Source organism: Tasmannia lanceolata, unplaced genomic scaffold (genome assembly GCF_043159265.1).
Source record: "Tasmannia lanceolata isolate RefF3 unplaced genomic scaffold, GAP_Taslan_0.1 ptg000023l, whole genome shotgun sequence".
Taxonomy (NCBI): Eukaryota; Viridiplantae; Streptophyta; class Magnoliopsida; order Canellales; family Winteraceae; genus Tasmannia; species Tasmannia lanceolata.
The window spans coordinates 33622411-33743642 of record NW_027518700.1 but is presented as its reverse complement, the minus strand read 5'-3'; the positions used below and the strand labels follow the sequence as shown (position 1 = coordinate 33743642).

The following is a 121232-nucleotide window of genomic DNA, read 5'->3' as shown; positions in this document are numbered from 1 at the left end:
GTGCTCCTTCAAACCTACTACCAAGCTCCGCACCAGGGCTCAAACTATGCCTCAAGGAAACATTAGCCCCACAACCCAAAGCGGCGAAGACCAAATATCGAAAAACAACCCACGCATGCAGATCATATCAAGACCCCTGCTGATCGCTTCTTCTCTGAAGCTTAGGGTTGGACGACATTCAGCAAAAGAGAATTAATCGACTTTGGGCTCCCTGCTGATCGCTTCTTCTCTTAAGCTTAGAGTTGGACGACCTTAAGCAAAAGAGAATTAATTGACTTTGGGCTCGCACCCTATGTGGATCTGATCCAATAAGCGAAAAACAATCCTGAAATAACATATATAATAATCGAACATATCAAAATGAGTTTTGAGGTCTTTGAAGATATGCTTGGGTAGAAAGCCCCATTCCCTCCTTCACTTCAGCTTCAGGTCGACAAAAGAGGATTTCATTAGATCATTAAGGATTTCTTTTTCGGTTCATCCCTTGAGTTGAATACGTCATTCAAGAAATTTTTTTATCATCATCATCTTCTTATCTGTCTTTTCTTATATTTGTGTTATTTGTTATAAAATATTTGGTCGACTAATCAAATAGGTCCTCCACGCGCGGTATAGGATGCTTGTTCTTCATGGTGACTTTGTTTAGCGCACGGCCTGATATATCACATCACTTTCCAAGACCTGACCATCGTCTTTTCAGTTCCTGAGGACTTCTGCTAGATCCAATCTCCTGGTCCTGCGGAAAGGAAAAAGAATTTCACGTTCTTTCTTTCGGGAAGGGAACATGTGAGATATTTTACAAGATCAACGGTCTGATTTTACATATACTCCATTGTGGGACCCATTTTATCATTGATGGTAAAGGTTTACTTTCTGCCTTGTCTTCTCTGTTATAATATGGAGCAATTGCCGGGCTGCCAACCTACTCCCTAATACCTACCACGTGCCAAGCTTTTATAAAAAACCACTAAAACATACCTAATCTTTAAAAAAACATACCTAATCTCTGTCTCCCCCCCCCCCCCCCCCCCACCCAATCTCCTTCTGAATCCAAATTATATTCAAATGATTCTATTGAACGCTGCGAAGCATGACTTGTAAAAGGTTACAATCAACAACTCAACCCCGTTTTCTACTAGACATTCAATCTAGCGGCCAAGCTGGACACAATTCAAATGCTCATCTCTTTAGTTGTTTCGAAAAAATGGGTTTTGAAACAACTAGATGTGAAGAATAATTTTCATTTTGGATCTACTGCAGAACACGTTTTAATGTATCAACCCCATGGTTTTCTCGATAACAACTTCCAGAGAAATTATATGATGGGTGGTAGGGGTGGACATGGTTCCGGTTCGAACCGAACCGGCACATATGGTTCGGTTCGGTTTGGTTCCATATTTATATGGTTCGGTTCTGGTTCCGAAATCCAGGAACCGGTGCAAATTCGGTTCAGTTCTGGGTTTGGGATTCCGGAACCGAGAACCGAACCGAGAACCGACTCTCACCTGTATTTAAAGTTTTATTTTCTTTTCACTGTTGTTTAGGGCCTTTTGATGCTCTCCACTGCTGCCAACTGAAGTCTCTCCCCTCCACCCTTACACTATTGGGTCCACAAATATTCCTTGAAATAATTTTTCATGGTTGATTTTTTTTTCCCCAAGAAATGTTGGGCTAAAAATAAGGAAAAAAAAACTATTGAAAATATGATTTATTTTCTCCCTGTTTTTTAGAAAATTTTCACCCTCTCCTCGCTCGTGTCCTCAAGTGTCTCCTCCCACCCTCCTAACCCATCTCTCTCCACATTATAAACTAATATTTTATGGATAAAAAAAAAATATGGTTTCCAAACATGGCCTTATTCTATATCACCACAAGGTATAGAGTAAGTGAGATCAAGACCGTTGATCTTCTATATCACCACGAGGGAGCCCACATTGTCTGTCCCATGTTGAACAAAATAGCCAAGTGTAATTCATTATTCATATATAAACAGGGCCATTGGTGAAGGTTGGGTAAACCCAGAACTGAACCGAACCGAACCAATTATATATGGTTTTGGTTCGGTTCGGTTCCTTACATATGTGGTTCGGTTCTGGTTCCAATTTCAGGGAACCGATTATATATGGTTCGGTTCTGGATTTAGCCCAAAACCGAACCGAACCAAACCGAACCATGTCCACCCCTAATGGGTGGCCGTGTTTCCACGTGAATATTGAAAAGTACGGTACGGCCCACTCCATACAATGATCCGAACCGTCCATTTACTAAGCCACAACATAAACAGTTGTACCCCAAAAATTATTTCCATAGGATTATCCTAACCCTCCGATCTATAGAGGACTCCGTAAATAATTTTTGGGGCAGTACCTCTACATATTGGAGGGTTAAGATCATCCTATGGAAATGGACGGTTTGGATAATTATATGGAGTGGGCCATACCGTACTTTTTATACTTCACGTGTTTGCACGACCACCCATCATATAATTTCTCCAACTTCCAAATTATGTCCGCAAGCTTCACAAAGCTCCTCGCGACCTTAAAGGTGAGGAGGCAATTGTGGTGAATAGTGAGCAATATTTCATGGGGTGTTTAGGTAGAGCATTATGCACACTAAGTTCAATGCCTTGCTGAGAAATCAAACATCGAGCCTGATTCCGCTTCCTCCAAATATGAATCTAATCGGCTCTAAATGGGTCTTCAAAATGAAGCAATGATTGAGTGATTGGATTGAATGCAACAAACCACGACTCGTACGTTGTGAAAGGTTGACATCAACAACCATACCAATTTCGAATATACATTCAATCTGGTGGTCAATCTGGACACAATTCAAATGTTCATCTCTTTAGTCGTTTCCAAGATATGGGCTTTGAAACAACTTGACGTGGAGACCAATATTGCTTTGAAACAACTAGACGTGGAGACCAATTTTCTTATAGAACATGTTTTTATGTATTAACCACTGGTTTTCTTGATAAAGACTTCCCCATTAATTCACACACATGCATGCAGGCATTCGTGCGAGCGTGTGCGCACGCACGCACACACTCACACACACCGGTTCATCGCCTCTGTAACTATCCTACAACAACTGATTTATGCCCGAGCAGAGCTGAACCAACAATGTTTTTGAAAATTCAATGGTAAAAACAATAGTATACTCCTTGTTTATGTGGATGACATGATCCTTACAAGTGACAATCCCTCTAAGCCTCAATTATGCAACTTCTTTCATCAATTGGGTATGAAGGACTAGGAAAATCTGAATTCTTTCCTAAATATATATGTGCCACATATTCATCCGGGTCCCTTTCTTATCCAATAATAAATATGCCCTTGATTTGTTAAGCGTTTAGACATAGTTGGCTGTAAAAATTGTTCTACACCAGCCATATCAGAGTCAATACTCTCAAAATCAGACAACAAATTTTCAATCGAACCTCCAGCCCACAGAAGAATCATTGGAGTCTTGCAATATGAAGGGATCACTCTCTGTGAAATGCATCTACTTCAATCCCCACATTGTGTAGAGGACACTTGCAAAAGTTCTGCAATTCCATGAACCGATTGACATCAAAATTGTGTTTCTTGAACAGCCTCCTTTGTCTTGACAAGAACAGCCTCTTCCTTACATCTTGATAACTTGGGTCTCTAGAAGTAAAGAGAAAGTAGGCATATCCAATGACTAGGCCAGTTGCGGTGGCGAAAAATGTGATTGGCTCCATAACATCCCACGAGAACTCCCAAAATGTTAGTCTGAAGAAGAGACCCACCTGAACCACAAAGAAACCTAAGCCTGACCATAGAATGCGGCGCACTTGCTTATGTGCCAGCATATCGATCTCTTCCTTCTTTTGTTGTAGCTTTTTGAACTCTTCTTTCCTTGGATCATCGGCAGGTGTCAGAGCTAGGGGTATGGCTTTTCTCAGAAGACCCACAACCTGAAATAAAATAAAAATCAATATGAATTAAAGATGAAAGTTCCCATGCATATATGATAATCAGAAACAAGAAGAAAATTGCAGGGAATGAGTGGAATAAAATCAAAATATGCAGACAACAAAGAAGACAATTGGCTACTGCATTGGACTTCCCTACAATGAGTATACCTGTTTGTTGGGAATGTTGCCTTATTTCGTTGTTTCCATATGGGTTTGGGAACGGAAATAGGAAACTGTTGTTTTAAGTTTTAGGAAGACCTATGCTATAAAAGGAGAACGGTTTTTCTCTTTTGGGTTGTGGGGGAGTTTCTTCGTGTCCGGCTGAAAAGGGGAAAGAGAGGAGAGAGGAGAGAGGAGAGAGGAGAGAGGAGAGAAGAGAGAGAGAGAAAGAGGGTTTCTTCTTGGGTTTCCTCTTGGGGTTTTCTCTTGGGTTCTTGAGGTTTTCTCTCGGGTTACTCTTGGGTACGGTCTTGGGTTGTACATTGTTTTTCTCACAGTGGAAGATCGTGTTTCTCGCTCGTGGACGTTGGCTTGGCTGAACCATGTAAATCTTGGTATATAACTTGTGGCTTGTGTTTATTTTACTTTTCCGTTTAATTTGAGTATGGTCGGATTGTTTTGCCTGGCGGATTTTCTCATAACTGTTAAATCTGTCCATTAGAAAGTTAGCTAGGGCCTGTTTGTTTTGGATTTTGAGAACCAACTACGAGTCAAAAACGGATTATTGGACTCAAAATTACACGTAATCGGTTCTCAAAATCCAAAACAGACTCGTAATCGGTTCGAAAATCCAAAACAAACGGTGCCTAAGCATATTCATAATCAAGCAACAAGGATTAATAACGAAAAGAACAGTAGTTCAGAATCCAATGAGCATTGAACATGGTTAAACACTGTAGAAAATAGATCAGTTACAAAAGTGAGATCATTCTGGCGTTGCCAGCAAAAATGGCTTTTGGGTTCCTTGGCATGAAATTCTTGAATTTGGAGTAAACAAGAGAGGAATGCTTTTCCACATTTCCATAAAAGCTAAGAAAAAAAAAGTAGCAAGTAAAAACTGCATTGTAAATGGGGTCCGTAGTCATTGGAATGTAGCATTAGAAGCCCGTACTACCATGGTTTTGTCTGGCAATTGGAGAGTGGGATTTATCCTCATTAGCATCGATTATCAGACTATATATATATATATGAGAAAACGGTTCCTACACATGTGTAGAGAGTTCTCTACACACTAGCTTAAAATACAGTGGGGGCTCACATTGTTTGGGTGATCCAAGCCATCCATTTTAAAGGCCCTCACATAGATAGGGTGTCTACAAAAAATCAGATCCATAGGATCATCTCAACCCTACGATTTGTGGAGGTAAAATGGATGTCTTAAAACCTTCACAAATTAGTCCATTTTTTGCCTCCACAGTTCGAATGGTTAGGATGATCCTATGGATCTGATTTTTTGTGGACACCCTATCTATGTGAGGGCCTTAAAAATGAATGGTTTGGATCACCCAAATAATGTGGCCCCCACTGTATTTTAAGCTAGTGTGTAGATAACTTATCTACACATATGTGTAGGAACCGTTTTCTCATATATATATAGAGGAATATGTTCGTGCGCTCAAGCTCTAATAAGAAATGGTGCGCTTGAGTGCACCAATCACATGGGTCCCACAATTTCTGTGAGGATCCAAACCATTCATTTGTAAGGCCCTATCATAGATAGGGTGTGTACCAAAAATCAGCTCCATTGAATCATCCTAACCCCTCCAAAAGTGGAGGGCAAAAATGGGCAGATTTGTGGTCTGTCCATTTTGACCTCCACAAATGGATGGGTTAGGATGATCCTATGGAGCTGATTTTTTGTACACACCCTCTCTATGTAAGGCCCTTTCTAGTGAATGCTTTGGATCATCCTAACAATGTGGGCCTCATTGGTTTGAGAGCTCAAGCTCACCATAAGGTTCCAACGCTCAAGCTCACAATCCTTTTCCTCATATATATATATATATATATATATATATATATATATATATATTGGCAGGATGATTTATTTCATTAAGGAACAGGGCCGAGATGGACCCCATCAGACTTAAAAATATCTTTACAAACAAATGAGAATTTTCATAATTGGAATCTTCTATCATTCTATGTAAGGTTCCAATCACCGAGAAAAAAAACATAGAAACAGAATAAGGCAGGGTTCCTAGGCAACAAGATAAAGCATTGATTATCGGCAGGATACAAAAGAGAAGTCCCCAAAACAGTGAAAACCAGAATACAAGAACAAATTAACACATAAAACTTGGGAGGCATCAAATAAGCAGCTGAAACCTAAATAGGTGTTTTGAGGTCCAACGCATGATGATATGGGCCTCAACCCACACATGCTTCTTTTTTTACATAGGTAAGTTGGGATTGAACCTCCAACCTCAAGGTTGAAGACCAAAGCCTAAACCAATTGAGCTAGAGGATCAACACATGCTTGTAGAATCCTATTTCAAATAGGAAAGAATGATATATGGGAATCCTATTTAGAATAGGAAAGGGAAGGGGGTGTGACGAGAAGTGAGGTGGGAGGAAAAAACTAAAACCTATTATAAAAGGAAGGGAAATAGAGAGCAGAGAGAATAAGGAGAGAAAAAAAGGTCTTTTCATAGGGAATGTTCTCAAGAGGGTTTTGAAGTCATCTAGAAGCTAAATCAGCACCTGTTTAAAGCATCTTGAAGAAGAAGTGGAGCAGATTGCGTCAAGATTGTTCTCACTAGGTAACACCACTGTTTTGGCCTTTAACTCCAAACCCAAGTTTTTATATACAAAGTCGGAGTCATTGTGGGCGGCTACTTACGTTACGAGATCATCTCCAACTCGTTGAAAGACATTCTGGTGTTTCTTTGGGGAAGAAAAGTGTTTTTTGAAGTTACTCTATATCTTCCTATTTTTTGACGTTATCTCCATATTTGGGGTAAACCTCAAGTTTTAGACAAAGAAATTGAGAAGAAAAACAGTGTAATATTATGTTATTTTAGTGGATTTCTCTTAGTTTTGTCTCATAGTTTTTCCCTTCACACCGAGGAGTTTTCTGCAAAAATTTGGTGTTGTGGTTTGATTTGTGGTTGTTCTTGTTAAAGTATAAAAGATAAATAACACCTTTCTCTAATAGCTTAAGCTTTTGGAGAAGTTGGAAAGTTAACATGGTTTCAGAGCTCGAGTTCAAACCTCCCGGATAGCAAAAATCCACATGCGATGGTCGGCCCAAAGTGGGACCACATGTGCCACGTGTTTGCCAAGTGGGCCACACGTGCGGGGGAGTGTTAAAGTATAAAAGATAAATATAGCTTAAGCTTTTGGAGAAGTTGGTAAGTTAACAGTTCTTATTATTGTTCTTGCTATCCTGCTTTTCATTTTGTAATTGTGATGTGGTTTATTTTTCCCAGCATTTGTGCAGACACATTTGTGGGTTACTTTGAATTTGATTTACACAGAGACGAAAAGACCTTGCTTCTAAACAAAAGGCAAGTCTCGTATTTGTAGAGGAAGAAAGGAACTAGCGACAAAAATAAGCATATGCCCCAGCAAAATCAGACTTCTTCAAAGGAACCTACAAGGACTTCTAACTCCAATCCTCTAAAAAACTTATTCTCTCTATTGCATGCAAGCCATACTGAATCAGATAACTTGAAAGTAACATATGAAACATAAGGGCAGCATGCCATGTTCCCCATTCTCAACACTTTCAATGCTAACTCCATTACCTGAATACAATTACAAAGGTTCAGCAATACAGCCTCCCTTTAGTCCCACCTATTTTCTTCTCGATAGAAAACCTTAGGCCATGTTTGGCAACCATGATTTTTTTTCAGGGAATATTATAGCTTAGTAAGGGGCCGTTTGGATACGCGGATTTTAGAATCCATGTTTTTAGTCTCAAAACAGTGTAAAAGAGGGTTAGAGACAAGAGAAGAAGCGGACCAGCTGTCGTTTTTGACTCATTTTTTACTTCTCTCCCTTCTTTCCATCAGCAAGAGAGTAGAAGATCCTCCCATTTTCCAGGTTTTAGAAATCTCAGGTTGCAGGAGAGATTTTTAAAACCTGATTTTCTTGCTTAAAATCCAAGAAACGCTGCCAGGACAGCACACAGCAGCCTGATCATGAACCCTCTTTTACACTGTTTTCAAACTAAAAACCTGGATTCTAAAATCCGCATATCCAAACGGCCCCTAAGTGTTGAGAGAGGGGTAGGGAGGGTGAGACAGGGAGAGAGTTGAGAGGGCCTGAATTAGGAGACGGTGCGAAGTGGCTGAAAACTAAGGAAAACAAAATACCCTCTGCTCACTCATGCCCTCTCAACTCTCTCCCTCTCCCGTCCTCCTTGCCTCTCTCCCACCACTTGATAAACTGATATTTCATGGAAAAAACTTTCATGTTTGTCAAACATGGCCTTACAAATCATATTTTTCTCAATCTCTTACAAAATGCCCCAGAAAATTAAACCTCTTCAACACAACATTCAGAGCAGTAAAAAGAGGTAGAGGCAGACCGAAAACAACATGGGTAGAAACAGTGAGGAAAGTCTTGAGGGCTAGGAACATAACAGAGAACATGACCTTGGATAGGATAGAATGGAAGAAAATGATCCATGTAGATGAACCCAACTAGTGTCAGGATTAGACTTATTCAATTTGAAGCAGGCAGATCCTTTCACCTTCTTCATGAAAATTTTCTAAAGGATTCATTAGCCGACCCCAACTAGTTTGGGACAAAGGCTTAGTTGAGTTGAGTTGAGAACACAACATTAAGAGCAAAAGTGTTTTCCTAAGGACCTTCCAGAATTCCTCTTATCCAACACCAATTATGGACAAAAAGGGAGGGGATAACCCGGGCGGGGTTGGCATGGCTAGCGTTAGGGGTGGACATGGTTCCGGTTCAAACCCAGGCATTTGGTTCGGTTAGGTTCCATATGTACATGGTTCGGTTCCGGTTCTGATATCCTGGAACCGGTGGAAATTCGGTTCGGTTCTGGTTTGGGATCCCGGAACCGAGAACCGACCCTCACCTTAAAACCCAATGCCTTATTTGATAAAATCACCCCACGCCCTTTTAATTCACCCCTCTTTAATGTGTTGCTTTGCCTTTTAAATTTTTAAATTTAATTCACCCCCATTTGATAAAATCACCCCACCCCCTTTCATATGTAACTGCTATATAATTGTTTACGTAACTGTTTATATAACCCCTGCTCTTATATAACTGTTTGGAGTTTATCATGGAGCAGAAAACCACATGATTAGGCAAAATATCTACATTTGGTGAAGGTTGGGTAAACCCAGAATCGAACCGAACCGATCAATTTCGGTTCAGGTCCAGTTCGGTTCCAAACATATATGGTTCAGTTCTGGTTCCAATTTTTGGGAACCAATTATATATGGTTCGGTTCCGGGTATACCGCAAAACTGAACCGAACCATGTCCACCCCTAGCTAGCGTCGTGGGTTTGCTCCCCATAGATGCAAGTTCGAGTCCCCTCAAGTTACCCGATGCATGTTGTTTGTGGCTGATTGGGTGCATCCATATGGATTAGTCCCGTCCTATGATGGGGTGGGGATACCCTATGTCATAAAAAAAAGGAATGGGATGAAAGAAAAAGGAAGAGAGGATGAAAGGAAAGAGGAGAGACAGAGAATGCGGGAAAAAAAGGTAGGGTAGAGGAATAAGAAAAGAGGAAAAGGAAAAAATAGAAAGTTGTGCAATCCAAGAGCCTAATAGCCCCATGATCCAAGAAAAATCAAACCTCTTCAAAGCAACAACAATAAGAAAAGCAAAAAGGGAAGGAAACCTACCTCATATGGATTCTGATGATGCCGAAATCTGCTTTATACGATCCAGCGGTGATAGAGATAATCCTGTGTAGAACTTACACTCACAGGGAAGATGTTAGTCGGCTCAGAGTTAATACTTTGAACAATACTATTATATTAAGCTAGAAATCGGGATCACAGGAAAGTTAAAGGGAAGGAGATTAGATCCAGAAACGTTACCAACACAGGTGAATGGAGACGAATTGTGACTGAACCTGGTCTTCCCAAGCTGCTTACGTACCCCTTTTTTGAGGATCAAGTCTAACGTAGTCCCATTATGAAGGTGAGGGTCCCTTTTTTTATAGAGAATAGAGTCCACAATAGTTAGAATCTTGCTGTTTTTAGGAGTCTTTCCTAATTGGTCGACTCCCCGGGAGATAAGTTTATATCTATTTTAATAGATATCCTGTTTCCTTGTACAAGCAAGTTACTACTATGGGACTCTTTTATTTGGAAAGCCATTGCCTTAGGGCATATTGCTTCTTTGAGGGGCGGTTTGCCAATTGTGAACGTTGCTATTTATGAGGGGAGGATAAGATTTTATCATCTTTCCCATCTAAAATCAGTTGGTCGGTTTCTAATTAATCGGAAGTGCCACGTGTCATTCATCCACGGTAAGTGCCGATTTTACCCGCAACATATTGCCCCCCACTTCCTCGAGCTATCATTGGGTCAAGGAAGTAGTTTGGGGATTCTTCTGTTCTGTAGGGAGTTTGTTCGGTACCGATGGTTGTATGGACTATTTTCCTTGGTAAATGTTCTGACCTTTCATATTTGGTCAGTTCCATAAGATGAGACCGAGTTTCCCAAATACGGGCTTCATTAATTTTCTCATTTCCTAATGCATATCATGAAGAACCATCGCATCATTTTCAATATTTGAAATGGCGGATTGTAATGACGTGACGGGAAGGAACCCCTTCATAATGGGCGCTGTACGTCTTGTTTGTGGCAAATATAATTATGCCACGTATCAAGTAAGTAGCTCTTGGCTTTGGAGATCTTTTAAGATCTTTCAGTACTAAGGTTTAATGAGGCGGTTTTTAGATGCTTGACCGAGCTTACAGAAGTTCGGCGACATGAAGTTCGGAAGCGTGGGTTCTACGCTTTCCGTGTCCGAGCTTCTTAAATTAGTGAATTCTTGAATATACTGTTTCCTCAACTTACTTAAGAGTAAGAAGGTCGGATGTGTTCTGGAGAATGCCGAGACAATTTTGAGCTTTCGAGCTTCAACCTTAGGAGGGTGAAATCGTGCTTCGTCCCTAGGCGAATTTTAAACTCTCTTCCTCGACTTACTTATAAGTTGAGCTGGGTGGAGTTTATATGGAGAATCTGGAGATGAGGCCAAGCTTTGTGATTCCTGGCCTTAAAAGGTCGGAATAAAGCTTCTTCACTTGGGGATTTATGGAAAGAGACACACTCTACCATACCTTTAAAAAGGCTACGATTTCTGGGTGTTCCCTTTGTGCTCCCAAGGTCGACGAAGTCATTACCGACTCTCCGTTAGTGACTGACTTAGATCCCTATGTCCTTTCTCTTCATGAATGCTTTTAAAGAACTTTTCCCATCATTTTTTGGATGTTTAAATCACCTATTTTTGATGGATCGATGTCCAAATCATTGAATTTTGACGAATTGTGAATTTAGGCTTTGTAAACTTTGTGAAATGTTTGCCTTAGTTGATAGCCAAGTATTTATGAATACTTTTTCCATTACAGTCTTATGTCTGTACTATGCCCAGGTTTCTGTTCCTTTTTAAGGAAGCTGATCCTTTTTTATCGTTCTCAGATGCACTAGTGTGCAGAACATTATTATTTATATATATATATATATATATATATATATATATATATATATTTAATCTGTAATATTTACCTCCATGGTGAGGTACATACTTTGTAGGACCGTGCCTTTATTGGCACTACTAACCCGGTACCAGTGGGTACCTTACATTTTGTTAACACTATACATAGGTTCTCACTCCTTACCCTTAGGGAGGATGGGGCCTGTGTTAATTTTATTTGTAAATCCTTCCTCTCTGCTTTTACAGGGGCCTGGATTTTTGTTAAACTGGTTATCTCCTTTCTCATTTAAAAATGATTAGACTAACCTAATAATGAAAAGTAGGCTGGACGTTGGGTCTTGTTCCTTTTTATTCATGTATACGACCTCTCTTCCTCGCCTCTATGGGGGAATAGGGTTCGTGCTATGAATCTCATAAACCTCTAGCCTTTCCTCTGTGAGGGGCAGGGTTTTCTTTTATATTACGCTGGTTATTTCCTCTATCTTTCTTATTTAAAAATAAAAAAGGGGATTCCAAGTAAAGGGGGTGGATCGGACATTCGGTCCTGTTCCCTTTGTGAGGAATGGGCCGGACGTTCGGTCCTGTTCCCTTTATTCCTCTTACTAATTAGGGATACACTCTATCTTTCCTTTGTAAAGGCAATAATTTATGGGTATTCCCTTTGTGCTTTGCACGTCGGTCGTCTTTCTTCGATCGATCAATTCGAAGTCGACTGACCCGCCCTCCTTTATGAGGAGGGAACTCATTATCCAATGATATTTTTAGTGGTATCCGGGATGATCAACCTTGGTCGCATTTCACATATCATCTGGTTTAATCTAAAGATTAGGGCATCAGATCCTCTTGTCATGGGTCAGATAAGTGCCTCACCTTACTCGACGGGTTCATATACTCGGTCAGTGGACATTAACCTTATGAGGTTAATTAATGTAATGGCATCGAGTCCTCTTGCCTTTAAGGGTCGGACAAGTGCCTTACCCTACTTGGTCGGCTCAAGAGCTCCTCCGGTGGGCGTTAACCTTAAGAGGTTAACTAGGGTCGGTGACCTTCTACCTCTTGGGTGTATGATCGAACCGCCCTTGGAAATATCCGGAGAAATATTAAAGAGAATTCCTGCATCAAACAGAACAAGAACAAAGACAAAAATATAATGAACTAAAATGAACTTCTTACTTGGTAAAATTTTTCCAAATTCTCCATGTGTTGGAATTAAGGATCCATCGAGTCTCAAGTTGATAGGGTCTCAGTCGGAGAACTTCTGTGACCTCGTATAACCCACTTCTTGCTCGATTGGTTAGTGCAATTCACGATTGAAGGATTTCTGCATCAAACAGAACAAGAACAAAGACAAAAATAGAATGAATTAAATGAATTGTGTTCCGGCTCTTCGACCTTAAAAGGTTCAGGTCAAGCTCATTCTAAGTGTCGATTTTGGCTTAATGAGAGGAAAGTAGCCTTTACTGGCCTTAAAAGGTCAGCGTATGGGCCTTTTCATAACTCAGTTATCATAGATAGTCGACGATGGTGAGGGTCGGTCTATAGCTTTATAGCCCATCCTTGCCGGAACTTTGAAAGTCGGCCTTGAGCTCTATAGCTCATTCTTGGCAAAACTTTTAAGCTCGGCCTAGAGGAAGGACTTCAACACAAATGCTAGATTGAATGGAGATTCGCTTGTTGCAGTGTGAGGGGTAGTTCGGTAGGCCCACAGGACATTCGGTAATTCTGACGCCCAAGTAATTTTGGCATCTTCAACTCTTTTTTTGAAACTCTGAAGGAGAATTCGATTGGTTACCTCGACTTGTCCATTCGCCTGGGGATGTCCGACCGAAGTAAATCTTTGTTTGATCATGAGCCTTTCGCAAAAGTTTCTGAATTGTTCGCTAGCGAACTGGGGCCCATTGTCGGTAACCAGCACCCTTGGTATTCCAAACCGACATATGATGTTGTGGAAGAAAAAGGTTTCTGTTGCCTTGGAAGTGGCCTTTTTTACTGCTTTGGCCTCTACCCATTTGGTGAAATAGTTTATCGCGACATATAGCATTGTATGTCTGCCGACTGATGGTGGAAAGGGACCTAATAATCCATTCCCCACATCGCAAAGGGGATTGGGCTGGAGATAAGGGAGTATTGGGTTGCTGGCTGACGAGGTACAGAGGAAAACTTTTGGCACTGTTCGCACTTCTTGACATAGTTCTGGGCATCTTCCAGTATAGTTGGCCAAAAGAATCCTTGGCGAAGGATCTTGTGGGCCAGTACCTTGCCCCCCGAGTGATCTCCACATATGCCTTCATGTACCTCGGCCATTGCTCAATCGGCATCTGTGGGTCGAAGACACTTTAGTAGTGGCCAAGAAAACGATCGCTTATAGAGTACTTCACCTTTCAGTATGTAGAGGACGGATTTGGCAGTAATCCTCCTTGGTTCTTTTCGGTCCTCTAGTAAGGTACCATCTTTGAGCTACTGCACTATGGGATCCATCCAGCTGGGTTCATGGCCAATATGGGCAATCTCCTCTTTCTCTATGCTGGGACGGGAGATTACCTTAGTGTACACGTTTCCCCAGCTAGTGGTGTTGAAGGAGGCCAATCTAGATACAATGTCGGCTCTTGCATTAAGAGTTCTAAAAATTTGCACAATCTCAAATTCTTTGAAAAGGGAGATTTTCCCTCTCACCTTTTCTAGATATTTAGGCATCATTCGATCTTTTGCCTCATAGAGTCCATTAATGTGTCCAACGATGAGTTGTAAATCACTATGGGCTTTTAATCGGTCAGCCTCCAATTCGAGGGCTAGGGATAGTCCGGCCAGGAGTGCCTCGTACTCGGCTTCGTTGTTGGAAGCGTCGAAGTCGAGTTTCAGAGCGTATTCTACTAAGAACCTATCGGGTCCGGCCAAGACTAATCCTGCTTCGCTTCCGCCTGAATTGGCTGAGCCGTCGACGAACAATATCCATTGATATTGTTTTTTCTGTTCATCTTTTATCTCCTCCTGTCCCCCCCCCCCCTCCCGAGTCTTCGGTCGAAGCTCTGAATTCTACCACAAAGTAAGCAAGTACTTGCAACTTAATGGTAGGGCGGGGTGGTACTTGTATGTCAAATTCGCCCAGTTCTATCGCCCAGTTAATTAGGCGCCCTGAAGCATCAGGTTTCTGAAGGATTTTGCACAATGGTTGGTCGGTAAGAACAACTATGCTGTGGGCTTGGAAGCACGGACGCAATTTTCTGGCAGCAACGACCACCACGAATGCAAATTTTTCGATGTTCTGATACCTTGTTTCGGCGTCGTGTAGTACTCGGCTAACATAATATATGGGGTGCTCCGTCCTTTGCTCTTGCCTGACAAGTACGACACTGACAGCCAAAGGGCTTACCGCCAGATAAAGATATAACTCTTCATTCAATGAAGGTTTCATCAACACCGGGGGAGATTGGAGGTATTGCTTGAGCCTTTCGAATGCTTCTTGGCATTTGTTGGTCCATTAAAAAATTTTCATGTTTCTCAGTATCTTGAAGAAAGGGAGGCATTTCTCAGCAGATTTGGATATGAATTGGCTCAAAGCCGCTATCCTTCCCGCGAGTCGTTGCACCTCGTTCACGATTTTTGGTGATGTCATATCGACGATTGCTTGTATCTACTCGGGATTAGCCTCTATGCCTCGTTGACTGACCATGAATCCGAGGAACTTCCCGGAAGTCACCCCAAAGGCACACTTTGAGGGGTTGAGCTTCATCTGATACTTCCGCAACACCGTGAAAGCTTCCCGAAGGTCAGTAACATGGTTAGTGATTTTTAAGCTTTTAACAAGCATATCATCCACGTATACTTCCATGTTCCGACCGATTTGTGGGGCGAAAATGTTATTCACCAGCCGCTGATATGTGGCTCCCGCGTTCTTAAGGCCAAAGGGCATGACCTTATAACAAAATAGTCCTTGTTCTGTAACGAAGGATGTTTTGGGAATATCGAGGGAGTACATGCGTATCTGGTTATAACCGGAGAAAGCATCCATGAAGCTGACATCTCATGACCGGATGTAGCATCTATTAACATGTCAATTCGGGGGAAGGGGTAATGGTCCTTTGGACAGGCCTTATTTAGGTCAGTAAAGTCCACACATATCCGCCACTTCCCACTCGCTTTTTTGACCATTACTACATTGGCGAGCCATTCTGGATAATGTATCTCTCGGATGAAATTGGCTTGTAGGAGTTTGTCGACCTCATCTTTTATAGCTTTCTGCCGCTCAGGAGCGAAGTTCCATTTCTTTTGTTTGACGGGTCTATGAGAGGGGTCGACGGTGAGCCGATGGACGGCGACGTCCGTCGGGATACCCGACATGTCTAAAGCAGACCATGCAAAAACATCTGCGTTAGCTTTCAAAAAATTTACCAAATTGGTTCGGATCTTTCCAGTGAGGAGCGAGCCGATCTAGACTGTTCTTTCATCCTTTTCCCCCGAACAACGGTATCTGAGTCAGCTTTTCTACCGGTTCTCCGCACGTCTGGTGATTATCCGAACGTGGGTCGGTACCGGCTATTTGGAGAGATTCCTTTGCTTTTTTCATGACTTCGGTGTAATCAGCATAACCGTTTCTAGCTCTTTCCTGATCTCCCCTCACCTCATCGACTCCTGTTATTGTCGGGAATTTGATTTTGAGATGAGGTGTTGAGATGACCGCTTCAAGCTTGTTCAGAGCCGGACGTCCTATGATGGCATTATAGGTGGAGGGGACCTTAACAACCAGGAAAGTTTGCATGATGGTTTTCTGGCGAGGTTCGGCACCGAACGTGACATGTAGGTCTATCCTTCCTCCGATACGAATCGATCTGCCAGAAAATCCATAGATTGACCATTCTAGTGGTGTAAGCCTGTCCAGTCCTAGGTGCATCTCTTTAAAAGCATTGTAATGTAAAATATTGACAGAGCTACCGGTGTCTATCATTACTTTACTCACATTGAAATTGGCGATAATGAGGTGGACAACAATCGCATCATCATGGGGGAGCTGGATATCGTCGTAGTCTTTTTCAGAAAAGACTATTTGTTCGTCGCTATCAGTAGAATCCGATTGCAACTTTTTGTTGGAGCTTCCACCGCATGAATTTGGGCGGCATAGGCCTTCTGTCCAGAAATTGTTGGTCCTCCCGATGCTAATCCCCCAACGATTACATCGATGTTCCCTGCAATTCTGAGTGGAGCATCAATCCTTATATCCGGGAGTTGTTTAACCTCGGAAATCTGTCTGTTTTGGTCATTCCCGGCGATCGATTGGATCGGATTGGAAGGACCGGGCGTCTTTAGAACCTTGGGTTTATGGGAAGGTCCATTATGCTTCGCGTTCAACAAGTATTTATTGACACGCCCGAGCCCTGCCAGCCTTTCGATTTCATTCTTCAAATTATAACAATCATCTGTAGTGTGGCCATGATCGCCATGAAAATGGCAATATTTGCTTGTATTACGCTTTCGACCGGCACCTTTCATCTTTGGTGGCCATTGGAGATCCTCCTTTCCACAGATTTCGTAAAGGATATTTGCTACGGATGTATGTAAATGAGTGTGGTTGTATCTTTCAAACTGTTGCGAGGGAGCTCGGTTACCAGATTGTGACTGTCGATTATCGGATCGAGGAGGTTTGCCTTGACCATTATTCGAACTGGTCTCCTCCTTTCTCTTCTCCGGAGCTTTGGCGAGTTCTAATCTCTTATTTGTCCGCTACTGTCATTAGTTCCTGGAGATCTCGGGGAGGGTCGATATTCAGGGCTACCTTGAGGTCCCTGTCGTGGACAGCCGATTTCATCGCTGCTCTAACCATCTGATGATTAGGGTCCTTGATTTGTGATAATTCAGCCCTAAATCGACCTATAAAAGATTGTAAGGTTTCTTCCTTTCCTTGAAGGAGAGCGAGGAGCGCATCGGCAGATTTTTTCTGTGGCCGACTATTGGCAAAGTATGTCACAAATTCCCCTCCTAATTCTCGAAAAGAAGATATGGAATTAGGTTTAAGGAGGCCGTACCAACTATTCGCTCTTTTTTTAAATATGACGAGAAAGCGCGACACATGATTGTGTTGTTTTTGCCTTTGAATTCAATTGCCCTCCGACAGGCTTGTAAGTATTCTAATGGATCTGACGTACCGTCGTAGAGATCGAGTCTTGGTAAATCGAAATTCGGTATCAATTGGGCCTGTGCTATAGCCTCTATGAATGGTGATTGTACTTCATTCTCCCATTCAGTCAAGAGATCCGGCTCATAAGGTTTCTTAATATGGCGTTGCATCTCCCTGACTTGTCGCTGAAGTTCGGCGAGGAGCCCCGAGTCAGGTGTGTTAATTCCGTCACTCAAATTGTGCGGGTTGTCTTGCGCTTGGTTTGGGTTTCCTGCGTTGTTAGCCCTTTGGTGGGCGTTGTTGTTCTGGGTTGGAATAGGCCTATTCCGATGCTTGTCGATCGTTCGCCTCCCCGTTTCCATGATTCGGATTGGGATTAGTAATCGAAGCAGAAGGTCGGTGATTTACTGGCCTTCGACTGTGAGGATTTCTGCCCTCAGGTGATTCGCCTTGCACTTCTAAATGCGGATTCCGCACTTCCGCGATTAGTGGAGAAATATCGACGTTCCGAACTATCGGTGGGGGCGGTAAACGTCTCAATATTTCCTGCAGGTTGTCCGAAACGTTCCCTACTTGCGATGCAAGTTGGTTGAACATGGTCATAGTAACTGGAGTAGTATCTTCGTTGTTAGGTGTTTCCTCCGGAACTTGATTCTCGGGGATTATAGCCTGTGCTTGACTCCTAGTCATTACCCCTTTACCCCGTGGGTTAGCTGCAACAGATTTCGAAGTTTTTGACCTCGAGTTTGTCATGGTGGTCCCACGGATGGCGCCAATCTGATGATGCCGAAATCTGCTTTATACGATCTAGCGGTGATAGAGATAATCCTGTGTAGAACTTACACTCACAAGGAAGATGTTAGTCGGCTCAGAGTTAATACTTTGAACAATACTATTATATTAAGCTAGAAATCGGAAAGGAAAGTTAAAGGGAAGGAGATTAGATCCAGAAATGTTACCAACACAGGTGAATGGAGACGAATTGTGACTGAACCTGGTCTTCCCAAGCTGCCTACGTACCCCTTTTTTGAGGATCAAGTTTAACGTAGTCCCATTATGAAGGTGAGGGTCCCTTTTTATAGAGAATAGAGTTCACAATAGTTAGAATCTTGCTGTTTTTAGGAGTCTTTCCTAATTAGTCGACTTCTCCGGGAGATAAGTTTATATCTATTTTTAATAGATATCCTGTTTCCCTGTACAAGCAAGTTACTACTATGAGACTCTTTTATTTGGAAAGCCACCGCCTTAGGGCATATTGCCTATTTGAGGGGTGGTTTGCCAATTGTGAACGTTGCTATTTATGAGAGGAGGCTAAGATTTTATCATCTTTCCCATCTAAAATCAGTTGGTCGGTTTCTAATTAATCGGAAGTGTCACGTGTCATTCATCGTAAGTGCCGATTTTACCCCCAACAGGTCCACGTAGAACTTTCTCTCCCTAGACTAACAAAAAAAGTAAAGGCACAAGAAAGCAACTAAAGAAGAAAGAAAAATTACAATCCAAAGGTAATAACCCCACTGTCCATCCAAATCAAAAATTGCAATCCAAAAGAAAAATTACAATCTAAAGGTAATACGCCCACTGTCCATCAAAATCAAATCAATAGAAATCAAAATGCAATGAACCCACTTCTCCAATTATAAAAACAACCATCAAGTGAACGAATCCTAGCTGAATATTCAAACAAAAGGAAAACAAATAAAAGAGACAGAGAGAAAAGAAGAACAGAAGTCCCACCTTATCTGGATGGAGATGGACCTTGTCTCTGAAGAGAAGAATGAGCCCAGCCTCATCAAGAACCCGCGCAAAAGCAGAGGCCTCATTGCTCGATTTGACAATCCCCATACTCTCAAAACCCTTGAGAAGCTCAGAATACCCTATCACCTCTTCTCCATCCATTCCAAGCTTTCTCTTCAATGATTCCACATTAACAAGCCCCAAAATCCTCCTAGCCTCTAACATTGAAATCTCATTTTCTTTACTTTCTTTGGGAGATGTACCTGAAAACAGAAACGTTTGACGGAGATAAATTGGAAGGGGATTGAAAACTGTTGGTTTGTTCCCATATTTCACTTTTGTTAAGAGGTATCTTGATGATCTCCACATTGTTGCCAAACAATTGAGAGATAAGTGGGAGGGGTTTCATTTGATTTGGGGGAACGGTGGGCTAAACGGCCGTTATCATTTTAACGGAGAGCAACGCAAGCCTCTCACTCTGACCTGTAATGAAGCAAAAACAACTAAGCATTGATGGAATGGAAATGATATTTCCATCTAGGAATGCTACATTCATGGGCGCACTTGCAAAAATCAGGGGCAAGGGCGTCCCCACTGGTTGCATGTCAAACAAACTTTTTTCATTTCCACCTGGCTGAAAAGTCAAAAGAGTTTGTTTACGTGCAGCCAATGGGGACACCCTTCCCCTGATTTCTGTAAGGGCGCCCATGAGTTTAGCATTCCTCATTTTCACCACTTTTTCTATCATTTATGTTGAGAAAATCCACTGGGCAAATCCGGATTCGATAGAGGAAAAGAAGAAATAAAATGCTAGTCACAAGAATAAAGGATGAACACCGAGATTTTACGTGATTCGGCCAAAATGCCTATATCCACAAGTGAGAACACAATCTTCTACTATGAGAAAATAAAACTACAACGATTACAACATGATTAGCCTACAAACCACACCGCTGCAGACACTCCATTTTGTATGCCTATGATTGTTCACAGTCTTGCACTCCGATGATGAACAAGACTTTCTGATTGAAGTACATTGACATACAAAGGACATCCTCAAACACCTATCCCTCAAAGGGTCAAACTAAGACCACCAAATCCCAGAATTCCCCCCAATCCAACAACCTAGAGCAACCATACCTTGCATGAATGGAGACCGAGAAGCCTGCCCCAAAAACAGGAATGGAGACCGGTATGCTCCATAAGACAATCTCTTGTAGAGGAGCCCACTGTCATTCCTCCTACTATCACCCAAAAGAGTTCTGCCAACGACCTTCAAGCGACGAGCGTTGTCCTCCGTAACAGCTTCTCTTCTCTGGTCGAGGAGGACAGCACTGTAGATCTCTGCGGTGATGGAGTTGATGACCCAAATGAACCCGGCAAAAAAGGCCCCATCCCTGGTGAAGAATCTTCAGAAAAGCATACTCAACAACCCCAAATTCTCCCTGAGGAAAGCTCAACAGTATTGCCAGCTGAAGTAGACAACTCAGAGAAACTTAATCTGCACCCCTGCAAGACCAGCCAAATGGAAAATTCAGAGTCTCAAACTACACCGGCGGAGGACCAGTCATCTGGATCAGATGAAGAAAATCTCTTCCCTGCGCTCAAGAATAAGTGGTCCCCAGGCCTCCCAAACAAAAATGAATATGAGAAGACAACTGTAAATCCTTATTCAGCTGACCCTCTAAAGAGAGTAGATTTAGAAAATGTCCAGAGGCTTGAGCTGAGACCAAATCAACTTGTCACTAGCTCTGGATCTGGTATTTCTCAAAATCATTTGCCTTCTAGCAACTCTTCTGAACTTTGCTCTTCTGAGAGCCCCCTTCAAACTCCCCCCAACAGTTCTCAATGAAAGCTATTGCCTCTTGGAATATAAGAGGAATCTGCTCTCGGAGAAAAAAGGGTGAGGTTAAAAATTTGATCAGAGGTTCAAATGTGCCTATATGCTGTCTTCAAGAAACCAAAGCAAAAGAGCCGATGATGAAAGACCATGTATATGACATTTGTGATTCTTGGAATTCTTTTGGCAACTACAACCATGTGATTAAGGGGCGGATTTGGATTCTGTGGGATCCGGACCGCGTTAAGCTTGACATCCTAAGGGATTCGAGCCAATTCATCCATGCTAGTGTCAGGCTTTTACAAACCAATCAAGCTTTCAAGCTCACTGTTGTCTATGGCAGAAACTACGGGGGTGATCGTAAAATTCTCTGGCAAGATTTAAAAAGCCTGAATTCGACTATCCAAGACCCGTGGATTGTGATGGGAGATTTTAATGTAATCAGGGATCACTCTGAGAGATCATATGGTGCTCTTCACAACCAGCATGACATTGAAGATTTTAATGATTGCATCAATAGCTGCTCTTTGATGGATCTCCGCTCGATTGGCCATCCTCTGTCTTGGAATAACAGAGCCACTGTCTCTGAAAGGAAATATGCCCGTCTTGACAGAGCTCTGATAAATGATCTCTGGCTGCAGCACTTCCCACTTGCTTTTGCTGAGTATAGACCACCTGGAATTTCTGACCATAGCCCAATTGTTGTAAATCTCAGAGAATATAACAGTCTTGGGCCAAAGCCATTCCGGTTCATGGACATGTGGCTCGAGGACTCTTCTCTCTACCCTGTGGTGGAGCAGGCATGGGCTCTTAAAGTCTTGGGGAACCCAATGTACAGGTTGGTGCAGAAGCTTAAAGAAGTGAAAAGGCTTTTACTCACCTAGAACAAAGATGTTTTTGGCCGAGTGGATATAATCCTCCCTCTTGCGAGAATTAAGCTGGAAGAAGTGCAGAACAGATTGGCTTTAAACCCAGCAGATCATTCCATAAGAGATGAAGAAATCATTGCCCGAGATGAATTCCTAAGTGCTTCTGAAAAAGAAGTGTCTATGATGAAACAGAAATCCAGAATTGATTGGTTGTGCCAAGGGGATACTAACTCAAAATTCTTCCATGCGGCTGTAAAGATGAGATATCACAGAAATCAAATCATGGCAATGGAGCGTGAAGATGGCACTGTCTCCTTTGATCCAAGAGAAATCTCGAGTATTCTTGTTAGTTTCTATCAGAAACTCATGAATAAGTACCCCTCTCCTGCGTTCTGCACCCCAAATCCGATCAAAAAGATTTCTGAAGAGGAAAATGCTTTTTTGACTCGGGATGTTTCCGCTGAAGAAGTGAAAGAAGCGGTTTTTAAGGCGGATGGTGACAAAGCTCCCGGACCCGATGGCTTCAATGGAAACTTCTTTAAAAGATTCTGGTACCTGGTGGGAAACGACTTCGCTCTAGCAATTCAGAATTTTTTCATCAAAGGTCAGATGCTCAAAGAACTCAACAACACCTTCATCTCACTCATTCCGAAGGGACCAGATGCCTCCTCACCAAGTAAATTCCGGCCAATATCTCTTTGTAATGTTGTCTACAAGACAATTACAAAAATCTTGGCTGGGAGACTTAAATCAGTGATCAACAAGCTTGTGAGTCAAAATCAGTCTGCTTTCATCCCGGGGAGACTGATACAAGACAATATTCTTCTCACTCATGATGTATTACACAACTTCCACCTTCAGTCGAAAGTCTCTGCAATGTGTGTGAAGATAGACCTTGCCAAGGCCTTCGACAATGTAAAAAGAGAAGCTCTTCTCAATTTCATGCAGAAGCAGGGTTTTAACAGCAAGTGGTGCAACTGGATAGCTGAGTGCATTCAAACTCCCACCTTCTCTATCCTTGTAAATGGCACCCCCCAGGGGCATTTCTCATCGTCGAATGGAATTCGCCAGGGAGATCCGCTTTCGCCACTTCTCTTTTGCCTTGCTATGGAAATGCTGACAAGAATATTTGATAGTGCCCTCCAAAAAGGTAAAATCAAAACTCCCTTTAATCAGGGAGTAGTTGCAATTACTCATGTTCTATTCGCTGATGACCTTATGGTCTTCACAGAAGGAACCCTTGAGTCAGCTAAGGGTGTCCTCTCTTGCCTTAAGAAATTCTATAAATGTACAGGCCTTCAGGCCAATTTTTCAAAATGCGAAATTTTTTTCTCAGGGACAAGTTCCTCTGTTAGAAGGAAAATCAGAGAGAAGTTGAACATTCCTGAAGGAACCTTTCCAATAAAATATCTGGGCCTTCCCCTAACTACCTCGAGGCTAACTTCGAATGATTGCTTACCAATCATCTCCAAAGTGGTAAAAAAAATCAATTGCTGGTGCAATCGCTTCCTATCGATGGCAGGCAGAGTCGAATTAGTGAAGTCTGTAATCCAAACTTATCAAATATACTGGTCATCCTCATTCAATATCCCAAAGAGTACCATGGATAAGCTTGAGAAAATCTGCAGAGATTTTATCTGGGCGGGTGGGGAAGGGAAGAAGAAGGTGCACACGGTGGCCTGGGATGTTATTTGCAAACCAAAAAAAGGAGGTCTAGGAGTTCGTAGCCTCAGGGATATTAACACTGCGCTCCAATGCAAGCTCTTGTGGGGGTTTCTCCAGGATAATAATTCATTATGGGCCTCTTGGATCAAAGCAAAGTATCTGAAAAACAAGAACATATGGACTGTTGGGATACCATCAAAGCCATCGTGGGCTTATAGAAGTATTTTAAATGCTAGGGAGATAATCAGAGGAAATATTTGCTATATTGTTGGAAATGAATCAGAGATTGATGTGTGGAACCAACCATGGCACCCGGCTGGGTCACTTGACAAATTGATCTTGAGATCAAGAGTTGATCACTCTCTCTCCTCCATCAAAAAGCTTGACGCCATTCATCACCTGGACTGCTGGCACCCCTTACTAGATAACGTGTCACTTCGCAGGGAAAAAGCAATCTTGATTAAAGCGCTATTTCATGAAGACCCGAAGAACAGAGCAGTGTGGATGCCTTCAGTGGACGGAAATTTTTCGGTAAAAAGCGCCTGGTCTGAAATCAGAAAGAAGCATGCTAGTGTGAATTGGGCTTCTACTCTATGGTTTAGTGGCCATGTTCCTAGGCATGCTCTAATGGCTTGGAAGGCCCTTCATCTTAAGCTCCTTACCAGAGATCACATCATATTCAGAAACTCGTCCATCGATGAAAGATGCCCTCTCTGCCATTCTGAAAAAGAATCCATCGATCACCTTTTCTTTCGCTGTGGTTATTCTGCTTGGATTTGGAAATCCATCCTCAGGCTTTGTGGGTTTCATCGATCACTGAAACGAACTCTCAGGGCAGAGGAAGAGTGGATCCGCACCCAGTGGAGAGGCAAGGGTCAGAGTGCAGTAATCATCAGAGTTGCCTTTGCTGCTTCTATCTACAGATTGTGGAAAGAGCGTAATCGCAGAATTTTTGATAAAAAATTCAACCACAAAAGTGTGGTTCTTCAACAAATTTTAGATGATGTCAAGCTGAAAGTGCGAAGCCTCAACGTTTTTTATGATAGTGACGACCGAAAAATCCGGATGGCTAGTAACTTCGGCCTAAAATGCATCCGGAAGCTTAAACAGAATAAGTTCTGCAGATGGATTCCTCCAATTCGAGGGGAATACAAGCTCAACACCGATGCGTCCTTATCAGATGAAGGGGGAGGACTTGGGGGAACTCTTAGGGACTCGAATGGAGAGGTTCTTCATTGTTTCTCTGTGAACACTCAAAAGGACGAGATCTTCTCTCTGGAAATTAAGGCTATTTGCATTGGGGTGGAAGTGGCAAAAAGACTGGGGATCACACATCTGTGGATTGAAGCCGACTCAAATTTCGCCGTAAATTCCTTTGCAAAGCTCTCTGACCCGCCATGGAAGAATCTTTCTGAGATCAGTAAGTGTTGGAAATTTTTGAACACTATAGACTGGAGGATAACTCATATATGGAGAGAAGCAAATTCTGTGGCTGATCTTCTTTCAAAAAGGGACTACCCCTGTAAGAGTCTGAATATTCCTCTTCAATGTATTCCGAATTATCTGAGGGATTCCATAAGTAGAGATATATCTGGGGAGATGTATTTACGTTTGTAATGTTTTTTTGACTTTCCCTTATTGTTGAGCTCACGCTCTTGTTTGGCTCATGGAGCCCGAGCCATTGAGTTAGTTGTCCTTTGACAACTTCTCCTCCTTTCATGTAATTTTCTTTTTGGTTCAATATATCTGGTGGGGGTCTTGCCCAACCCCAGCTTAACCATCAAAAAAAAAAAAAAAACCATACCTTGTATGCACGGCCATACTACCGCCCGGCTAGACGCGGTCCTGGAATCAATCATTGGCTGATAGCTCAGCCCTCACTGCAACTGACAAAGTCGTTTGAGCGACCACCACCCTATGGTCGGTGACGTCCAGCCAGACCGCATCAACCATAGGCAGCGCTATCAGGAATCTTACCTTTTCAGATTGTCGGAAATGGTATGTTAACTATTGTAGTCAATTAACCACTGCCCACCCAGAAATGACACATGTCCGGCCAAACACGGCCCCGTCCAACTGGACACCTCCTTCCTAAATTACATACTCTACCCCTCCCTTTGACTCTACATAGGGACACATCCATTCGAAAATGGGAGGAGGTATGAGCGACCTGACCTAGAGGAGAGACTGACCCCACCGAAGCCCCCCATCAACGATTCCCTTGGCCATGTCTAAACAACATAGAAATCCAAGACAACATTTCAGCCCCCGACTCTGAGTCAATCTGCAATCATCCATCCCCAGAACCTACATTTCCACACCCTCACTGCCCAAGACTTCAACACCCTAGCATCAAGGAAGCCTCTAAGGTGGCCAATGCCATTAGCTACGAAGGTCATATATCTCTAGTTGTATCCTACCCAAGATATACACGGCGACCACATTCTCGGAGGAGCGTAGTCCCACTTGTCAGAGTGCTTGTAGGTATACTAGCATTTTACAAGCTTGCATTTACATTTCATTGCTTAAGTAGCCTCATCATTTTTATCGGTAACTAGAAGGGAACACGGAGTCGGACTGGAACCCTAGGGTTTACAACCTAATGAGGGTTATACCAAGAGTCCTCTCGCAAAGTTTTCCCCACCTACATGGATCCAAGGAACTCCAGGTGGCTCCTGCCCCTAAGATCAATAGGGCCCCGTGAACTCCGTGAGAATAGTTCCTCGTAAACACAAGATAAAAAATAACATGAGAAAAATAACAACCATCGCATCATGGAATAAAAGTTTATCCCAAAGCTTGATACTATTTCAACTTTTGGGGATTGTGAAAAAGGAAGCAAAGGGCACTACTTTACATGTCGAGACCCTCAGACCAGGAATCGAGCCACCTAGAACAATGGTCCTCGGCCCTAGGAGAAGGGAGGGCTCCTGTCCGCCTGAATCCATCACTATAGGATGAGGTTCACCCCTTCAAATACTTCCTTCACCTTCCCCATCAGTGATAATAAAAGTAGCTAATGCTGTCATCCTTTTAACACCCAGTTTGCCTTGAAAGCCCTCAGAATACTTTTTTCGTTTCATAGTAAAGACCAATTTTCAATCGGGCGGAGCCAGTTTTTAACCCCTTTCTGCTCCATAATGATACCCTTTAATCAGATACTCGAAGCAACACCAAACAAAGTTATATAATGTCCCAGGACCCGTTATTTCTTAGGTTGAGACTCCAAAAAGGTAAGAAGGAGGGGTGCAACTCGGGTCCGGTTCAACCCGAAAAAAAGTTGGGTTGGTTCGGGTTGAGTTTTCCCATCTTGGGTCGGGTTCGGGTTGAGGGTTTGGGCAACCCGACGGAGTGAAACTTGACATTTTTATGAATTTTTTTATAAGCTTAAAATCTCATGTTGGGTCGAGATGAACTTGGGTCAGGTCGGGTTCAGGTTGTGAAAAAGGGTTCCTCGGGTCGCGTTGAACGTCGTTGGGATGGAAATCGGGTTGTGTCGGGTTTGGGTTGCGGGTCCTCAAGTAAGGTCGGGTTGGCCTCAACCTGACCCGAGTTGCACGCCTAGTAAGAAGACATGTCGCCCACTCCCTCGGGATTACAGCACGCCTCTCGAAGGTATGGCCCTTGTCACTAAGGCCACATATCTCCTTGATACAAGACACCATGCTAAAAAGGAGGGGGAAGTCTAAAGCTTCCCCTCAAGTCAGCCAATAAGAAAGAACGGGCCAAGAATAGGAGACAAAAGCAAAATACCTAAACTGCATGAGCAACAAACTTAAAAACAAGGTTGTGCGGGAAGGTAGAGAGGGAGAGACTTACACTCAAGGCTCCTTCCCCCTCCACTGCATCCACACAGAGGAAATAGATAGTCAACCCTACAACTGTTTCTTCTCCCAATCTTGAGCTTGAAAACTTCATATCGTAGTGGAATATCTTTTGGTATTAACATGCAAAATAGATCTTGAATAATCAAATCTGGATAATCTTGCAGAAGATCTGATTCATGATTGCTACTCTCTGACTCGTGCGCTTTGGGCTCACACGAGCTTTGTCGAGCGATTTGGGCTCTCCAGGCACGTTGAATGACTTTGGTATCCCACTTGATGCGTACGTAATCTTTACGGGAAATCTTCCGACAAAACAAACTCCGAATCAGAATGGACGAATTGATATACCTCTTATATACTTTTCTGGCTTGGTATATTCACCATGTCTTTTGGATTAGAAGACATGCAGCTTTCTTCTTAGCACGATCATTGACCTTTTAGGCTCTTTCACGTCTCAATCTAGCCTGGATCTTCAGAGACTCTTGATACGTCATTGGTTCAAATTCTCTTAAAAACAGATCATGTATTTCAAACCAACAACTTAAGGGTAATTGTCGCAATTTGTATTGCTCTCGTTCCATCTTTATTAAGAAGGATTAGCATGAAGGCTTACGGTCGCTCTGGCACACTTAATCGTCTCTTTGTCGCTCATGCCGTATTTCTCTCGACAATCTTCAATGGCACCAATCCATTCAAAGCACTCGACTTCGCAATTACCATATCTGTAAAATGATGGGACTAACCATAACTCCATGAGTGGTTAATATTATGGGAAGGAAAACTAGGAAAGATGAAGGTAAAGGGTAACTGGAAATTTAGGAAAAGATAGTTGAATTTCTTAAAAGGGAACAAAAAGTGTGAAACTAATGAGGAAGTGGTTAAAAGGGATCAAGACAGTGATATTAAGGAATTAATAAAGGATAATCAAGGTTGTTAAGAAAGCGAATGGGTGGTTTAAAGGACAAGAAAGGTTCTTGGCTATTTTTCAAAAATTGGGCAATTATGTCAAGAAGATAAATGGGAGAGGGTGAATCTGTTTTGTGTAGTCAAGGAGGTTGGTCAAAGGAAGAAGGGAGCAGGTTTTGGGTTAGTTTTAGGATGTACAAGAAGAAAGGTGCAGGAGGTTTCAGTTAACAAGAAAGGTTTTCATGAGATGAATATAGGCTAATCATTATAGGCAGTTGCCAGTGGTGTACATGAAGACTTGCTGGGTCTATGTCCATGGCTATTGGGTGTAACTTGCTAGGCTTAAATGTACTATTGAAACATAAACTCAAAGTTTTGGTTAAATGGGAAAGGGCAAATTTGTTGCTAAAGTAGGCTTGGTACGACTATTATATAGCGAATATGGGAGGCTATTTTGTAGAATTTTTTTTCTATTACTAAAAATCAGGAAAAAAAATCAAGCTAGAGAGTTGGCAGCTAACACAAGATGGGTTTTGGGAGACTTGAGAATCAAGGAAATTGAACACATGGAAGAAGAGGGTGGTTATGGCTAATCAACAGGCGGTTGTGGGCTGGGTTTGAGGTGGTGTTTCGATAAACCTGGGAGCTCGGGTCATGGGTTTTTTGCGAAGTTTGAAAGCGTTGTTTGGCATGGCGTGAAAAAAAATCTGCAGCAAGTAATGGGTGATGTTACGCTTGAAATTAGTAACGAGATAAGACATTGGCAGAAGAGCTGATCTGGAGTGTTCTGGCAGCTGAATCAGCAAAGGGACTTTGTCCTACACAGAGGAACACACGGTCAGACGACCAACCCAGAGTGGTAGCTCAGGATAGGCTGAAATCCAAGGAGAGACTTGGTTTGGCAACCTAGAGGGGGGTGAATAGGATGTTTATAAAACTTTTGCCTTTTAGAAACTTTTCCTAAAATTTCACCCAAGACTTATTCCTTGGTTAATTAAGTTGAATTAGTTAAGCTTAACCAATTTTCACAAATGTATATAAGCTTAAAAACCCTTGTTTAAACAACCAACTTAATTAGGAGATTTAGTGGGCTAATTAGCAATGTAAATATATTCACGTTGGATGACAATGCTAACTTACTCAATTCTAAATAATAAGACAAGCACAAATAAGAGAGAGAGAGAGGGAGTGAGAAATCGAGAAATACCAACGCAAGCGACACAAGGATTTATAATGGTTCGGCCAAAGGCCTACTCCACTTTACTCAAGGTCGCACTTGAGGATTTCCACTATTGAGACCTCCACGACACCCGGCTCCGAGGCGATTACGCTCTCAAGGGAATTAAATGAGGATGCCCTTCCACCTTTACAATGACTCTCCTTCTCCGCCGAGTTCTAAGTGCTTCACCCAAGGGAATTAAACACGGATGCCCTTGCCACCGATCGAATGAAGAAGAAGAAGAAGTATTAGCCTCTTACTAGGCTTGATTACAAGTTGTAGCTCACACACTTTCTCTCAAGAATAATTTGCAAATGAAAGCCTAAACCAATCTCAAATGATTTTTCCAAAATCAAGGCACAATGAGTTTGGTGAGAGTTTTTACCCAAAAATGATTCACAAATGATTTTCTAGGATTTGTTAGAGTTGGACAATGTTCCTCAAGTGTTTTAGACCCATTAGATGGGTATATATGGTGTCCCAACTCAATATGACCGTTTCAAGGGCAAAACAGTTATTTTATGGTCAACCAGTCAACTAGTCGTTGGACCACAACAACTATAATTTTTTGAACAAAAACACTTCTCGGAGTTTCGAGCAAATTCTCGGAGTTCCGAGAATTCAAACAGAGTATGGGATTTTATTCCCTGGACCATTTCTCGGAGCTCCGAGAAAATTCTCAGAGTTCCGAGACTGGTTTTTCAGCATTTAGCGTCTAACTTGTAAAATTCATATCTCCCTCATTTGTCGTCGGATTTTGACGTTCCTGTACTCTACGGATATGAAAAAAATGAGAGCTATCTGTTAAAAATATTTTTAAAAATATTTGAAAATGTCTTAAACAAGTTTTGATAGGATTTAGTTGCTGGTCCAGGTTGTTTCTTCGGAACTCTATTTTGTTCAATGTTGTGTTGAATGCCATATGGGTCCCAACATGTTGGTACACCACCATGGCCATTCACTTATCCATTTAAGTCCTTAAAGGGTGTGTTAGTCTCTTTGAAAAATATATTTTTAGGGGTTTTAAGATGTGCCTTGATAAGAGAAAACACAAGAGAGATAGGTGATACAATCTACCATTTTTACTACTCTCTTGAATGAACTCTTGAGGTAGCCATTGCTTGATCTTCTCTTTGAGTGCATGACTTGCTTTGGGATCTTCAAGGTTGAGCTTCTTTGCTTGACACCTTCCAAGGATGATGCCACTATTTGGTTCCAGCTCCTTTGCAAGTTGTTAATCCACAAGCTTTGGCCTTCATTGATCTTCCTTTGTTTGTTCAATGCTTTGAGATGGTTGATGATGAGCTTCTCCTTAGTACCTCCAAGGTGTGATTGGTCCAAGTATGTTCCAAGCTCCTTTGCCATTGTGTTTGGTTCATCTTCAAGCATAGGCCAATAAGGTGCGTGCTAGTATGATTTGACTTGTGAATTACCTGTCTATAGCACAACACTCAAGGCAAATAATTAGTCCATAAATGACTAATCAATTTACGTTTATTAATCATCAAAACAAGGTGATTGAGTGAACCCATGGGAAACCCTTGGGCTAACATAGGCCCTCCGATGCTTAAGTCAGTGATGGGCTCAAATATGGAAACCAAAGCTATGAATAGTAAATTTTGGGATTCGGACCCTTACCTTTGCCTTTATGAAGGCTATTTATAGTGATGGCTTAGGTATTGGATTACCTTTTTACCCTTGGGCAGGTGTTAACCTGTGATTGGGTAATACAAGTTTCTAGGGTTTTCTCTAGGGGCGTGATTACTTGCTTACCCCCGTCTTTGGTGTGTAACCCCCCTTTTGCATTGGTGCCGCATGTCAATTTGTAAGCCCAAGGGTCTACTCTCCAATCTTGTTTTGATGATTCTAAACATAATTGATTGTGTTTTTGAATACTAATCAATTTGCTTTGAAGTGTTGTGTTTAAGATAGGATTGATCATTGAAGAAACCAACACACAACATGGTCATGCTTGAAGATGTACCCAACAAGAGTCAAAGGAGCTAAGTGAAGCTCACATCATCACTCAAGCAAGCATACAAAGATGGAAGATCAATTGAAGACCAAAGCTAAAGAGGAATTGAAGGTTGCATAGGTATCATTGTACATCCCTTCTCTTTAGATTTTCAAGTCAAGGCAAAACGTTTTCAAAGTGTTTTTCAAAATTGTTTTCACACAACACTTAAAGAACTTCAACGGTTTAGTGAATGATTATTTGGTGGACCAACATGTTGGGACCCTCATAAACATTCCATAATTATCATAGGAGTTGAGTTCCAAAAGCCAAAAATCAAACAAGAAATAAAATCTCAAAATATACAGATTTTTAGGCTTCTTGGAACTCCGAGATTTTTCTCGGAGCTCCGAGCTCGGAACTCCGAGAGTTCTCTCGGAACTCCGAGAAATGGTCCAGTAGCTTCTGGCCATTTTCTCGGAACTCCGAGAAATGGTCCAGTAGAATATTTTGTTCTTCTGGCCGTTTTCTCGGAACTCCGAGAATATTTCTCGGAACTCCGAGAACCTCGCGACAAGTAAGAATATAGCCGTTGGGATTTGAATTAATTTGTGAAATTTGATATTTCCACCCCCAAACGGTCATATTCTCTTGAGAGATTATAAATACAACATCTAGAGGATTTTTTCCTCTCCCTTGATCATTTTGAAAACATACTTGAGCATCAAAGAAAACTTGCAATCTATTTGTGCTTGCTATTTTTGTTTTCTTCCCAAACTTGCCTTGCACTTGCAAATTTCTTGAGTTGGGATACTTAGAGCTTTCACTTGCAACTACCATCATTGAAGAGCAATCAAGGATCTACAAAGAGCATCAAGCTTTCAAGAAGAAGCCAAGCTATTCAATCTTCACTTCTTGTATAGGTGGCTAGGGCATTCCTTTTTTAAATTCCCTAGAGAGCAACCGCTTAGAACTCGGCGGAGAAGGAGAGTCTTTGTAAAGGTGTAAGGGCATCCTCATTTAATATCCCTTGGAAGTGTAACTGCCTCGGAGCCGGGCATCGTGGAGGTCTCCAATAGTGGAAATCCTTAAGGACGATCTTAAGAAGAGTGGAGTAGGGCTTTCCCCGAACCACTATACATCGGTGTGTTCTTTCTTGTCTTGCACTTTCATTATTGTTTTTGGTTTGGCATTTCATTTTGCTTTCAATTATATTTGCACTAACCAAATATTTAATTAAGTGAAGAAAAATTCCAATTAGGGTTCATAGGTAATCATCAAAAGGGCTAATTTAGTGTTAAAATCAATTCACTCCCCCTCTTGAGTATTTCAATTGGTATTAGAGCCTCGTCTCTAATTTTTAGATAACCCTAACCGGTCTAGAGTAAAGATTCTAAAATGGCAAACTACCCTCAACACCATGAAGGTTATTCAAACACTAGGCCACCATATTTTGATGGAACAAACTATGGTTTTTGGAAAACTAAAATGAAAATCTTTTTAACCCAAGATTATCAAATGTGGAGAGCCATTAATAATGAATACACATTACCCACAAGAAACCTAAATGATTGGACCGAAGCCGAACAACAAGCTTCAAATTATAATGCCAAAGCTATGAATTCCCTTATTTGTGCTCTATCTCCCGGAGAATTCAATAGAGTATCAAATTTGAATTCGGCTAAGGAAATTTGGGATACCTTAGAAGTCACCCATGAAGGAACCAATCAAGTCAAAGAATCTAAAATGAACCATCTTTTTCGGCAATATGAACTCTTTCAAATGACACCCGATGAAACAATTGCCGACATGTACACTAGATTCACCAATCTTGTAAATGGACTAAGGGGTCTTGGAAAACAATTTTCCAATAGAGATTTAGTGACTAAAATCCTTAGGTCCCTACCTTTGTCTTGGGAATCCAAAACCTCCGCAATCACCGAAGCCAAGGATATGAACACATTGAACCTAGATGAACTAATAGGGTCCTTGATCACCCATGAAATGATTTTCAAAACAAAAGCACCCGAAATTGAAACTAAAATTGAAAAAGGAAAATGAATTGCTTTTGCATGTAATGTAGGTGAAAATGAAGATGCAAAGGAAGACATGGAAGATGAGGTTGCCCTCCTAACAAGAAGGATCAAATTCTTGCAAAGGAACATGGGAGGCATGAGAAATAGAAGGACAAATCCCCCATTCAAGAAGAAAGAAGAACTTGGTGATGGATCTTCTCAACCCCGATGCTACGGCTACAAGAAGCTTGGACACATTCGCCCGGATTGTCCACTCAACAATGAACCTACTTCAAACAACCGCTTCAAGAGAAGAGAAGGCAAGAAAGGAATGACCGCCACGTGGGATGAGGAAATTGAAAGCGAAGGCGAACAAAATGATGGCGAAGATTGCTTGATGGCAAGGAATGTGTGCTTCATGGCCTCAACAAACGACAATAACGAGGTAAACACTTTAAATGATGTCATTGTTTTAAAAGAAGTTCTTGATTCCTTACAAAATGCAAATGATGAACTTGAAATTCAATTTGATAAAATTGCATCACTTGAAAATTCTCTTGCTAACATGACAAAAGAATTTGGTTGGTTAAAGAAAGATCATGAATTTTTAGATGATAAAAATGAAAAATACAAAGTAGAAATTCATGAGTTAAATGCTTCTATCAAAATCTTAAATGAAAACCGACAAGAACTCTCTAATGAAAACAACAAGCTAAAGCATGAAAATGGTAGACTATCCTTTGAATATGATGAACTAAAGAAACTTTTTGAAAAATTTGAAAATAGTTCATTGAAATTGGATAAGCTTGTTAATCTTCAAAGAATGTCAAGTGACAAAAGTGGACTTGGACATAAATGGAATACCACAATATCTAACTATAAAAACAAACTTGAAAAGGTTTCTTCTAGCGGTACCAAAATTTGCTTTTATTGTGGTCTAGAAGGTCATTATAAGGTAGCTTGCTTGCATGCTAAACAAGATAAGATCAAGTTGAACTCTAAAGTGAAAATAAATGAACATAGCAAGATTAGGAAGATTTGGGTACCTAAGGGATCTCACTTGCCTATTCATATGTAGGTATGCCTTAAAAGCCACAACAAGAGGAACACATGGTACCTTGATAGTGGATGCTCCAGACACATGACTGGAGACCTTACTCAATTCGCATCGCTATCACTCAAGGATGGTGGAGAAGTTACCTTTAGAGATGATAAGAAAGGAAAAGTCAAAGGTGAAGGCACCATAGGTAACTCTACCTCTCCCATACATGATGTACTCTTTGTTGATGGCTTGTCCCATAATCTTATTAGCATTAGTCAATTATGTGATAATGGTTTTGAAGTTGTCTTCAATCCCGATAAATGCATTGTTAAAAATAAGATAGATGGAGAAGTAAAATTCATAGGTTCTAGAGACAATAACATTTACACAATTGGATTAGATGATCTTAGACTCCAAAATGTGACTTGTCTTAATGCCATTAGTGAGGATTCTTGGCTATGGCATAGGAGGTTGGGTCATGCCGGAATGGATCTCATTTCGACCCTCTCCTCAAAAGAAATTGTTAGAGGATTGCCTAAGTTCAAATACACCAAAGATCACATTTGTAGAACTTGTCAATTAGGAAAACAATTAAAGAGCTCATTTGCACCTAAAAATATGATTTCAACTTCCTACCCCTTGGAGCTACTTCATATGGATCTTTTTGGACCAATGAAGATTAGTAGCCTAGGTGGAAAGAGGTACGTGTTTGTAGTTGTGGATGACTACTCACGATTTACTTGGGTCATATTTCTAGCACACAAAGATGAAACTTATGAAAACTTCCTTATATTGTGCAATCAAATACAAAATGAAAGAGGTATTGCTATCTCTTACATTAGAAGTGATCATGGAACAGAATTTGAAAATGTACTTTTTGACACTTATTATAATGAACATGGCATAAAACATAATTTTTCTGCACCTAGAACACCTCAACAAAATGGAGTAGTAGAAAGAAAGAATCGAACTCTCCAAGAAATGGCTAGAACAATGTTGCATGAAAATGATCTCTCTAGATATTTTTGGGCGGAAGCGGTTAGCACCGCTTGCTATATCATAAACAGGGTATATTTAAGACCAATTTCTAAGAAAACACCATATGAGCTTTGGAAAAACTTGAAACCAAATATAAGCTATTTTAGAGTGTTTGGATGTAAATGCTTCATTTTAAACATCAAAGATAATCTACACAAATTTGATAGAAAGTCAAATGATGGAATATTCTTAGGGTATTCTTCTCATAGCAAGGCATATAGAGTATTTAATAGGAGAACCCTAGTGGTAGAAGAATCCATGCATGTGACATTTGATGAAAGAGAGCCAACACCTCAAGAAATGCCACATGATGAGGATGAACCCATTGAACATCTTTTTCCAAAATTGAGTGCTGCTCCTCATGCATCTACAAGTCATACACTACCTAGTGAGGAAGTAGAAAATGAAAATGACAACTCATTACCTAGGGATAGGAGAACATTGGTAGATCATCCTGAATCTGAAATTTTAGGTGATGCCACATCGCCAGTGAGAACTAGATCATACTATCGTAGTGTGAGCAACAACTTGGCGTTCCTATCCGAATTAGAACCAAAATCCATCAAGAAAGCTGAAAAGGATGAATATTGGTTGATGGCCATGCAAGAAGAGTTAAGTCAATTCGAAAGGAACAAGGTGTGGAGGCTAGTGCCTAGACCTAGTGATCATCCAGTCATTGGCACGAGATGGGTGTATAGAAATAAATTGGATGAAAATGGAATTTTCATGAGAAATAAAGCTAGGTTGGTAGCCCAAGGGTACAATCAGGAGGAGGGAATAGACTATGATGAGACATTTGCTCCAGTTGCCCGTATGGAGGCTATTAGGATACTCTTGGCATATGCATCTCATAAAGAATTTAAATTATATCAAATGGATGTCAAAAGTGCCTTCCTAAATGGCTATATCCAAGAGGAAGTGTATGTTGAGCAACCTCCAAGTTTTGAAGACTTCAAACATCCAAATCATGTCTTCAGACTTGATAAAGCCTTGTATGGGTTAAAGCAAGCTCCTAGAGCTTGGTATGAGAGGCTTTGCACTTTCTTGGTTGAAAAAGGATTTGAGATGGGAAAGGTGGATAAAACATTATTTATCAAAAGAGAAAATCAAGATATCCTCCTTGTCCAGATATATGTAGATGATACCATATGTGGCTCAACCAATCAAAAATTATGTGATGAATTTGCAACTTTAATGAAAAATGAATTTGAAATGAGCATGATGGGCGAGTTAACCTATTTCTTAGGACTCCAAATTAAACAATACAAAAATGGAATATTTTTAAATCAAGAAAAATATACAAAGGAGTTATTAAAGAAGTATGGCATGGATAGCAGTAAGACATCAATAATTCTCATGAGTACTACTGCTAAGCTAGAAAAGGAAGAATTTGGCAAATCTGTGGATCAGAAATTGTATAGGGGTATGATAGGTAGTCTGCTCTATTTGACAGCCAGCAGACCAGACATTATGTTTACTGTTTGTCTCTGTGCTCGATTTCAATCGGATCCTAAAGAGTCTCACCTATCAGCAGTTAAGAAGATCTTCAAGTACTTAAGAGGAACCCAAAGTCTAGGACTGTGGTATGAAAGATCATCTTCCTTCACTCTCATCGGATATTCAGATGCAGACTTTGCTGGATGTAGAGTAGATAGGAAAAGCACTATTGGGACTTGCCAATTCTTGGGTAAATCACTTGTTCCATGGTTTAGCAAGAAGCAAAATTCAGTAGCTCTGTCCACAACAGAAGCATAATATGTGGCAGCTGAGCTTGCTGTGCTCAAGTTCTATGGATGAAAAGCACATTGATGGACTATGCAATCAAAATGAAAAATTTCTCATCCAATGTGACAATACTAATGCTATAAGCTTAACAAAGAACCCCATACAACACTCAAGAACAAAACACATTGAGATTAGGCACCACTTCATTAGAGATCACTCACAAAAAGGGGATATTTGCTTAAAGTATATCAACACTGAAGATCAATTAGCGGATATCTTTACAAAACCCCTTAGTGATGATATAATTTGTTATATCCGAAGTGCCTTAAAAATATGGAGTGCGGATCAAGTTAAAGAAATTGCCAAATAAATACTTTGTCCCTTTCACCAGCTTATCTATATAGTATTTATATATATCATCTTTGTTTGGTAGTATCTGCATGAATGAGATGTCAAATTTTTAATCTTAAAAATCACTCAATTGGTACTCTTAGCCTTCTTAGTTCTCTAAGTTGGAGAGGTACCTTCACTTTAATTAAAATGCCTAACATTTTGACATATGTCAACATCTCGATTATGAACAGGTATATGTGCATTACTTGGTTATATAATTTTATACCATAAACATTGATTTAGGGGGAGTTATCTACTCCTAAATTTTTTTTACACCCTTTCTGTCGATGACAAAAGGGGGAGAAGGTTTGAAATTGATTATCTATTTAATTGACTATATGCACGACATGCTTATAACTTGTATCATTTATCTGTGTGCATATAATTGAGGGGGAGTTCCAGTATTCACTTGCCTACTATGTCACTCCACACACACCTCATAATCAATTTTGTTTGTCATCATAAAAAAGGGGGAGATTGTAAGCCCAAGGGTTTACTCTCCAATCTTGTTTTGATGATTCTAAACATAATTGATTGTGCTTTTGAATACTAATCAATTTGCTTTGAAGTGTTGTGTTTAAGATATGATTGATCATTGAAGAAACCAACACACAACATGGTCATGCTTGAAGATGTACCCAACAAGAGTCAAAGGAGCTAAGTGGAGCTCACATCATCACTCAAGCAAGCATACAAAGATGGAAGATCAATTGAAGACCAAAGCTAAAGAGGAATTGAAGGTTGCATAGGTATCATTGTACATCCCTTCTCTTTAGATTTTTGTAAGCCCAAGGGTCTACTCTCCAATCTTGTTTTGATGATTCTAAACATAATTGATTGTGTTTTTGAATACTAATCAATTTGCTGTGAAGTGTTGTGTTTAAGATAGGATTGATCGTTGAAGAAACCAACACTCAACTTGGTCATGCTTGAAGATGTTCCAAACAAGAGCCAAAGGAGCTAAGTGAAGCTCACATCATCACTCAAGCAAGCATCCAAAGATGGAAGATCATTTGAAGACCAAAGCTAAAGAGGGATCGAAGATTGCATAGGTATCATTGTACATCCTTTTTCTTTAGAGTTTCAAGTCAAGGCAAAGTATTTTCAAAGTGTTTTCAAAATTGTTTTTCAAATAACACTTAAAGAACTTCAACGGTTTAGTGAATGCTTATGTGGTGGACCAACATGTTGGGACCCTCATAAACATTCCAAAATTATCATAAGAGTCAAGTTCCAAAAGCCAAAAATCACACATCAAAATATCAGATTTTTTAGGCTTCTCGGAACTCCGAGATTTTTCTCGGAGCTCCGAGACTGGAGCTCGGAACTCCGAGAGTTCCCTCGGAACTCCGAGAAAAGGTCCAGTAGCGTCTGGACACTTTCTCGGAACTCCGAGAAAATTTCTCGGAACTCCGAGAAATGGTCCAGTAGAAATTTTATTTCTTTTGGCCGTTGTCTCGGAACTCCGAGAATGATTCTTGGAACTCCGAGAACCTTGCGACAGCTCAAAAAAGAGCCGTTGGGTTTTGATTTAAAAGTTGATTTTTGTTATCTACACCCCCAAACGGTCATATTTTGAGGAGAGACTAATTATACAACATCTAGAGGATTATTTCCTCCCTCTTGATTTTTGAAAAACCCTCTTAAGCACTCAAGCAAACTTGCAACCCTTTTAAGCTTAAGATTTTTGGTTTTTCCCAAACTTGCCTTTCACTTGTGAACCTATTGAGTTTGGATATTTTAGAGCTATCACTTGCAAATCCTTGTTGAAGAGCAATCAAGGAACTACAAAGGGCATCAAGCTTTCAAGAAGAAGCCAAGCTATCAATCTTTCATATCTTGTATAGGTGGCTAGGGCATTCCGTTTTTAATTCCCTAGAGAGCAACCGCTTAGAACTCGGCGGAGAAGGAGAGTCTTTGTAAAGGTTTAAGGGCATCCTTGTTTAATATCCCTTGGAATTGTAACCGCCTCGGAGCCGGGCATCGTGGAGGTCTCCAATAGTGGAATCCCTCAAGTGCGACCTTGAGTAGAGTGGAGTAGGCCGTTGGCCGAACCACTATATATCGGTGTGTCATTTCTCACTCTTGCATTTCCATTATTGTTTGGTTTGGTATTTCTTTTTGTTTTTCAATTATATTTGCACTAACCAAATATTTAATTAAGTGAAGAAAAATTCCAATTAGGATTCATAGGAAATATTCAAAAGGCCTAATATTGAGATAAATTCAATTCACCCCCCCTCTTGTTCATTTCAATTGGTATCAGAGCCTCGTCTCTAATTTTTAGAAAACCCTAACCGGTCTAGAGTAAAGATTCTAAAATGGCAAACTACCCTCAACACCATGAAGGTTACTCAAACACTAGGCCACCCTATTTTGATGGAACAAACTATGGTTTTTGGAAAACCAAAATGAAAATCTTTTTAACCCAAGACTATCAAATGTGGAGAGCAATTAATAATGAATACATCTTACCCACAAGAAATTTAAATGATTGGACCGAAGCCGAACAACAAGCTTCGAATTATAATGCCAAAGCCATGAATTCTCTTATTTGTGCTCTATCTCCCGGAGAATTCAATAGAGTATCAAATTTGAATTCGGCTAAGGAAATTTGGGACACTTTAGAAGTCACCAATGAGGGAACCAATCAAGTAAAAGAATCTAAAATGAACCATCTTTTTCGGCAATACGAACTCTTTCAAATGACATCCGATGAAACAATTGCCGATATGTACACTAGATTCCCCAATCTTGTAAATGGATTAAGGGGTCTTGGAAAACAATTTTCCAATAGAGATTTAGTGACTAAAATCCTTAGGTCCTTACCTTTGTCTTGGGAATCCAAAACCTCCGCAATCACCGAAGCCAAGGACATGAACACATTGAACCTAGATGAACTAATCGGGTCCTTGATCACCCATGAACTGATTTTCAAAACAAAAGCACCCGAAATCGAAACTAAAATTGAAAAAGGAAAAGGAATTGCTTTTGCTTGTAATGTAGGTGAAAATGAAGATGCAAAAGAAGACATGGAAGATGAAGTTGCCCTTCTAACAAGAATGATCAAATTCTTGCAAAGGAACATGGGAGGGATGAAAAATAGAAGGACAAACCCTTCATTCAAGAAGAAAGAAGAACTCGGTGATGGATCTTCTCAACCACGATGTTACGGTTGCAAGAAGCTTGGACACATTCGCCCGGATTGTCCACTCAACAATGAACCCACTTCAAACAACCGCTTCAAGAGAAGAGAAGGCAAGAAAGGAATGACCGCCACGTGGGATGAAGAAATTGAAAGCGAAGGCGAACAAAATGATGGCGAAGATTGCTTGATAGCAAGGAACGTATGCTTCATGGCCTCAACAAACAACAACAATGAGGTAAACACTTTAAATGGTGTTATTGTCTTAAAAGAAGTTCTAGATTCCTTACAAAATGCAAATGATGAACTTGAAATTCAATTTGATAAAATTGCATCACTTGAAAATTCTCTTGCTAACATGACAAAAGAATTTGGTTGGTTAAAAAAGGATCATGAATTTTTAGATGATGAAAATGAAAAATGCAAAGTAAAAATTCATGAGCTAAATGCTACCATTAAGACTTTGAATGAAAATTGACAAAATCTTTCTATTGAAAATAACAAACTAAAGCATGAAAACGGTAAACTATCTTTTGAGTATGATGAACTCAAGAAACTATTTGAAAAATTTGAAAATAGTTCATTAAAATTGGATAGGCTTGTTAATATTCAAAGAATGTCAAGTGATAAAAGTGGACTTGGACACAAATGGAATACTACCATATCTAACTATAAAAACAAACTTGAAAAGGCTTCTTCTAGTGGTACCAAAATTTATTTTTATTGTGGTCTGGTCATTACAAGGTAGCTTGCTTACATGCTAAACAAGTTAAAATCAAATTGAACTCTAAAGTAAAAGCAAATGAACATAGCAAGATTAGGAGGATTTGGGTACCTAAGGGATCTCACTTGCCTATTCATATGTAGGTATGCCTTAAAAGCCATAACAAGAGGAACACATGGTACCTTGATAGTGGATGCTCTAGACACATGACTGGAGACCTCACTCAATTCGCATCACTATCACTCAAGGATGGTGGAGAAGTTACCTTTGGAGATGACAAGAAAGGAAAAGTCAAAGGTGAAGGCACCATAGGTAACTCTACCTCTCCCATACATGATGTACTCTTTGTTGATGGTTTGTCCCATAATCTTATTAGCATTAGTCAATTATGTGATAATGGTTTTGAAGTTGTCTTCAATCCCGATAAATGCATTGTTAAAAATAAGATAGATGGAGTAGTCAAATTCATAGGTTCTAGAGACAATAATATTTACACAATTGGATTAGATGATCTTAGACTCCAAAATGTGACTTGTCTTAATGCCATTAGTGAGGATTCTTGGCTATGGCATAGGAGGTTGGGTCATGCCGGAATGGATCTCATTTCGACCCTCTCCTCAAAAGAAAGTGTTAGAGGATTGCCTAAGTTCAAATTCATCAAGGATCACATTTGTAGAACTTGTCAATTAGGAAAACAATTGAAAAGCTCATTAGCACCTAAAAATATGATTTCAACTTCCTACCCCTTGGAGCTACTTCATATGGATCTTTTTGGACCAATGAAGACTAGTAGCCTAGGTGGAAAGAGGTACGTGTTTGTAGTTGTGGATGACTACTCACGATTCACATGGGTCATATTTCTAGGACATAAAGATGAAACTTATGAAAACTTTCTTACATTGTGCAATCAAATTCAAAATGAAAAAGGTATTGCCATCTCCCACATTAGAAGTGATCATGGAACGGAATTTGAAAATGTACATTTTGACACTTATTGTAATGAACATGGCATAAAACATAATTTTTCCGCACCTAGAACACCTCAACAAAATGGAGTAGTTGAAAGAAAGAATCGAACTCTCCAAGAAATGGCTAGAACTATGTTGCATGAAAATGATCTCCCTAGATATTTTTGGGCGGAAGCGGTTAGCACCGCTTGCTATATTATAAACAGGGTATATTTAAGGCCAATTTCTAAGAAAACACCTTATGAGCTTTTGAAAAACTTGAAACCAAATATAAGCTATTTTAGAGTGTTTGGATGTAAATGCTTTATTTTAAACATCAAAGATAATCTACACAAATTTGATAGGAAATTGGATGATGGAATATTCTTAGGGTATTCTTCTCATAGCAAGGCATATAGAGTATTTAATAGGAGAACCCTAGTAGTAGAAGAATCCATGCATGTGACATTTGATGAAAGAGAGCCAACACCACAAGAAATGCCACATGATGAGGATGAACCCATTGAACATCTTTTTCCAAAATTGAGTGCTCCTCCTCATGCATCAACAAGTCATACATTACCTAGTGAGGAAGTAGAAAATGAAAATGATGACTCATTGCCTAGGGATAGGAGAACATTGGTAGATCATCCTGAATCCCAAATTTTAGGTGATGCCACATTGCCAGTAAGAACTAGATCATACTATCGTAGTGTGAGTAACAATTTGGCGTTCCTATCCGAATTAGAACCAAAATCCATCAAGGAAGCTGAAAAGGATGAATATTGGTTGATGGCCATGCAAGAAGAGCTAAGTCAATTCGAAAGGAACAAAGTGTGGAGGCTAGTGCCTAGACCTAGTGATCATCCAGTCATTGGCACGAGATGGGTGTATAGAAATAAATTGGATGAAAATGGAATTATCACTAGGAATAAAGCTAGGCTTGTAGCCCAAGGGTACAATCAGGAGGAAGGGATAGATTATGATGAGACATTTGCTCCTGTTGCCCGTATGGAGGCTATTAGGATACTTTTGGCATATGCATCTCATAAAGGATTTAAACTATATCAAATGGATGTCAAAAGTGCCTTCCTAAATGGCTATATCCAAGAGGAAGTGTATGTTGAGCAACCTCCAGGTTTTGAAGACTTCAAACATCCAAATCATGTCTTCAGGCTTGATAAAGCTTTATATGGATTAAAGCAAGCTCCTAGAGCTTGGTATGAGAGGCTTTGCACTTTCTTAGTTGAAAAAGGATTCGAGATGGAAACGGTGGATAAAACCTTGTTTATCAAAAGAGAAAATCATGATATCCTCCTTGTCCAAATCTATGTGGATGATACCATCTGTGGCTCAACTAATAAAAAATTGTGTGATGAATTTGCAACCTTAATGAAAAATGAATTTGAAATGAGCATGATGGGAGAGTTAACCTACTTCTTAGGACTCTAAATCAAACAATACAAAAATGGAATATTTTTAAATCAAGAAAAATATACAAAGGAGTTATTAAAGAAGTATGGCATGGATAGCAGTAAGACATCAAGAATTCCCATGAGTACTACTGCTAAGCTAGAAAAAGATGAATTTGGTAAATCTGTGGATCAGAAATTGTATAGGGGTATGATAGGTAGTTTGCTCTATTTGACAGCCAGCAGACCAGACATTATGTTTACTGTCTGTCTCTGTGCTCGATTTCAATCAGATCCTAAAGAATCTCACCTATCAGCAGTTAAGAAGATCTTCAAGTACTTAAGAGGAACCCAAAGTCTAGGACTGTGGTATGAAAGATCATCTTCCTTCACTCTCATCGGATATTCAGATGCAGACTTTGCTGGATGTAGAGTAGATAGGAAAAGCACTAGTGGGACTTGCCAATTCTTGGGTAAATCACTTGTTTCATGGTTTAGCAAGAAGCAAAATTCAGTAGCTCTGTCCACAACAGAAGCAGAATATGTGGCAGCTGGAGCTTGCTGTGCTCAAGTCCTATGGATGAAAAGCACATTGATGGACTATGCAATCAAAATGGAAAATATTCTCATCCAATGTGACAATACTAGTGCTATAAGCTTAACAAAGAACCCCATACAACACTCAAGAACAAAACACATTGAGATTAGGCACCACTTCATCAGTGATCACTCACAAAAAGGGGATATTTGCTTAAAATATATCAACACTGAAGATCAATTAGCGGATATCTTTACAAAACCCCTTAGTGATGATAGAATTTGTTATATCCGAAGTGCCTTAAACATTTGGAGTGCAGATCAAATTAAAGAAATTACCAAATAAATACTTTGTGCCTTTAACCAGCTTATCTATATAGTATTTATATATATAATCTTTGTTTGGTAGTATCTGCATGAATGAGATGTCAAATTTTTAATCTTAAAAATCACTCAATTGATATTCTTAGCCTTCTTAGTTTTCTAAGTTGGAAAGGTATCTTCACTTTAATTAAAATACCTAACATTTTGACATATGTCAACATCTCGATCATGAACAGGTATATGTGCATTACTTGGTTATATATATATTTTTTTATCATAAGCATTGATTTAGGGGGAGTTATCTACTCCTAAATTTATTTTTACACCCTTTTTGTCGATGACAAAAGGGGGAGAAGGTTTGAAATTGATTATTTATTCAAAGTTACTATATGCACCACATGCTTATAACTTGTATCATTTATATGTGTGTGTAGACACCCCATTTTGTTTTGTTTTAATCAACAAATAAATTAGTGTGTTAAATCCATGTGAGAACCCCCTCTATCATTGATTTATATGTTTTAGGTCATTAATATCTTGATCTGACTTTACGGATCATCAATCGGGACAAAATAAGTTAGGGTCACTTCATAGCCCGGACCCTGATTCCATTCCGAGACCCGATTTCCGTAAATCGTTAGATCAATGGCAGATCTTGACCTGGGTCTAACCATCCAAAACCACCTAACCTCTCCTCTCATCCTAACCATCCAAACCTCACCTAACCTCACCTAACCTCTCCTCTCATCCTAACCATCCAAACCTCACCTAACCTCACCTAACCTCACCTAACCTTACCTAACCCCACCTAACCTTACCTAACCTCATCCTCTCATCCTAACCATCCAAAACCACCTAACCTCACCTAACCTCCTATCCCATTCTCCTATAAATACCCTCTCATCCCACCATCCAAGAAGAGAAGAAAAAGAACCCCTCTCTTAGAAAATTCATCCCTCTCCCTCATCTCTTCAAGGGTTCGGCCATCCTTGCCGGATCGGGTGATTTTATACGTTGGGTGATATATATCAAAAGCAGTCATTATCAAGCAAGGAATCATCTTCAAAGAATTAACATCAAAGAAAAATCAAACACAAAGTGGGTTTCCAAAGAGGTAGGCATTTATTTCAATTCTATGTAGGGTCTGTTTTCATACATATCTTTTACTTTAAAAGAAAAACCATGTTAGGAAGCATGTAGGGTCTGTTTTCCCCCTGGTTAGCCTCTGGTTAGACCCTGGTTGCACCCAGGTTCGCTGCTGGTTGCACCCAGGTTCGATGCTGGTTGCACCCTGGTTCCCTACTGATTCGCACCCTGGTTCCCTGCTGGTTGCACCCTGGTTCCCTACTGGTTCGCACCCTGGTTCCCTACTGGTTCGCACCCTGCTTCCCTGCTGGTTGCACCCTGGTTCCCTACTGGTTGCACCCTGGTTCCCTGCTGGTTGCACCCTGGTTCCCTACTGGTTCGCACCCTGGTTCGATATTGGTTCGCACCCTGGTTCCCTGCTGGTTCGCACTCTGGTTAGACCCTGGTTGCACCCAGGTTCGTTGCTGGTTGCACCCTGGTTCCCCTGCTGGTTCGCACCCTGGTTCCCTGCTGGTTCGCACCCTGGTTCCCTGCTGGTTCGCACCCTGGTGCACCCTGGTCCGCACCCTGGTTTGTACCCTGCTTCCTCCTAGTTAGACCATGGCTAGTCTCGGGTTTGCTCCTAACTTAGACCTGACTCACTTGACCCTAACCATTAACCCAATCCAACCGAGTCATATCCCAACACAATCCGAGTCGCATGTCTGAATCCATTTGGCCAAATCTCATAAGCCCGCCCACTTTGAATTCCGAAAATTCAAACCCTTGATGATTCCTATATGCTCAATTCTTTGATGCAAATTCCCAATTCCAAAATCCCATTGCTAGATCAATGTTTCTGAATCTCAAGTCCAATGCTCAAATGCAAACCCGATTCCAGATACAAATACCAATTCTGTCTTCCAAAATCCAAGCAACCTCGCCAGCGGAACTACGTGTGGCTTGATCCCCATCGCGGGGTACGTAGGCAATTTGGCACTCCCAAGTTCAGTCGCACCTTTCTCTATCTTTCTCATTCCCTCACACTATTTCATCATCTCTTCCATCCCTTTTTTCACTAACCTCGAGAATTTAAATCGATTTGTCTTGTGTCTTTCGAAACCGTTGGATCACGGTTTCCGTCGTAAAGACCCTTAGAGCCCAATTTAGGAACACCGGTGTCGTGTCGTGTCCTAAGTTTTAGGGAGTCTTAGGTTTTAGGGAGTCCTAGAGTTAGGAGTCCAGCCTCATCACGGACGTTTGCTATGTATAGCAACCGTGCCATAGGTCTAGTTACACTAGTCACCCAATCTTTCCCTAGGACAAGCCTAGTAAACTAGGATGTAGGCAAACCTGCATTAGTCTAAGGGACCATTTGCATTTAGATGAGAATCATATAGCATCTTAGATGAAATCCTAAGATAATAAAATCCTCAACTTGAATTAAATAACTTCTCCTAAAACTGTTGAAACAATCAATCCCGTCTAGGTCGGTGTCCTAGTTGAGTTAGGCATAAGTAGCTTAGCTTAGGTGCACCGAACTACGTCGACTCTGATCCCAGTGAGGCTTGGGTACGTAGGCAGCTTGGATGTCTGATGGCATACCACCCGCGAGTCGGCACCACAACAAATTGTGGTGTTTTGTATATTAATTTTCTTGTAAATACTTAATCAAATCAGTTAGGGTTTTCCATGAAATTAGAATTCTAGGAGAACTTTCACTTAGAATGAATCCAGACAAATTAATAAATCAAGATACACATCTAGGATTCACATTGAAATTAGATTCTAGGATGCATGTCACTTAGTTCGCACATTAACATAGAGTTGAATGAGCCATTTAAAATAAATTTAAAAGAGTTAGCTTTTGGAATCGAAGACCGATTATCGGACAAGAATGGTGCATGTGGTGGATAACTCCCCATACCTTCCATTCTCGTAACCAGGTAGCGAGTCTAGATTTCTGGTTAATTATGGGTCCTAGATCCCACATCTAGGTGGCGACTCTGTCAGTCTCTTTCGTGTGGAATTCGGATTGCCTTAGTGATCCCAAGTCCACAGGAAAGACGAATTCAAATCAATATTAAAATGCACACGCCAATCGCGTGGGAACGAGAGACCAAAGGAGAGCGCGCGGCGGCTCGCGCCCCACGCCCCTCTCGCGGGATCATGTCCCACAGTCTGGCGACTCTGCTGGGGACCACCTAACTTCATTAAAATTTCAAAAGATAATTCATTTGAATTTAATTTAACTGGCTCATAAAAACTCTATACTTGTTAGATTAGTTTGTCTTGTTTTATTTTCTCATCACATTTTACTCGAACTTAACCTAACAAAACCTGAGGGCATCATAGATTGCGCAAACATATTGCACACACTTACATCACTTGCATCTAAACTCTTGCATCTCACGTGCACACACGTCCTATTTTAGGAACCCGGAGTGTTATCTAGCATGGTTGACTGGGATTTCATCACCTGGTGCCTCTGTGCTAGAGAAGCATTCCACCCTTAGCCTAGTACCTTTATGGTACGTAAACGGATCTCTTGTTCACGTACTGATACGCCGGACACTGGTACAGTATATCGAACAGGGATTCGCGCTAAGGGAACTCTTGGCCTTACCCCTAGATTAACCCACACATGCATGTAGTATACGAACACATGTGCATCATGTGTGTGAGCCTAGTTTAGGATATCCTACCCATTGGTGTCTAGATTAGGCCGTGGTCCATCTTCCAATGGTCACGATCGGTCCTTAGATACACGAACAAAGTCATGAGTCGAGATTCTCTCTCCACTCCGATAGATTAGGATTAGGGTTGATGCCTTCAGGTAACACTGATAAAATGTGAAAAAAAAAAAAAAAAAAAATTTCCCTTTGGGTTAGGATATAAATCCCATAATTTTCAAAGATCTCATAGGATTAGTCATTCATGATCTATCCGTTGAAAGCAATCTTATGCTATCTCATCTAATCTTTTGATCGTGCGTCTTTCGTTCTTCTGTCATACGATTCGATCGTATCTTCATGCCATCCCCTAACTGGCAGATGCAGAATCTCACAATCTTTCGATTATGCGTTCTCATGATCTGATCATGCCTGGTCCAGATAATCCAATCTTGCTTGTACCCCTGGTCTGTTCCTCCTCTAGGGGCTACCTTTTTCAAGATTATTTTGCTAAGTCCTTCAGAGTTCACTCTCAGAATCATTGAGCTAGGGGCATTTCCCTATGCGAATCAGTCATCATTGTCCAAAATTGAAAGTATCAGCCATGATGATGTTCAGAACGAACCAGCCTTCGCCGAGCCTTCAACGCCAAACAGTTGCAGCAGTTAAAGTTTTAGTCACTTACTATTTTATGTTGAGTCAGTCATCATGGTCAGTATAATTGTTGAGTCCGGTCTTACAGTTAAAGGTCAATGCCTAGTCCAGGCAAGTTATCTTCTGTTTCTCTTTCTTATTTAGAGTTGTGAATCGTGAGCATGTTCAGGATAGGTCGTCTGATGTAATAGCTTTTCTTTAAATAAAATTTCAGTCAGTTCCAAAAAGTTCACTTGTGTCTGTTCTTAAGTGTGCTTCTGATCTTAAAATAAGACTCCCTCCTCAAATGAGGACAAAATTGACGAAACTCCACTTGAGTCACAGCAATTACTTGAACGAGAGGAGGAGCGCCAATCCCAACCTTTCAAAGATGAAATTGAAATGATAAACACTGGCACTGAAACTTTGATTCAGTGAATGCCGATTGAAAATACATTACCCTCTAAAGAGTGTGAAGAATTGATAAAATTATTTCAAGAATAAGAAGATTGTCTAGAAAAGCTACAACCGATACCAGGGGCAAGACATAGATGGAAAGCTCAAAGAAAATGAAGAAAGTGAGAAGATATATGCTATACAAGGGGCATAGAGTGGAAACAACTTTCATATTTCTAATCAATGACCTTGGTTCTCAAATTCATAACATAAAGCCAACAAATTCAAGATGAAAAGTTCAAGAGCAAACAATGAAAAGTGATCATCAGATATCGAGAGTACGAATCCATAGATGGAGGATGTCAAAGAACAAGTTTCGCTCTATGAAAGTCAAAAGCACGTATTAGAATCTTGAAAGAAGAAGATCCATTATCTCTTACCTGGAAATGCCGTCAAACTCCGCGAAAAAAAAAAACAAAAGAGAAAAATAATAATAAATAAATAATCAGTACCAGAGGGACTCTAGTAACCTGGATCGATTCCCAATTTGAACATCAGAAGGCCTCCTTTGGCCGAATAAATCCCAAAATCAGAACCCAACGTCAAAAGAATACCGATTGCAAACCCTTCGAGCCTGAGTAAAATTTTCTTGAAAACCCATCAAACTCGGGGCATTCGCCCCCGAACTACGCGAGACCTGATCCCTATACTGGGGTACGTAGGCAACTCGGTTGAACCGAGTTCGGTCGATTCAAAAAGGAAAAGAAATTCAATCCTTTCAAAAAAAAAAGAGAGGGACAAGTTCCAAAAGAAGAGAAGTTAATTGTTCCAGAAAGAAAAGAAAAAAGGAAAAAAAAATCAAACAATTTATCTTCAAACTAGGGGCATTCGCCCCGAACTACGCGAGACCTGATCCCTATACTGGGGTACGTAGGCAACTCGGTTGAACCGAGTTCGGTCGATTCAAAAAGGAAAAGAAATTCAATCCTTTCAAAAAAAAAAGAGAGGGACAAGTTCCAAAAGAAGAGAAGTTAATTGTTCCAGAAAGAAAAGAAAAAAGGAAAAAAAAATCAAACAATTTATCTTCAAACTAGGGGCATTCGCCCTGAACTACACACGACCTGATTCCTACCTTGGGATATGTAGGCGACCTGTACACAGGTTCGGTCGAAATCTTTGTTGAGCCTTAAGCCATTCTTTGAAAAGCCCTATCCTACCTATAAAAGTCCTTCTGGTGTTCAGAACTAATGAGCTAGGTCCTGAGATACAATAAAAAAATGAAATGATGATGAATAAGAAAAATAACGGAGTTTGAAGATCTGCTAGACTGAAAACCTGAAAGGGCGGTCTAGGCAAAATTTAAGATCATTCCCCTGCTAAGTTGAAAACCCGAAAGGGCGGCTTAGGCAAAAGCTAAGGGGATAGCCTGCTGGATCGAAAACCTAGAAAGGTGGTTCAGGCAAAAGTTAAGGCTAGCGCGGTCCGCCAAGTTAAAAACCCTGAAGAGGTGACTTGGTCACGGTAAGAGAATCAGTATAAGAAGGCAACAGCCGGTATCAAGACTGAAGATCAACTGAAGTTCAAGCAAATTCAAGTGATATCCTCAAAACTGGGGGCATTGAAGCTAAGCAATCTTAGGGGTCGTAATTAAATTCTTGAGGCATTACTGTTTCGAGGAAGAAGTCCGGTGTTTACCAATTGAAAAACTATTCCTTGAAAGGATAGACTTACCAAACAAAACATTAACTAAGTCAGAAGCATCACTATGTTTGTCAGTATAGTCAGTCAATCTTTATTATTCTAAGTTCACTCCTTCAGGGCTGCTCAATCCTTTGAGTAGTGCCTTTCATCTAAGTTTTCTCTTTAGAAAGAGTCAATTGTCGTTCCTATGTCCAAATGATGTAACTGTCTTGGTGAAGGAGGCCAGGCCTAGGCAGCTCCCTGCAATTATACCTGAAAGAGCTCGAGAATTTAGTCAAACAACTTCATTTCAAAGAAGATCAGCTCAGAAAAATTCAGAAGTAGAAACATCAGAAAGCCCAGCTTCCGTAAAAAGATCATACCCCAGGAAGGCACCTTAAGCTTGGAAGAACCTCAGATGCAATGGTGGTTGAGCCAATTTCTCAGAAAGATGAACCATTCAAATTCATAATTCCCTTCCGGTTAGTTATCCTGGTCAAGAAATGTTTATCTAAACACCTGTCAAGAAGCAGATCCCGCTTTTCCATGTTAATATCCAAGAGAGTCGTTGTTCTAAATTACCAATCTCAAATGTCTTGTTCAAGGTTTCAGTTATCAAAATCCCCAGAAGACAAGACCAGCAGTCTCTTTGAGAAAAATCTTGTTGAAGTTTCATAAAAATGTTCCTAATCCATTCTTGCTAGTAATGGTTCTTCGTTCCAAAGGTTTGCCGTTTCATCATTCGTCAAAGTCCTAGTTTCCAACATCTTTGTCGGGCACGATCCATAATATCCCCGATTTCATTGAGTTCAAAAAAATAAAAAATTCATCAAATCCAATCTTACGTCAAATTCAAGTTCATGGAAAATCTCTAAATTCTTCGAGCCCGTTTGTGAACGGTACCTCTTTTCTCGAGCCCATTTGCAAATGGCCTCGTCTTCTCCTTGAGCCCGTTTATGAACGGTGCCTCATCTCTCGAGTCCAGTTGTGAATGGTTTCGTCTTCTCCTTGAGCCCATTTGTGAACGGTGCCTCATTTTCTGAGTTCATTTATGAATGGTCTCATGTCCTCCTTGAGCCCGTTTGTGGACGGTGCCTCATTTCTCAAAAAATCAAAAATTCATCAAATCCAATCCCCAATTCAAAAAATCCAATCCTACGTCAAATTCAAATTCATAAAAATCTCTAAATTTTTCATTGTTGAATTCATCAATCAAAGCTATCTTGTGTCGTCGAGCCCGTTTGTGAACGGTGCCTCATTTCTCGAGCCCATTTGTGAATGGTCTCGTCTTCTCCTTGAGCCCGTTTGCTGACGGTACCTCATTTCCCAAAAATAAAAATTCATCAAATCCAATCCCTGATTCAAACAAATCCAATCTTACGTCAAATTCAAGTTCATGAAAAATCTCATGTCCTCTTTGAGCCCTTTTGTGAAAGGTGCCTCATTTCTCGAGTCCATTTGTGAATGGTCTCGTCTTCTCCCTGAACCCGTTTGTGAACAGGTTTCTCATTCTCTGAGTCCATTTGTGAATGGTCTCATGTCCTCTTTGAGCCCGTTTGTGAACGGTGCCTCTTTTCTCGAGGCCATTTGTGAATGGTCTCATCTTCTCCTTGAGCCCGTTTGCGGACGGTACCTCATTTTCCAAAAATAAAAAAAAATTTATCAAATCCAAATCCTTAATTAAAAAAAAATCCAATTCTACGTCGAATTCAAATTCATGAAAACCTCTAAATTCTTTGAGCCCGTTTGTGAACGATGCCTCTTTTCTTGAGGCCATTTGTGAATGGTCTCGTCTTTTCCTTGAGCCCGTTTGCGGACGGTACCTCATTTCTCAAAAATAAAAAAAATTCATCAAATCCAATCCCCGATTCAAACAAATCCAATCTTACGTCAAATTCAAGTTCATGAAAAATCTCATGTCCTCTTTGAGCCCTTTTGTGAAAGGTGCATCATTTCTCGAGTCCATTTGTGAATGGTCTCGTCTTCTCCTTGAACCCGTTTGTGAACAGGTTTCTCATTCTCTGAGTCCATTTGTGAATGGTCTCATGTCCTCTTTGAGCCCGTTTGTGAACGGTGCCTCTTTTCTCGAGGCCATTTGTGAATGGTCTCATCTTCTCCTTGAGCCCATTTGCGGACGGTACCTCATTTTCCAAAAATAAAAAAAAATTATCAAATCCAAATCCTTAATTAAATAAAAAATAAAAAATCCAATCCTACGTCAAATTCAAGTTCATAAAAAATCTCTAAATTCTTCGAGCCCGTTTGTGAACGGGGCCGCCTCATTTCTCGAGTCCATTTGTGAATGGTCTCGTCTTCTTCTTGAACCCGTTTGTGAACGGTGTCTCATTTTTTGAGTCCATTTGTGAATGGTCTCATGTCCTCCTTGAGCCCGTTTGTGAATGGTGCCTCATTTCTCTAGTCCATTGGTGAATGGTCTCGTCTTCTCCTTGAACCCGTTTGTGAACGGTGTCTCATTTTCTGAGTCCATTTGTGAATGGTCTCATGTCCTCTTTGAGCCCTCTTGTGAAAGGTGCCTCATTTCTCGAGTCCATTTGTGAATGGTCTCGTCTTCTCCTTGAACCCGTTTGTGAACGGTGCCTCATTTCTCGAATCCATTTGTGAATGGTCTCGTCTTCTCCTTGAGCCCGTTTGTGAACGGTGCCTCATTTCTCGAGTCCATTTGTGAATGGTCTCGTCTTCTCCTTGAGCCCGTTTGTGAATGGTGCCCCATTTCTCGAGTCCATTTGTGAATGGTCTTGTCTTATCCTTGAGTCCGTTTGTGAATGGTGCCTCTTTTCTCGAATCCATTTGTGAATGGTATCGTCCTCCTTGAGCCCGTTTGTGAACGGTGCCTCATTTCTCGAGTCCATTTGTGAATGGTCTTGTCTTCTCCTTGAGCCCGTTTGTGAATGGTGCCTCATTTCTCGAGTCCATTTGTGAATGGTCTTGTCTTCTCCTTGAGCCCGTTTGTGAACGGTGCCTCATTTCTCGAGTCCATCTGTGAATGGTTTTCTATCCTCCTTGAGGCCGTTTGTGAACGGTGCCTCATTATCCAAGTCCATTTGGGAATGCTTCTTATCCTCGTTGAACCCGCTTGTGAGCGGCGTCTCATCTCCTTCTAAAAACTGTTTGAGAGCGATCTTTGTCCTTTCCCTTCAGAATCCATTCGAAAATGATATCTCATTCTCTAATTGCCCGTTTGTGAACGGCGCCGCATCGAGTTTTTTTTATTATTCAAGTTCTAGGGTTTCATCTAAGGTTTTGCATTATGTTAAGGTGCGTTGTGTCTAGAGAGTCCTTTGTCGATTAAAGCTACGCAAAATGGTTCTGTCATTTTTAACTTTGGTATTCAATGACTACGTCATCTCTACCAAAGAGGGGCATCTGTAGACACCCCATTTTGTTTTGTTTTAATCAACAAATAAATTAGTGTGTTAAATCCATGTGAGAACCCCCTCTATCATTGATTTATATGTTTTAGGTCATTAATATCTTGATCTGACTTTACGGATCATCAATCGGGACAAAATAAGTTAGGGTCACTTCATAGCCCGGACCCTGATTCCATTCCGAGACCCGATTTCCGTAAATCGTTAGATCAATGGCAGATCTTGACCTGGGTCTAACCATCCAAAACCACCTAACCTCTCCTCTCATCCTAACCATCCAAACCTCACCTAACCTCACCTAACCTCTCCTCTCATCCTAACCATCCAAACCTCACCTAACCTCACCTAACCTCACCTAACCTTACCTAACCCCACCTAACCTTACCTAACCTCATCCTCTCATCCTAACCATCCAAAACCACCTAACCTCACCTAACCTCCTATCCCATTCTCCTATAAATACCCTCTCATCCCACCATCCAAGAAGAGAAGAAAAAGAACCCCTCTCTTAGAAAATTCATCCCTCTCCCTCATCTCTTCAAGGGTTCGGCCATCCTTGCCGGATCGGGTGATTTTATACGTTGGGTGATATATATCAAAAGCAGTCATTATCAAGCAAGGAATCATCTTCAAAGAATTAACATCAAAGAAAAATCAAACACAAAGTGGGTTTCCAAAGAGGTAGGCATTTATTTCAATTCTATGTAGGGTCTGTTTTCATACATATCTTTTACTTTAAAAGAAAAACCATGTTAGGAAGCATGTAGGGTCTGTTTTCCCCCTGGTTAGCCTCTGGTTAGACCCTGGTTGCACCCAGGTTCGCTGCTGGTTGCACCCAGGTTCGATGCTGGTTGCACCCTGGTTCCCTACTTATTCGCACCCTGGTTCCCTGCTGGTTGCACCCTGGTTCCCTACTGGTTCGCACCCTGGTTCCCTACTGGTTCGCACCCTGCTTCCCTGCTGGTTGCACCCTGGTTCCCTACTGGTTGCACCCTGGTTCCCTGCTGGTTGCACCCTGGTTCCCTACTGGTTCGCACCCTGGTTCGATATTGGTTCGCACCCTGGTTCCCTGCTGGTTCGCACTCTGGTTAGACCCTGGTTGCACCCAGGTTCGTTGCTGGTTGCACCCTGGTTCCCCTGCTGGTTCGCACCCTGGTTCCCTGCTGGTTCGCACCCTGGTTCCCTGCTGGTTCGCACCCTGGTGCACCCTGGTCCGCACCCTGGTTTGTACCCTGCTTCCTCCTAGTTAGACCATGGCTAGTCTCGGGTTTGCTCCTAACTTAGACCTGACTCACTTGACCCTAACCATTAACCCAATCCAACCGAGTCATATCCCAACACAATCCGAGTCGCATGTCTGAATCCATTTGGCCAAATCTCATAAGCCCGCCCACTTTGAATTCCGAAAATTCAAACCCTTGATGATTCCTATATGCTCAATTCTTTGATGCAAATTCCCAATTCCAAAATCCCATTGCTAGATCAATGTTTCTGAATCTCAAGTCCAATGCTCAAATGCAAACCCGATTCCAGATACAAATACCAATTCTGTCTTCCAAAATCCAAGCAACCTCGCCAGCGGAACTACGTGTGGCTTGATCCCCATCGCGGGGTACGTAGGCAATTTGGCACTCCCAAGTTCAGTCGCACCTTTCTCTATCTTTCTCATTCCCTCACACTATTTCATCATCTCTTCCATCCCTTTTTTCACTAACCTCGAGAATTTAAATCGATTTGTCTTGTGTCTTTCGAAACCGTTGGATCACGGTTTCCGTCGTAAAGACCCTTAGAGCCCAATTTAGGAACACCGGTGTCGTGTCGTGTCCTAAGTTTTAGGGAGTCTTAGGTTTTAGGGAGTCCTAGAGTTAGGAGTCCAGCCTCATCACGGACGTTTGCTATGTATAGCAACCGTGCCATAGGTCTAGTTACACTAGTCACCCAATCTTTCCCTAGGACAAGCCTAGTAAACTAGGATGTAGGCAAACCTGCATTAGTCTAAGGGACCATTTGCATTTAGATGAGAATCATATAGCATCTTAGATGAAATCCTAAGATAATAAAATCCTCAACTTGAATTAAATAACTTCTCCTAAAACTGTTGAAACAATCAATCCCGTCTAGGTCGGTGTCCTAGTTGAGTTAGGCATAAGTAGCTTAGCTTAGGTGCACCGAACTACGTCGACTCTGATCCCAGTGAGGCTTGGGTACGTAGGCAGCTTGGATGTCTGATGGCATACCACCCGCGAGTCGGCACCACAACAAATTGTGGTGTTTTGTATATTAATTTTCTTGTAAATACTTAATCAAATCAGTTAGGGTTTTCCATGAAATTAGAATTCTAGGAGAACTTTCACTTAGAATGAATCCAGACAAATTAATAAATCAAGATACACATCTAGGATTCACATTGAAATTAGATTCTAGGATGCATGTCACTTAGTTCGCACATTAACATAGAGTTGAATGAGCCATTTAAAATAAATTTAAAAGAGTTAGCTTTTGGAATCGAAGACCGATTATCGGACAAGAATGGTGCATGTGGTGGATAACTCCCCATACCTTCCATTCTCGTAACCAGGTAGCGAGTCTAGATTTCTGGTTAATTATGGGTCCTAGATCCCACATCTAGGTGGCGACTCTGTCAGTCTCTTTCGTGTGGAATTCGGATTGCCTTAGTGATCCCAAGTCCACAGGAAAGACGAATTCAAATCAATATTAAAATGCACACGCCAATCGCGTGGGAACGAGAGACCAAAGGAGAGCGCGCGGCGGCTCGCGCCCCACGCCCCTCTCGCGGGATCATGTCCCACAGTGTGCATATATTGAGGGGGAGTTCTAGTATTCACTTACCTACTATGTCACTCCACACACACCTCATAATCAATTTTGTTTGTCATCATAAAAAAGGGGGAGATTGTAAGCCCAAGGGTCTACTCTCCAATCTTGTTTTGATGATTCTAAACATAATTGATTGTGTTTTTGAATACTAATCAATTTGCTGTGAAGTGTTGTGTTTAAGATATGATTGATCGTTGAAGAAACCAACACTCAACTTGGTCATGCTTGAAGATGTTCCAAACAAGAGCCAAAGGAGCTAAGTGAAGCTCACATCATCACTCAAGCAAGCATCCAAAGATGGAAGATCATTTGAAGACCAAAGCTAAAGAGGGATCGAAGATTGCATAGGTATCATTGTACATCCTTTCTCTTTAGAGTTTCAAGTCAAGGCAAAGTATTTTCAAAGTGTTTTCAAAATTGTTTTTCAAATAACACTTAAAGAACTTCAACGGTTTAGTGAATGCTTATGTGGTGGACCAACATGTTGGGACCCTCATAAACATTCCAAAATTATCATAGGAGTCAAGTTCCAAAAGCCAAAAATCACACATCAAAATATCAGATTTTTTAGGCTTCTCGGAACTCCGAGACTGGAGCTCAGAACTCCGAGAGTTCCCTCGGAACTCCGAGAAAAGGTCCAGTAGCGTCTGGACACTTTCTCGAAACTCCGAGAAAATTTCTCGAAACTCCGAGAAATGGTCCAGTAGAAATTTTATTTCTTCTGGCCGTTGTCTCGGAAGTCCGAGAATATTTCTCGGAAGTCCGAGAATTCTCGGAACTCCGAGAACCTTGCGACAGCTCAAAAAAGAGCCGTTGGGTTTTGATTTAAAAGTTGATTTTTGTTATCTACACCCCCAAACGGTCATATTTTGAGGAGAGACTATTTATACAACATCTAGAGGATTATTTCCTCCCTCTTGATTTTTGAAAAACCCTCTTAAGCACTCAAGCAAACTTGCAACCCTTTTAAGCTTAAGATTTTTGGTTTTTCCCAAACTTGCCTTTCACTTGTGAACCTATTGAGTTTGGATATTTTAGAGCTATCACTTGCAAATCCTTGTTGAAGAGCAATCAAGGAACTACAAAGGGCATCAAGCTTTCAAGAAGAAGCCAAGCTATCAATCTTTCATATCTTGTATAGGTGGCTAGGGCATTCCGTTTTTAATTCCCTAGAGAGCAACCGCTTAGAACTCGGCGGAGAAGGAGAGTCTTTGTAAAGGTGTAAGGGCATCCTTGTTTAATATCCCTTGGAATTGTAACCGCCTCGGAGCCGGGCATCGTGGAGGTCTCCAATAGTGGAATCCCTCAAGTGCGACCTTGAGTAGAGTGGAGTAGGCCGTTGGCCGAACCACTATATATCGGTGTGTCATTTCTCACTCTTGCATTTCCATTATTGTTTGGTTTGGCATTTCTTTTTGTTTTTCAATTATATTTGCACTAACCAAATATTTAATTAAGTGAAGAAAAATTCCAATTAGGATTCATAGGAAATATTCAAAAGGCCTAATATTGAGATAAATTCAATTCACCCCCCCTCTTGTTCATTTCAATTTTCAAGTCAAGGCAAAACGTTTTCAAAGTGTTTTTCAAAATTGTTTTCACACAACACTTAAAGAACTTCAACGGTTTAGTGAATGATTATGTGGTGGACCAACATGTTGGGACCCTCATAAACATTCCATAATTATCATAGGAGTTGAGTTCCAAAAGCCAAAAATCAAACAAGAAATAAAATCTCAAAATATACAGATTTTTAGGCTTCTTGGAACTCCTAGATTTTTCTCGGAGCTCCAAGCTCGGAACTCCGAGAGTTCTCTCGGAACTCCGAGAAATGGTCCAGTAGCTTCTGGCCATTTCTCGGAGTTCCGAGAAATGGTCCAGCAGAATATTTTGTTCTTCTGGCCGTTTTCTCGGAACTCCGAGAATATTTCTCGGAACTCGGAGAATTTCTCGGAGCTCCGAGAATGGTTCTCGGAATTCCGAGAACTTCGTGACAAGTAAGAATATAGCCGTTGGGATTTGAATTAATTTGTGAAATTTGATATTTCCACCCCCAAACGGTCATATTCTCTTGAGAGATTATAAATACAACATCTAGAGGATTTTTTCCTCTCCCTTGATCATTTTGAAAACATACTTGAGCATCAAAGAAAACTTGCAATCTATTTGTGCTTGATATTTTTGTTTTCTTCCCAAACTTGCCTTGCACTTGTAAATTTCTTGAGTTGGGATACTTAGAGCTTTCACTTGCAACTACCATCATTGAAGAGCAATCAAGGATCTACAAAGAGCATCAAGCTTTCAAGAAGAAGCCAAGCTATTCAATCTTCACTTCTTGTATAGGTGGCTAGGGCATTCCTTTTTTAAATTCCCTAGAGAGCAACGCTTAGAACTCGGCGGAGAAGGAGAGTCTTTGTAAAGGTGTAAGGGCATCCTCATTTAATAACCCTTGGAAGTGTAACCGCCTCGGAGCCGGGCATCGTGGAGGTCTCCAATAGTGGAAATCCTTAAGGACGATCTTAAGAAGAGTGGAGTAGGGCTTTCCCCGAACCACTATACATCGGTGTGTTCTTTCTTGTCTTGCACTTTCATTATTGTTTTTGGTTTGGCATTTCATTTTGCTTTCAATTATATTTGCACTAACCAAATATTTAATCAAGTGAAGAAAAATTCCAATTAGGGTTCATAGGTAATCATCAAAAGGGCTAATTTAGTGTTAAAATCAATTCACCCCCCCTCTTGAGTATTTCACGATTGGTGATTGGGGTCACCTTTTTATACCCCATCATTTGCCCCCCGATTTTTCAAGTCATTTTGATGACCTGGGGAAGCTTGACAGGATGTGTATATAAGGGATAGTCTGATTGGGTTCTTCTATCCGTTTAGAATGGCTCGGGACGAATTGAAAGCTCTTGTTGAATTGACTTCTGAAATCTTTGTTCAGAACGGCTCAGGGTGAACTGACTTCTGAAGTCTTTGTTCAGAATGGCTCAGGATGAACTGGAAGTTCTTGATGAACTGACTTCTGAAATCATTGTTCAGAACGGCTCAGGATGACTGGAATTCTGAAGTCTTTATTCAGAACAGCTAAGGACGAACTGGTATTTGTCTTTTAGCGGATTGCGCCATATCCTGGTCGGGTTGAGATGATTTGATTTTTGTCTTTTAGCGGATTGCGCTATATCCTGGTCGGCTTAAGATGATCTGATTTCTATCTTTTAGCGGATTACGTTACATCCTGGTTAGCTTAAGACGATATGATTTTTGTCTTTTAGCAGATTGTGCCATATCCTGGTCATCTTGAGATGATCAGATTTTTGTCCTTTAGTGGATTGCGTATTATCCTGGATGGCTTCAGATGATCTGATTTTTGTCCTTTAATGGATTGCGTAATATCCTAGACGGCTTCAAACGATCTGATTTTTGTCCTTTAGTGGATTGTGTAATATCCTGGATGGCTTTAGACGATTTGATTTTTGTCCTTTAGTGGATTGCGTAATATCCTGGACGGCTTCAGACGATTTGACTTTTGTCCTTTAGTGGATTGTGTAATATCCTGGACGGCTTCAGACGATCTGATTTTTCTGTCGAACTACCACAGTTGGTAGCTTTTCTCGAACACTTTCAATCACTATGGGGATCATGATTTTTTTTGGTCCCGTCGCTTCGTTTTTCGGGTCTCTTCATTAATGCCTTGCCGCGTGGCGGAATGGGATTAGTGGGTACGGACGGTCTTCTGACAAGTTCGCATATAAAATGAGTTGTTGGGTTTCATTTTCTTCACTCACCATTTTGCTCTCCCTTTTTGCTCTGCTAGTGCGGTTTAGTTTCTCTACTCGGTTCGTCGTTGCTTGCCGCTATTTGAGATCGGAGTCTTACCTTTAGATAGGTAATCTTTTCTAGTTCGTCTCTTTGCGTTGCATTTCTTCTTTTTTCCTTAATGTGTAATAGTTCTAGTTCGGAGTCTAGCTCCAGCTCATCGTCAGCAGGGCGAAACTAGTTCCAGCTCGTCTGAAAGGACGAGGTTTGATTAAACCTTAGAGGAAGCCAGGCCATGGCTACCCGGGAAAGTAACGTGGTCATAGACCTCGAGGGTGACGACGAGGATGTAGACAGAGGATCTGGGGAAGTTATTCTGGACTTGAACCTTAGCCCTGTAGGGGTTGAAAACCCAGATCACTTGGGATCGGGTACCGATGAGGACGATGAGGAAGATGGACTCGATCTGAGGGTGTGGGACCCGATCCCGGGAGAGGGGTGGGGCGTGAGCCGCCACGCTCTCTCTTGGTCTCTCGTACCCACGCGAATGGCGTGTGCTTTTTATTATTGATTTTAATTACCCAACCAAGCAGGCAGCAACTAAGCAGGCAGTAACTAAGCCATAGGGTGCAAACAAACGTGCAACCCAGTACTCATAAGGGCAGGGGTAAGCCGCCAAGCCTAGCAAGGTGTGATTTAATTCATCTTTTCCGTGAACTTGGGATCACTAAGGCAATCCGAATTCCACGCAAAAGAGAGTGACAGAGTTGCCACCTAGATGAGGGATCTAGGACCCATCATTGACCATAAATCTAGACTCGTTACTTGGTTACGAGAATGGAACGTATGGGGAGTTACCACCACATGCACCATTCCTGCCCGATAATCGGTCTTCAATTCCAAAAGTTAACTCTTTCGAATTTCTTTTAAATGGCCCATTTAATTCTATATTAATGTGCGAACTATGTGACATGCATCCTAAGATCTAATTTTAATGTAATTCCTAAATGTGTATCTTGATTTTCTTAATTTGTTTGAATTCAATCTAAGTGAAAGTTCTCCCAAACTTCTAATTTCATGGAAAGTCCTAAGTGATTTAATTAGTTTTAATTTAAGGATTAATGTACAAAACCCCACTTATCTGTGGAGCCGACTCGTGATTGGTATGCCATCAAGCAGCCAAGCTGCCTACGTAACCAAGCCTCACTGGGATCAGAGTCGACGTAGTCCGGTGCACTTGAACTAAGCTACTTATGCCTAACTCATCTAGGACACCGATCTAGATTGGATTGACTGTTTCAACAGTTTTAAGAAAAATTATTTAATTCAAGTTGAATATTTTATTATCCTAGGACTTCATCTAAGATGCTATATGGTCATATCTAAGTGCAAGACGTCCCTTAGACTAATGCAGGTTAACCTACATCCTAGGTAACTAGGTTTGTCCTAGGGGAAAAGTGAGGTGGCTAGTGTAACTAGATCTATTGCACGGTTGCTATCCATAGCAAACGCCCGTGATGAGGCTGGACTCCTAACTCTAGGACTCTCTAAAACCTAGGACACGACATGACACAAATGTCCCTAAATAGGGCTTTAATAGTTCTTACGATGGAAACCGCAATCCAACGGTTCCGAAAGACATGACGTAAATTGATTCAATTTGCTGAAGTTAATGATTTTCAGATTTCAAGGATTTTCGGTTCCTAAACATCTAAGGAATACCAAGGGTTCTATGGTTCGCAAGCTTCAGCCTTGAATCACAACCACGGAAGGGAATCATGCTCTCAACCCTCGTATAATTTAGCATGTAAGTTATAGTATCTTATTGCCTGGCATATTTCTCAGGATTTTCGTGAACATTGGACCTCGGAGCCAATAACATACTATAATTTATACACTCTAATTATGCTGGATTGATCGCAATTAGCATACGATTATGGTTACGATCTCGGCATCTAAATTATCCTAGTAGGGCCATTTTACAAAGGAAATCTAAGACTCCTAAGATTTCTGTTTCAGCGGCTTAAGGAATGAATGCGTGACAGCAAATTAAAGTTCCCTGGAAATTTTCATAATGATTTTGGTTAATTTCAATTTTTAATTGATTTTATCAATTTCAGATCACATGGATGATTTTAGAAATGAACTCATTGCAAATAAATTTGAAATAAGTTGAAATATCTACAGTAACAAGATATGAATGAATATAGTCTACTGTAAAAAGTTCATGAATTTTAAATACTATTTAATATCAATTTCAGATTTTTAAAGGTTCAGATCAGATTATGAGTTTACACAGTATCCCCTTGGAAACAAATTCCAAATCAATTGAAAATTTAATAGTAACATGATATTTGCAATATAAGACTACTGTAAAATTTTTGAAAATTTTAATTATGATTTGATATTAATAAAAAACCTCACAAAATTTTGTTGTTTCAAAAGAAAATATCAAACGATATACCAAATAGAATCCTAAAATCATTAAAATTCATGAAAGAATATATCAGCATCATATTATTTTACTACAAAATTTCATTAATTTTAGAACTTATTTGGTATATTTTCCATTTTTCTTCTTAAAAAAGATGTCTTGATTTTTGAGAAAATTATGACTTTGAAAGATGTCCTTTAACATTGCTCTGATATGATGAACACAAGAAAATTATAATATTCCAAGAAATAAATCATCCTAAGATAGCTGTTTTTTCCAATTTGTTAATATCCCGGTCATTAATTCAAATTAAGTTTCAATCTTCATTCAAATTCTGGAAATCCTTAGATCCAACGTCTGATCCAATCCGATAGTTCTTTTAGTCCCATTAAATAGATTATTATATTAAATTTTGAGACGAATCGGACTTTGAAACACTCATGTAAACCCGATTTTGAGCCAACCCATTAATTATTGAATTACATGAGCGTAAATACTAAAACCATGCAAAAACAAGTAAAAAAAAATACGGAATAATTCTAGAAAAAATTAGAGAAGAATGAACCTACCTTTGGTCGCGCTCCTCGTCTCTAGGGTATGTAAATCCGAAATATACGCTTTGTCGCACCCTTTTATACGCTCTAGAAAACCCCTTTGATGATGCTTCGAAAATCTCTTCGAATCCAAGAACCGAGTGATGAGAGTGATCAGAGAGGATTCTCTCCTGCGACAATTGATGCCTCACCTCTTTCCAAAATTTGATATCGATCCTGCCACTTTGATGAGATTCTTGTTATAATTGAACCCTTCTAGGATTTTTGATCAAATTGACCACAAATTGATGAAGTAAGGGGATGAGTCTCAGCCCAGACAGTTGGACCAAGGATTCAGACCAGGTAAAATAGGGACAAAGTGGTTTGGATTTAGTTAAATAGGTAATGGAATGGATGGGATTTATATGGGTATGGTCATGATGATAAGTGGTCGGTTGTGGATAGGAATATGGGCATGATGATATGGAGTGTATGAATGTATGGGGTGCATGGGGTGTAACTGATGACCATAGGATTAGATGGTGGGGTCTGAACAGATTGCCATGGGATTGGATTAGTTAAAGGGATGGAGCACGATGCATGTAGGTCATGGGAATGAGTTGTCTGAGTGTGTTAACCAAGAGAAAAAGGATGGATGGGGTGAACGGCTATGAAGAAGGATGGTTCGGATCATCTATCCCCCTCTGGCTGCTGGTTTTTTTTTTTCGTCCAGAGAGCCATTCCATCCTCTTTTTTCAAGATCGTCGCTCTTCTTCTCTTTATTATAGAAAAATAGAATCTTGCTAAAATCCAAAAAAATAAAGACCAACCTCTTTCACATCAACTTTCTTTATATAATATATACTCTTCTTCTTCTTTCTATTATTTTATTTGAAAAATGATATGGAGATCAACTTGGGTATGTAAAGGAACCGAACTAACAACACATTCATATGATAGAAAAATAGTATCGTGCTAAAATCCAAAAAAGAAAGACCAACTTCTTTCACATCAACTTTCTTTATATAATATATACTCTTCTTCTTCTTTCTAATATTTTATTCGAAAAATGATATGGAGATCAACTTGGGTATAGAAAGGAACAAGACCAACAGTGCATTCACATGGTAGAAAAATCTTATTCACCTTAAATGGCAAAACTACCCCTCATGCCACATTCGACCAAGGCCCTCTCAAATTGGTTTCTTCTAATGATTCCAACACCATTCTTCCAAGTTGACCGAATCTATTTTGGACTAAATAAAAAATGCCATAACAGCCCCCACTTCATAGGATGATCTAAACCGTGCATTTTAGTGGGCTGATCCGAGCCGTTCATTTGATAGGCAACAATGTAATTAGATGGGGTGTGCCTTCTTAATTAATTCTATGGGTCGATCCAAACCACCCAAACGATGGGTCACAATGCGATTTAGTAGCACACTCCTAAATCATTTCTATAGGGTGATCCGTACTGTTCAAATTTGAATGTGCCATGGTCCGAATTGGCCGCGCCTTCCTAATTATTTCCTTGAGATGATCCAAGCCATCCAATAAGTAGACCGCATTGTAGATTGGTTGCGGTCTTTAGAACATTTCCATGGGCTGATTCGAGCTATCAAATTGATGGGGCTGCGGCACAACCAAGTTGTACCTCTAAATCCCCTCTATTGGACTATCTTGAACCATCCAAATGATGAGTTATTACTTGAATTTGGCATGCCTTGCACATTTCCTCCATAAAATGATCTGAACGATCCGCTTTATTAGCCACGGCATAAACGGGTTGTGCTCCCCCAAATCATTTTTTCATGGAATAATCCAAACCGACCCTCGGTGAACCCCATTGCATATATGACCAAAGCATATATAAGTCCTCTATAAAAAACGATCTTATTCATTGGATCAAAATAAGTTCAAAAATCAACGATGCGGGGTACACTGATTTGATCCAAATTTAATCAAAATGTTTGATGCGGCCCACCAAATAAGTTCAAATTCTCTCTTGTTTAGATTCTTGCGAATAACCCTTCTCAACACTTGGCGGAAAAATACAAAACATGGCGAATGACCGAAAAAATTGTGAAAATGTAAGAGACGGACACCAAAATGGAAAACAGTAGAAAACCGATAGAAAAACACTAACTTCTTTGTTAATTAAAGCGGAGCAAAATGGGGTGTCTACAGAGGGCCTCTACCCCTTTTTCGGGAGAGCAGGGTGGTTGATATTGTGGCTACATCCGGGATGGAAGCCGATCCTAGAGAAGGCACCGACGCGGCTCAAGAGGAGAACCTCCTTGATGCTTCTCGGCTTGGTGATGTTAGGGATCGATATTGCATTCCTGATCAGTTTATCTTGACGGCGACCATTGAGAGAGACTGTGCAAGCAATGATCGCTTTGACATTTGTATATAAGAGGCGGCCTTGAAGGCCAGCTTTAGGTTTCCCATCAACTCCTTCATTGCCGCAATATTGAGATATTATGGTTTGGCCCCGGTTCAAGTGGCACCGAACTCTTGGAGGATGCTGTTCAGCGTCGTTTACTTAGTATGGTTGCGACTACAGAGGAATTTGTCCCTGAAAGTGTTCTGGAGATGTGGTCATTTGAAGAGGCACTGATTAGGGGGTTCGATCTAAAGTCAAGTTAAAAGGGGATTCTCCAATTGCGGTGTGTGGGGTGGTGCGGTATGCCCACAGGACGTGGAATAGTTCATCGGCCAATCGTCCCCCTTTTTCATCCAACCTTTTCTTGATCCCCTGAAGGAGGATCCTGTTGGTGACTTCTATTTGCCCATTCATTTGGGGGTGAGCCATGGAGGTAAACCGCTGTTCAATCTTGAGATCCGAACAAAATTTCCAGAAGTTCTGGCTATCGATCTGCTTTCCATTATCGGTTATCAAAACTCGGAGGATCCCGAATCAGCAAATTACCGATTTCCAGAAAAACATCTGTATGTTCTGTTCCGTAATCTTGGACAAGGGTTCGGCCTCCTCCCACTTTGTGAAGTTGTCTATCAAGACTACGACAAATTCACTTCCTCCGGGGCCACGTGGGAAAGGTCCCAGGATGTTCATTCCCCATACTGCAAAGGGAAGAGGGCTGACAATGGATGCCATAGGTACAGCTGGTTGATGACTGGTGGGAGAGAATTTTTGAAATTTCTCTCATTTTCTTACGAGATCTAGTGCGTCATGTCTCAAGGTCGGCCAATATAACCCCCTCAGTAATACTTTTATGGCTAACGCCTTGCCGCCCAGATGTTCGCCACAGAGTCCCTTGTGTGTCTCTTGCAAAGTGTATGGGACATCGGTCGGTCGAAGGCACTTCAGATAAGGGAGGGTGTACGACCTTTTGTATAGGTTCTTACCATCAAAGGAAAACCTGGTTGACCTCTGGACCACCTTGCGTGCCTCTTTCTTTCCTTTAGGCAGCTTTCCATTCTGTAAGTAATTGATGATTTCGTCCATCCAACACGGTTCGTGATCAATCTGGATCAGTTCGACGATCTCACTGTCAATACTTGATTTCTTCAGGAACCCCATGTATATGCTCCCTAGAGCGGTGTACACAAAGGCCGTTAGTCTGGAAAGCACGTCTGCCTTCCCGTTTTCTGTCCTTGGAACTCGAACAATTTCGAAGCTTTTGAACTTGTCGGGGAGGTGATGAGCTTTTGACAGGTACTTGCTCATCTGCTCATCCCGTGCTTCATAAGTTCCTTGTACCTGATTAACAACCAGTTGGGAGTCGCTGTAGGCTTTTAGTCTTTGGGCGCGTGTCTGGATTGCTTAGTTCATTCCGGCTATGAGAGCATCATATCCCACCTCATTATTAGATGCGTGGAAGTCAAACCTCACCGTGTAATCCATAGCAAAGTTTTCAGGCCCAGTGAGAATTAGGCCTGCTCCACTCCCTTGTGAGCTTGAGGATCCATCTACATACAACTCCCATAGCGGCTCGTCATCCAACAGATCTCGCTTCTCGGCTTCTTCCAGTTCACTCTTGTTCAGGTGTATTTCTTCTTGTCTGTGCCCTCCGAGTGGAGTGGTATCCTTTCCACTTGGAGGTTGAGTTGTTCCTTCCCGGCCCTACCCTCCGGGTGTAGTTGTGACCTCTCCACCTGGAGGTTAAATTGTTTCTTCTTGGCTTTGCCCTCGGGTGTAGTTGTGACCTCTCCACCTGGTGGTTGAATTGTTTCCTCTTGGCTTTGCTCCAGGGTGTAGTTGTGACTTCTCCCCCCGGAGGTTGAATTGTCTCATCCGCTTCAGAAGTAACATTTTGCACGGGTAGGGTACATTCAGCAACGAAGTCTGCCAGAACTTGGGCCTTTATTGCTGGCCTTGGTAAGTACCGGATATCGAACTCACTAAGTTCCACTGCCCACCTCACGAGTCGTCCGGAGGTGTCCGGCTTGTGGAGGATCTCTCTGAGTGGTTGATCAGTCATGACCTTGATCGTGTGTGCTTGAAAATAAGGCCTTAGCTTTTGGGCTGCCATGATTAGAACATATGCCAACTTTTCTACGCTCTGGTACCTAGTTTCGGCCTCATGTAGAACCTTACTGACATAATAGATTGGTCTCTATTGATTGCATTCTTCCCGAATCAATACTGCTGCCAACGCTACCGGACTCACCGATAGGTACAACATTAATTCGTCTCCGGGCTCTGGTTTGGTCAGCAATGGCGGGGAGACTAGGTATCGTTTCAACTCTTCGAACACTGCTTGACATTCTGGTGTCCAAGGGGCAGTTTTGATTCCCTTGATTGCATTAAAGAAGGGAAGGCATTTATCCGCGGATTTCGAAATGAAGCGTCCCAGTGCGGCCACCATTCCAGTGAGTCTTTGTATCTCTCGTATTGTGGTCGGCGGATTCAATTCTATTATTGCTTGGATTTTTTCTGGGTTTGCTTCTATCCTTCTCTGACTAACCATAAACACGAAGAATTTTCCTGCTACGACGCCAAATGCACATTTAGTGGGGTTGAGTTTCATGCTGTAATCTTGAAGGACCTGAAACGTTTCCCTCGGGTCAGAGATGTGATCTGGTGCTTTCTTGCTCTTGACTAACATGTCGTCTACGTAGACTTTCATGTTTCGCCCGATCTGTTTCCTGAAAAGCTTGTTAATGAGTCTTTGGTGCGCTGCCCCAGCATTTTTCAAGCCGAACAACATTACCCGGTAACAGTATATTCCTTGATCTGTCACAAAAGAGGTCTTGGGTATGTCCGCTTCATACATTCGTATTTGGTTGTATCCTGAAAAGGCATCCATGAAGCTTAACAACTCATGGCCCGATGTAGCATCAATCAGCTAGTCAATTTTGGGAAGAGGGTAGCTGTCTTTTGGACAGGCTTTGTTCAGGTCGGTGAAATCTATGCGGATTCTCCACTTGCCATTGGCCTTTTTTACCATAACGACATTGGCCAGCCAATTGGGATATCCGATCTCTTGGATGAAGTCAGCCTTCAGCAACTTTTCGACCTCTTCTCTAATTGCGTGCTGCCTTTTCGGGGCAAAGTGTCTTCTCTTCTGCTTTACTGGCTTGCAAGTGGGATCTATACTAAGCTTGTGCACGCTGACCTTAGGATCTATTCCGGGCATATCAGCGGGGGTCCATGCAAAGATATCTGCATTTTCTCTAAAAAACTGAATGAGTTCTTCTCGAATGCTATCACTTAGGGATGAACCGATTATGACCAGCTTCTCTTCATTATCATTGTACAACAGAAGGGAAATGAGGTCTTCAGATGGTTTGTTGAAGGTGATATGGGTTTCACCTCTCAGGTCAAGCAACTTATTAGGCAATGCCTCTAATGCATTTTTCCCTTTGAGTGCTGTAGCATAGCATTCTCTTGATTGTGGTTGGTCTCTTTTGACTTCCCCGACGCCCTTTGGCGTTATGAACTTCATTTTCTTGTGGTAAGCTGATGCGACAGCGCAGAGGAGATTTTGTCCAAGTCTTCCCAAGATAGCGTTATAGGCCGAAGTGGCCCTCATTACTAGGAAATTCACCATAGAGAAAGCCTGAAGGGGGCCTCTCCCACGAGGACTGGAAGTTCGATCTATCCTTCAACCTTGACTATCTCTCTTGAGAATCCGAACAGATTTGAATTTACAGGCTTTAGGCGGTCGTCTCCTATCAGCATTTGCTTGAAGGCGAGATAGTAGAGGATGTCTGCAGAACTTCCGTTGTCCACTAAGATCTTTTTCAGGTCCCAATTGGCTACAAGAATGGTGATGACCAAAGCATCGTCGTGGGGAAGTATTAGATTGTTCAGATCTACGTCAGAGAATGAGATCTCATTTTCTACTTTCATCTTCTTGTTGCAAGTATGGATGGCATTAACTTGCCGGGCGTAAGCTTTGCGGGCTGTTGATGAGGTTCCTCCTGCTGTTGGTCCGCCAATGATTGTGTTTATAACTCCTGTGGGTTGAGATCACTGTGTCTCCATGTGCGGGCTCATAGGGACAGGAGATTCGTGCGAACTGAGGCAATTTCAGACTCCTTCTGTTCTGGGGGCTCCCTTCTCAGGGGTCTCTCTTACCGTTGTCATCCCTCACAAATTTCTTGAGATGTCCCCTCTTGATCAATAGCTCGATTTCTTCTTTTAGATGTCTACGCTCATCCGTGTCATGCCCATAATCTTTGTGGAATCGGCAGCACTTTGTTTTATCCCTCTTGTTCCCCTTAGAAAGCATTTTTGCCGGCCATCTGAAGAAGTCCTCTTCTTTGATCGCGGCTAGTTTCCAGGTTCTTGATGTGTTAAGAGGTGTGTAGTTCTCTTCCCTCCTTTGAGGACTTTTTTCTTTCCTTGGCGGTTTGTCGTCCCTACGCTGCTTCGTAGGGTTTTCTCTTCTTCTGAAGTTCTCCTCCGGGTTGAGTTTAGTGCGGCCAGCGTTTCTTTGACAGAGATGTACTCCTCAGCACCAGTCATGAGATCTGCTAGGGGGCGTGGATTATGACGGGCTACAGCTCATCGGAATTCATTGGATTTGGCTCCTACGAGGAGTGTATTCGTGGTGGCCGAGGGATCTAGGTTCGGGACCTGGAGAGCCTCCCTGTTGAATCGGCCCACAAACGCCTTCAAAGGTTCATCATTCCCTTATCTCATGGCCATCAACGAGGCTGCAGTTTTCCGCGGTCTTTGGCTACTCATGAAGTGCCGAACTAGGTCTTCCCCAAATTCCTCAAAGGTGTCTATAAAGTTCGGCTTCAGACGCGAGTACCAGTCTGTGGCAGCCCCTGTTAGGGTAGTTCGAAAAGCTCTACGAAGAAAACCATCTGAAGCGCCGTGGAGGGGCATCATAGTTCTGAATGTCTCCAAGTGGTCCACCGGATCGGTTGTTCCATCGTACTGTGGAATTGAAGGCATTTTGAGCCCTCTAGGTGTTGGTGCGTGCAACACTCTGTCCTTGAAGGGAGGTCTGCTAAGGAATGGCCTTAGAGTAGGTCGATTGTGATCTTTGGCTAGCTCCTCAATTCGATGGTCTATTTCTTCAAATCTTCGCAGCACATGATTAGTTCTTTTCTCCACTCAGCTAGTTGGTTTGTTTCTCTTTTCAACAGTGGGACTCACTGCTGAGTTGGAGTGGCTTTCTGAGCTCCTTCTATGTGTAGACACCCCCATTTTGCTCCACTTTATCCAACAAAGAATTTCATTAGTTTTCATCATGTTAGGACTAGTTTCCCATTTCCTTGTTAGTTTCCTACATTTTCTCAATCTTTTTGGTCGATTCCTCCACTTCCGCGATTTTCCGTTTTCCAGGAGTTTTCCCTTGTTTTCCATCACTTTTCCCTTGCTTTTCGTTTCGTCAATTTTCTTCAAGGGAATCATTTCCACGGGAGATCAAAACTCCAAAGGGTGAAATTCCGGCTGACTTCGAGTAGGGCCCGCCAAAGTTATTTAAGGTTCGAATCTTATTAGCAGGGCCCACTAAGGTTGAGAGATTGTTTAATATCGGAAAATTTCAAATTATAGAGAGGATGCATGTTTGGCCAAGAAGTGGGGCCCACTATTTGTATTTTTGAGAATTATGGAATTCTAATCTAAAGTGGAGTTTCGGCCAACATTAAATGGACCCGCCAAATGTTATAAAGATGTCTTTGCATTAAAATTTGAAAATCCAAATCATCCCATGGAAGTGAAGTTGGGGACACAACACATTTGTGCATTGGTACATCATTTGGATGGTTTGGATCATCCTATGATGCCGACCATGCAATGTCTCTCTCTTTCTATCCTTCTCTACTTTTTCTCTCTCATTCCCTCTTTTTCCTCTCATATGAAACGAATTCCCCAATTCATCCCTTTATTTTCTCCCTTTGTGTTAAGTTGAACTTTATATAGTTGCACTTGGATTCATCCTAAGTCATTGGATTAAAAGTCTTGTTAGAAATATGGATTGGAAGATATTCTAGATGTAATTCAATCAGAGGAAAATCATGGACTGCAGAGAAAAGAGGATTTATTCAACTTTAGGTAGACCCACACGAGGCTGGGAATCTCATCTTTTCCAACTAGGAAATCTAGAGACAAGAAAAGATTTATGGGATCTTTCTCCAAGCTTTATTTCTTATCTTTTCCAACCAATAGGAGAAACTCATTTAATTAGCAAAGTTTATCTCTCATAGGGAATTCGGATGGGATAGGATTGTGCTTAAGAGCCTATAACTAGAACTCTTGTTTGCCATTCTTGATGGAACACAAATACGGCGCTACTCTCAGATCTCGCCACGTGCCGTCCATGCACCAGTAAAGGCCTAACCATCATGAAGAAAGGTGTTGGAAAACGACAAGACCGTATGATCACGACACGTGCCCCTCTCTCGCCGTCCAGACCTCATCTTCACAAGTTATGGAAGAAATTATCCGGCAAAGTCACGCGTGCCGGCGGAGCAGAAGAACGGCCCAATCCTGCAAATGAAGGGTTTTTCTCCATAATGATGAAAAGGTCCGCGCGCCTCCCTTTAAAAGGGAGGGAAGGGAAGAAGAGAGACAACCACGTCCTTTGAAAGGAGCCAAGGTCCTTTGAAAGACATCCTTTTCTCAGCTCCCGCAGAACAACCGGAGAAAGAGGTGAGGCAATGACAGAGGAGACTAGGAACTTAATCCTACTCTCCCTGCTAGTCCCCTCCGACCCACTCATCCGCACACCCAGGAAAGAACCCGCGCATTGGCCCTGGTAACCCTGATCAAACCCCCTCCTCCTCTCGCTGTCCTTTATATTGATTGGTCGAAGGATCTGACTTGAGTGTCAAAGTGGTCGTCCGGGACCCAAGCCGGACCCCCTGACCCCCTTTGTTTGTGATTGCAGACCCCGCGGAGGTCCTCTACCGACTGTGCGATCGCAGACCCGGATTCAGACGCCATATTGGCGCCATCCGTGGGACTCGTCGAGTACTGAACGCCTTATGGCGATGAGAAATCACACCCAACAACAAGAAATAGGGGTAATGACCAGGAGCCATACTTAACGCGTACAAACCCACACCTCAAGCTCCCGGGAGCCCAACTCACAGCTCTCGGGCCGACACCAGCCCTCCTTCAGCACACCGCAGATGGTCCCCACCATGGAAATGTTCAACGAACTCCGCCGAGAACTACTCCAACGCTGCCTCCGCTGGACCCTCCAGCCCCGGGGAGGCCCCTGACAACGCAGGACCAGACGGAAGCCTATGACGAAGGCGACGAGGAACAACCAGGGGAGCGTCATCCCCGGCGAAAGCGAGCACCGACTCGCCGGACGCCGTCCCCATCGGCGAATAGCCCTTTGCCCCCCGCAGCTAGGGGACACCAGCGAGATGACGGGTGTGGGACCCGATCCCGAGAGAGGGTGGGGCGCGAGCCGCCATGCTCTCTCTTGGTCTCTCGTACCCACGCGAATGGCGTGTGCTTTTTATTGATTTTAATTACCCAACCAAGCAGGCAGCAACCAAGCCATAGGGTGCAAACAAACGTGCAACCCAGTACCCATAAGGGCAGGGGTAAGCCGCCGAGCCTAGCGATGTGTGATTTAATTCATCTTTTCCGTGAACTTGGGATGACTAAGGCAATCCGAATTCCACGCAAAAGAGAGTGACAGAGTCGCCACCTAGATGAGGGATCTAGGACCCATAATTGACCAGAAATCTAGACTCGTTACCTGGTTACGAGAATAGAAGGTATGGGGAGTTACCACCACATGCACCATTCCTGCCCGATAATCGGTCTTCAATTCCAAAAGTTAACTCTTTCGACGATGGGATCAGAGTCGACGTAGTTCGGTGCACCTGAACTAAGCTACTTATACCTAACTCATCTAAGACATCGATTTAGACTGGATTGACTGTTTCAACAGTTTTAAGAGAAGTTATTTAATTCAAGTTGAAGCTTTTATTATCATAGGACTTCATCTAAGATGCTATATGATCCTATCTAAGGGCAAGTTGTCCCTTAGACTAATGTAGGTTAACCTACATCCTAGGTAACTAGGCTTGTCCTATGGGAAAAAGGGATAAGTAGTGTAACTAGATCGGTAACTCAATTGCTAATAATAGCAATTGGTCGTGATGAGGCTGAACTCCCTAACTCTAGGACACCATAAAACCTAGAATACAACATGACGTAAGTGTTCCTAAGGGGCCCTAAAGGTTCCTACGATAGGAGACCGTAATCCAACGGCTCCTAAGACACGGATCGAGTTAATTCGATTTGTTGAACTTAATGATTTTTGATTTTTGAGGATTTTCGATTCCTAAACATCTAAGGAATACCAAAGGCTCTATGGTAAGCAAGTTTCGGCCTCGAATCACAACCATGGAAGGGAATCGTGCTCTCAACACTTGTATAATTTAGCACGTAAATTATAGTATCTTATTGCCTGGCATATTTCTCAGGATTTCCGTGGATAGTGGACCTCGGAGCCAATATCATATTATAATTTATGCACTCCAATTATGCAGGGTTAATCACAATTAGTATACGATTACGGTTGCGATCTCGGCAGTTAAATTGGCACAGCAAAGCCAATTTACAAAGGCAATCTATGAACCCCAAGATTTCTGTTTCAAAAAAGTTAGGGATTGAATTTATGATGAAAATTTAAGGTTTTTTGGAGATTTTTACTGACTTTTGTTTTGATTTGCTATTAAATTGTGATTTAATATCATTAAGACTAGATTGCTAGTATTAGACAGTAACCCAAAGTAATCAAGCTCTAAATCAGTTGAAACTTTTCTAGTAACAAGATATGGATGATTTTGGCTTATTGGAAAAATTTCATGAATTATCATTAAGATTTGATATCAATTTATGATTTTTCAAAATTCAAATCAGATTATAGATTAACACAGTAACCTATAACATATCAATTTCAAATAAACTTAAACTCTTACAGTATAAAGACAATCATGATCTTAGACTATTGTATGGCTTTCATGGATTCTTATTACGATTTGATGCCCATTTAAATTCACACAAAAATCAGATGAAACCAAAGAATTACTTCAAAAGCAAACCTAATAGTATCCTAAAATCAAATAAAAAATTCCAGTAGATATATAATAGATTATAAAATTTTCTATCAAAATTTCAAAACTTAAAAATTAAATATCCTCCATAAAATCGATTTTTAAATAGAAAAGAAGAATTTGTTTCCTAGAAATTGAAACCCATTTATTAAACTAAATTACAAAACCATATTAAAACTTTGCAAAACCAATTTAAAATTTTTATGTAATATTCCAGTAACCTAATTTACTGGTTTGTAAAGAAAAATTTCAAAAATTTACTAATTTAATACGAAAAAGAATTACGGCACGTAAAACGAAAAAGCGATTAAAAAACAAATAAAAAACCTTTTTTCGAAAATAAAATTTCATGAAAAATTCAATTTATTATTTAAAATTAATTCTGAAGAGTTTCATCAATTTTTAAAATATTTTGATATTTATTAAAAATGGCCGAAATGTAAAATAATTTAAAACCGGACTAAACAAATTCAAAAAAATTCGAAAATTTTTGGGTATTCTGGAAATCAAAACATTAGTTTGAAAATAAGATTTCACAAATTTTGGACATGGTTTGATATACTATTGGATTCGTTCATCAAGAAATAACCCTTTTTAGGGTTATTGTTTGAAAAATAGAATGAAAATTAAAATGGCGAAACCGTAATTGGAAATTAAGTTTCCAGTAGTATTTTATTTTATAGAAATCCCAAAAAATATCAGTTTTTAAAGAAACCCACGTTTTCTAACACTTGCTTTGATAATCCGATTTAAATCCATATTGAATAAAAAACGAAAGAAAATCATTATTAAATGGAGGAATTTAATTTTTTGGTGAAATTTTGATAGAAAATTTTATAATCTACTATATATCTACTAGAATTTTTTATTTTATTTTAGGATACTATTAGGTTTGCTTTTTAAGTAATTCTTTGGTTTCATCTGATTTTTGTGTGAATTTAAATGGGCATCAAATTGTAATAAGAATCCGTAAAAGTCATACAGTAGTCTAAGAACATGATTTGCTTTATACTGTAAGAGTTTAAGGTTATTTGAAATTGATATGCTATAGGTTACTGTGTTAATCTATAATTTGATTTGAATTTTGAAAAATCATAAATTGATATAAACTCCTAATGATAATTCATGAAAATTTTTCAGTAAGCCACAATCATCCATATCTTATTACTGGAAATGGTTTAGCTGATTTGGGGTTTGATTGCTTAGGATTTCTGTGTAATCCTAGCAATATGGTCTTAATGTTAATAAATCATAATTTAATAGCAAATCAACACAAAAGTCAGTAAAAACTTCCAAAAAATCTTAAATTTACATCATGAATTTAATCACTAACTTGTTTGAAACATAAACCTTAGGGTTCATAGATCTTCATTGTAAATTCGCTATACCGCGATAGTTCAACTGCCGAGATCGCAACCGTAATCGTATACTAATTGCGATTAATCCTGCATAATTGAAGTGCGTAAATTATAGTATGTTATTAGCTCCGAGGTCCACTGTCCACGGAAATCTTGAGAAATATGCCAGGCAATAAGATACTATAACTTACGTGCTAAATTATACGAGGGTCGAGAGCACGATTCCCTTCATGTTTGCGATGCGAGGCTGAAACTTGCGAACCATAGAGCCTTTGGTATTCCTTAGATGCTTAGGAATAAAAAATCCTTGAAATAAAAAATCATAAAGTTCAACAAATTGAACTAACTCACTCCATGTCTTTGGAATCGTTGGATTACAGCTTCCCATCATAAGAACCATTAGAGCCCCACTTAGGAACCCTTACGTCATGTCGTGTCCTAGATTTTAGGGAATCCTAGAGTTAGGAGTCCAGCCTCATCACGGGCATTTGCTATGGATAGCAACCGTGCCATAGATCTAGTTACACTAGTCGCCCAATTTTTTCCTAGGACAAGCCTAGTTACCTAGGATGTAGATTAACCTGCATTAGTCTAAGGGACAAGTTGCACTTAGATAGGACCATATAGTATCTTACATGAAGTCCTAGGATAATAAAATCTTCAACTTGAACTAAATAATTTCTCTTAAACTGTTGAAACAGTCAAATCCAGTTTAGATCGGTGTCTTAGATGAGTTAGGCATAAGTAGCTTAGCTTAGGTGCACCGAACTACGTCGACTCTGATCCCAGTGAGGCTTGGGTACGTAGGCAGCTTGGATGCTTGATGGCATACCAATCACGAGTCGGCCTCACACACAAATGGTGGGGTTTTGTATATTAGTTTTCTTATAAATTCTTAATTAAAATATGTAGGATTTTCTTTAAATTAGCATTTTAGGAGAACTTTCATTTAGATTGAATTCAAACAAATTAAGAAAATCAAGATACACATTTAGGAATTACATTGAAATTAGATCTTAGGATGCATGTCACCTAGTTCGCACATTAATATAGAGTTAAATGAGCCATTTAAAAGAAATTCAAAAGAGTTAACTTTTGGAATTGAAGACCGATTATCGGGCATGAATGGTGCATGTGGTGGTAACTCCCCATACCTTCCATTCTCGTAACCAGGTAATGAGTCTAGATTTCTGGTCAATTATGAGTCCTAGATCCCTCATCTAGGTGGCGACTCTGTCACTCTCTTTTGTGTGGAATTCGGATTGCCTTAGTGATCCCAAGTTCACGGAAAAGATGAATTAAATCACACCTTGATAGGCACGGCGGCTTACCCCTGCCCTTATGGGTATTGGGTTGCACTTTTGTTTGCACCCTATGGCTTGGTTACTGCCTGCTTGGTTGGGTAATTAAAATAATAAAAAACACACGCCATTCGCGTGGGTACGAGAGACCAAGAGAGAGTGTGGCGGCTTGCGCCCCACCCCTCTCGCGGGATCGGGTCCCACAACGGGAAGCAAGCTACGCTAAGCCGCGCTCCCCCTGCCCGGACCGCTCGTTTCTAGGAACCGCCCCTGACTCGGGCGGAGGAGGTAGCAACCTCAGCGCAACCCCCCGGTATGGATCCGATAGCCGACCTGCAAAGGCAAATCCGAGAAGTAAAACTGGAAATAAAAAAGCCCTACGCCCACGGCATCCTCGACGAATGGGAGAGGGAAACAACATTCCCGTTCACCTCGGAGGTCTTAAAACTCCCAGTAGAAGCAGAGATAGACCTCTCCCGTTTCGGTCTGTACGACGGACGCACAGACCCCCTCGAATTCCTCCAAACTTTCAAAAGGGTAATGACGCTCCGGGACGCGTCAGACAGATTTATGTGCAGAGCCTTTGCCTCCCTGTTGAGAAAAATCGCTAACGACTGGTACATGAGATTGGAGCCCGACTCCATCGCATCCTTCCACGAATTCGGAAGGAAGTTCAGCGCAAGGTTAGCCAACAACCGCCTCCGCCACGATCCAGCAGACGCCCTCTTAGCCCTCCGACAAGGAAGAAACGAGACCCTAAGAGACTTCATGTTAAAATTCAACGCCGAATTGGCCTAGCTTTCTAACATGGACGTTCAAATAGCGGTCGCCACACTGAAGCATGCCACCATCGATCCGAATCTCAAGCTGCATCTTACCCTCAAGCCACCACGGGACCTGCAGGAACTTGAATCAAAGGTTGACAAGTTCGTACGAGCAGAAGAAGCCTGCGCCCGAGAACGGGTACAGGCCGGCCCCGATGAAAGAAAAAGCAACGACGGCCGAAGGATCATGAGGCCACGCGCCGAGGAAAAATAGGCGAGCCGGAACCCCGTCCCCGTCTTCGAAAGACTGGGAAGCGCCCCACTAAAGGTTCCCCTCTCCCATGTCCTGCTAGCTATCAGAGATCAGGGTCTCCTGACCCCCCCAAGAGAATGGCCACGGACCCAAAGAAGCAGTCCGCTAAAAAGTTCTGCGAATTCGACGGGGACCACGGCCACGAAACTGACCATTGTTTCCACCTCCGCCTCCAGCTGGAAAAGCTGGCCGAGGAAGGGCACCTAAATCAATATCTCAGGAGCCCTGGCAAAAACTTGCGCGAGGTCCAACATCCGTCCGACGAGCCCAGAGGCAGGCGTCAGTCACACAGTAGGCGCGGTCCAGCAGCCGTCGCCGATCCACAAGCCGACACCGATCCCTGAGTAGGCATCGCTCCCGAAGCAGACGACGATCCTGTAGCAGACAGGAGACATGCCGCCACCAGTGCCCCAGGAAAGAAGAGCCCCCCGAACAACCGCAGGCCCGCGAACAGCCGCCTATCGTTATAGGAAAAATCAATATCATTACGGGCGGGCCGGCGGCGGGAGGGCCGACGACAGCCGGTCGGCGGGCCTATACAGAGAGGGTGTTTTTCATGGAAATGCCTTCCAAAAAGGCTCGGACGGATCCTCTCCATGAAAACCAGATCATCACTTTCTCCCACGAAGACCTCGATGGACTACAAGTCCCGCACGACGATGCGCTGGTCGTCAGGCTAGTCGTCGCCAACTTCGACATAGGAAAGATTCTGGTTGACATAGGAAGCTCCGTCAATGTATTACACATCGGAACCTTCGAAGAAATGAAACTTGGCAAAGAGAGGCTAGAACCCGCAGAGTATTCCATCTACGGGTTCTCCGGGGCGTCGGTACGAGTCAATGGCAAAATCGACTTACCCGTGACCTTTGGGACGTACCCCCTCCAAAAGACCATCCTGACCACCTTCATGGTTGTGGATATACCTTTCACTTACAATGCCATCATAGGGCGCCCCGCTCTAAGAGACTTGGGAGCAGTAGTCTCCACCCCCCACCTCAAGATGAAATTCCCCACTCCAACCAGAGTAGGGGAAGTTCAGGGGCAGCAGATGATAGCACGCCAGTGCTACGCAGCAAGCCTAAGAGGAACCAACGCTCCGGCCGAGAACTTCACGATCGGTAGTGAAGACCCCCGGCAGCGGGCTCGCACAATCAGAGGAGAGCCTGCCGAGGAGCTAGACTCCATCCCCATAGCCCAAGATCAGCCGGAGAGACAAGTCCGGATCAGTTCCCTGCTAAAAGGCACCTTGCGAGGCCAGATGATCGACTTCCTCAGAGCCAACAAAGACATGTTCGCATGGTCCGCTAAGGATATGCCCGGGATACCCAAGGAGTTGGCCGTTCACAAGTTAAACGTGAACCCAACCCTTAAACCCGTCCGACAGAAAAAGAGGAACTTCGCGGTAGAACGTCAAACTCACATAAAGGCCGAAGTGGAGAAGCTACTACAAGCCGGGTTTATCAGAGAAATTCGGTACCCCGAGTGGCTGTCTAACGTCGTCATGGTCAAAAAAGCTAGAGGCTGGCGGGCCTGCATAGACTTCACAGACCTAAACCGGGCGTGCCCGAAGGACCCCTACCCCCTCCTGCGCATAGACTAGCTCATCGACACCACATCGGGGCACGAGCTCCTCACATTTTTTAGATGCCTTCTCGGGTTACAATCAGGTATGCACGAACCAGACATCCCGAAAACAGCGTTCATTACCGATCAGGGCATCTACTGTTACACCGTTATGCCCTTCGGGTTAAAAAATGCGGGCGCCACCTACCAACAGCTCGTAAATAAGCTATTCCGAGCGCAAATCAGAAGGAACGTGGAGGTGTATGTTGACGACATGCTGGTAAAAAGTTTGGAAGCCTCCAAACACATCTACGACCTTCAGGAAACTTTCAACACCCTGCGACGAGCCCGGATGAAGCTGAACCTCGCAAAATGCGCCTTCGGGGTAGCTTCCGAAAAGTTCTTAGGGTTCATGGTTAGCCAGAGAGGGAATTGAGGCCAACCTCGAAAAGATCCAGGCCATCCTAGACATGGAGCCCCCGACAACAGCGGTAGAAGTACAGAGGCTCGCAGGGCGAATCACGGCCCTCGCCTGATTCATGCCCAAGTCGGCGGAAAAATGCTAGCCCTTCTTCAAACAACTGAAAAATATAAGACAATTTGAATGAACCCCGGCCTGCCAAGAAGCATTCGACGCCTTGAAACAGTACCTCCAGACACCACCCGTACTCGCCAAACCTGAGCTCGGAGAAGAACTATTCCTGTATCTGGCCATCAGCCCCACAGCGGTAAGTGCAGTATTAGCCAAACAAAGCAACAAGAAGGAATACCCGGTGTACTATGTGAGCAAGACTCTCCATGGTGCGGAGGACCGATACCTAAACATAGAGAAATTTGCCCTCGCAGTCGTCAGCGCCGCCCGAAAGCTCTGCCCCTACTTCCAAGCCCACCCATAGTGCTTCTGACTGACCAGCCCCTGAGGAAAATTCTCCAAAAACCAGAGATCTCGGGCAGGATGGTAAGTTGGGCGGTCGAGTTGGGAGAGTTCGACATACAGATGCGACCGAGACCGGCCATCAAATCCCACGCCCTCGCCGACTTCATAGTGGAGTCCACAGCCCCTGCCACGGAACCAGCAATGTTGGAAAATGGCACAGGCCCCACCGAACAGACGGCTCGCGAGGACATGAGGCCAGACTCGGCGGAGCAAAGCAGCAAGATTAACTGGACCCTGCACGTCGATGGCTCGGCAGGTAAAACGGGGCACGGGGCGGGAGTGGTCCTCCACAGTCCCGAAGGATTCACACTGGAATACGCCCTCCGGCTAGATTTCAAAGCCTCCAATAACGAGGCTGAATACGAAGCCTTATTAGCGGGGCTAAGTCTAGCCACAGAACTCGGTGCAGAAAAGTTAAAAGTGTATAGCGATTCACAGCTTGTCGTCAATCAAGTGAACGGGGCATACGAGGCCAAGGGCCCTAGGATGAAGCGATATCTCCAGAAGGTAAAAGAAAAGCTACAGAGAATGGGAGAAGTTGAGATCCTCCAGGTACCACGAGACATGAACAACCGAGCGGACGCATTGTCAAAAATGGCCTCAGAAGAAACCCATGACTTCGGCACCATGCTCACAGAGATACTGCCCCACCCCAGCATCGATGAGGTACAAGTCTTGGAGATTCCACCAGGACCAAACTAGATGGACCCCATCATGCGATACCTGAAAGATGGGATACTACCCGAAGACAAGCTGGAAGCCCGGCGCCTAGCCCCAAGAGCTGCCCACTACGTAGTCCACGGACCTAGGCTGTATAAACGGTCGTACACCTGGCCGTACCTCCGATGCCTGGTACCCTCCGAATCGGAGTACGCACTACGGGAAGTACACGAAGGAATCTGCGGAGACCATGGAGGCAGCAGGATTCTAGCTTAGAAAATCGTAAGGCACGGCTACTTTTGGCCTACGATCCTCAGGGACGCCAAGGAATTCGTCAAGAAATGTAGCCCGTGCCAGAGGTACGCAACCACCCCCCATCAGCCGGCCACCCCATACACTGCAATGGCAGGGCCCCTGCCCTTCGCCATGTGGGGAATGGACCTGCTTGGGCCGTTCCCAAAAGCCCCCGGGGGGCACACGATGTTGTACGTCGCCATCGACTACTTCACCAAATGGGTCGAAGTTAAAGTCGTAGCAAAGCCCAATTCAAAAGCAACGGAGAAGTTTTTCTATCACGACGTGGTCTGCCGCTTCGGCATTCCAAGAACGCTCGTAACAGACAACGGGCCCCAATTCGCAAGCGCTGAGTTCGGCTAATTCTGCGATAACCTAAGCATCGAACACCGTTTCGCCTCCGTAGCACACCCGCAGGCCAACGGGCAGGTGGAGGTAACTAACCGGACCTTGCTCCAGAGCCTCAAGAAACGACTAGGAGAAGCTGGAAAAAACTGGGAAGAAGCACTCCCTTACGTCCTCTGGGCCTACCGAACAACGCCGTGGACCGCAACTGGGGAATCCCCTTTCAGTTTAACCTTCGGGGCCGAAGCAGTCATCCCATTGGAAATCGGCCTCTCCAGTTTCCGCACGGAGAACTATGACGAACAAGGAAATTCCGAGCTCCTCCGAAACACTCTCGATCTCGTGCTCGAGAAAAGAGAGCAAGCCCTCCTCCGAACCGCCTCCTACTAGCAAAGGGTGGCACGGTACTACAACGCCCGAGTAAAAAAGCGCTCGGTAAAGCCCGGAGACCTGGTACTACGACGGGCGGAGGTATCCGACCCCCGCAACGCCTTGAAACTCGCACCTAAATGGGAAGGACCTTACAGGGTCGTTCAAGCACTCCGCCCCGGGGCCTACCAGCTAGAGCGCCTCGACGGGACCCCAGTCCCTCGAAGTTGGAGCATGGATAACCTCCGAGAATTTTACCAGTGAAAAGGTAGGGTAAGGTCCGTGTTTTTCTGTTAAGATATGACAAATGTTTTGTTTGTTTCCTTTTTGTGGTTACTAGAAGCAAAGCTGTGTTTTTCCTTTTACAAAATCAATGGAATAGCGTTTCTACCTGAGCCATGCGCATCTCCACTTTCCGGCCCACGAAAAATAAGGGGTCCGAAAGAAGACAGGGAGTGAGACAGAGGTAGCATCGGGGTAAACCACCACGAGAATACCCTCAAACGCTCCCCATGAAAAAAAAGACAGGGACTGAGACAGAGGTAGCATCGGGGCCGATCCCCCCGAAAATACCCTAAAATGCTCCCCATGAAAAAAGACGTCCCCTTTAAGGGCAGGCGGGACCCATTAACCCCGAACCAATCACTCGAGGGGAAGATAGTCCTTCCACAGACAAGACGCCCCACGGGGTGCACCAGAAATATTCTCGCCGATCAAATTGAAATTCAATACCAAAAGGCTCGAATGGCCCGGAGCACATTGTATATAAAAAAAAGGAGAGAAGAAGAAAAGAAGGAGAGAAGAAGAAAAGAAGGAGAATTCAAAAAGTTATTACAGACCCAACGTAGAACCATAAAGAAAAGAAGAAACATAAAATCCAAAGGGCATCCTGGCATCACTGAGCCCCCTCAGAAATCTCAGTGACTACAGGATCTACCAAGGCAGCCACCTGTTCCCCGACCGGCTCCGGTGCTTCCACTAGTACCGGCAAAAGATCCTCCGGAACGCCTTCCTCGGCCTCGTGCATCAGCTTGTCAAGAGGGAAGGAAGGATTGACCTCGCGAACAAGCCGCCGGCATTCAGCAAAGGCATCTATCTTAATATCCACGCTGAACGCGGCCGCGACCTTAAGAAACTCCTCGGAGTCGCGCCACTCCTCCCGCGCCTTCGACAACTCCTCGGTGTGCTTTCGTCGAGCCACCACCAATTTATCCTCCGCACGGCTTCTCCCATCCACAGTTGTTCGGAGGTCCGCCTGAAGTTGAGCAACCGTATCTTCAAGCGCCACCTTTTCCGCTTGGGTCTTCTCCAAGTCCTCGCTCAGCCTCCGGACTCGCTCCTTGAAAGCACCTATCTCAGACTCGTCCTCGAGCAGGTACTGCACCATCTTCCTGGCATAACTTTGAGACTGCAAAAAGCAAACCATCAGAAAATTTCCAACTTGCGATCTCAAAAACAACAAAAAGGGAAAAGCACAAGCAGAAAAACCGGTCACCCGGTACTTACGCAAGATGTCGACTGAAAATATTGAGCCCCCAGGGCCCTACGATCGAAGCCCTCTAACTCAGCCTTGTCGCCAGGAAGGGCGGTTGTCACCCCTAGCTCCACCGCAACCCGAGGATTCGCAAGGACCCCATCCTCGACGCCAATCTTCCAGTCAGGTTTAAACAGCTCTCCCCTCGCCTGGAAGAACTGCGAAGGAAGCTCCACCCGCTCCAGAAGAAGCTTGGTCATAACCGCCCCCTCCATCCGACTTGGCACGTCCTCCGTAAAGGCAGGAGGACGAGCCGCACGGCCAGAATCCCCCTGTCCAGCGCCAAAAGGGACAACCCTCTTGGTGGAAGGCTCCGACTCCCGGCTAGGATACATGCCTGTCCCCTTTTCTCCAATCAATCGACCAGAGGAGCTAGATGGCGCGGATGCAGGAAGCCTAGCCTGCGACCGGCCCAACCTGGCCGTGGCCATAAAATCGGAGGGGATCTTCCTGCGGCTCACCAGACCCTTCGTCGCCACCGCGACCCCCTTTCTCCTGCCAGCATCACCAGAAGAAGACATACCTGCTGCCAAAAATAGAAGAACAACAACCACTCAGAACAAAAAAAAAGAATATATGCTCAAGGCGCCTATGGACAAACCCAGGGAAGAAGGCTCACCGCGACGGCTGGCGGAACTCTCTCCCGTTCCCTCGCCCGTACAGCGAGCCCTCCTCTCTATAACTCCCAGCAAACCGAGCCTTCTCAGACCCCTCTCCCATCTAAACTCGGAAACATCAATAGCCTCCCCAGAGGCCAGCTTCCCCAAGTCAAACTTGCTGCAATCAGACTCGTCGGGGAGGGACTTCCTTCGCCACTCAACAGAGCGCCTCCAAGAACGAGGAAAGCCCCAACCAGCATCCGATGGAGGAATGATGAACACATACTCCTCCTTCTACTTCTTAATGGAAGAGGGCAAGTTCGCCGCAATTTTCACCTGAGGACGCTGGGTCAGATACAACCAGCTGTCCTCCCCCTTCACCAACGGGCTAAGGGCAACACAACCTCGGAGCAGAGCGAGGGTAGGCTGAATCTGGAGAAGACCCGCCTTGGCCACAAAGGCCAAAAGAGTGCGCCAACTATTAGACGACAGTTGGGAGGGGACCACCGGTAAAACTCGAGGGCCTCCACTATAATACCCAAGAGCGGAAACCTAATCCCCTCCCGAAAAGGCTCCACGTAGAAAGCTACCTCTTCCTCCATGATACCCTCACACACCGTCTCTGCAAAGGAAGGAACCCTAATCCCATAATCATCGGGAATGTGAAACTCCCTCCTAATCTTCTCCGCCGCCCCTTCTCCCAAAGTTCCTAAAACACGCCACCCTACCGGGACGGATAACGGCACCAGACCGAATGTCCCTAATCTCCGCTTCACGAGTAGAAGAAACTCGAACAAGAGATTCCGAAGGAGCGGCCCCCATCAATGATCCAGAAGCCTCGGAGCTATCTTTCAACTCCGTGGGCTGCTGTACATCTTGAGAGTCGCTGCCCCCTCCCTCTACCAACAGCCGCCTCCTTTTTCTTGGCGGAGCCCTCTCCACTACTTCTACCGACTCAGAAGAGGGACTCTGAGAAACGGTTGCGACAGACATCGTAAAACAATCAAATGTCGGATGGAATAAAAAGCACAGAACTCACCAGGGCAGACGAACGAAGAAAAATCAGAAGAAGGTTGGTGAAGAGCAATATGTAGAAAAATCACCGCGAAAGAAAACCCGCTTCACCCGAGGAAGACGAAGAAATAGGACAAAGAATGAAATCCCCAAAAAGGCTTTAAAAAGAGCTAGGGTTTCGACACGCGTCGATTGATCTCCCTTCCTTTCTAATCCGATGGGAGGCACACACGTGGCACCGATTGGGAAATTCAAGGGAACCGCCAAAAATCGAAGCGCCATACTGAAAAGACGTCACTACCCCTACCGCTAAGTAACTTCCCCAGCTAGCCATCCTTAAATCCTCCCCACCTAAGGGAAAAAGGAGGGTCCGGATGAAAAATACCACGTACGATGGCAAAAGGCTCGGGACCCATCACAAGGGCCCGGCATACAAATCCACAAGATGGAAAATACAACGTACGATGGCAAAAGGTTCGGACCCCATCACAAGGGGCCGGTATACGAATCCACAAGATGGAAAATGCCGCGTACGGTCAAGAAAGGCTCGGGCACGTCAAAAGGGTCCGACGTACAATACCACCAGACGAAAAAATACCAAGCACAACGAAAAGGGCTCGGGTCGCGCGGGAAAGCAAACATGCGAAGGGAAAGCAAACATAAGATACAAGTCATAAAAAGCCGAAAAAGAGCCATTCATAACTATTTCCTTCTGGCCCACGGGCCTACAAAAAGGGGAGAGTGAAAACAAAAAGGCACACAGGCTCGGCCCCCCAAGGCCCTCAACAACAAAAAAAAAAAGGAGAGGGGGAGGGGAAAAAGCCTCCTCCAAAATCCCGCTCACCCCACCGCCTCCAGCTCAGAGCGACTGGCCGCTGAAGGAGTTTTCCGCATCAAAAAGCTCTTTATCACTATGCTCCTCCTCCGAAGAGCTCCCCCAACGCCGATTCTCAGCAAATCGGGTCTGGTCATTTGTAAGCCCAAGGGTTCCCCAAGGGTTCCCCATGGGTTCAGTCAATCACCTTGTTTTGATGATTAACAAATACAAATTGATTAGTCGTTTATGGACTGATCAGTTGCCTTGAGTGTTGTGTCTTAGACAGGAACTTGACATGCTTGACATGTCATATCGCCATTACACAATGCAACACAACACATGCTTGAGGATCAACATGCAAAGGAGCTTGAACCCATTGGTGGCATCATCCTTGGAAGATGTTAAAGCAAGGAGCTCAAGTGAAGATCCCACAAGCAATCCAAGAACCACATTGAAGATCAAATGAAGATTGGCTCAAGAGTTCATTCAAGAGAGTGTTCAAAAGGGTAGTATGTATCACCTTTCTCTCTTGTGTTTTCTCTTGATCAAGGCACATCTTAAAACCCCTAAAATATGTTTTTCAAAGAGACTAACACACCCTTTAAGGACTTAAATGGATAAGTGAATGGCCATGGTGGTGTACCAACATGTTGGGACCCATATGGCATTCAACAAAAGAAAGAACAAAACAGAGTTCCGAAGCAACAACCTGGACCAGCAACTAAATCCTATCAAAACTTATTTAAAATATTTTCAAATATTTTTGAAAATATTTTTAACAGATAGCTCTCATTTTTCTCATATCCGTAGAGTATAAGAACATCGAAATCTGACGAGAAATGAGGGAGATATGAATTTTTCAAATGAAACACTGTTTGCTGGAAATCCAGGCTCGGAACTCCGAGAATTATTCTCGGAGCTCCGAGCTCGGAACTCCGAGACCATTCTCGGAGCTCCGAGAAATGGTCCAGGTTCTAAAAATAAAGGCTCTGTTTGGATTCTCGGAACTCCGAGAATTTTGCTCGGAACTCCGAGAATTTGCTCGGAACTCCGAGAAATGTCTCGGAACTCCGAGAACACTATGAATTCAAAAAAATATAGCCGTTGTTGTCCAACGGCTAGTTGAATTTTTGACCCAGTTTTGACTGTTTTGCCCCCCAAACAGTCACATGGAGTTGGGACACCATATATACCCATCTAATGGGTCTAAAACAAGAGAGGAACATTGTCCAACTTCAACAAACCATAGAAAATCATTTGTGAATTATTTTTGGTTAAATTCTCTCACCAACCAAACTCTTTGTGCCTTGATTTGAGAAAATCTTTTGAGATTGGTTTAGGCTTAAACTTGTTTATTCTTGAGAGCATCCTTGGAGCTTCAACTTGCATTGTAGCCTACATAGAGGCAAAGCTTTTATCTTCTTCTTTATTCGATCGGTGGCAAGGGCATCCGTGTTTAATTCCCTTGGGAGAAAGCGCTTAGAACTCGGCGGAGAAGGAGAGTCATTGTAAAGGTGGAAGGGCATCCTTATCTAATTCCCTTGGAGTGTAAAAGCCTCGGAGCCGGGCGTCGTGGAGGTCTCAATAGTGGAAATCCTCAAGTGCGACCTTGAGTAGAGTGGAGTAGGCCGTTTGCCGAACCACTATAAATCTTTGTGTCACTTGTGTTGGTATTTCTCTATCTTTCTCTCCCTCTCACTTTCTTATTTATTTGTGCTTGCATTCTTACATATTTGGAATTGAGTGAGTAGTTAGCATTTTGGTTTTGATTGAATATTGGTACCTTGCTAACTAGGCTATAAATCACCTAATTAAGTTTGCTAATTAAGAAGGGTTTTTGAACTTATATTAATTTGTAATATTGTTTAAGTTCAACTATTTCAAACTTAATTAAACAAGGGATAAGTCTTGGGTGAAATTTTAGTAAAAGTTTTCAAAAGGTAAAAGTTTTATAAACATCCCATTCACCCCCCCTCTAGGTTGCCAAACCAAGTCACTACTTGGATTTCAATTGGTATCAAAGCTTGGGCTCTTGATTAAGACCCTAACCGGTTAAGAGTTGAACGATCTAGTTTTTTGGCAACTTAAAAGATGGGATCTAGACTACCTATTTTGGATGGTTCGGATTATGGATCATGGTTGATCCATATGAAGACATACTTAAAAGGTCTAGATAAAGATATGGTAAAGATAATTGAAAATGGATTTATTTTAAATGCTAAATCTAAAGGATTAAATGAATATAATAAAAAATTATCTTTATTAAATACAAAAGCCCTAATTGCAACATGTTGTGCATTACCACCACACATTTATGAGAAGGTATCCTCATGTACTAATACTAAAGAGATTTTAAACAAACTTGAAAAATCTTGTCAAAGTGAAATCCTATGCTTAAGTGGAATAATTGAGAAATCTAATGAAAATGCTTTGGAAAATATTGATTTCACATTTGAAGAACTACATTGTGCTTTTCAAGATTTGAATAAGAAACTTGAGGATCAACTAACTAAGAATTCAAACTTGAAAAATAATTTAGCTAGTATTCACAAGGAGTTTAGGTCACTAGAAATAGACCATGCACATCTTAGTGAAGAGAATGAAATGTTTGAAAATAATTTTATCGAACTAAGTGAAACCATTAAATCACTAAGAGAAGAAAATGAACTCCTTAAAGAAGAAGAAGATAAAATCAAGAATTCCTCATCTCTTGAAACAAATAACTTCAAAATGGAAATCAATGATTTGAAAATCAAGAATGAGAAACTTGAGTTGGAAAATTACAAACTACAAGAAAGTGTAAAACATAATTGCCACCATGACCATTCTTGTAGATCATCATGTTCATCCCGTCCATCTACCTACTCATATATGTCTTGTGATTTTTGTGGTAGATTTGGACATTACAAATCTAAATGTATGTTTAGATTTGTAAAAAGCAGTAAGTTTGTTTGGGTTAAAAAGGACTTATCACCTAGAGCAAACTTGCTTGGAACCAAGATAGTTTGGGTTCCAAAAACCCCAACATGATATGTATTGTGTTTATCTTAGATTAGGAGATGTGCTTTAATTTTATATCATATGAAAATTTGTTTGGATACAATATACTTGTCTTGCTTGAATGCCATGTATCCATATTTTGTGCTTCAAATGATCATCCTTGAAAATCCAAAGTCTTTATGCTTGAAACTTGATAAGGCTTTGATATCTTGCACTAAAATGTTATATCTATTGGAAAAGGTCCCCTAGATATTTTATGTTTAATATCTAGTTGATATGTGCTTCATGATCAAATCATTTGTGACGAAACAACCTATATACACAATATACTTATATTGTTTGACTTGTATGTATCTATATGTATTTTTGCTAAGTGCACACACTATGACTTAAATCTTATCGCACTTAGAATATGTCTTTCATCCACATGACAACCACAATAGAGCATTAATGTGAAAACCATAAATTGTGCTTACAGGATATTCAACCACACCTTTGTGCCCTTGTGTTCAAATTGTACTCACAAGTATATCATCATATTTGAACATTATTTTGGTAGTTGCTAGAAGCTAGGTTATACGATCTATCACATCTCTCTAGCAAAACCAAAAAGAGAAGAAACCCATAGGTTTAAAGACTTGAACTTAAATGGAATTTTTTTTTTTGGCAATTAAATAGTTTTTAAGTGAAAGTTGTGAATATGCCAAAATATTATTCTTTAAACTCTATTTTCCTTAGATCTTTCCCTAGAATCACAAAATGATATAATATGTAGGGAAGTTGAAACATGAATCTAGATTCAATGTATGACTTGAAATGACAATATCATAGATATCTAGAATCATATTTGGGCATTTACTCACTTGAGTAAAATTAAAATTCATTAAGGTGGTTGTATACATTAGATTGTGATGGGAACATGTGCCTCCCACACATTTTTGGTTTTCAATAGGGCTTATGCACCTTGTGCCTAATGCCTTGTCATTTTACATGTGGTTGTGGATGTAGATGTAATGTTTGGACCATGCACATTATGTGTTATGCCCTTTGTGTCCAAACATGGTAGATTATCCATGGAAACCTTGATGATCATATCTTTCTCATAAGGTATACTCTCACCTTCATGAATCATGGATGTCTCTCTAAGACATGGTATTTTATTGACCATTCTCACTATGTCTTAGTCCTATAGAATTGAACTCAAATTGGTATATATATATATATTCTATAGTTATCACCCTTTGTTTGATAATATCTACACGTATGAGATGTTAAACCATTAATCTTAAAAGTCACTCAATTGGTGCCCTTAGCCTTCTTAGATTCTAAGAGGGAGATGGTACATTCACCTTAATTAAAATATCTAACAAATTGGCTTTGTGCCAACATCTCAAACATGAATAGGTATACATTTATATGTGATCTCCCCAGCTAGTTATGTATGTTACATACTTAAGGAAGTAAAGCGTGAATTTGAAAATATGATATCACATTTAGGGGGAGCATGAGCCAAAGATTGAAAATCTTTTGTGCTATGCATGTTTATCATGATGAGCTAAACTATGTCTATCATTTTATCATGATAAACCGACACTTGGAGAGTAAGTGTCATTGTAGCCCAAGGGTTGAGTTTAACTTGGTATCTTTTAGAAAATATATCCAAAAACCTTTGGAGTCTATGCAAGGACATCCCTTTGGATTCATGCATTGCATGATTCATTTTCAAAGGGGGAGCTTAAAGGTCAAGATTTGTCCTTAGTGGCTTATCATATGATACTCAATGTATATATCATTTGGATTATGATAAGTACACCCATTAGGAGCCATGATTGCTCCATATGTGGTTAGTTCGGGCTTGTCTTATGCTCCTAAATTGGTATCATCTAGCATGTGACTGTTTTAAGACAAAAAGCCCATAGCCTAGGACTTAAAGTCATATCTTTTAGGCTTTTAGACTTATCTTGGATGATCTAGATTGGTATCATCTATTCCAAGAATAAGTTTTGATGGCCAAGCATTCAATTGTCATATCTTTGGCCTATTGTGTAATGTCATACCTTGTTTTTATATAAGGCAAATGACAAATACAAAGGGGAGAGATTACCTTTGCTATATTCATGTTTAAAATGACTATAATGACTTGCTTATATAGTTCATTTTTTCATTCCCCACCTATATGTGCTTATATGTTCATACTTTAACAAAAAAAAACAAACAAAAAGGCTTAAATGTTCATCTTTTTGAATTTTGTGCTCAATCTTGAATATCTTTCTTGTTTCCCATTCATAGGAGAAAATTATACCTTGTAATCTTAATCTCTATGAATTTGATTGCTTATCATGTGTACTTTCACTTGAAAATTTGTATTTTCATGATAAGTTTCACTGTCATGCCATATATCCTAATAGTTAGCCATATTAGGATCAAATGTCCGTTTCTATGCATGACAATTTAAAAATATATTTTTAACTTGAAATATATATATTCTTGCTTATCATGATGAGTCTATACTTACACATCACCTCATGATAAGATTCTAATAGGAATTTTAAAAACAAAAGGGGGCTTATTATGCTAAGTCTAAAACTTGCTTAATTTCTTTCATGATAAGTAAAATATAAGCTTTAACTTTCTAATCTATTACTATATTATGGGTCATAGGGTAGATTTATATTGGAATTATATATATACTAAGATATACCCTAAAAAGTTGTGCTAAATTTGGAATGTCTCTTTGTTTTTCCAACATAGGCTTGATTTGTTTTGTGTCATTCCTTTCCTATGTTGATTATCTCTTATCATGTCATATATACATTAATTTAATTGGTAAATCATGACAAGAAACTAGGGGGAGCATCATATTCTCATTGTATATCTTGATGCTTTATGTATTGTGCTTAAGTGCTTAATTCTTCCTTTTTGCTTATGCCAAAAGGGGGAGAATTTGTATAATTAATTAGATCTATTATCATATGCATTCTTGTATTATACCTTGTTAAATATATCTCATGCATATGTTGAGGGGGAGTAGTCATGATTAAATTGTCCATCTAATCCTCATAAGAGGTTCCTCCCACCTATCTAATCAATTTGGTTTGTCATCATAAAAAAGGGGGAGATTGTAAGCCCAAGGGTTCCCCAAGGGTTCCCCATGGGTTCAGTCAATCACCTTGTTTTGATGATTAACAAATACAAATTGATTAGTCGTTTATGGACTGATCAGTTGCCTTGAGTGTTGTGTCTTAGACAGGAACTTGACATGCTTGACATGTCATATCGCCATTACACAATGCAACACAACACATGCTTGAGGATCAACATGCAAAGGAGCTTGAACACATTGGTGGCATCATCCTTGGAAGATGTTAAAGCAAGGAGCTCAAGTGAAGATCCCACAAGCAATCCAAGAACCACATTGAAGATCAAATGAAGATTGGCTCAAGAGTTCATTCAAGAGAGTGTTCAAAAGGGTAGTATGTATCACCTTTCTCTCTTGTGTTTTCTCTTGATCAAGGCACATCTTAAAACCCCTAAAATATGTTTTTCAAAGAGACTAACACACCCTTTAAGGACTTAAATGGATAAGTGAATGGCCATGGTGGTGTACCAACATGTTGGGACCCATATGGCATTCAACAAAAGAAAGAACAAAACAGAGTTCCGAAGCAACAACCTGGACCAGCAACTAAATCCTATCAAAACTTATTTAAAATATTTTCAAATATTTTTGAAAATATTTTTAACAGATAGCTCTCATTTTTCTCATATCCGTAGAGTATAAGAACATCGAAATCTGACGAGAAATGAGGGAGATATGAATTTTTCAAATGAAACACTGTTTGCTGGAAATCCAGGCTCGGAACTCCGAGAATTATTCTCGGAGCTCCGAGCTCGGAACTCCGAGACCATTCTCGGAGCTCCGAGAAATGGTCCAGGTTCTAAAAATAAAGGCTCTGTTTGGATTCTCGGAACTCCGAGAATTTTGCTCGGAACTCCGAGAATTTGCTCGGAACTCCGAGAAATGTCTCGGAACTCCGAGAACACTATGAATTCAAAAAAATATAGCCGTTGTTGTCCAACGGCTAGTTGAATTTTTGACCCAGTTTTGACTGTTTTGCCCCCCAAACAGTCACATGGAGTTGGGACACCATATATACCCATCTAATGGGTCTAAAACAAGAGAGGAACATTGTCCAACTTCAACAAACCATAGAAAATCATTTGTGAATTATTTTTGGTTAAATTCTCTCACCAACCAAACTCTTTGTGCCTTGATTTGAGAAAATCTTTTGAGATTGGTTTAGGCTTAAACTTGTTTATTCTTGAGAGCATCCTTGGAGCTTCAACTTGCATTGTAGCCTACATAGAGGCAAAGCTTTTATCTTCTTCTTTATTCGATCGGTGGCAAGGGCATCCGTGTTTAATTCCCTTGGGAGAAAGCGCTTAGAACTCGGCGGAGAAGGAGAGTCATTGTAAAGGTGGAAGGGCATCCTTATCTAATTCCCTTGGAGTGTAAAAGCCTCGGAGCCGGGCGTCGTGGAGGTCTCAATAGTGGAAATCCTCAAGTGCGACCTTGAGTAGAGTGGAGTAGGCCGTTTGCCGAACCACTATAAATCTTTGTGTCACTTGTGTTGGTATTTCTCTATCTTTCTCTCCCTCTCACTTTCTTATTTATTTGTGCTTGCATTCTTACATATTTGGAATTGAGTGAGTAGTTAGCATTTTGGTTTTGATTGAATATTGGTACCTTGCTAACTAGGCTATAAATCACCTAATTAAGTTTGCTAATTAAGAAGGGTTTTTGAACTTATATTAATTTGTAATATTGTTTAAGTTCAACTATTTCAAACTTAATTAAACAAGGGATAAGTCTTGGGTGAAATTTTAGTAAAAGTTTTCAAAAGGTAAAAGTTTTATAAACATCCTATTCACCCCCCCTCTAGGTTGCCAAACCAAGTCACTACTTGGATTTCATCATTTAACCACCGCACCCGATTCCTCAACAAATCATTCTCCGCACGCAAGGCCGCTATCTCTCGATCCATGTCGATCATCCGGCTACAAACCTCCATTTCCCTACGATGGACATGAGAGAAGAATGAGCGGTGGTGATGAACAAAAGCTTCATGGTACTCCCTCTCGTAAAGGGGAGAACGAGGAGAATGCTGAGGAAGCCTTGGAGGCGGGTTCCTCTTAGAAATTCTTCGCTGAGGCCCCAACCCATCAGGGTTTGTCTCGGGACTACTGGGAGGGCTCCCTTCGGTAGCAACCCTCCCCTCCCCACTTAGAGAGAGACCCTGGAAAGACGACGACATCCCTGACAAACCCGAAGAAAGGCCGAAATAAAGCAAAGAAGGGGAAAGGAACGGAAAGGTAATCTGCATACAAAGCAGAAGAACTCGCTCCTTATAAACCCTATGGGAGACCCTTGGGTAGGAAAAAGAAGCGACTTGCCCTACACGTGTCTGTTTCCTATTTGATGACCGGCCAGCACCGCGTGATGGCACCACAATTCCTCGGGAAGGAACCGCCGGACGAAACAGCACGTCCTCTTGTATCCCAAAACTCCCATAAATGCCTTCGTCATGATATTCCTTAACTAGATAAACAAGCCTGCTCCCTTGGACCATTCAATGGACCAAAGGTATTATTATGATGAGACATAAAAACGCCGCCACTCTCGGATCTCGCCACGTGTCGCCCATGCACCCATACAGCCTAATCTTTATTAAAGGCAATGGGAAACGGTAGGCCCGAACCTCATTTATCGTAAATCACTCCCAACTCCTCCCCACCGAATGAAAGGGAAGAGTCCAGGGGTAGGAAACGAAGCAGAGAGGCCCGACCTCCATCCCACTAGAGGAAAAACGCGCGCCCAGGCCCGGAGCCTCGGCACGAGACCGCAACGCACAAACACAAACGGGCAAAGGAAACTAAACGCACCAGGGAAAAACTCGAAATCCCGCACAGGTTCAAACAAAGCGCCACAATTCCTCACAATATAGATAATTCATGCCAAACAGATGGAAAAAACAACACAAAGAGACACGGCACAAACTCATAAAGATCGCCCATTCACATCCTCCTGGCCCACAGGCCTACAAAAAGGAAGGAAAATAAGAAACAAAGCACAGGGCACGCAGGCCCCCAAAATCCCCGATAGGAAACAAGAAGAAAAAGCACGCACGGGAAAAACAGCAAGGGCTAGAAGCTAATCGAAAGACGACTCCTCCCCCGAAGGGTTCCCCTCCTCCTCCCAGGAGCTCTCCAGCAGGGGGTCCACCTCATATTCATGCAGCTTCTCGTTAAGGGAGTGGACCTTTTTCTGCAAAACCTCGTTCTCCCGCTTCAAGTCCTCGATCTCCTGACCCATCCTCGAAACGCGGCCACGCAGTTCCATCCCCTGGTGATAGGCTCGGGAGAAAAAAGACCACTCCCTGGCGACACGGGACCTAGACGACTTGTCCTCTTTAGGCAAAGAGGAAAGGCGAAGAGAGGGAAAGCCCGAAGAAGGGCCCGAATCCCTCCTAGCCTTCTTCTGACGAGCCGCAAGGTCCTCCTCCGGATCGGAGGACAAGTCGGGGTCACTCGACGATTCCTGGGAAAGACAGGCCTTGCCCCTGACTTGTGAAGGAGAACTAGACATATCGTTGAAAAAACAGCACGGGGAACACCTACCTTAGGAAAAAGAGGGGGAGAGAGGCCACAACAGAGCACCGGGACAATTTTCCTTTTTCAAAGCTGAAGAAAGAAAACCTCGTGCCTCAAAACAAGGCGATCCACCTAACGACGCTACCGTTTCCCGGGGATGGCCACCGGATAAAATGGCACGTCTCCTCGTACTCCGGAGCCTCCATAAATTCCCTCATCATGATGTCGCTCGAACAAAACGTTACTCCCTTGGCCCATTCAATGGACCAAAGGAGTAAGGGTGAGTTATGATGGAACACAAATACGGCGCTACTCTCAGATCTCGCCACGTGTCCTCCAGACCTCATCTTCACAAGTTATGGAAGAAATTATCCGGCAAAGCCACGCGCGCCGGCGGAGCAGAAGAACGGCCCAATCCTGCAAAGGAAGGGTTTTTCTCCATAATGATGAAAAGGTCCGCGCGTGTAGACACCCCCATTTTGCTCCGCCTTAGTCAACAAAGATGTTAATGTTTTCTATCGGTTTTTCAGTGTTTTCCATTCCCGTGTCTGCCTCGTATGTTTTCTTGATCTTTTTCGGTCATTTCTGTCGTGTTTCACATGTTTCTGCTAAGTGTTGAGAGGGGTTATTTAGAAGAACCTAAACAAGAGAGAATTTGGGCCCATTGGGTGGGCCCGCCCTGACATGTCGATGGAATAGGATCAAGCAAGTGGGGCCCACATTATCATCTTGCTTAAACTCATGTCAAGCAGCAAAACCATACATTTTTCCATGAAAAATGCATTTCGGCTTTATTTGGAGTTAGCATTGAAACATTAATTTCCATGAGAGGGTGCCCATGCGTTTTAAGCCATGGGATGGGGCTCACCATGTGTCCAGCATGGTGTGGACCCATCGCCATATCTGTAAAACATCCAGACAATTTGGAGTAGGGCCGCCATGGTAAAAAGTTTAAACACTGGTAGGGTCATTATCACTGTGGGGCCGCTATATTAATTTAATTTTCATTTCATGGGAATTTCGGCTAATTGTTAATAAGGTTGGGCTATGTCGGATCACTTATTTATACGTGAGGGCCCGCTGATTGATCATTCTTTAGCATATGTTAGCCACTTGGGTTTTCTATTATTTTGACGTAACCCATAGTGAAAACGATCTACATGGGGTGGATTCATGTGTTGCGGCCATGTGATGATGCTTACCATATGCATGACATGGGTCCACTACATTGAAAGATTAATTTCATACTTTATGGGGTTGGGTCAATATTTTGAGTGTGGCTTATTTAATTCTCATAGGCTGCAATTTAGAAAATGACCCTCATGCTTTCTATAAAGCACGACTGGCCATCTAAGAAGATCAGCATCACTCTCCCTTTGAGAAATTGCCAACAATTCCTTTCCTTAACCAATATTACAAACCTCTCTTGATATTCTTAATATATGCTCTCTTATTCTCACAAATTCTGTCAAATAGCAACATGCCATGTCCTGAGTGTCGAAAATTCTCATAAATTCTGTCAAATAGCAACATGCCATGTCCTGAGTGTCGAAAATAAGATTGTTACTATTTTTAATGAGAGTAAAAGAGGCAGCTTTCTCTCTTTTGATGGGCCAAGAATGTCAAGTGATCCCTCTTGATAAACTCTGATGAAAAAACCTCTGAAGAGGAGAGAAAAAGCACACGCAGATCTGGCTGAAGGGAGGAGTAAGTTAGAATGGGGTTTTCTTTCAAAAAAACCATAAAAGGCCGAGAATTCTAAAAGATCTGGGGGACCCTCTGTTTTCTCTCGGTTTCTCATCATCCTTTGCTTTCCCTCCTCCTCTCAACACCCTCTGTCGGATCGTCCCTACACACTTTCTCCCTCAACCTCTCCCTGACTCAGCGTCTCTCTTTGTCTCTGTTCCATTCTCTCTATCTCTGTTTCTGTTTTCTTTTCTCCCCAATCCTACTCTCTCCGTTCCTTCCTCTCCCCTACCCATTGCCCTTTGTTCTTCCCTTCCCCTACCTCTCTCCATCTCTCACCCCCTCAAGTAGCAGAGCGATCTCTATATTTTTCTCCAAAAAAAACAGAGTGTCTTTTTTTTAAAAGAAAAAAAGCGAGTAAAAAAAAAAAACAACAGAGTCCCCCTATATCACTCAATTTTCTTTCTCTCTTCCCCTCATTCTGTTTTCATCCATTCATCACCTCCCATTCCCTCCACACCTTCTGTTACAAGAAAACAAAAAAGAAAGAAAAAATAAAAAAACAGAGCATCGTTTTTTTTAGTATTTGCCGATTCTCTCTCTCTCTCTCTCTCTCTCTCTCTCTCTCCATCTCTAGATCTCTGTCTCAATCTCCATCCCTCAATCACGAATTCTCTCTTTCACTCTCGTTCTCTACCTCTGTCTCTCAAATTCCTCATCCTTTTCATTCTCTATATTCTTCTCTAACTCTCTCATACTCTACATCTCTCATTTCTCGATAGCTCTCAAACTCTCAACCTCTCTGCCGACCACTCTCACTCATTCTCTGCCATTCTCACATTCTCCTCCCAATCACTCCCTCTCCCAGCCGTGAGAGAAATAAAAAAAAAACAAAAAAAGAAAGAAAAAGGGAAGGAGAACGGAGCGGATCGCACGTCAGCGGGATTTTTTAGACTCTGCGGCTCTCGGATTCGGCGAGGAACTCTATCACAGGTAGGTACACTGTTCTCGAATTTTTCCCGAATTATTTGGTATTTTTTTAGATTTTTGCATGATTTTTAAGCATTTAAATGAATTTAATTCAATATTAAATGTGTGGGCTCAAAATCATGATCTGCATGAGTGTTTCAATTCTGATACGTCCCGAAATTTAATGCACTGATCTATCTAAATAGAGTAAAGAGTGGAATTTTATTTAAAATAATGGCTGAGAAATTACGAAATTCGAAAAAATAGCCATCTCAGGATGATTTATTTTTTGAAATTTAAAATTTTTCTTGTGTTCATCATATCAGAACAATATTAAAGGACATTTTCCGGAGTCGTAATTTTCTCGAAAATCGTGTTTTAAAAATAGAAAACTCTTCAAAAACATCTTTTGACGAAGAAAAATAAAATATACACTAAACAGATTCCAAAATTAATGAAATTTTGTGGGAAAATAATATGATGCTGATACATTCTACCATGAAGTTTTGAGAATTTTTGGGTTTTTTTTGATATATTATTTAATGCTTTCTTTGAAAATTATCAGATTTTGTGAGAATTTTTACTGACATCAGATCACAATTAAAATTCTCAAAATTTTTACAGTAGTCTTATATTTCATATTTCTGGCTTCGGTAAAATTGTCAACTGATTTGGATCTTTTTTTCTTAGGGATGTAGTGTAAATTCATAATCTGGTCATAAAATTGAAAAATCCGAACTTGGTAGTAAATAGTCTTTAAAATTCATAAAAATATCACAGAATGCTATATTTACTCTTATCTTATTACTGTATAAATTTTCATGAATTTAGATTTCTATTTGTAGTAGTTTCTGTGTTAATTTTGGAATCTGGTCTCATTATTGTTAAATCAAAATTAAATATGACCTTAATGTAAAAATCTGCAAAACTCTTCCAGTAAGCTACATCCTATCACATCTTGTTGCTGCAGAAATTTCAAATCATTTCGAATTTGTTTGCAATAAATTCACTTGTAAAATCACTCATGCGGTTTAAAATTGATAAAATCCACTCAAAATTGAAATTAATCAAAAATCATTATCAAAATTTCTAAAGAACCTTAAGTTTCTATCACATATTCACTCCTTAATCCATTGAAACAGAAATCTTAGGATCTTTAGATTTCCCTGGAAAAATGGCCAGTGTGTCCACGATCGTATCTCAATTGCAATCGATCTTTGACAATTTGAATATTTAAGCTATAGCATGTTATTGGCTCCGAGGTTACTGTCCACGGAAATCCTGAGATATGCCAGGCAATAAGATTCTATAACCTAAGTATTAAATTGCATAAGGAAAGAGCGCACGATTCCCCTCCTTGGATGCTATTCTAGGCCGAAATTGGTGAAACCTAGAACCATTGGTATTCCTTAAATGTCTATAAACTGAAAATCCCTGAAATCTGAAATTCATTAACTTCAAGAACTGAAATCGATTCATCTCGTGTCTCTCGGAACCGTTGGGTTACGGTTTCCGTCATAAGAACCATTAGAGCCCAATTTAGGAACACTGGTGTCAGGTCATGTCCTAGGTTTTAGGGAGTTTTAGGTTTTAGGGAGTCCTAGAGTTAGGAGTCCAGCCTCATCACGGACGTTTGCTATGGATAGCAACCGTGCCATAGGTCTAGTCACACTAGTCACCAAATCTTTCCCTAAGACAAGCCTAGTAAACTAGGATGTAGGCTAACCTGCATTAGTCTAAGGAACAACTTGCATTTAGATAAGAATCATATAACATCTTAGATGAGATTCTAGGATAATAAAATCCTCAACTTGATTTAAATAACTTCTCCTAAAACTGTTGAAATAGTCAATCCCGTCTAGGTCGGTGTCTTAGTTGAGTTAGGCACAAGTAGCTTAGCTTAGGTGCACCGAACTACGTCGACTCTGATCCCAGTGAGGCTTGGGTACGTAGGCAGCTTGGATGTCTGATGGCATAGCAATCGCGAGTCGGCTCCACAACAAATTGTGGGGTTTTGTATATTAATTTTCTTGTAAATACTTAATTAAATCACTTAGGACTTTCCATGAAATTAGAATCTTAGGAGAACTTGCACCTAGATTGAATTCAAACAAATTAAGGAATCAAGATACACATTTAGGATCCATAATGAAATTAGATCATAGGATGCATGTCACATAGATAGCACATTAACTAAGAGTTGAATGAGCCATTTAAAATAAATTTAAAAGAGTTAACTTTTGGAATTGAAGACCGATTATCGGGCAGGAATGGTGCATGTGGTGGATAACTCCCCATACCTTCCATTCTTGTAACCAGGTAGCGAGTCTAGATTTCTGGTTAATTATGGGTCCTAGATCCCACATCTAGGTGGCGACTCTGTCAGTCTCTTTTGTGTGGAATTCGGATTGCCTTAGTGATCCCAAGTTCGCATAAAAGATGAATTAAAACCAATAATAAAATGCACACGTCAATCGCGTGGGTACGAGAGACCAAGAGAGTGCGTGGTGGCTCGCGCCCCACCCCCTCTCGCGGGATCGGGTCCCACAGCGCGCCTCCCTTTAAAAGGGAGGGAAGGGAAGAAGAGAGAGAACCACGTCCTTTGAAAGGAGCCAAGGTCCTTTGAAAGACATCCTTTTCTCAGCTCCCGCAGAACAACCGGAGAAAGAGGTGAGGCAATAACAGAGGAGACTAGGAACTTAATCCTACTCTCCCTGCTAGTCCCCTCCGACCCACTCATCCGCACACCCAGAAAAGAACTCGCGCGTTGGCCCTGGTAACCCTGATCAAACCCCCTCCTCCTCTCGCTGTCCTTTATATTGATTGGTCGAAGGATCTGACTTGGGTGTCGAAGTGGTCATCCGGGACCCACCCCGGACCCCTTGACCCCCTTTGTTTGTGATTGCAGACCCCGCGGAGGCCCTCTACCGACCGCGCGATCGCAGACCCGGATTCAGACGTCATCAATTCTAAAATTAAAAGACTACACATGCGGCAATTTCCCTTTCCACTTTATAAGAAACCAGAAATATCAACAGCCCTAGTTTTCAAGGTTTCTAAAAAAGGTAGTTCGACTGTATTGAAAGAAAAGAATCCTATTTGGAGAATAGGGAGAATAACAACATACTATTGGCAGCCTCCTCTCTTCCCAACTCTCTCATATCTTTTGATATTGGCAGCCTCCTCACCGTTCGAAGCAGCTAGTAGCCCCTAAACTACCCAAAACCAGTCCTCATCACTAGCTTTTGCCATCCCTTTCCAGTCCAAAACTTGAGGTCCATCCCTTTCCAGCCCAAAACTTGGACCTCAAACACAGTCCCTGCTTCGTTCTTAATTTCAGCCTTCTTGACCCCTTCCCTATCCACCTTTCAGCCACCTTTAATTATGCTTTTATTGCAGCCTTGCAACATCCTTTCTCCATCATCCCTCAACAACTCTCCCTCTTTTTAATATTCGATCACCCTTTCTCCATCTCTCTCTTGCTCTCGTCCCCATTACCGTCAGCCCTCTCGGGTTGGGCTCTCATCTCTCTCTTGCTCTCGTCCCCATTACCGTCAGCCCTCTCGGGTTGGGCTCTCTTCATCATACTTCTTAGTAAAAATCAATTGGATTCCTCAAAAATTTGGGCCATATCTTCACCCTTGAGGGACCGATTGTATTTTTAGGGGATTCCTCTTCACTCGGATGCTCTTTCTTGTCATTCATAGTGCTGTGAATTACTCTCTCTCTCTTTCTCGGGACAGCAACACTGGGTCCGGAAAACTCTCTCTTGACAAACTAAATTGAGCAACCCTCTCTCGCTGGGGAATCATTGTGGGAGAAAGCCCTATCTTGTTGAGTCGTTGTTGGTTGAATTTCTACTCCAAGATTGGTTGAAACTTGTTAGGCCTAAAATCGGTAACAGATACGGCAGTGACGTAAGAGCTAGGCTGGAAGACCCGAGGAGCTGAAGTGAAGGAGCTAAGCCCTGCACAAGAGCACACGAGGTCAGAAGACCAACCCGGAGTCGTTGCTCCGGACTGGCCCTTCGACACTCAAGTCAGTACGAGCAGGAGTGCAGAGCCAAATTTTAAGAGTGGTAGCTTAGAAGTTATTACCCCTTGCTTTGAGTCTTGAGAGGCCTTTTATAGAGGGCGACCCGGGGTGGTTGGATTACCTATCCCAGGACAGGTGTCGGCCCTTTTCTGGGTTTATGTTTACCTACTCTTAGGTAATTACCGGATTGCCCCTGGGCCGATGCTAGATTTGTGGTGGGCCCTTCTGGGGCCACGTGTCGACATGTAATTAGTTGTTGTTTTTCAAACCCCATCAGTTGCCCCCCAGTTCTCCAAGTCATTATAGTGATTTGGGGAAGTGCGATGAGTTATATTCCTGAACGGTAGAACGATCCGATGTTCGGGACGGCTCGATGAAATGAAGTAAGAGATCCGGCTGGGACTGACCAGGAATTGAGGTGTAAAATCTGTCTGGTCAAGCCGTCTGTCCGGCCTGGGGCGGCCAGTAGTTGAAGTGTAAAATCTGTCCGCCCTGGGACAACCAGAAGTTGAAGTGTAAAATCTGTCCGGCCAAGCCGTCTGTCCGACCTGGGACGGGCAGAAATGAGGAGTGTAAAATCTGTTCGGCCAAGCTGTCTGTCCGGCCTGAGATGGACAGAAATGAGGAGTGTAAAATCTGTCCGGCCTGGGACGGCCAGAAGTTGAAGTGTAAAATCTGTCCGGCCAAGCCGTCTATCCGGCCTGAGATGGGCAGAAATTTGAAGTGAAATCTGTCCGGCTAAGCCTTCTAGGTGGCCTGGGACGGGCAAAATCTTGGAGTGAAATCTGTCCGGCTAAGCCTTCTGGGCGGCTTGGGATGGGCAAAAACTTGGAGTGTAATCTGTCCGGACAAGCCTTCTGGGCGGCCTGGGATGGGCAGAAACTTGGAGTGAAATCTGTCCGGCCAAGCCTTCTGGGCGGCCTGGGATGGGTAGAAACTTGGAGTGAAATCTGTCCGGCTAAGATGTCTGTCCGGCTAAGCCTTCTGTCCGGCCTGGGGAATCTGTCTAGAAAATCTATCCGGCTAAGCCGTCTGTTCGGCCTGGGAAATCTGTTCGGCTAAGCCGTCTGTCCGGCCTGGGAAATTTGTTTGGCTAAGCTGTCTGTCCGGCCTGGGGAATCTGTCCGGAAAATCTGTCCGGCTAAGCCGTCTGTCCGGCCTGGGAAATTTGTCCGGAAAATCTATCCTGCTAAGCCGTCTGTCTGGTCTGGGAAATCTGTTCGGCTAAGCCGTCTGTCCGGCCTGGGGAATCTGTCCGACTAAGCCATCTGTTCTGCCTGGAAAATCTGTTCGGCTAAGCCGTCTGTCCGGCCTGGGGAATCTGTTCGGCCAAGTCTCGTCCGGCTTGGGCTAGACTGATTTTTGTCGTCTAGCGGACGCGTCATATTCTGTCCGGCTTGGGCCGGACTGATTTTTGTTGTTTTGCGGACGTGTCATATTCTGTCTGGCTTGAGACGAATTGATTTTTGTCGTCTTGCGGACGTGTCATATCCTGTCCGGCTTGGGCCGGACTGATTTTTGTCGTCTTGCGGATGCGTCATATCCTGTCCTGCTTAGGCCGAACTGATTTTTGGGACGGGCACAGTCACTTGGAGATTTTTCCACACCCGCATTTATTAGTGCCGTTGCTTCGAAGTGTGTGCCCTTCATTAATGAGGGACACTTGGCACCATCCGATTCACGAATGCGGACCGTCTTCAGTCTCAAGGCTATACAATGAGGTTTCACCTTTCATTTTTTCACTTTTACTTTCACTCTTCGCTCTGCCTTCTCTGCCTGTTCGGCTCTGCTAGCCCGTGGTCGTCGTCGTCCGCAAGCTTAAGAGTTATCCTCCTCAGGCCGGTAATCTTCTTTTCAGATCGTACATATTTGATTTCTCTTTCAGTGTCATCGATGTCCAGTAGTGCTTCGAGTTCTGAGTCCGGTTCCAGGTCCTCTTCAGGGGAGTCCACATCTTCTAGTAGTTCAGAGTCTAGTTCGTCAGAGAGGACCCAAGTTAATCTGACCAGGACTCCCGGCCCCTATATGGCGAGTCCTGATGTTAGTGTAGAGGTTGTAGATAGTGGGGACGAGGTAATTTTGGATCTGAATAACACCCCGCCCCCAACAGATAGTTACGTCCGGGCAGAAATGAGTGCGGGTAGCGACGCCGCCGAGGCATCCACCACATTCCTACCGGGCCGGGCCGTCGAGGTTACTGCCAGGGCTCTGATGGACGCCGATCCCAAATATAACACCCAGGCTCTTTACGAGGAGAGTATCCTTGATGAGTCCAGACTAGGGGACATTAGGGATATATATTGTGTTTCCCAAATGTTCAGGCCGAGGGCTGCGATGGAGGGAGATAGGGCTTGCAACGATAGCACCGACGTCTGTATATATGACGAGTCGCTAAGAGCCGGACTCAGGTTCCCTTTGCACCCTTTCTTCATCGCGGTCCTTCGATACTACGGCCTGGCCCCGGCTCAGGTTGTGTTGAACTCGTGGAGGATGCTTATTGGTTTCATATACCTCGTCCAGGGCCGGCTCCAAAGGAGCTTGTTCGTACCGCTGTTTCGGATGTGTGTGCACCTGGAGAGGCATAAGGTCGGAGGTTGGATTTACATCAGCCAACGCCCTGAGGTGAAAATGATTACCGGCATTCCCTCCTCCATACATCTATGGAAGAACTGGTTCTTCTACGTCGAGGACGGCGAGCCCACTGAGCCCTGGCCGGTTCCTTTAAAGTGGGACACCCCAGATACACTTGCGCTAAGCCGCAAGCCGCTCTTGGAGGGCGAGGATGTGAGAACATTCACCATAGTCTGTGAGGAGTTACACCGGGAGGGCCACATTCACTGTGCGGACTTCTCTAAGGAAGAGGTTTTGGTCGCTCTCGGCATCAGTACAGCGACCCCAGCACGTATGTGGCTAGTCTTGCTTTTAAGTCTTCTTTTTTCTTCCTTTTCCCTGACCGGCTTCTATTCATACTGTTTGAATTTCAGAAATGCAGTCGCAGTTTCAGCTGGAGAAGGTGACGCAAGGGGCCTTCGTCAGGGGCCAAGGCCAGCAGGGCCAAAAAAGGAAAGCCCCCGAGATCTCCAGTCCTGCACCATCTAAGGAAGCACCGCCACCCAAGGGCAAGCCAACAGAGAGGCTCGTCGGCTCTTACGGGCGGGGAGCGGGAACACCCAAGCCAGGGGACGGATCTACCAGAGTCCGTCCCACCCCCGTGAGGTCCGGGGACAACGTTTTCAGGCCCAACTGGGCCGTTCAGAAGAGCGACACCGGCCTGGGTGACAACCGTGTTGCCAGGGAGATAATCACCAAAGGCCAACTGAACCAGGATCAGCTCCAGGTTCTTAACGAGCCCCAAGATGCGGCCGATGAGGCCATTTTCTCCTCGCTCTACCAAATCGGCGTGTATTATCACGACTTCCGCGAGAAGATCGGAAGTTCTCTTCCGCAATCACCAGGTCTGAGGAGGAGAATGGCAAGTTGATCCAGAAGGCGGCCGAGCTCAATAGGTCCATTAAAGAGAAGGACGATGAGATAAAAAAACTCAAGTCCGAGAATGCTGCCCAGTTGCAGAAGGCCACCGACGCCCTCGAATCGCAGAGAGGGAGAGCTCGGGAGAGGCAGATAGCGGCCGTGGCAGACGTTGTACAGAAAAAGGAGGACGAGCTAATTAGCTTGTCCACAGAGTCGTACAAGCCGGGGTTCATGGATTGCCTTGAGTAGGTGAAGGGATCCAACCCGAATGTCGTTCTCACAGGCCTTGTCCTTCATGACCCGCCAGCGGGTCAGGGCGAGGACGGGCAGGATGCCGCGGCGGGGGGTCCTTCACATTAGGGTGGCCATGGGGTGCCTTGAGCTGCTCATTTTTCCTTTTTGGCAGTTCACTGTATTAATTTTGTAATGGCCCTTGGAGGCCCTACCTTTTGTAATGGCCCGCAGAGGCCCTACTCTTTTATGAATAGAAGTTGCATTTCGCCGTCCACTGTTTCCACTCATGTCTGCCTTTGGCTAATTATTGATTAACTCAACCCTGTGGGCCAGTAATACTTGTAAAATAGTTCGTTTCTGAGCAGAACGGTACTTTGAGCAGGCATCCAAGTTTTTGTTGACCCCGGTCTTTGTAGAGACGAACCGGGGTGAACCAAGCAGCGAGTACCCAAGTTTTAGTGAACTGGGTTTCCGAGCAGGTTTGGTTTTTCTACCCGGGCCTGTTCCTGACCAGGAGTGCGCTCCCGGTCTTTGTGGAGACGAGCCGAGCCGAACCAAGCATCGAGTACCCAAGTTTTAGTGAACTGGGTTTCCGAGCAGGTTGGGTTTTTCTACCCGGGCTCGTTCCTGTGGAGACGAACCGGGGTGAACCAAGCAGCGAGTACCCAAGTTTTAGTGAACTGGGTTTCTGAGTAGGTTTGGTTTTTCTGCCCGGGCCCGTTCTCGACCAGGAGTGCGCTCCTGGTCTTTGTGGAGAGGAGCCAAGGCGAACCAAGCAGCGAGTACCCAAGTTTTAGTGAACTGGGTTTCCGAGTAGGTTTGGTTTTTCTACCAGGGCCCGTTCCTGACCAGAAGTGCGCTCCCGGTCTTTGTGGAGACGAGCCGAGGCGAACCAAGCAGCGAGTACCCAAGTTTTAGTGAACTGAGTTTCCGAGCAGGTTTGGTTTTTCTACCCGGGCCCATTCCTGACCAGGAGTGTGCTCCCGGTCTTTGTGGAGACGAGCCGAGGCGAACCAAGCAGCGAGTACCAAAGTTTTAGTAAACTGGGTTTCCGAGCAGGTTTGGCTTTTCTACCCGGGCCCGTTCCTGACCAGGAGTGCGCTCCCGGTCTTTCTGGAGACGAGCCGAGGCGAACCAAGCAGCGAGTACCCAAGTTTTAGTGAACTGGGTTTCTGAGATGGTTTGGTTTTTCTGCGCGGGTCCGTTCCCGACCAGGAGTACGCTCCCGGTCTTTGTGGAGACGAGCCGGGGTGTAGACACCCCCATTTTGCTGCATTTTATCCAACAAAGGATTTCATCAGTTTTCATCATGTTGGGTCGGTTTCCTGAGTACTTTCATCTTCCAACTCATTCCTATGTGTTTCCCTTGCTTTCCATCAATGTACTTTCCCCTTTCCATTCATTATCCAAAGCGCTTTTCCGTGGAAAATTTGGATTTCGTACAAGTGAGTTTTCGGCCAATTTGAGAGAGACCACCATTTTGTTTGAAGAATTGGATTCTATTTTGCGGAATTCGATCATCAATGGGGCCCACTATATAAATTTTGAATTTAACTCAACAAATTTGGAATGGGGCTCGTAATATTAAATCTCGAGTTCTTGGCCCATTTATGTGGCAACCCACTAAATGGACAGTTTGAATCATTCAATGGATGCGATTTTCAGAGCACAATTAATTTATGCCGTTGCTCATCAATTGGACTGTTTGGATCATCCTATGGAAATGATTAGCAGGGGTGCAACCAATTCACATATTGAGGCCCACAAATTGAATGGTTCGGATCACCTTCAAGGAAATAATTTAGGGGGCACAACCCATTTGTGCGGTAGCCCGTCAATTGGACAGTTAGTATCATCTCATAGAAGTGGCTTTGGGAGCACCATGCACTTATGATATAGCCCACCATCTGGACGATTTGGATCATCCTTTGATGCATAATAAACATCCACCGACCATCTCTTTCTATCTCTATTAGAAAGCAGCCCATGTGCTAATTAAGAAAGTGAAGAATGCTATTACCAAAAGAGGCAAGTCATGTTTTAGTTCTTTGGGAAATTCTCTCTCTAAAGAAAGGATACCATGATTAGGTTTGTCTAGAATTCTCTCATATATCTAATGTCAGCAACTTCCTCTTTTAATTGATAAAAAAAATATTGCCTAATTCTCTCTAATTTTGGCAAAGACCGATCCACCAATTCCATTAATCTGGGTAATTGGAAAGTTGCTCGTTGGAGACTCTTGCTCTTATGTAAAGAAAGAAGGCCGAGTTATGGGGGGAGAGATTTTATTAGAAAGGTGGCTGTTCAAGGTGGGGAGTGGAAAAACAAAAAAGAGAAGGGTGGCTCTGTTTTCTACAGAAGAAGAACATCAGTTCTGTGAAAAAAAAAAGAAGGGAAAAAACAGAGTATCGTGTTTTCACCTATATCACCAGCCAACTCTCCATCTCTCTGTTTTTCTCACTCTTGACCTCTCTGTCTCTCTCAACTCTCTCTTTGTTCTCTCAATCTCTCCGTTTCACTCCCTCTCGATCTCTCTGTCTCTCTCACTCTCCATCTCTCTCACTCTCGATATCTCTCTGTCTCTCTCACTCTCATTATCTCTCTGTCTCTCTCACTCTCTATCTCTCTGTCTTTATCTCACACACTCTCTCTATCTCTTTCTACCTCTCTCTCTGTTATTTCACTCTCACTCTCTCTTTGTCAACTCTCTGTTATCTCACTCTCTATCACTCTCTCCCTCTATTCCTCTCTATCACTCTCTCTCTCTCTGTTCCTCTCTATCACTCTCTCTCTATATCCCTCTCAACTCTCTCTCTCTGTCGTTTCTCTCTCTCTCTATCATTCTCTCTCTCTCTCTCTATCCCTCTCAACTCTCTCTGTTATCTTACTCTCACTCTCTCTATCACTCACTCTCTCTCTCTCACTCTCTCTCTCTGTTATCTCACTCTCACTCACTCTCTGTCATCCCACTCTGTCGTCTCTATCTCTCTCTCTCCCTCTCCACAGTCGTGAAGAAAAACAAAGAAAGAAAAGAGAAAGAAAGGGGATCGGATTGCACGTCGGCGAGCTTTTTCGGATTCTTCGGCTCTTGGATTCGGCGAGGATCTCGATTAAAGGTAGGTCCTTTCTTTTCAGATTTTTCCAGAATTATTCGGTATTTTTTTTATATATTTTTGCATGGTTTTAGCATTTAATCGTATTTAATTCAATATTATATGGGTGGGCTCAAAATCATGTTTTACATGAGTGTTTCAAGTCCGATTCGTCTCAAAATTTAATACGCTGATCTATTTAAATAGACTAAAAGAACTATCAGATCGGATTGGACATTGGATCAAAGGATTTCAAGAATTTGAGTGAAGATTGGAATTTCATTTGAAATAATTACTGAGATATTAAGAAATTGGAAAAAATAGCTATCTCAAGATGATCTATTTTTTAGGATATTAAAATTTTTTTACGTTTATCACATCAGAACAATGTTAAAGGACATTTTCCAAAGTCGTAATTTTCTAAAAATCATGTTTTAAAAATAGAAAACTCTTCAAAAACATCTTTTTGAAGAAGAAAAATGGAAAATATACCAAATAGGTTCTAAAATTGATGAAATTTTGGAAAAAATAATATGATGCTGATATATTCTACCATAAATTTTTAATGATTTTAGGATTTTATTTAGTATATTGTTTGACATTTTCTTTGGAAACAACCAGATTTTGTGAGGTTTTTTGTTAATGTCAATTCATAATTAAAAATTTTAAAATTTTTTCAGTAGTCTTATATTCCATATTTCATGATGTTGTAAAATTTTCAATTAATTTGGAATTTTTTTCTTAGGGGATGTTGTGTAAATCCATAATCTGGTCTGAATCTTTAAAAATAAAAAATTGGTAGTAAATAGTATCCAAAATTCATGAAAATTTCATAGCGTACTGTATTCAGTGATATCTTATTACTGTAGAAATTTCAACGAATTTAGATTTCTATTTCTAGGGGTTTCTTTGTAAATCTGACAATCTGGTCTCATTGTTATTAAATAAAAAATTAATAGGAAATTAACATAAAAATCAATGAACTCTTTTTAGTAAGCTACATTCCTTTATATCTTGTTACTGTAGAAATTTTAATTTATTTTGAATTTGTTTGTAACAAGTTCATTTGTAAAATCATTCAAGTGGTCTGAAATTGATAAAATCCATTAAAAATTGAAATTAATCAAAATCATCATGAAAATTTCTAAGGAACCTTAAATTTCTGTCACATATACATTCCTTAATCCATTGAAACAGAAATCCTAGGAGTCGTAGATTTCCCTTGTAAAATGGCCACAGCATCCATAATCGTATCCCAAGTGCAACCGATCCTTGACAATTTGAATATTTAAATTATAGCATGTTATTGGCTCCGAGGTTCATTGTCCACAGAAATCCTGAGAAATATGCCAGGCAATAAGGTGCTATAACTTAAGTATTAAATTGCGCAAGGGAAGAGCGCACGATTCCCTTCCATGGATGTAATTCGATGCCGAAATTTGTGAACCATAAAGCCTTTGGTATTCCTCAAATGTTTAGGAATCGAAAATCTTTGAAATCTGAAATTCATTAACTACAAGAACTTGAATCAATTCATCTCATGTCTTTTGGAACCGTTGGATTACGGTTTTCGTCATAAGAACCATTAGAGCCCTATTTAGGAACACTTACGTCATGTCGTGTCCTAGGTTTTAGGGAGTCCTAGGTGTTAGGGAGTCCTAGAGTTAGGAGTCCAGCCTCATCACGGGCGTTTGCTATAGATAGCAACCGTGCCATAGATCTAGTTACACTAGTCACCCAAATTTTTCCTAGGACAAGCCTAGTTATCTAGGATGTAGGTTAACCTGCATTAGTCTAAGGGACAACTTGCACTTAGATAGGATCATATAACATCTTAGATGAAGTCTTAAGATAATAAAATCTTCAACTTGAATTAAATAACTTCTCTTAAAACTGTTGAAACAGTCAATCCAGTCTAGATCGGTGTCTTAGATGAGTTAGGCATAAGTAGTTTAGCTTAGGTGCACCAAACTACGTCGACTCTGGTCCCAGTGAGGCTTGGGTACGTAGGCAGCTTGGATGCTTGATGGCATACCAATCACGAGTCAGCTCCACACATAAGTGGGGTTTTGTACATTAATCCTTAAATTAAAAGTAATTAAATAACTTAGGACTTTCCATGAAATTAGAAGTTTAGGAGAACTTTCACTTAGATTGAATTCAAACAAATTAAGAAAATCAAGATACACATTTAGGAATTACATTGAAATTAGATCTTAGGATGCATGTCACATAGTTCGCACATTAATATAGAGTTAAATGGGCCATTTAAAAGAAATTCGAAAGAGTTAACTTTGGAATTGAAGACCGATTATCGGGCAGGAATGGTGCATGTGGTGGTAACTCCCCATACCTTCCATTCTCGTAACCAGGTAACGAGTCTAGATTTCTGGTCAATTATGGGTCTTAGATCTCTCATTTAGGTGGCGACTCCGTCACTCTCTTTTGCGTGGAATTCGGATTGCCTTAGTGATCCCAAGTTCACGGAAAAGATGAATTAAATCACACCTTGCTAGGCTCGGCGGCTTACCCCTGCCCTTATGGGTACTGGGTTGCACGTTTGTTTGCACCCTATGGCTTGGTTGCTGCCTGCTTGGTTGGGTAATTAAAATCAATAATAAAAAGCACACGTCATTCGCGTGGGTACGAGAGACCAAGAGAGAGCGTGGCGGCTCCTGCCCCACCCCTCTCGCGCGATCGGGTCCCACAGTTTGGCGACTCTGCTGGGGACCACCTAACTTCATTAAAATTTTAAAAGATAAATCATTTGAATTTATTTTAATTGGCTCATGAAAACTCTATGCTTACTACGTAGTTTGTTTACTTTATTTTCTCATCACATCATACTCAAACTTAATATAACAAAACCTGAAGGCATCATAGATTGCGCAAACATACTGCACACACTTACATCACTTGCATCTAAATTCTTGCATCTCACATGCACACACATCCTATTTTAGGAACCCGGAGTGTTATCTAGCATGGTTGACTGGGATTTCATCACCTGGTGCCTCTGTGCTAGAGAAGCATTCCACTCTTAGCCTAGTATCTTTATGGTACGTAAACGGATCTCTTGTTTGATGGTATTTTCTCTCCTCGCTGTCTTCGAGATTGCATGTTGGAATTTTCCTGATAACTTGCCTTTTGCAGTCCCAAAGTTATGCCAGGAGGATGGTGCAGTGCCTTCTTGAGGATGAGGCTGAGATAAGTGCTGTGGGGGAGCTGAACCGGCAGTTACGCGAGGAATTGGGCAGAGCCCGGGCGGAGAGAGCGACCTTTGATGACACTGTTGCTCAACTCCGGGAAGATCTCCGGGTAACTGTGGAGTCGTGCGTCGGACAAGTTGGCGCTGGCCCGGCGAACTCATGCCCGGGAATTGGCGAAGGCACGGGAGGAATGGCGTGACTCTGCGGAGTTTTTTAAGGCTGCGGCTGCATTCAGCGTGGATATTGAGATTGACGCGTTTGCTGAATGCCGGCGGCGCATTCAAGAGGTCGATCCCTCCTTCCCTCTCGATAAGCTGATGCATGAGTCTGAGGTCGATCCTTTGCCGGCACCGGCGGAGGTGGCGGAGCCGGTAGGAGAGGAGGTGGCCGCCCCGGTGGATCGCGTAGTTGCCGAGACTTCCGAGGGGGGCCCAGTGATGTTGTGAATGCCTCGGGGGGCTTGCTCTTTTCTTTCAATGTTCCTGGTTATTTGGTCTGTAATAACTTTTGAACTACCTATTTTTTGTTGTTTGTTGTGTAACTGTATTGACATCTCTGCATATACACGATGTGCCGCGAGTTTTTCGAGGTCCTCAGGCCTTTGCGAATTGTGTTGGTGAGAGTATTCTTAGTGCACCCCGTAGGGCGTCTGTTTATGGGAGGACTATCTTCCCCTCGAATGATCAGTTCGGGGTTAATGGGTCCCGCCTGCCCTTAAAGGGGGAGGTCTTTTTTTCATGGGGAGCGTTTTAGGGTATTCTCGGGGGGATCGGCCCCGATGTTACCTTTGTCTCACTCCCTGTTTTCTTTCGGGTCCCTCACTTATCGTGGGCCGAAATGTGGAGATGTACGCTGCTTTTGTAGAAGTGCTTTTCCATTAATTTGTTGACAAGAATACATCTTTGCTTCTAGAACACAAAAAGGAAACCAAAACACTTGTCATATTTTTGAAAGAAAGGCACGGAACTTACCCTGTCGTTTTACTGATAGAACTTTCGGAGGTTGTCCATGCTCCAACTGCGAGGGACCGGGGTCCCATCGAGGCGTTCTAGTTGGTAGGCCCCGGGTCGAAGTGCTCGAACGACTTTGTACGGTCCTTCCCATTTGGGTGCGAGCTTACCCGTGTTGCGGGGGTCTGATACCTCTGCACGCCGTAGCACCAGATCTCCGGGCTTTACCGAACGCTTTTTTACCCGGGCATTGTAGTATCGTGCCACCTTTTGCTGGTAGGAGGCGGTTCGGAGGAGGGCTTGCTCTCTTTTCTCGAGCACGAGATCGAGGTTGTTCCGGAGGAGTTCGGAATTTCCCTGCTCGTCGTAATTCGCGGTGCGGAAGCTGGGGAGGCCAATTTCTAGCGGAATGACCGCTTCGGTCCCAAAGGTTAAGCTAAAAGGGGATTCCCCAGTTGCGGTCCGTGGTGTTGTTCGATAGGCCCAGAGGACGCTAGGGAGTGCGTCCAGCCAGTTTTTTCCGACTTCTCCCAATCTCTTCTTGAGACTTTGTAGCAAAATCCTGTTGGTTACCTCGACCTGCCCGTTGGCCTGCGGGTGTGCTACGGAGGCGAAATGGTGTTCGATGCTTAGGCTATCGCAGAATCTGCCAAATTCGGCGCTTGCGAACTGGGGACCGTTGTCTGTTACAAGGGTCTTTGGAATGCCGAAACGGCAAACGACATCGTGATAGAAGAACTTCTCTGTCGCTTTGGAATTGGGTTTCACCACGGCTTTGACCTCAACCCATTTGGTGAAGTAGTCGATGGCGACGTATAACATCGTATGCCCCCCGGGGGCCTTGGGGAATGGTCCGAGTAGATCCATGCCCCACATGGCGAAAGGCTGGGGTCCTGCTATCGCGGTGTACGGTGTAGCCGGTTGGTGGGGGGTGGTTGCATACCTTTGGCATGGGCTGCATTTTTTGACGAATTCCTTGGAGTCCCTAAGGACCGTGGGCCAGAAGTAGCCGTGCCTTACGATTTTCTGGGCTAGGGTCCTGCCACCTCCATGGTCTCCGCAGATCCCTTCATGTACTTCTCGTAGCGCGTAGTCTGATTCGGAGGGCACCAGGCACCGGAGGTACGGCCATGTGTATGACCGTTTGTAGAGCCTGTGCCCGTGGACCACGTAATGGGCGGCTCTTGCGGTTAGGCGCCGGGCTTCCAGCTTATCTGCGGGTAGTATACCGTTTTTCAGGTATTGTATGATGGGGTCCATCCAGTTTGGCCCCGGTGGAATCTCCAGAACTTGCATCTCGTCGATGCTGGGGTGGGGCAGGATTTCTGTGAGCACGGTGCCGAAGTCATGGGTTTCTTCGGCGGCCATTCTTGATAATGCATCCGCTCGGTTGTTCATGTCTCGCGGCACCTGGAGGATCTCTACCTCTCCCATCCCCTGCAGTTTTTCCTTTACCTTGTGGAGGTATCTTTTCATTCTGGAGCCCTTGGCTTCGTATGTTCCGTTTACCTGGTTAACGACAAGCTGTGAGTCGCTATAGACTTTCAACTTGCCTGCGCCGAGCTCCGCAGCTAGACTTAGTTCTGCTAGTAAGGCTTCGTATTCGGCCTCGTTATTGGAGGCTTTGAAATCCAACCTGAGGGCATATTCCAGTGTGAACTCTTCCGGGCCGTGGAGGTCCACTCCCGCTCCGTGTCCTTTATTGCTGGCGGAGCCATCAACGTGCAGGATCCAAGGGGTTTCGCTGTTCTGTGCCGAGGGGTCTTGCATCCCGTCGTCGCAAACCGTGTGCGCAGTGAGGCCCTCGCTGCTCTCCATTGTTGCTGGCTCTTCGGCCGGGGCCGTGAATTCCACTATGAAGTCAGCGAGGGCTTGAGATTTGATAGCCGGCCTTGGGCGTACTTGTATGTCGAACTCGCCCAGCTCGACGGCCCAACGTACCATCCTACCCGAGGTCTCTGGTTTCTGGAGAATCTTCCTGAGGGGCTGATCGGTTAGCAGGACTATGGGGTGGGCCTGGAAGTAGGGGCGGAGCTTCCGAGCGGCATTGACGACTGCGAGGGCGAATTTCTCTATGTTCGAATATCGGATTTCTGCACCGTGGAGAGTCTTGCTCACGTAGTACACAGGGTGTTCCTTTTTGTCGCTTTGTTTGGCCAACACCGCGCTTACTGCCGTGGGGCTGACGGCCAGATATAAAAATAGCTCTTCCCCCGGCTCGGGTTTGGCGAGTACGGGCGGTGTCTGGAGGTATTGCTTCAGAGAGTCGAAGGCCTCTTGGCAGGCCGGGGTCCATTCGAATTCCCGTATGTTTTTTAATTGTTTGAAGAAGGGTTGGCACTTCTCTGCTGATTTGGGCATGAATCGGCTGAGGGCCGTGATTCGCCCTGCGAGCCTCTGTACTTCTACTGCTGTCGTCGGGGGTTCCATGTCTAGGATGGCCTGGATTTTTTCTGGGTTGGCCTCGATCCCTCTTTGGCTGACCATGAACCCCAAGAACTTTTCGGAAGTTACCCCAAAGGCGCATTTTGCGGGGTTCAGCTTCATTTGAGCTCGTCGTAGGGTGTCGAAAGTTTCCTGAAGGTCGGATATGTGTCTGGCGGCTTCCAGGCTTTTTACCAGCATATCGTCGACATATACCTCCACGTTCCTTCCAATATGCGTTTGGAATAGCTTCTTCACGAGCCGCTGGTAGGTGGCACCTGCGTTTTTTAACCCGAAGGGCATGACAGTGTAGCAGTAGATGCCCTGATCGGTGATAAACGCTGTTTTCGGGATGTCTGGCTCATGCATTTTGATCTGATTGTAGCCTGAGAACGCGTCTAAGAAGGTGAGGAGTTCGTGTCTGGAGGTGGCGTCGATGAGTTGGTCTATGCGCGGAAGGGGATAGGGGTCTTTTGGGCAGGCCCGGTTGAGGTCGGTGAAGTCTATACAGGCCCGCCATCCTCCGCTAGCTTTCTTGACCATCACGACGTTTGACAGCCACTCGGGATACCGGATTTCCCTGACGAATCCGGCTTGTAGCAGTTTTTCCACTTCGGCCTTTATGTGAGTTTGGCGCTCGTGTCGTGTCTGCTGCGGGATTCACATTCACCACGGATGGCGCGAGGGCTCGGACCAGATGGACAAAACTGCGTTCGTAAATAAAGGGCTTGGACCCCGTCACAAGGGCCCGACATACCCTTCCACAAGATGAAAAAAGGTATAACTAGATATCCCATACAAAATACCACCGGGCCAAAAATATCGAACGCAGCGACAAGGGCTCAGAAATGCGCGAGAAAGCAAGCATGTAAAAGAAAAGCAAACACGAAAGGAGAAAACACACATCAGAAACAGGAAAAAGAAAGGCGCCATTCATAAACCACTTCCTCCTGGCCCAAAGGCCTACAAAAAGGGAAGTAAGGACAATAGGCACGCAGGCCCGAAGCCCCCAAGATCCCTAAGACAAAAAAAAAAGAAAAAAAGAAGGAGAAAGCGCAAAGACAAGAGGCTTCCTCCAAAAATCCCGAACTTCCACCGCAATCAGCTCAGAGGGACTGGCCGCTGAAAGAGTTCTCCGCATCAGAAATCTCCCTATCACTCTGTTCCCCGTCCGAAGAGCTTCCCCAACGCCGATTCCCAGCCAAACGGGCCTGGTCATTTAACCAACGCACCCGGTTCCTCAGCAGATCGTTCTCCGCGCGCAAAGCAGCAATCTCCCGATCCATGTCCCTCATCCGGCTAAAAACCTCCATTCCCCTACGATGGACGCACGAAAAGAAGGAACGGTTGCGGTGAATAAATGCTTCATTAGACTCCCTCTCGTGCAGGGAAGGAGGATGATCCACGTCCCCCTCCGGAACCCCTCGCTGAGGCCCCAACCCGCCAGAATTTGCCTCGGGGTTATTCGGACGACTCCCGTCGCGATCAGACCTGCGATCGCCGCCCGCAAAAGGACCCTGGAAAGGCGACGACATCTCGGACAAAGCCTGAAGAAAGGCCGGAAGATATCAAAGAGGCGAACAAGAGACAAAGGGCGATATTCCTGACTTCAGGAAAGCTCACCCCTTTATAGAACCCTTATAGGACACCCGGTGTGGAAAAATGAAGCACTTACTACCCGCGTGTCCGTTTCCTACTGAACAACCAAGCGGCGCCTCAGGAAGGAGCCGCCGGACGGAGCAGAATATCCGCTCGCACCCCAATTCTCCCATAAATGCCTTCACCACATTAACCTTTAACTATGCCAACGGGCCCGCTCCCCGAGGCCAATCCATGGATTAAAGGTCACATCACGATAACATGCAAAGACGGCGCTATAACCGGAGCACGCCACGTGTCGCCCCCAGATCTACATAAAGCCTAACCTTCATAAAGGAAGTAGAGGGTAAAGGGCGAAATCATACGAATTCGACACGCCTCGCTATCCCGACCCCACGCAGGTTCGGCCCCCCCCCAGCCGCCACAAAAAAAAAAAAAAAAAAAAAAAAAAAAAAAAAAAACAGAGATAGCGCCCGGAAAGGTCGGAGCATCGCAAATTCTTGCAAACACAGAGATTCTCCATCACAAGCCAACAACAACATTAAGAGATATGGCCCAAATACACATAAGCTACCCATTAACATCCTCCTGGCCCATAGGCCTACAAAATAAAGAGAAACCAAAAAACAGCACAGGGCACGCAGGCCTCAGAGATCCCCGCCAGAGAAGGATAGACACGCAGGAAAACATAGAAAGCCAAAGCTTAATCGGAGAACGACTCCTCCCCAGAAGAGCTCCCCTCCTCCTCCCAAGAGGTCTCCAGCAAGGGGTCCACCTCATATTCCAACAGCTGCTCGTTGAGAAGATGAACTTTCTTCTGAAGAGCCTCGTTTTCCCGCTTCAAGTCCTCGATCTCCCGACCCATCTTCGAAACACGCCCACGCAGTTCCGTTCCCTGACGATAGGCTCGAGAGAAAAAGGACCACTCCTGGGCAACGCGGGACCTGGACAATCTGTCATTCCTAGGCAGGGAAGAAAGGCGAAGGGGGGGGGGAAGCCCGACGAAGCGCCCGGGCCCCCCTTAGCCTTCTTCCGACGAGCCACGAGATCCTCCCCCGGATCGGAGGAGAAGTCAGGGTCGCTCGACGACTCCTGGAGGAAGCAGGTCTTGCCCCTAGCCCGTGAAGAAGAGCCACACATGTTACTGAAAAATATACAAAAAAAAACCCCTACCGCAAAGGAAAGAAGAAGAGCGACGAAGAGCCACAAAAAGACACCAGGGTAATTCCCCTCTTTTAAACTCGGAAAAGAAATCCTGGTGCCTCGAGACAACGCAGCCTCCCTAACGACGCTGCCGCTTCCCAAGGACATCCGCCAGATAAAACGGCACGTCTCCTCACACCCCGGAGCCCTCGTAAATATCCTCATCATGACTTACCTCGAACATAACGTTACTCCCTTGGCCCATTCAATGGACCAAAGGAGTAAGGGGGAGTTATGATGGGGCACAAATACGGCTGCACGAGCAGATATCGCCACGTGTCATCCATGCACGAGCAGAGCCCAACCATCATGAAGAAGGGTGTTGGAAAAGGGCAAAGACCACGCATTCATGCCACGTGTCGCCCTCTCACCACCCAGGCCTCATCATCACAAATTAGGGAAGGAAATGGCCGCCAAAGCCACGCGCGCCGGCGAGGCAGAGGGACGGCCCAATCCTGCAAAGGAAGTTTTTCCCTCCATAATGATGAAAAGGGCACTCTCACCACCCAGGCCTCATCATCACAAATTAGGGAAGGAAATGGCCGCCAAAGCCACGCGCGCCGGCGAGGCAGAGGGATGGCCCAATCCTGCAAAGGAAGTTTTTTCCTCCATAATGATGAAAAGGGCCGCACACCCCCCTTTAAAAGGGGAGGGAAAGGAAGAAGAGGAGGACCCTTTTTTTTCCTTCAGACCCCGAAAAGCCGGGAATTCACCCATCCTCCACCCCGCAATACCGAAAAAAGAGGCGAGGCAACAACAGAGGAGGCCAGGAATCCCATCCTGCCCTCCCTGCTAGTCCCCTCCGACTCACTCATTTATGCACCCAGAAATGTCCCCGCGCACCGGCCCTGGTAACCCTGGTCAAAACCCCCTCCCTTTCTAGCTGTTCTTTATATTGACTGGTC

At 42.8% G+C, this 121232-nt stretch overlaps 4 protein-coding genes across 5 annotated transcripts; 1 reads left to right on the top strand and 3 right to left on the bottom strand.

Moving 5' to 3' along the window:
- Window positions 1-3261: 3261 nt before the first annotated feature.
- Window positions 3262-65166, bottom strand: LOC143856101 (calcium uniporter protein 2, mitochondrial-like). 2 transcript variants are annotated; one of them, XM_077366156.1, is made up of 3 exons: window positions 64462-65166; window positions 19445-19707; window positions 3262-3943 (listed from the first exon to the last, which is right to left on the bottom strand). In XM_077366156.1, exons 2-3 carry the CDS (start codon window positions 19667-19669, stop codon window positions 3488-3490), a joined length of 681 nt encoding a protein of 226 aa, XP_077222271.1. In that variant the 5' UTR covers window positions 19670-19707; window positions 64462-65166; the 3' UTR covers window positions 3262-3487. The 2 variants fall into 2 exon arrangements, with proteins under 2 accessions (XP_077222271.1, XP_077222270.1); XM_077366155.1 differs by lacking the exon at window positions 64462-65166 and having other exon boundaries at window positions 19445-19946.
- On the top strand, window positions 21293-22168 carry LOC143856035 (uncharacterized). Its single transcript, XM_077366076.1, has one exon. The coding sequence runs from the start codon at window positions 21293-21295 to the stop codon at window positions 22166-22168; it is 876 nt and encodes a 291-aa protein (XP_077222191.1).
- Window positions 65167-67591: 2425 nt separating the features above from the next.
- On the bottom strand, window positions 67592-70424 carry LOC143856034 (uncharacterized). Its single transcript, XM_077366075.1, has 3 exons — window positions 69821-70424; window positions 69060-69682; window positions 67592-68149 (listed from the first exon to the last, which is right to left on the bottom strand). The coding sequence occupies exons 1-3, from the start codon at window positions 70422-70424 to the stop codon at window positions 67592-67594; spliced, it is 1785 nt and encodes a 594-aa protein (XP_077222190.1).
- Window positions 70425-70489: 65 nt separating this feature from the next.
- On the bottom strand, window positions 70490-71126 carry LOC143856032 (uncharacterized). Its single transcript, XM_077366074.1, has 2 exons — window positions 70973-71126; window positions 70490-70851 (listed from the first exon to the last, which is right to left on the bottom strand). Exons 1-2 carry the CDS (start codon window positions 71124-71126, stop codon window positions 70490-70492), a joined length of 516 nt encoding a protein of 171 aa, XP_077222189.1.
- Window positions 71127-121232: the final 50106 nt, after the last annotated feature.

Coding starts and splice junctions, on each gene's coding strand:
- LOC143856101 (XM_077366155.1), bottom strand. CDS start 19,813: ATGTGGAGATCATCAAGATACCTCTTAACAAAAGTGAAATATGGGAAC. Junction 3,944..19,444: donor TCCATCTCCATCCAGATAAG/GTGGGACTTCTG, acceptor ATTTTATTTCAG/GTTGTGGGTCTTCTGAGAAA.
- LOC143856035 (XM_077366076.1), top strand. CDS start 21,293: ATGAAAGCTATTGCCTCTTGGAATATAAGAGGAATCTGCTCTCGGAGA.
- LOC143856034 (XM_077366075.1), bottom strand. CDS start 70,424: ATGAGGGCCACTTCGGCCTATAACGCTATCTTGGGAAGACTTGGACAA. Junction 69,683..69,820: donor TATGGTAAAAAAGGCCAATG/GCAAGTGGAGAA, acceptor ATGCCTTTTCAG/GATACAACCAAATACGAATG. Junction 68,150..69,059: donor AATTAATGTTGTACCTATCG/GTGAGTCCGGTA, acceptor GTTGTTAATCAG/GTACAAGGAACTTATGAAGC.
- LOC143856032 (XM_077366074.1), bottom strand. CDS start 71,126: ATGCTTTCTAAGGGGAACAAGAGGGATAAAACAAAGTGCTGCCGATTC. Junction 70,852..70,972: donor ATTTGTGAGGGATGACAACG/GTAAGAGAGACC, acceptor CTCAACCCACAG/GAGTTATAAACACAATCATT.